At 48.9% G+C, this 113,742-nt stretch overlaps 6 protein-coding genes, 2 long non-coding RNA genes and 1 other non-coding gene across 16 annotated transcripts; 5 read left to right on the forward strand and 4 right to left on the reverse strand.

Moving 5' to 3' along the window:
* Positions 1–302: 302 nt before the first annotated feature.
* CUNH1orf131 (chromosome unknown C1orf131 homolog) lies at positions 303–9,977 on the reverse strand. Its single transcript, XM_036354740.1, has 7 exons — positions 9,792–9,977; positions 7,849–8,192; positions 4,462–4,518; positions 3,646–3,741; positions 3,444–3,530; positions 2,428–2,480; positions 303–989 (listed from the first exon to the last, which is right to left on the reverse strand). The coding sequence occupies exons 1-7, from the start codon at positions 9,874–9,876 to the stop codon at positions 851–853; spliced, it is 861 nt and encodes a 286-aa protein (XP_036210633.1). The 5' UTR covers positions 9,877–9,977; the 3' UTR covers positions 303–850.
* Positions 9,978–10,027: 50 nt separating this feature from the next.
* GNPAT (glyceronephosphate O-acyltransferase) lies at positions 10,028–29,822 on the forward strand. 2 transcript variants are annotated; one of them, XR_004975016.1, is made up of 16 exons: positions 10,028–10,309; positions 15,252–15,434; positions 18,696–18,872; positions 20,232–20,361; positions 21,570–21,697; positions 21,984–22,059; positions 22,518–22,669; positions 22,789–22,919; positions 23,538–23,761; positions 23,925–24,167; positions 25,074–25,153; positions 25,873–26,013; positions 27,314–27,413; positions 27,488–27,581; positions 28,351–28,516; positions 29,534–29,822. XR_004975016.1 is itself a non-coding variant. In XM_036354739.1 (16 exons), the coding sequence occupies exons 1-16, from the start codon at positions 10,232–10,234 to the stop codon at positions 29,575–29,577; spliced, it is 2,043 nt and encodes a 680-aa protein (XP_036210632.1). In that variant the 5' UTR covers positions 10,028–10,231; the 3' UTR covers positions 29,578–29,822. The 2 variants fall into 2 exon arrangements, 1 of the variants encoding a protein (XP_036210632.1); XM_036354739.1 differs by having other exon boundaries at positions 28,351–28,412.
* A 2,546-nt stretch (positions 29,823–32,368) lies between these two features.
* LOC118678814 lies at positions 32,369–33,963 on the reverse strand. Its single transcript, XR_004975027.1, has 2 exons — positions 33,904–33,963; positions 32,369–33,127 (listed from the first exon to the last, which is right to left on the reverse strand). It is a non-coding gene; the product is annotated as an uncharacterized LOC118678814 (long non-coding RNA).
* A 248-nt stretch (positions 33,964–34,211) lies between these two features.
* On the reverse strand, positions 34,212–37,363 carry EXOC8 (exocyst complex component 8). Its single transcript, XM_036354853.1, has one exon. The coding sequence runs from the start codon at positions 37,326–37,328 to the stop codon at positions 35,142–35,144; it is 2,187 nt and encodes a 728-aa protein (XP_036210746.1). The 5' UTR covers positions 37,329–37,363; the 3' UTR covers positions 34,212–35,141.
* Positions 37,364–37,804: 441 nt separating this feature from the next.
* SPRTN (SprT-like N-terminal domain) lies at positions 37,805–74,356 on the forward strand. Of its 4 annotated transcripts, XM_036354857.1 has the most exons (6): positions 37,967–38,219; positions 38,951–39,050; positions 40,847–40,975; positions 43,520–43,772; positions 56,246–56,469; positions 73,719–74,356. In XM_036354857.1, exons 1-5 carry the CDS (start codon positions 38,002–38,004, stop codon positions 56,425–56,427), a joined length of 882 nt encoding a protein of 293 aa, XP_036210750.1. In that variant the 5' UTR covers positions 37,967–38,001; the 3' UTR covers positions 56,428–56,469; positions 73,719–74,356. The 4 variants fall into 4 exon arrangements, with proteins under 4 accessions (XP_036210747.1, XP_036210750.1, XP_036210749.1 ...); XM_036354854.1 differs by lacking the exons at positions 56,246–56,469; positions 73,719–74,356 and adding an exon at positions 44,683–46,903 and having other exon boundaries at positions 37,805–38,219; XM_036354856.1 differs by lacking the exon at positions 73,719–74,356 and having other exon boundaries at positions 56,246–60,331.
* LOC118678989 lies at positions 52,306–52,412 on the forward strand. Its single transcript, XR_004975084.1, has one exon. It is a non-coding gene; the product is annotated as a U6 spliceosomal RNA (small nuclear RNA).
* On the reverse strand, positions 55,473–81,064 carry EGLN1 (egl-9 family hypoxia inducible factor 1). 3 transcript variants are annotated; one of them, XM_036354858.1, is made up of 5 exons: positions 79,736–81,056; positions 61,167–61,286; positions 60,330–60,466; positions 57,267–57,334; positions 55,473–56,239 (listed from the first exon to the last, which is right to left on the reverse strand). In XM_036354858.1, exons 1-5 carry the CDS (start codon positions 80,639–80,641, stop codon positions 56,175–56,177), a joined length of 1,296 nt encoding a protein of 431 aa, XP_036210751.1. In that variant the 5' UTR covers positions 80,642–81,056; the 3' UTR covers positions 55,473–56,174. The 3 variants fall into 3 exon arrangements, with proteins under 3 accessions (XP_036210751.1, XP_036210753.1, XP_036210752.1); XM_036354860.1 differs by lacking the exon at positions 60,330–60,466 and having other exon boundaries at positions 79,736–81,064; XM_036354859.1 differs by lacking the exon at positions 57,267–57,334 and having other exon boundaries at positions 79,736–81,059.
* Positions 81,065–92,712: 11,648 nt separating this feature from the next.
* On the forward strand, positions 92,713–94,539 carry LOC118678935. The gene is made up of 2 exons (XR_004975065.1): positions 92,713–92,870; positions 94,212–94,539. It is a non-coding gene; the product is annotated as an uncharacterized LOC118678935 (long non-coding RNA).
* Positions 94,540–99,217: 4,678 nt separating this feature from the next.
* TSNAX (translin associated factor X) lies at positions 99,218–112,402 on the forward strand. 2 transcript variants are annotated; one of them, XM_036354874.1, is made up of 6 exons: positions 99,218–99,350; positions 99,784–99,888; positions 101,581–101,695; positions 102,872–103,002; positions 107,695–107,822; positions 110,548–112,402. In XM_036354874.1, exons 1-6 carry the CDS (start codon positions 99,335–99,337, stop codon positions 110,923–110,925), a joined length of 873 nt encoding a protein of 290 aa, XP_036210767.1. In that variant the 5' UTR covers positions 99,218–99,334; the 3' UTR covers positions 110,926–112,402. The 2 variants fall into 2 exon arrangements, with proteins under 2 accessions (XP_036210767.1, XP_036210768.1); XM_036354875.1 differs by lacking the exons at positions 99,218–99,350; positions 99,784–99,888 and adding an exon at positions 100,113–100,201.
* The last annotated feature ends 1,340 nt before the right edge of the window (positions 112,403–113,742 follow it).

Here is a 113,742-nt window from a genome sequence, read left to right on the forward strand (position 1 = left end):
AGAGAGAATCATGGATAGGCTGCCTCCTGCACGCCCTCCACTGGGGATCGAGACTGTAACCGGGGCCTGCGCCCTGACTGGGAATCGAACCGTGACCTTCTGATTCACAGGCTGACACTCGGCCACTGAGCCACGCTGGCCGGGCTGAGGACTTTTCTTGAATGTGCCGCAAGCTGTGAGAAGCCCCAGACGCTCTCAGCCAGGGCGAGAGGCTAAGAAACGTGCTAGCTGCTTGGGGGTTGCCTTAAGGGACTGGCGGGCGCTTACGTAGGTTCTAGGACACGAGTCCAATGCACCTGCTATTTCAGTCACGGCCACACACGCCCCAAAGGGTGAATTTTATTTACGTCCCTTCCTGTGAAGTAGACTTTATACACTTGAGCCTGAACATGGAAGCTGCTTTTCCCACAAAATAACTTGACAAATGACCACATTGTTAGCTTTCACGATACAGTGACATCGAGTCGTTTTTAGAAAATTAAATGGCGATTGAAAGCTAATTATTAGCCCTTACAAATCAGTACATTCCTGAGAAATCTTCTTACGAGCAAATGCACAAAACACCAGTGACAGTGACACTCGAGTGACGCGCTGGGAAAATTAAACGTCTTCCGCCAGGTTCACTTCACACGCGCACGGCGCGTGGTTGGCCCGACGTGGCCCCGCAGACACAGACCCAGAAGCTTTCCTGGCCCGACGTGGCCCCGCAGACACATGAGCCCAGAAGCTTTCCTGGTCCTCTCTGACTTTCCCCCAAAGAACGGTCACGAAGCAGGAAATAGTAACGGTCTGGAGTCCGGCCGGCCCAGCCTCAGTACAGGGCTTCCCGCCCCTCTGGCTCGGCAGCAGCTCACTTAGCCACGCGGGACGAGTTTATCTTCCTGATGTCGACGTGGCTCAGGATCAAGGTCCCATTTTTGAATTTTCCAACCTGGCCAATCCGTCCACTTGACAAAATGCTGGGAGCTGCCTTCTTCTTCTTGGATTTCCTACGTTTAAAGAGAGAGCGACCCTTTAGTACAGTTCCTCATGTTGTGGTGACCCCCAATGTCATTGTCACAAATTGAACATCATTAAAGCAGTGATTCATCACAAAAACAATATGTAATTACATGTGTTTTCCGATGGTCTTAGGCGACCCCTGTGAAAGAGTCGCGACCCACAGGTTGAGAACCGCTGGTTTAGAGGCAGGCGCCAGACCACAGGATGGCTCCCGCAAAGCCCCGCCTCCATGGTCTTCCCTGGTCCCTCAGACACGCCAACGGCCGCAGGGTCTCTGGACTGGTTCCTTCCACTTGAGCTTTCCAGCTGTCCCTCCTCTTCCCCCAGGTGTCACCTCCCTGTCACCTCCTTGGACGGCATCCGGCCTGCCCCCAGGCATCTCCTTTCACAACGCTGCCTCTCAACCTCTCACGGGGCGGAGCGGAGATGCCAGCTTGGCACCCTGCACTGTCTGCTGTATGTTTGTTTGTTTTTAAATGTTTTGTGTGGAGACAAGCATACATAGTTATCTTTCTAACTTGTACTTTTCTCTATTATCAGGGATGTTTTTTTGTTTGTTTGTTTTTTGTTTGTTTTTAAATATATTTTATTGATTTTTTACAGAGAGGAAGGGAGAGAGATAGAGAGTCAGAAACATCAATGAGAGAGAAACATCGACCAGCCGCCTCCTGCACATCTCCCACCGGGGATGTGCCCGCAACCCAGGTACATGCCCTTGACCGGAATCGAACCTGGGACTTTTCAGTCCGCAGGCCGACGCTCTATCTACTGAGCCACACCGGTTTCGGCTGCTGTATGTTTTGGTGTGTTTCCCTCACCACAGTGTCAGGGTCTCGAGGGCAGGGATGCCCTCCAGGTGCTCATGGCTGCACACCTAAGCCGCCTACATGCCTGGCACGGCCAGGACACAGGCCAGCTGAAGGTGAGGGTGAGTCTGCTGGAGCCTAAGAAAGAGGCTGAGGTAACAGGAGCCAATTTTGAAACAGAAGGGGGGGCGGGGGGAGGAGAGAAGGCACTAGAACAAAAGCTAAGAAACACCCATAAGCAACGCCATCAGTAGCAGTTATTAGATCACGGCGCTCTGCCTGGAGGCCAGCCACTCCCCATGGGACTGGGGCGGCGGTCACACCCGCAGGGGACAGGGGACAGGGACAGGGGACAGAAGTCTCTGTTGGAAATGCCAACCTCAGCGTTTCCACTGGCCGCTTGCAGGTGCGGATCTTTGGAAACAGGAGACTGGAGAAGGCTCCCGATCCAGTCCTGAGGTCGCTGCTCGAGGTGGGCAGCTGACTCAGTCCTGCCTTCCCCTCACAGGGGAGCCCTGGGACAGGCTGGACCCCCAGCGACCCCCGGCCTTACCCCCAAAACTCAGCCACAGCTTCCCCACGCCGTCCGCCCTCCCGCCCGCCGTGTGGTGTCACTCACCTGTCCTCCTGCCCTTTCCTCTTCTTTTTCTTGAAAATGTCTGTGTCCTGGGCCTGTTTCAGAATTTGAGACAATATATGTATCAGACATAGCAGGAGGTCTGTGATCAAAAGCCAAGATGCTATTATCTTAATGCTTTTTGAGTAGACACATTAAAAAAAGACTCAAAGTGTCTTCCTAAAACACTTTTGAGAACATGGAAGGCCATTCCAGAGAACACTGATGACAGAAATGTCCACTCTTCCGCCCTGGCTGGTTTGGCTCAGTGGAGAGAGCGTCCGCCTGCAGGCTGAAGGTTCGATTCCTGTCGGGGCGCATGCCCAGGTTGCGGGCTCAATCCCCAGTGTGGGGTGTGCAGGAGGCAGCCGGTCAATGATTCTCTCTCATCATTGATTTTCTACCTCCCTTCCTCTCCGAAACCAATAAAAATATATTTTTAAAAAAGAGAGTAAATGCAAAAGCTATTAAAAGTCCACTCTCCATTTCAGATGAAAAGGAGTGGGACACCCATCCCCTGTGGTTTCAAAGCCCCCGTGCACTGACCAACACCAAATACAAAAGAACCGAGTACAGGAAACCGATGAACGCAGCCGACAGGATCTGAACAGGAGTTTGTGGCTTCAAGCAAAACCGCCATGCAAATACACCAGATCACTTGGCTGCATTACAAAACGCTGCTGACCTGAGGAAGTGGTCTAGACCAGTGGTTCTCAACCTTCTGGCCCTTTAAATACAGTTCCTCATGTTGTGACCCAACCATAAAATTATTTTTCGTTGCTACTTCATAATTTAATGTTGCTACTGTGATGAATCGTCATGTAAATATCTGATATGCAGGATGGTCGTAGGCGACCCCCGTGAAAGGGTCGTTTGACTGCCAAAGGGGTTGCAACCCACAGGTTGAGAACCGCTGGTCTAGACCTTTCTTTCCAAGCAGCTGGGCCCAGCAACCACTGTGACAAATGGCCACCACCTTTCTGTTCTGGCTTTAATGAAGGAAAGGCCAGGACACCTACCATTCTCTTTTCCTCTTCCTTGGCTGCCTTTTTCTCTTTGATCTGCTCCTGCAAAACCTTGTAATTCACGTAACTCTTCTTGGGAGGCTGCAATGGAAGAAAAGGACACGTCATCACTTTGTACTCTGCACCCATTTCCCAGCATCCCTTGCCCTGGCTGGCCGCGTCCTGCCTGGTGACAGGAGGCCGAGCAGTCCCTCACCTGTGCGCCCAGCATGACCGCACGCTCCCGTTCCAGGACTCTCTCCTTCCCTTTTCCGTAGCCCGTGATCCCAAACCGGTGCACCTCCAGCCGAGCCTGGGGACAAAGCAGAATCAGACCCAAGTGCTCCCCACAAACTCCCCAGGAGAAAGCCACGCCCATCGGGGATGCGTTTTGGAGACCACGAGCTGGCGCCAGATACTCAGCGACGACAGCCCACAAGACGCTGTGATGGTTCAAGGAGCTGCGTGGGTCTCCTGCAGTGTGACGGCCCCCTCCAGACACCGTCCCGGGTTTAATGAGGACAGCGGAGGCAAAGCGTGCCCTCTGCACGAAGGAGGGACAGGAGCAGTGAATACAGAGCCTGCAGCTCTCTGAGGCTCCACCACTCCCCGCCACCCTCAGAGGCAGTGATTTCCACTTAAAGGTCCCTCCCCAAGCATCCCTACTTAGACTTAGAAACCACTAACAGCAGCTTTAAACCCAGATCCGTGTTTTTTTTTCTTCATTAAAAGATAATGTAGAAAGAAGAGGGAAAGTCACCTATAGCAGTTGAATTACTTGCTCCTGTCTTTTTTCTCACGCGAGTTTGAAGCCCAGTTTATCGTCACAGAACTCGCGCATCCCTGCTTTTCCTGCTCTCTGCTGCAGCACTGGTGTTGCGACAGAAAACCATCTTGTTTCAGATGAACGGGCGGTTTTCAAGCGAGTGGGTGCAGTGACGTGCTGAGCCATTCCCCCAACCCCCGGACGTGTTAACAGCCATCGTTTTTGGTAGCATAAAGATGGAAAAATTAGCAATTTCAAAACACATACCTTTTCTAAGTTAAATTCTTGTATATTCACATCTTTGTCCAGGATACTAGTTTTGGTCTGAAAAGGGAAAAACAAGTCTTATTAAGATCATCTGTTACCACATCATTATAATCTCTAGCACCGACGGCGTGGACATGTTTTAAAAGGCCTTGAAACTGGGCCCAGATGCCTAAATGCCAAACGATGACACAGGCATGTTGCACAGGATCCTGATTAAGACCTACTTATGCTTCAGTGACGTACTCGTTTTACCTGTTTTGATAGACTTGGCATGTCTTCTTGAGTATAAACCACTTCAACTAGATGACTTTCTTCCCAACAGGCAGCTGACGTGGGACCTACTAAAGAACAGGGTGGAGCCCTGACCAGTGTGGCTCAGTGGATAGAGCGTCGGCCTGCGGACTGAAGGGTCCCAGGTTCGATTCCGACCAAGGGCATGTACCTGGGTTGCGGGCACATCCCCAGTGGGGAGTGTGCAGGAGGCGGCTGATCGATGTTTCTTACTCTCTATCCCTCTCCCTGCCTTTCTCTAAAAAATCAATAAAAATATATTAAAAAAATAAGAGTTTTTTAAAAAAAAGAACAGGCTGTAGACCACTTAAGGGTGACCTGGAGACAGGAGGGTTTCAGGGTCAAGGCCAAGGGAGTGATCTGGAAACAGTGGAGGTCATGAGGGCACCTGGGGCAATAACTTGGGAAAACGTTCTGCCAGTGAAGGTGCTGGAAAATGCACTTGAGTTATTCCAAGGACAGAGAGCCCAGGCTAACCGACAGTCCGTCTCTCAGGTGCAGTAGCTGGGAACACAGCTTTCACGCCAGGAGGCCTTAGGCCTGAACATGAGCTCTGGCGCGGACCGCACATCCACAGAAAATTCCCAAGCTTTTGCGTCTCTGAGAGGCAATGCTGTGAGTGTTCTGCAGATTATACACCACGTTCAGTGGGACCCCAGACAACAATCCATACTTAAGCACATTCGTTCGTATTTCTGTAGCATCTATGAACATTCATGCCAAATGAAAAAACAAAAATAATTCTTAAGCCTCAGATCAGTTCAGGTCAGTTTTTGCTGCCAAATAATTTTGTACCAAACTTAAAAAACGCCCCACTAACTTGTGATGTCGAACGTTCTGGGGTTTTGGAACGATAGGTTTGAGACTGTGGGGTTACTGTCTGAACGCACGTCGACGATTTAAAAGGCAGACAGGTGCCATGAACTGTGAGATAATGCATTAGCTAATATAATAAACACTTTAAGTAAATAGTAAGCACCCAGCAAACATGAGCAGTCCATCGTACGCTCAAAAGCAGTCTACCTGGACCTCAGTCCAGGCCACAGGAGCCAAGATCCCTCCCGCTCTCAGTGCACTGTTCTAGCACATTTTTTTCTAATATGTTTTTATTGACTTGAGAGAAACATTGATCGGCTGCCTCCTGCATGCCCCCTACCGGGGATCGAGCCCACAACCCAGGCCTGTGCCCTGACCGGGAGTCAATCCAATGACCCCGAGTCGTCAGGGACGACGCTCAACCGAGCCACACCAGCCAGGCGATTACTTCTCTTATGGTTTCCTTACCCCTTTCTACGTAGGCCACACAAGAGGCTAAGGTTCATGAACGGGGCAGTGATGGACGGACGAGAGGGGTGGAGAAAGGGCACGAAGACATGGCCGGAAGGGCCAAACAACACTCGGACCATCTTAAACTATAAATGACACTTCCTGAGAAGCGCCGTTACTGTTCACCCCCTGGCAGTGCTGCAAGGCCCTTTAGAGTGGGCCTGCCACTCGCTCCTCGAATCCCAAGCCCAGGCCACTCCACTGGACGGGGACCCCCGCAGGAAGTCCGGCCTCAGTCCCCTCCTGCCTTGTTAGACGGAGCCGACGAGCCGATCTGTAACCCACTTACTGGGCAGGGGGCACAGTGACCTTTTCTTTGATGTCAGAGAGGAAGGCAGAGGGAGAGAGAGAGAAACATCAGTGATGAGGGAGTCATGGGTCGGCCGCCTCCTGCACGCCCCGCACTGGGGATCGAGCCCACAACCCGGGCCTGTGCCCTTCACCAGAATCAAACCGGGGACCCTTCAGTCCGCAGGCTGACGCTCTATCCACTGAGCCACGCCGGCCAGGGCCAGAGTGAGTGATCTTTTTAAGTTAAAATTCACCTCATGCCCGTGCTTAAACTTCTTTGGTGGCATCGCATGTACTTGGCACTAAAACCTGAGGGCCTTGCCGTCGCCTGCGGGACTTGGCAGGGGCTGGGCAGCTGCCTTTCCCAAGCTCACACCTCCCCTCCGTCCTACTCCCTCTGGCCTTCCAGCTTCCAGACCCAGCGGGCCTTTCCACACCTCGGGGTCCTTGCCACACAGCCTTCCCTCTGCCCCAAGTCACAAAAGCCTTTAACAGGGCAGTCGGTCTAATGTCACGTCCTCGGACCTACATCCTTCCTTCAGAGCGTTTATAACTCTGTTTCATGATATTGTTCGTTTTCCTGGGGTTCGCCTGCCTCCACCAGCAGACGGTACACTCCTGGAGGGCAAAGGACTGCACCTCATTCCCTGCTGATCTCCTGGGTCTGCCCAAGAGCAGGCACTCAGTTATTTGTGGGTAAATAAATGAATGGATAAGCGATCTCTTACCAACTATTCCTGTCAAACTACTTCTGTGGTCCCTACTCTATACGTGGGCAGGATTAGGAACTTCCTTTGCCAGTTAGACATTGGTAAAGGGTAAAAGGCTAAACAAATGGTGGCCAAGTCTGGCTGAGCAACCATACCTCTCCCACGGACTGAATTTCAAGCGAGACTTACCAATTGTCTAAGAGAGATTGCTGCGCAGTAAACTCAAGCTGCTTTTCACTGCTGGGGACAGTCAGCACATCCCAGGCAGCTCCCCGGGGAGGGGGCCCCTGGGCACTGCGCCTGGGTTCCTCCAGTCTGCCCAGGTACCTGTTCCCCTTGCCCATTCTACTCCGTATCCTTTTGCTGCAATAAATCATAACTGTGATATGCCCGGCTAGTGTGGCTCAGTGGACTGAGCGTCGTCCCATGAACCAAGAGGTTGCTGGTTTGATTCCCGGTCAGGGGACGTGCCCAGGTTGTGGGCTTGATCCCCAGTGTGGGGTGTGCAGGAGGCAGCTGATCAATGTTTCTATCTCATCGATATTTCTCTCTCTTTCTCTCCCTTCCTCTTTCTCTTAAAAAAAAAAAAAAAATCAGTAAAAACATAACCGTGACAGTGACTGCATGCTGAGTCCCACGCGTGCTTTCGGCAAGTCCCCCAGGTTAGGGTGTGGTCTTGGGGGCCCCTGACATCGCCTATAAAGATAGTCACCCCGTTCCACAATATCAGGGTTTCCATCCCAGACACATAAACTAACCAGCTCAGTACCTTGGCGTCCTCATCTTGATCCGGCCTCTGTCTCCTTTTCTTACTCCTGCTGTGGAATTCCACCACTTCCACCGGCTCCCTCCTGTTCGGGGGAGAGGGCGATGCTGCCGCCCGGGGGGCTTGTGGGCCTGCGGGGGCCTCCGGGGGGGTCACGGAGGGGGCACACCGCAGCTCTTCCCGGAGCTCCGAGAAGAAGCTCGAAGCCTTCTTCCTCCGGCCTCTTACAGGAGCACCAGGTGGGGGAGCGGGCTCGGCCCCCAAGGCCACGGGGGTCCCCGCATCTCTCTTCTTGTTTTCCTTTTTCCTTCGGATCCTTTTCTGTTCCGCTTCATCTTCTGTCTCTCCTGTTTGCTCAACCACAAGAAGGAAAAAGACATTTTTATTTTTAGCTACTGCCCATATCAAATCATGTGAATGCACGTATAGATATACATCGCCACAAACACGTGGATCTACCTATAAAGAAAATAAAAAAAACCCTTCTTCAAAGAGGGTTGCATTTGCGCCATTTAGAGAATCCGACACGCCACAGGGGACGATGCTCAACCTGGGGAACAGTGTGTGTGACTCTGACTCTCATTAGCTGGTCATTTTAGCCTTCACCTCGGCTGTTCCTAAGCCATCATGGCAACAGTCCCGGAAGCGGGCCCACGCTGGCTCACGCTTTGTAACTCAAAATGTGAGCCAGTGTTTCTTTTTCACACTTTCTAGGGTGATAGGTGAGCATTATAGTGTGCTAGGGTGAGGGACTGCGGCATGGAAGGGTTACAGAATGTTACAGAATGTGCTAAGGGAATGGGAGGAAATGGGACATGAGAAATTGAATGTGCTGGGAGGGGAGACTGACGTATGGAGGATTATGTCAGGGTTAGGAACCATAGAAGAAAAACTGCTAGATTGTCTTAGAAAAACAATGTGTTATGATATGCTCCAGCCAGGTGTGACTCTGTTTACCCCCTCTTTGTGCTTATGAACTTTCTGTGAACTTCTAAGAAACAGGTAATGGAATGCTTTGTATTTTTTTTCTAACAGTTTTGCTATAAAGGATCATACTGCACCCTTGATCTCGGCCACGTGCTCCGAAGCTCCCAGAGGGGGAGATAGGCGCTGTGGTCAGCTGGCCAGCTTAATAAAGGTTCTTAATTTTAAGTTCTGAGTCGGTGGTCTATCTCGCTGAGCCAACCCATAACAATAGTTTTTCTATCTTCTTTCAGTTACGAATTAAGATGAACCTGCCTGGCTGGCGGGGCTCAGTGGTTGAGCGCCGACCTGTGAACCAGGAGGTTCGATTCCCCGTCAGGGCACAGGCCCGGATTGCAGGTCCCCAGTGTGGGGCGTGCAGGAGGCAGCCGATCCATGATTCCCTCTCATCATGGATGTTCTCTCTCTCTCTCCCGTCCTCTCTGAAATCAATGCAAATGTGCATATATTTTTTAAAAAGACACTAATGACTGAAGATTCTCTTTGGCGCAGGCAGGAGAGATGCCACCCTCCTCCCCTGGGGCAAGCTCTGCAGAGCGTGGGGAGCTGCCTAGCAACGTCCCAGGCGGTTGCCACATAAAAACGGGCGTTTTATTTCCCTTCCCTCCCATCGAGATAAACGAAGGAGAGCGCAGGTCGGCCAACGTAGGGGACAAAAGGTTGGGAAAACATTCTCCCCCGCCCACCCCACCCCACCCCCCGGCGAGGGGACGCCCGGAAGGACGAGGCCCCCGCGGGACCAGGCGGTCCTAATGCCGGAGGGTCAGCTGGGCCCGGGGAGTCCGGGGCGGGGGTGCCCAGGGGCCCGGAACAGTGAAAAGAAAAGAAAAAAGTGAAAAGGCTGCGGCGCCGCCGAGGGGTGCCGGCTCCCGGGAACCTCTGACCCCGAAAGCGGAGGCCCGCCCCGCCGGCGGCGCCCCCAGCCCCTCGCTCCCCACGTGGGCTCCGAGGCCCCCGCTCACCAAAATCGTAGAGGTTCTGGAGCACCGCGTCCAGCAGCCGGCGGGAGGGAGGCGGGGAGGGCCCCCGCCCCTGCTCGTGCGCCATCGCGGGGTCGGGCTCCGCGCGACCGACCCCCGGAGCCCGCGGGTGCGGGTTGCGCGCGCGAGGCGCCCTCACTTCCGGGTTCCGCCGGCCGCGCGCGCGCGCACACCCTCACTTCCGGGTTCCAATGAGAGAGAGAGAGAGCGCGCGCGCGCCGCCGCCGCAGGGCCCCGCGCGGCTTCCGTCCTGGCCAAGATGGCGGCGCCCGGGGTCCCGAGTAGCGGTCGCAGAGGGTGCCACCGCCCTCGGCGAGGTCGGGCCGCCCCGCGCGGAAGAACCGCCCCCAGCCGCCACACCAGCACCGCCACCGCCTAGCACAGCATCCCAGGCCCCGCCCGGGACGGACGGCAGCCGCGCCATGGATTCTTCCAGCTCGTCCAGCTCCAGCTTTGCCGTCGGCTCCCCTAGTCCCGGCGCTGTCGTGCTCCTGTACTCGGTAGGCGCCCAGGGAAAGGCGGCGGGCCCGAAAGAGGACCCTCTCCTTCCCCGTCTCGTTTTCTTCGGGGCGGTCGCTCCGGGCCCTGGAGAGCCTGGGCCCCGACTTCCCCGAGGAGGGGCTGGTAACTGGTTGCCTTGGTTTCCAAGGCAACGGAGCATCTCTGTGTCCGTGTGTGTGTGTGTGTGTGTGTGTGTGCGCGCTTTTCCAAGTTCCTCCCCGCGACGGTTCCCCCGGCTCCTTTCCTCTCGCGCCTTCCCTTTCCCTCCGCCGCGCGCGGGGCCGCCCGAAAGCCCCCGCCTGGCCCGGGCAGGAGGCGTGGGAACGGGAGCTGCGGCGAGGGCGCGGCGGGCGCCCTGTTGGGCGAAGCCGGGGAACCCGCGGGCCCACCCAGCCTGAGCCGCAGGCCCCGGGCCCGCACCCCGTCCTTCTGCTCGGCCTGCGCTCCCGGCGGGAGAGTGTTGGGCTCATCAGCGGGCAGAGAGTTTTTACGATTTAAGTTTTTTTTTTTTTAAATACATGCACACGTGTGTGTGTGTGTTTACATTTTTATTGATTTCAGAGAGGAAGGGAGAGGGAGGGAGAAACATGGATCGGCTGCCTCCTGCACGCCCCCCGCTGGGGATGGAGCCCGAAACCCGGGCCTGTGCCCCATAGGGAATCAAACCCTGACCTCCTGGTTCATAGGTCGACACTCAACCACTGGGCCAGGCCGGCTGGGCTTTAATATATTTTTTATTGTTGCTAATATTACAGATATCTCCCATTTCCCCCTTCATCCCCCCCGTCTTCACCACCCTATCTATTGCCGGGGTCCATGGGCTGTGCCCATAAGTATATAAAGTTCTCTGGTTTATCTCTTCTCGTCCCCCCAACCCCACATCAAGGTATGTCAGTCGGTTCCATGTCTTCCCTGCTTCGGGTCTTATTTTGTCGGTCAATTCATTTTGTTGATTAGAACAAATCTAAGGAGATTTGGAACTTCTGGAGGTTTTTATGGCCTGTTTTTGTCATTGTACTTTTTCCACAAGTCCCTTTGCCACCCAGCCTCTCTCCAACTCGCCTCTTCTCCCCCAACTGCCTCTCTCTGTCTCCTGATTTTAACAGGTCTTTTTTTTTTTTTTTTAAATATATTTTATTGATTTTTTACAGAGAGGAAGGGAGAGAGATAGAGAGTTAGAAACATCGATGAGAGAGAAACATCGATCAGCTGCCTCCTGCACATCTCCTACTGGGGATGTGCCCGCAACCCAGGTACATGCCCTTGACCGGAATCGAACCCGGGACCTCTCAGTCCGCAGGCCAACGCTCTATCCACTGAGCCAAACCGGTTTCGGCAACAGGTCTTTTTATGCCAACAAAACGTTTACTGGTCACTCACCATTGTCATGAGAGCTCTGTAGTGCTCGGGGTTGCATAATCCTGGCGTAATGGATTGTGTGTGTGTTTTTTTAAAACAATAGATTCATTTTTATCTACTTTAGGAGGAAATAAAAGAGGGCATTTAAAAGGTTTGCCACCATGCTTGTCCTAGCAGTTAGTGCCAGTCTGACTTAAATATAATGTTAATTTGTTTGAGAAGGTCAAACAGGGAAAACAGAAAAAGCAAGATAAACAAACAAACAAACAAACAAAAATCCACAACTTCAAAAGAGGGTATGTATGTGTATGTGGCTGCCTTCCGGTTGGGAGATCAGCATTCTTTGGAACAAGAGGAAATGCCCATTTCATGGCGGAGCTAGGAGCTCTTCGTTGCTGGTAGCGGTCCATTTCTCCCAGGCTCGTCACTGTAAGGACCCTCCTCATGGCCTTCCCACCATGACAGGCGTAGGTCCCTTTTTCAGTCCTAACTGGCTTGTGACTTGAGTACAATCCTCCTATATAATAAAAGCCTAATATGCAAATTGTGCCCTCGACCAGGAGTTCAACCCGGTGTTCAGCCGGCCAACTGCCCGCAGCCCCTGCCCCTGGCTGGCCCAGCCCTTGATCGGCCCCTCCACCCTATCGGACCCATCCCGTGCACAAATTGGTGCACTGGGCTTCTAGTTTCCTATATTACAGGAGAGAGTTGGGCCTTTACTTCCCCATTCACCAATGGTTCTTTACTGACTTTTCTCAACTTTTCATGTGAATGGCCAGGCAGTTGTATATGAGCTGTCTCCTCGGATGGACGCTGCACATGTCTTGTGATTACATAGTTTTCCTCTCCTGATGTCCTGAGCTTTTTCTTACTATTACTATTTCAGGCCTGTCCTGTGCTTGTGCAATGTGCTATCTAATCTGAGAGTGGTATTCGAGATACTTGAGATATTGCTGATTGCAACAAACAGTCCTTAGTCATTCTTCTCAGTGTTCAAGACACAGAAGTTAAAGAGCAAGCCCTCGCCTTTCAGGACTTCAAAGGAAGTCATGAAAGTAAACAAATAGTTGCAACGAAGTGGAACGAGGGCAGTGGTGGAAACATGCGCAAGGCCTTGTGGGAGTGAGAGAAGGAGCCCCTGACCTGTCTGGGACCAGAGAAGGTGACCCTGCGCTGCGTTTTTGAGATGTGGAAGGGGATGAGGGAGAGGAAGCCTGCGCTAGGCATCCATGTAAGAACCAAGGGGTCAGGGAAGGCTGGAATAGAGGGGGCCAGAGTAATGAAGGCCAGGAGGTAGGCAGTCTACATTTCCCAAAGGGATTGCATGTGTCGTGTTTACCCACCCTTACGGCTGAAATCTGAACTTCACTGGGCACCATTTAAGGGGATCACATTAGTACGTGGAAGGTCTAAGAGAACTGCTTGGTTTCTGCCATGATTATCTGGATGAATAACCTCTCTTTCTTCACTTAAGTGGAGGCTGTAGAAGGAGAGGCTGGCTGGGGAGGGAATTTGATGCCAGGATCCTGGACATGGGCCAGGACAGAGGAGGGAAGACAGCCCGAGTCGGCAGTGGCAGTGAGTGTGGGGAGAGGGCGATGGGCCGCCTGTGGGCTATGGAGGGCAGCAGAAGGGGTGGCTAAGGAAGAGGAGGCAGACTGAGGTTGAATCCTGGTTTCTGTGATTGGGCAACTGGGTGGATGAGATGCCTTTCGCAGATAGGAGATGCGGACGGAGCAGGTTTGGTCAGGGTGTAATTGGGGTTGTGTTCAGTTTGAGCTGGGGGAGGCAAAGTTAATGATTGTGTTCAGTTTGAGATGGGGGAGGCAAAGTTAATGATTTTTAAAGAATATATTTTTTTGCCAAAGCCGGTTTGGCTCAGCGGATAGAGCGTCGGCCTGCGGACTGAAGGGTCCCGGGTTCGATTCCGGTCAAGGGCATGTGCCTGGGTTGCAGGCACTTCCCCAGTGGGAGATGTGCAGGAGGCGGCTGATCGATGTTTCTCTCTCGTCGATGTTTCTAACTTTCTATCTCTCTCCCTTCCTCTCTGCAAAAAATCAATAAAATATATTAAAAAAAAAAGAATATATTTTTTTATTGATTTCAGAGAGGAAGGGAGAGAGAGAAACATCAATGATAAGAGAGAATCATCGATTGGCTGCCTCCTGCACACCCCCTACAGGGAATCGAGCCTGCAACCCAGGCATGTGCCCTTGACTGGCATCGAACCTGGGACCCTTCAGTCTGCAGGCCGACGCTCTGTCCACTGCGCCAAACCAGGGCAAAGTTAATGATTTTTAATTTGTGGATTATTATGTTATGGACCAGATCCATTACAAGGGGCTTGGGAGACATCTGAATAGAGTTAGAAATATGGGAGTCGAGCAAAGAGGAAGGGCTGGTCTAAACATGTAGGCTTGGCAACCATCACAAGTAGGTTGTATCCTAAGCCACTGGCCTGGGGAAGTCTTGCAATGAGACCACAGAATGCAAAGGAGGCTGGGGGTGGGGGATCGCTGGCGCACCCGTCACCCAAACTATGGCTTCCTGTTAGACTCTGAATGAAAAATCTCGACTGCTTACAATGTGCTATAAGACACCACATCACCAGGCGGGCAGCCGCTGCTACTTTTATTATTGCGGTCCCAGCACAAAGCTCTCCTCCCCAGAGAGGACTTCCCCAGCCATTCAATCTCGAGTAGCACTCCCACCCCTTTTCATTAGTTACTCTATCCCATTGTCCTTAGAGTATTTCGTTTCCAGTGCTGGCAGCCGGAGTCTGTAGTCTTGTACTTGCTGTCAGAGCTGATCGTTAAATTTTCATGAAGCTTGCAAGCCCCATGTTAAAACGCAGCCATTATTAAAAATTAAAGAGTAAGCCCTGGCCAGGTAGTCAGCTGGAGCATCGTCCCGTGCACCGAAAGGCTGCGGGCTTGCTTCCCATCGGGGTACATACCTGGTTGGAGGGTTCGATCCTTCGTCGGGCATGTATGAGAGGCGACCGATTGATGCTTGTCTCTCCCCCACTCCCCCCCCCCGCCCCCTTCTTCTGCTTGCTCTCTCTATAAAAATTAATAAACATATCCTTGGGTGAGGATTCAAAAAATGTTAAAGATTAAGTTATATATTTACAATTAAATAAATCCTGTTAAAAAATAGCCCGGCCAGCGTGGCTCAGTGGAGTGTCAGCCTATGAACCAGGAGGTCACAATTGGATTCCCATCAGGGCTCATGCCCGGGTTGTAGGCTCGGTCCCCAGCGGGGAGCCTGCAGGAGGTGGCCGATGGATGTCTCTCTCTGATATCTTTGTCTCTCTCTCTATCCCCCTCCATTCTCTCTAAAATCAATTTTTAAAAAATTTAAAAGATAAAATAAAACATTATGATAATTCAATATCAATTTATTGATCCTATTTACATTTTTTCTTGGAATATGAAGATCTAACATTCGGCCACTCTGCTCTTGTCACATGTCACAGAATGCAAATGGGGCAGAAATAAAGCTTTACAAGTACAGTCCCTAATCTGTCCTGACTTATCATACAGGATGTGCATGACTTTCTTTCCTTTACCTTGTCCACAGAAGGAGCTCAAAAAGTGGGATGAGTTTGAAGATATGTTAGAGGAAAGGAGGCATGTCAGTGACCTGAAGTTTGCCATGAAGTGCTACACCCCTCTCCTGTATAAGGGGCTCATTCCGTGCACGCCAAACGATATTAAGTGTAGTGTTCTCAACTCCGAAGAGGTTTACTATGTCATTAAGCAGGTAAGTGAGTCCTCTTCCACGCAGCCCGGTTTGCTCCTGGTCAACAAGTTCTTTCTCTTCTTGATGCTATGAATTTATTTGGCTATTTTTAATGTATCTTTTTAAAAAATATATTTTTATCGATTTCAGAGAGGAAGGGGGAGGGAGAGAGAGAGAAACATCAATGACGAGAGAGAATCATGGATCAGTTGCCTCCTGCACGCCCCCGACTGGGGATGGAGCCCGCACCCGGCACTTGCCCTGACCTGGAATCTAACCGCAACCTCCTGGTTCCTAGGGCCACACTCAGCCACTGAGCGCTGGCTGGGCTGGGCCTAATGTATCTTTTTAGGTTTAGCTACATTCGGCACATCCATCAAATGTATACCATAGCCAGACGTGTGTGAGCCTCTGTCCTAGACACGGGGCCTAGCAGTGAGCAACTGGAGCAGGGTTCCTGCCTCTTAAGTGTGCAGTCCGATGGGGCCTGAGGACAGTTGTATCATCAACTTTGATACAAGATTCGCTAGTGGGCGCACTGCAGGGCCACCTGTTAGGGGGAAGCTAGTTTTGTGTAGGGAGTTAGAGATTTTTTAAAATGAGGCCTGAAAGAGGATTAGGAGTTTTCCAGGTGAACTGGGTGAAAGGAGAATTTCTGACAGCAATAACTTTCCCCGTGGTTTTCAAACCTCACTCTGGAGCTCTCAGAATCCCTGTGCGTCAGCCCCACCCCGTCCCAGCTACACCAGGAGGTCGGGAGGAAGCCAGCCATCGGCAGTCTTTAAGGAAGCCCGGTCCATTCCAAAGGGTGGCAGTTTGGGAGCCACCCGCTTGCTTTAAGGACCAGAGAACACGCGTATTTGCAGCACTGAAGGTGGTTTAACATGACCAGACCACAGAAGCAGAGAAGGGGTCATGGTGAGAACTGAGGCTGGAGAGGGAAGCAGGGCCTCTGGCGTGGAGGGCGTTGCAAACCTCGTAGCGGAATTAGAAGTTGTGCAAAGCCATTGAAGGATTTCCATTTGGAGTTGGTGCGATTGTTTATATTTTAGAAACATACCTCGCTAAAAATAGAGATAAGAAATCTGCTCATGATGCTTAAAGTGTAGACACCTTAAGCCGATGCACCTGCCATTTTTTAGTTGGTGCCTGCAACTTGGTTGCAATGATGTTTGGGCTACTGAGTTGCAATGCTCTTGGCCTTGTTTTGTTTCTGTCCTCGCCAAGTACCAGTGTTGGCTAGTGCAAGGGATTCTGTGTATTCTTTAAACGCATAACCCTAGGGAACCGAAGGGCTGTTTGCATTTTAAGTTATGTCCTCGAAGTCAGTAGGTGCAGGATCTGTAGGGAAGTGAGTCCTGTAAGTTCAAGTTTATGATTAGGTGACAAGTTGACATTGAGATTGCCCTTTCCCTGATCAAAGATGTACAAAGGCTTTTAGACAACAAAGACATTTGGGAGGTAAAGTAGACGTTATTAAGGGAAGGGAAGAAGGCTTCACAGCCAGAGGAGGGCGGGGTGGGAGTGGAGAGGAGCTGAGTTCTGTCCTCTCTCTGAAGCCTTTCTCGTTCTCATCAGCCCCTTCCCTTCAGTCTATACACAGTCCAGGGCCACTGAACTTACACTTGAAAGTGATTACAATGGCAAATTTTATATTATGTATATTTGTATCATAATTTTAAAAACTGGGATGATTGTAAAAAAAATACAAGTTGAAGGCTTTCCAACTTGGAAGAGCGTTTTTCCTCTCTCTTCCCTCTTTTTTCCCCCCCATTATTTTATTGATTTCAGAGAAGAAGGGAGAGGGGAAGAGAGAGAGAAACATCAATGATGAGAGAGAATGATTGATCGGCTGCTTCCTGCATGCCCCACACTGAGGATTGAGCCCGAAACCCGGCAGGTGCCCTTAACCGGGAATCGAACCCTGACCTCCTGGTTCATAGGTCGACATTCAACTACTGAGCCACACCGGCCGGCTCCTCTCTCTTCTCATTCAAACTTTTCAGCTGTTCTCTCTGTGGCCACTCTCTACTCCCCAGCCTCCTGTTCGTTACGTCTCAGTCCATTTATATTCAGTGTGAGTTCTCTCCTCACTGTGTTACTAAACCTTTCTTGCTGCACCCCTCTCAGAGGAAAAGAGAGGAATACAGGTTAAAAGGAAACGTTTATCCTGGTTCCACACTTTTGGGCCTGTTGCATTGAGTCAGCCCTCAAAGAAGAGAAGGTATGGGATGAGATAGAGGTTGATTGCACAACATTGGTGAAGGTGCTGAAGGCCACAGGATTGCTTTTTTATTTTATCACTTATGTTAAAACGGCTAATTTTGCCCTGGCCGGGTAGCTCAGTTGGTTAGAACCTTGTCCTAATACGCCAAGATTGTGGGTTTGATCCCCGGTCAGGGCACATACAAGAAGCTATAATGAATGCATAAATAGGAGGCGCACCAAATCAATGTTTCTCTCTCTGACTCAAAATCTATTTTTTAAAAAAAGGCTATTTTTATGTTGTAGTAACTTCACCATAGTGTTGGAAAAAGATAAGGTGTTCTTCACTGCATGTGACTTGGGGGCCCAACATCCCACTCCCTGATCTTCTGTTCCTCACCCGAAGCAGGGCATTCTGGGTAGCCATCAGCTAACACACAGACTTCCCTCCTTTTCAAAGCGCCTGTTTGGGGGCGGCTCGAAGGATTCAGTTTGGCTTCCCCGAGGACAGAAACGGACTCGCTCGTCTCCAGGCCCTGGCCGGGCTCGCACAGCGCCAGCATTTTGTTCTCGTTACCAGAAGATTGCTCTGCCGTGGGAGTGAAGGCGTTTCCTTGTGAGCGCGTGGAGCTCACTGATCGTCTCTGATAGTCGGGATCTGTAGCAGGTCCCGTGTCTCTGAGGTGGTGCGATGGGGCTTCCGTGTAGTCTTGTCTCTACCTTGGCCGTGACCTGGTCATGGCATCGGGCAGCCACTGAAAGGCACCATGCCGTGTGTTTGGGGCCGTGGCTCCTGGGGGAAGCTGGTAACACATCTGATGAGAGGGGGCTGGTCTCCTGTCTCACATGCCATTCCCTGTGAGGAAGGCCGATTCCCTGTGAGTTCCTAGTCTGTGAAGTTGTCTAAAGAGGATCATTTATCCACTTGTGTTTTGTTGGAAAATATACCATGTCCGCCTACATGAAGGAGAAACGTACTAATTTTGAGTCCTCAGCATCAGCCGTGTGGACCTGGTGTGAATAAAAGGGCTGTGGCTCCTTTTTCCAGAAACGTATCCCCGCTCCTCTCCCCTCCAGCTCTCCAGGGAGCCCCTCCAGTCCCCGGACGCCCTCCGCGAGGAAGCGTGCCAGATCCTGGATGAAATGGGCCACAGGCTGCGTCTGGGAGCCATCCGGTTTTTCGCCTTTGCCCTGAGCAAAATATTCAAACAGATTTACTCCAAAGTGTGTGTCAATGAAGAAGGTATTCAGAAAGTGAGTATTTCTGGTTGAAACAGCCCCCTCTCCTCCGCCCCGCCCTGTCTGGGCAGCTCCGCGGCTTCGCACCTGCACTCAGTGGGCAGGCCGGGCCGGCAGGCGTCCCTGGCACAGGGCTCGGCTCTCCGCACGGTGGTGTGTGATGAGTGCCAGACGGTGAGTTTTCTAATTCCGTCACTTCTGTTACTTAATAGTTTGCTTTTTCCTGTAAGGAGACACTTTCCTATAAAGATTATATTTTTTAATTTGTTTTTTAAATATGTTTTTATTGATTTGGGGGGGGGGAGGAACATTGATGAGAGAGAAGCATCCATCGGCTGCCTCTGAGGATTCTGTTCACTCAAGTGTTTCCTCCTGTGACTCTTCAGGTCGCTCACTCATTGCCAGGCCTCTGCCCAAGAACGGTGGCACTGGGCCTGGGCAGCTGGCGGGCATGCCTTCCCTGATCTCAGATCTCCTTCCCTCAGCCGGTCCTACTTAGGGCTCAGAGAAACAGACAGCACATCGATCCCAGTGAACACGGGTGAGGTTGACAGCCTTGGGTACATCTGGGAGCTCCCCTGCATGCCTCCCAGCTCCATGGCACCCACTCTCCCTGGCAGCATTGTTCCTTTCACGTGTCCTAAAAATTCGTCGGTTTTGTTTTTAACCTCCCGAGAGAAGTGCGTTCTCTCGCTGTGGACACCAGTTTGGAGCAGAGCGCACAGCTGACTTCTTTTAAATCCTCACCCGAGGGTATTTTTCCATGGCCTTTTAGAGCGAGTGAAAGGGAGGGAGAGAGGGAGAAACATCAATGTGAGAGAGACACATCGATTGGTTGCCTCCCACATGAGCCCAGACCGGGCCTGGGATTGAATCTGCAACCCAGGCATGTGCCCTGGACCGGGAATTGAACTCGTGACCTCGATGCTCTAACCACTGAGCCATGCCAGCCGGGCACGGCTGACTTTCTCATTCTGACTGACCTCATTTCTGTTCCCAGATCTGCCATTTATTAAATGCGCGGCCATGCCACACACAAGGAAGCTAAGGCTCTTCACAAATACCTGGCATTAAACAATGTGTGTAACATGCTTACTATGTACAATGCTTAATACGGTGCCCGCCTAATATAAGTTAGTGATCATCAGTGTTACTGTTATGATCCATCAAAGTTTACCTTCTCCATATCCTTGCATTGGGTGAGGTTACCTAGAACTCAAACACGTGTGGTGTGTGTAGGAGGGGAGGCAGACGCAGTATCTGTCAGTCACCCCTCCATCCATGTGCACATCCTCCCGGGTTCTGACGTGAGGTGTGACTTTAATAACGTGAACACTGAAATGATTCAAAGCGTCTCATTTATGTATTTTAAAGCTACAGCGAGCCATCCAGGAGCACCCGGTTGTCCTGCTGCCCAGCCACCGAAGCTACATCGACTTCCTGATGTTGTCTTTCCTCCTGTACAACTATGACCTGCCGGTCCCAGTCATCGCGGCGGGGATGGGTGCGTGCGCTTCTCTCCTTTCATCGATTGTAAAGATTAAAATGTGTGCTGGAATGATCGCAACCACAGATTTTTATACCAGTGCTTTCATTTCTGGAGGATGGGTTCCCAAAAGTAGGATTGCGAAGGCAAATAAGTTATGTGTTTACCCTCTCTCAGGGTAGCCAGGGAAGCTGGGGTTTAAACATATATGGCTGGTAATAAAGGCGTTAAACAGTGGGGAGAAATACGGCTGGGACTTAAGCACTTTAAACGCATTTTCGTCTATGGACATGTGAGGAAGTTATTTGAAAATCAGGGAAAATGAAAAGGGCTCCTGTAAACTGATGCTAGAACTCCTCGCCTTAGCCTGGCTTCTTTATTAAAGACGGTGGGTGTTTTGCCGGATGGTCCACTGGGGAGGGAGAGCTTGTTGGCCTGGCTGTCCAGGGCCTGTGGACACATGCTGGCCTGTCAAGGTCAGCAGCGGTGCAGACTGAAGAAGTTGGCCTGATGACGTTGCTGCAGTTGGCACGTGGCCTGCCGTTGCCCTCTGCCTCTGGCTCGGGTGGGGGACGTCTCACTCATGGGCTGTGTAAGGCCCGAGAAATCATTTGGTCTGGCCCCGCCAATGCATCATGGGGAGGTAATTAAATGTTTGACCAAATATAGCAGCTGATTTTTTAAAATATATTATTTTATTGATTTCAGAGAGGAAGGGAGAGAGAGAGAGAAACGTCAATGATGAGAGAGAACCATTGATCGGCCTCACACTGGGAATTGAGCCCACAACCCAGGCATGTGCCCTGACCAGAAATCAAACTGTGACCTCCTGGTTCATAGGTCGACGCTCAACCACTGAGCCACACTGGCCGGGCAGCAGGCTGTTTTAAGTGGATAATTGTGCATGGCCTGCGAATGATGTTACAAATATCCACATGGCCCTTGGCAGGAAAAAAGTCCCCCACCCCCACCCCTCCCCCGCTCCAGCTGGTCTGATGGTGAACCCCGAGGTGCATGGAGGGTGCAAGGTTCCCTCCCAGTGAGCACCTGCCCACGCAGTCCCTCCTTCCCATCATTCCAGGAGATGTCTCTTCTTGGGGACTTTGATCTCAGAAGTGACAATCCTGAAGGTCTTACGTCCATGAGATCCTCCTTAGCAGAGCATGGGCTAGGTCTTTATGGACCGTCCCAGGCTCTGCAGTGAATGCTGGCCCCTCCCCCTCTAGACTTCCTGGGGATGAAGATGATCGGGGAGCTGCTGCGCATGTCGGGCGCCTTCTTCATGCGGCGCACCTTCGGCGGCAACAGACTCTACTGGGCTGTGTTCTCCGAATACGTCAAAACCATGTTGCGGGTAAATGCAGACAGTCGCCGGGTGCTCCAGCTGCTTCCTTCTCGCCGAAGTCCCCTGCGAGCCCTCGGTTAAGTCCCTGACGCCCGGATGGGCGCTGAGCCGTGTTCCTCCCGGAGGGGCGCTCGGAGCCGGCAGCCTGGCTGCTCCGGCGGCTGTGTCGGAGCTCCCCCTGAGCAGTGTGTGCAGCAGCCGGGCGGGAGCTGGGGGAAGCAGAGAAGCCTCGATCCTTTGAGCGTCGGCAATGGGCTCTGTGTTTTGTTTGTTTGTTTGTGTTTTCTCTTTAAAGAATGGTTATGCTCCTGTTGAATTTTTCCTCGAAGGGACAAGAAGCCGCTCCGCCAAGACTCTGACTCCTAAATTCGGTAGGTCGCCCGCAGGCGGAGGAGGAAGACACACCCAGAGCCAGAGGCAGGGGGGGGGGGGGGGCGGGTGTCAGTGCAGCTGCGAAGTAGCACTTGACACTTTGAGAGGAAGGGAGAGAGAGAGAGAGAGAAACATCAATGATGAGAGAGAATCACGGATCAGCTGCCTCCTGCACGCCCCCCACTGGGGATCGAGCCCACAACCCGGGCCTGTGCCCTGACCAGGAATCGAACCGTGACCTGGTTCATAGGTCGATGCTCAGCCACTGAGCCACGCCGGCCGGGCCTTGGCGCTTTTTTTGCAAGATGCTGTTTTCTTTGTGAGCGGAACTCCTTAAGCGTAACCGCTTGTATTTACGGGCTCAGTGTGTCCCGTGCACTTAGTGTGTCCTGTGCATGTGCCGTGCTTGCAAACTGGGATGTACATACCTGAAGGCCACGTCTCCCTCTGCTTGCAGGTCTGCTGAATATTGTGATGGAACCTTTTTTCAAAAGAGAAGTTTTTGACACCTACCTTGTTCCAATTAGCATCAGTTATGATAAGATCCTGGAAGAAACCCTTTATGTGTATGAGCTTTTAGGGGTGCCCAAGCCAAAGGAATCTACGACCGTACGTAAAGGATGGGCGCGCCTGCGTTTATTGGGAGTTAGGGGAAATGCTCATTTACAGCTCAACCAGTTTCCTCATTTGCTTCTTTTGTTTTCTTCCCCCTGTTGCGATGCTATTAGGGATTGCTGAAAGCCAGGAGGATTCTCTCGGAAAACTTTGGCAGCATCCACGTATACTTCGGAGACCCCGTGTCGCTTCGATCTCTGGCAGCTGGGAGGTTGAGCCGAAGCCCGTATAACCTGGTCCCAAGGTGCAAGACTGGTGTTTTCATAACCGAGTTAGAAATAGGGATGAAAAGCTGGAAGTGTGAATTGTGACTTTTAAAAAAATATCTTTTTATTGATTTTTTAGAGAGAGAGAGAAAGGGAGAAGGATAGAGAGAGAAATGCCACTAAGAGAGGAACATCATGGATCAGCTGCCTCCTGCACGCCCCCTACTGAGGATGGAGCCTGCAACCTGGGCATGTGCCCTGACCGGGAATTGAGCTGGCAACCTCTTGGTTCCTGGGCCAACATTCAGCCGCTGAGCCACACCGGCTGGGCTGAATTGTGGTTCTCGACTACTTCTACGATTGAAACGCGGTTATTTGAGGTCACACATCGGGGAAGTGGAAAGCCTCAATTAAAGAAGAACTATATGCTTGGCAGAAACGATTAGTTGTAGGGTGTATATGTCAAATACACAGGCAGACTGTTCGCTCTTCTCAGGGGAACCAGCACCCGACTAACTTAAAAGTGGGGAGAGCTACAGGGGTGCCAGCCAGTGACTGGATGGACACGGTAGGCCCGCACAGGGTGTGCTGAGTGTGACTGTGGATCACGAATGGGGTTGAGTTTTTGTCTGTAACTGGTTGTCTCTGCCTTGTAGGTACATCCCTCAGAAGCAGTCAGAGGACACACAAGCCTTTGTCACTGAGGTCGCCTACAGGATGCAGCTCCTGCAGATCCAGAACCTGGTGCTGAGCCCGTGGGTCCTGGTGGCCACCGTCCTGCTGCAGCACCGGCCGGCCATGGACTTCGACGCCCTGATGGAGAAGACGCTGTGGCTGAAGGGCTTAACCCTGGCCTTCGGGGGCTTCCTCATGTGGCCCGGTACGTAGGGGGTCATTGCTCGGCTGCTAGAGCCTCACGCCAGCACCTGGCCTTGGAATCCACAGGCCAGGCCCCCAGCACCGCTGCGTCGCAGGCCTGAGGCTCCCAGCAGGGACCCCGCCCACGTTTTGCCGTTGGCCTGAACCAGCTGTCCTGTGTGTAGACAATGAACCCGCTGACGAGGTGATCCAGTCCAGCCTCCTCCTGCACTCCAACATCGTCAGCCTCGACAGGGACCGCGTGGTTCTGAAAGTGGACGCCAGGGACTCGGAGGTGGTGGACGGCCTCATCTACCAGCACATCACGCTGCTCATGTGCTCGGCTTACAGGAACCAGCTGCTTAATGTCTTCGTCCGGCCCTCCTTGGTGGCTCTGGCGCTGCAGGTGGCTGGCGGGGGCAGGAAAGGTAACTCGGGAACGTGGTCTGGAACCGGGGCGGAGGCCTGGCCCTGCCGTGCTGTGTAGGGAGCAGCACTGGGCCTCATACCCCTCCTCCCACCTGTGCAGCCCACACCCCAGCCCGGAGCGGGGCCCGTGCACGCGGAAGTTAGGTTTGTCCCTAAATACATGCCCGTCTGCCTGGAGCTGGGGACTTGGAAGGGACCTGAGCGTGTTCACGGCACAGCAGACAGGACGTCTCTGGGTGGCGGGCAGGTGGTGCTACGTGTCAGGAGAACAAGAGAGAGTCCTCTGTTAGTGTGTGCGCGTGCACGCCTGTGCGAAGGGTGGAACCAGGGGCGTAGAGGGATGAAGAAACCGTCTCTCTCCTCTGCCGGGGTCGGCAGGGCCAGACCAAAGGATCTCACAGGCCTGCCCAGCCCCCAGCTGGACGTCCCCACCTGGACGTCTCTCTCCTCTGCTAAGCAGTGAGGCTTCTTGCTCAGCCCAGACTGACTGCCTGGAGCAGGGTGGGGACGTCCACGTGGGGACGTCCAGCCGGGGGCTGGGCAGGCCTGTGAGATCCTCTGGTCTGGCCCTGCCAAGGCCGCACGGGCGGTTGATGACACGTCTGACCAAATGATGGGCTGACTTCAGCCAATGAGTTTGTGTGGCCTGAGAAAGATGTTAATCTCCGCATGGCCCTCGGCAGGACGAGGTGCCCAGCCCTGGATGGGAGGCTTGGTTGCGTTTAGAGTCACCATTGAAAGTGCGGGCGGCAGCTGGCTCTCGGGCACAGTGGGGTTGGTGGTCGCTTTTGTTGGGGCCTCACCTCTCATCCCCGAGAGGCGGGAACGTGCCTCGGAAGCTGCGTTCGGAGTGTCCTGGACTCCTCGCCACTCCCAGGTGGTGATTTTCTGCAACGCCTTTCCAGAGGACGTCTACTGCTCCTTCCGCTTCCTGCGTGATGTCCTGTCGGACGAGTTCATCTTCCTTCCGGGAAACGCAGTGAAGGTACGTCTTTGCCGCCACGGAGCGAGCCCGGGCCGAGTGCGAGTCCTGGGGAGGCCGGGCCCCGTCACAGATGGGCCCTCCCTCCCTTTGGCTTAAAGGGGGACGGGACGCTCACAAGTCAGCCAACTCCAGTTTGATTCTGGGTTAAATTTATCAATAACTTAGGGATTATTTGGAACAAAGAGGGTCATTCTTTGAACGGTTAGTGCAGCTACAGCAAATCAATCAACTCGAGCTTGCTGAAAGTTTACCAACCAGCACGCATGTTCCTGGTAACAGCTGTTGGCATGAGGGGGCCTTTGGCTTTAAGAGCAGAGAGTGTGGTCCTGCCTGGCCGGGCAGCAGCTGGTGAGGGACCAGGCTGGAGCTGGGTGCGGGGTGGGGAGCCGGGATAGAGGGGGGGGCTTTCTGGGCACTGCTCAGCAGAGGGGGCGGGGCCTTTGGCGCATAGGTCTGAGGTTCTAGGACTTGCTGTGCCCTCCTCTCTGAGGAGCGTGTCTGCAAAGGGAAGGAAAAGCCATCACCCAGGTGGTGCCTCTCGGGCTGAGGGCGAAGTCAGCGCTGAGTCTTGGAACCAGTGCTTCCGTGACCACCGCGTAACAGCCGGAGCCTCGGGAAGGGCTGAGCTGGCGTCTCGTGCTCTGCACCCCTGGCTGCACGCACAGGGCGCCGCATCCTCACTCAGCGGGTCCTGTCTTCTCCGCCCCCCGCCCTCCCAGGACTTTGAAGAAGGCTGCTACCTGCTTTGTAAAAGCGAGACCATTCAGGTGACAACGAAGGACATCGTAGTGACTGAGGCGGGAAAGCCCGTGTTCGAGTTTTTAATAGAGCTCTTCAGGCCGTTTGTGGAGTGCTACCAGGTATGTGAGTCTTCCAGAAGCTCGCGTCTAAGATCCCCACCCGCTACTTATTCTGGCCTGAAGGGCAGGTGTCTTCCCCAGCTGCCAGGTAGACCAGGGAGACTGATCCTGGAATGAGGGGCTTCACCTGCCAGGTGAGACCCTGCTCCCTGCGTACAGGCGGCGGCTGGGTCCCATCAGACCGGGAGGACCGCTGAGTGGCACAGTCTTCCTGTGACCACGGCTTCGCCCAGGCGTTGCTGTGCTTGCTTCACAGTCTTGGTTCAGAGTCTGTAGCGCGGTGTTTGACACCCAGTCGGCACTTAGTAAACGCAAGAGCTGCCTGATACAGTCAGTGGAAGGGAAAGGAGAAGTTCAGGTGCAAGTGGCTGAAAGTTGGAGCTCTCGGGAGCGAGTCAGGAGGGGCTGCTGTGCACGTCCGCAGGGAGAGCGCCGCATGCAGGGGAGGCGGGTTGTTGGGGATGGAAAGGTCAGAGGGCCCCCGCCTGTCTGTGGCTCTGAGCTTGGCACTGCTGAGGGCACGGCCACCTTCCCGGCGAGGCTGCTGCGGTCAGGGAGGTGGCCCTCGCCGACCTCCGTGCACAAAGCCCTGCCCTGCCCTAACCGGTTTGGCTCAGCGGATAGAGCATCGGCCTGTGGACTGAAGGGTCCCAGGTTCGATTCCCGTCAAGGGCATGTACCTTGGTTGCGGGCACATCCCCAGTGGGGAGTGTGCAGGAGGCAGCTGATCGATGCTTCTCTCTCATCGATGTTTCTAACTCAGTATCCCTCTCCCTTCCTCTCTGTAAAAAATCAATAAAATATATATTTTTTAAAAAAATAAAATAAAAAAATAAAAGCCCTGCCCTTAGCTACTGGATAAATACCGTCTCTACCTTTCCTGGTAGAAATCATCAAGTATCTTAGGGTCTAGCAGGTTTTAGAGAGAAAAAAATTACAAAAAGCCTGGGCCCCTCTTTTCCTAAGCAGCACACGGTAACTGAAGCTGCTGGTAACTGACTTAACTTCACCATGAACGTGGGAAAGTCTGTTTTCATCGGTGTCCACACCACTGCAGCCTGTTTCCTAACTGAGAGCAGCGACAGCAGCTCAGTAGCGCTCCTGAGAACCCCGGGGCCTCAAAAGAAAAAATAAACAAAAAGGAGAAAAAGCACCCGCAGCCCGCGTGTGCGCAGGCCTCTCCGTGCAGCGGCCCGGCTCGGGGTGCCGCCTTGGGCTCCGAGGAGGCGTGGGACTGTCCACTGCGCTGCGAGTTGGCTGCCCTTTGCCTCTCCTGAGCCCCTCGTCCTCTTCCACGCAGATCATTTGCAAACACCTCCTGGAGGAGGAGAAAGACTGCTTCACGGAGAAGGAGTACCTGGCTCGGGTCAGGACGTTCACCAGCCAGCTTCTCGATCAAGGTCAGTCCCGCCTGTGGCTGCTGGCCGCCTCCGCTGGGAACAGAGCGGCCCCTCACGCCTCCCCTCTGTTGCAGGCGCCTCGCAGTGTTACGACGTGCTGTCCTCGGACGTACAGAAAAATGCCTTGGCAGCCCTGGTGCGGCTTGGCGTGGTGGAGAGGAAGAAGGTGTAAGTCTGGGCTCCCGCGGGTGCTGACGGGTAACGATGAGCAGAGTCCAGAGCCACACAGGAATGTCCGATCGAGTCGCACGCGCGGTGCTCCCTCATCCACTTCCCATTAGCACGTCAGGATGGGTGACCCTGCGCACACCACGGGGCAGAATGGAAGGATGTGCAGCAAAGGAGAGGGTGCTGCCGGCCAGCGTTTGGCGTTGGCCCACCACTGAAATGCATAACTTACAGGAAAGATTGGGGGAGTGTCGTGTGGTGTGTGTACATTTACATGCACATACAGGTACAGTACATCAGCACACACGAGTATGTAGGGAGGTAGATACGGACTCTCTGAGTGAATGGATGTAAGAATGATAATGCTTAGGGGTCAGCTCTCCCAGCGTGTCTCTCAAGTGGCCGGAGGAGGAAGCAGAAGCCAGGGAGGAGGACAGGAAGGAGCAGGGAGCCTTCCAGCTGCTTAACACTGACCTTCAGGAAACTGTTTAAAGGCAGCCTTGCTGGACGAGAGGAGACAAACCAAAGACCTTATATACTTGCATGCACAGCCATGGACACGGGCGTAGGGTGGTGAAGACCTGGGGGCTGGGTGCAGGGGAAAAGGGAGGGAATGGGAGATACCTGTAACACTGGCCACAATAAAAAATGTATTTTAACAAAGAGATAGTCCTACTGTGTAAATAGAGAAGATAGTCCTACTATGTGACTAGTGAAGGTTGCAGTTCCCCCCAGCCTATGCAGTAAGAGCTGTTCCTTTTTCTCTTAGAAATAACGACTGTGTATTTAATGTGAACGAACCCGCCGCAGCAAAGCTAGAAGAAATGCTTGGTAAGTACATTCAGTGAAGTGCGATCGGTTTCCGCGTGATGTTTGTCAACACAGAGTGAAACAAGGAAGTGTGCTACGGCACAGACACTTATCAAAGTGGACAGTTGAGTCTTAATATAAACAGAGAACTATTATGTCATCTAGAATTTTCTCACGGAGACTAAGGAGAAAGTGCGAGGAAAATGACCAGAGAAAACACCACAAGCATGAACAAGGCAGCTCAGACGCAGAAGGGTGGTCAGCCCCCGCCCGCCCGCTCGGTCCGGGATCTGGACCCTTTGCATCTGGCATTGGGCGTCGAGCACGCACCTCTCTGATCCTTGGAGAGTCACCCAACCCTTACCCTTCAGCAGGTCCTATCAGCTCACAGAGAAGTGGTCCCGCCAGGAAGGCAGGGCGTGTCGGCGCTCCAGGAAGAGTCTAGAGGGACCTAAGCAGAGATAAAGGCCGGGGCAGGGAGAGGACACTGCTCACAGGAGTGATGGGTAGTGTTAGGAGGGGCGATGTCAGCATTGAAAAAACTGACATTGACCAACGCTCTGGTCACGGAGTAGGATTCTTTCAGTTGTCGTTTTGCACCCGAGCCTATTTGGTACCTTAGTCAAACCTGCGTGGAGGAGTTTTCGGTGGTGTCTGTTGGGATGAGGGGAAGGCAGGATGGGCATGTGGTGAAAGGAGAGGGGGCAGCAGAGGGCAGAGGGTAAGAGGGGCAGATAACTGACACAGACCTCGTGTTGCGAGGTGATGGGATTGATTTCTTATGACGGAAGCCAGTGTCCTATGGGTGAGGCCGTAGTGGACTGGAAGTTCAGAAAATGTGACCGGGTTCACCTCCTGCCTCTGCCCTGGCCCAGGGCGCTGGCTGTGCCCACCCCTCTCTGCAATGACGCTGCTTCTGCACAGGCCTGTGTGCTCACAAGACCTGTTCTGCGCATGGAAGAGCAAGCTCTCCGGAGTCTTTCCTCATAAGGGCACTAATCCCCTCGGGCTAGGGCCCCACCCCGCCGGGGCTAGTCCGCCTGTAAACTGCACAGCGGCAGCTGTTTCTCTCTGCCTGTGGCTGAAACATCGCATGAGTATCAACTCAGTGTCACGTCATGAGCTGTCTCTTTCTTCCGCAGATTGTAAGACCCCAGTAGGAAAACCAGTAACTGCAAAACTTTAATGACTGCCAAGCAGCTGTGGGACTGTGGCCGCACAATTACTGTCATCCAAGGACTCTTACAGCCAATGGCGTGAAGCAAGAGCCTTTCTCCTCCCCCCGGGACCAGACCGAGGCTCCCGGGGAGGAAGGGCACCGCCTACAGCCTCGGGCGGCGTCTCCGCCCACCACAGGACTTAAAAGGCATTTGTATCAACTCTGTGTGTTTTAAAATAAAATAACCTTTTGGAAACATGTTGGAAAACAAAGCCCAGCGCCTGTCACTCACCCACACCCGCGCCCGCACCCGTGCTAACTTCTACAGATTTCTGACTTAGCGCGACATCGCACTAGAGGCTGTGGCTGGGAACGCCACGGGACGCGTGTCACTGGCATTTCTCACCTCAAACAAGGACATGGTCCACAGAGATACGGTGAGTCCCCACCGGACGTAGTCGGGAGGGTCTTGGAAATGGCGACTTCAAGTGAAACTAATGAAACCAGTGTCACCACAGGCTAGCTGATGCAAACAGGCGTTAAGTTCCTGTAGCATATTTCTGGTCACATGGACATCACCAAACTTGCAAGTAAAACCCAGCCCGGCCAGCAAGGCTCAGTGGTTGAGCGCCGACCTATGAACCGGGAGGTCACGGTTTGATTCCCGGTCAGGGCACATGCCCGGGCTGCGGGCTTGATCCCCAGTGGGGGGCGTGCAGAGGCAGCTGATCCGTGATTCTCTCATCGATATTACTGTCTTCCCCTCTCCCGTTCTCTCTGAAATCATCGGGCCAGGGCCCCACCCTCACTGCCCATCCAGCCTAAGTACGTCCCACAGGCTGCATCTCTAGATATATCACCTGACCTGGGGGCCACGATCCAGGCCATAGCAGCAGGGGTCACAGATGCAGTGGCTAAGAGATTGTCAAACCCTCGAATTGGAATGGAAGTGCCATGGGAAACGTTGGAAAGTTGCTCACCAGCGACGCCCAGGAGGAAAAGGGGTCGCACGCTCTCCCGCAGTTTCCTGGGCCCCAAGGGAGGGAGGTGAGGCCGGGGGAGTGACCGCTGAGCCCTTGGCCTTTCTCCCACTAGGACTCGGGGCTGGGAGGAGCCTGGGGACGGGTCCAGACAGGGCCACCGTTCTGACTGCTGTCCCTGCTTCTGGGTGTCCGAAAGGCTGTAGGGATAAGAGCTGTGCCCGGGTGCAGAGCTGCTGGGCTGCGTCTGGCTTTGCCCCTCCCGCCCCCTCATCATTGATGGGCCAGAACCATGGGAGCAGCGGAGTGTGGCTCCGGTTGAGAACACCAGGCCGAGTCTGCCACTTGGGAGCTGTGCCTCCTCAGGCAGGTTCCTGTTGGCCAAGGCCGCAGCTGGCCATCTGTTGAGTGAGGATAACGAGCATCTGTTTCATTAGGGAGGTGAGGTTCAAGTGTACGGACCCACAGGAAGCCTTCCATAGAGCAGACATGTTACACAAGCCAACACGGGCACAAAGGTCACGGCCGGCCTGTCTGCCCTCGCACATCCGGGCACCTGCAGAGGCTCGCTGGGCTCGGAGGGGCAGGGAGCTCCCTGTGGGCACCTCAGCCGATGGTGAGCAGAGAGCAGAGCGTCACGCTGGGAAGCAGGGGAAACGTCGTTTTTAGGAAACGGGTGGAATCTCCGCTGACTCACTATCCCTGGCTTCACGGATCGCCCGCCGCAGTGAGTGCAGAATGTGAGTAAAGTGCAGGGCGTATTGTGCTGACAAGTGGCAGCGCCCAGCTGGGTCGGCTCAGAGGGTGAGGCGTTGGCCCGTGGACTGAAGGGTCTCTGGTTTGATTCCTGGTCAAGGGCAGGTACCTCGGTTACAGGCTTGATCCCGGCCCTCGTTGGAGTGCCGGTGGGAGGCAATCTATGTGTCTCTCACATGAATGTTTCTCACTCTCTTTCCACCTTCCTTCCACACTATCTAAAAATCAATGGGAAAATATCCTCAGGTGAGGGGAAGGGAGGGAGGGAGGAAGGAAGGAAGATGGCAGCCTATTTTAACCCCGGGACTGAGTCAGGTGCACCAGCCTCTGAAGAGCTCCACCTGGGGGCGGGGGCGGGGGCGGGGACCTCACCCCGGCTTCAGTCCCCAGGGCCCTCACAGAGGAAAACCCATGCCATGCTTGTTCTGTCTGAGGGCCACTTGAGCGCTTCCTGTGTGCCCAGCGCTCGGCCAAGAGCTGTACAAATATCGGCGCACCTGGTGCTCAGGGGCCTGGGCGACCTCGGGGCTGGCCCTCCAGCGACAAGCAAGGTGGGCTGCACGGGCTCAGCGACATGATAAAGTCAATTGCTTTCTGTTTTCATTTCACAAATGCTTTTTGTGAAAGAATCGCAGGCTAACAAGACTATAAAGTCCATTTTTTTTGTTTTTAAATTTCACAGAGGGAGAGCCAGAAACATCGATGAGAGAATCATTGCCTGCCTGCCTCCTGCACACCCCCTCCTGGGGATCGAGCCCACAACCCAGGCATGTGCCCCTGAACCTGGGACCCTTCAGTCTGCAGTCTGACGCTGTATCCACTGAGCCAAACTGGCCAGGGCCAATTTTTATTTCCTTAAAAAATAAAAAAAAATCTCCCGCAGTTCAGTAGATTGAGCCTCGTCCTATGAACCAAGAGGTCCTAGTCAGGGCGGGCTCGATCCTCTCTCATCAATGTTTCTATCTCTCCCTCTCCCTTCCTCTCTCTGAAATCAAAAAAACATATTTCAAAAATCTTTTTTAAAACTCTATTTCAATAACAAGAACATAAATCGTGATGAAAGAAGAGACAGCAGAACATGGTAATAGCAACCAGTTTTATCCAGGGTAAGAAAAACTTTATTTTGATAAACATTTCAGACTTCCTCATCACAGCATACCAATAGGCAAAATGTACATAGGCGACTTCATACTGCATGTCAAGTCCCAACGCCCCCTCCCAGGTAAGCAAGTTGCAAAATACAAATGCGGATCATGTCACCCTAGGTAGTATTTGAAACAAAAATAAGCGAGTTTTCTGCACTTACGTGACATGAGGCTTTCATAAAAAAAAGAGAGACTTAATTCCACAGGGTGTCTTTTTCAACAGGAATGAGGTCAATCAAGTCTGTGATTCCAAGCACAAGTGACAGTATTACCTGTGAGGCCAGCAAACGAGGCCATCAACCCGTCAGTGGTAGATTGCAGCACGTGCTACATTCGGACACTCTAAGTGCGTTCAAGTTTTAGAACTCGGAGTCCAATGAGACGAGAATTGGAGAGAAGAGCTTGCCCCCCTTTGAAGAGCGGCCATGTGATGGCTCTCCCGGCACAATGGTACGTACACTCCTCACCTCGGTGGTCCTCCCCCCACTCCCCCACGGACTGATGGCAAGAAGCACGCGTTCCTCAGCTGCAGCTTTGATGAAGGAGCACGTTCATGTCAACAGACCGTTCCACGAAGAAGCAACCATCTAGATATCGGAGTGCGCACATTTCAGGTTTGACTTCAGGGGGGTCATTTTATGTACCCAGCGTCAAATAGCCACACAGGATGTGTCGCAAACAATATCATTTTAGAAGCTGTAAGTGGCACAGAATGATTACAAATTTTTTTTTAAATCAAATTCAAGTTTCCAGTGATCTTAAAAGACAAATTATAACTCTTTGTGTTCAGCTGAATTATCCAGTGTGGTTATTAACTAGTTACGTAAAAAAAAAAGAATTACAAAGTCAAAAAAAAATCTGTAACTTTGATTACTTGCAACCTTTTCTATAGGCCTCGCTAAAAACAAAAGGGTCCTCTGGCATGAGTCAAATTAACTCAAGAAACTTTACAGCTCTAAGCCAGGGTTCTGGGACCTATTTGTGGTTTTATATCATTTCCACAGTCTTCATACCACTATTTTTATTTAGATAAGAGAAATGACCTTTTGAAGTAACTGGCATTAGAAATGGCACCTATGGAGCAAGAATCACAACTACAAACTAGGAAAAACGGGTCTTAGCTGGCACAATTTCTCTCAAAGTCTGAGGCGTTTTATACAATCGACATACAACAGAAGCAACAGATTAGAAACCTGGGGAAATTAAAATTTCTTCAGTTATTTTTGTTTTAGGAAAGAACCTGAAGTAAGCATTCTGTTCACTTTAAAAAACAAAGCAAGTAAAACAAAAGATAAAACTACAACAAAAAACGCAGCCTGCAGCATTTTAGGAGTCACCAAACATTTCTTTTCCTTTCTTCCTTCCTTTTGGGTACATTTCGTCTCATCTTTCTGTTCTCCACTTTGTTCCAAAAAAAAAAAAAAAAAAAGCAAAAACAGTTCTCTACCCAAAGCAGTTATACTGGAGCCTACCTGGTGTGGTCAGTGGTTGAATGTTGACTCATGGACCAAGAGGTCACGGTTCGATTCCCCCGTCAGGGCACATGCCCGGGTTGCAGGCTCGATCCCTAGTAGGGGGTGTGCAGGAGGCAGATGATCGATGTACCTCTCTCGTGATGTTTTTTTATTTATCCCTCTCCCTTCCTTTCTAAAATCAATAAAAACGTGTTTTTTTTAAAAAGCAGTTATCAATCAGGGGAAAAAGGAGACATATATAATACTTTAAACAATAAAAAAAAAAAAGCAGTTATACTTGAAAACACTATGGGGTTTGCATATGATTTTTTTCTAATTTCCCATCCACCAGACCCTGAAATCTGAACAAGTATTTCAATGAAAACTTTTCTCCCATTTGCATGATGTCTGAGCCACTACAGAAGGCGGGAGGGGCAGCTAAAACTCACTGGTACTGCCAGTTCCTCAATGTGTCCTGATTCTTGTTATTTTTTTAAATGATAAAGACAAACGCTCCAGCTGGGCATTCACACCGTTCAGGAATATGCTGAAAAAATAATTTATCATAGCCCTTAAGATTTTCAAGTAAATGCTCCCAAACCAATTATAAAGCTACTAATTAGCAGCTGAAAATAATTAGCCATTTGACTCACATTGGAAATGTCTGCTGAACTGGTTTATGAAAGCTTCCTCTTATGTAAGGATCAGAATATTTGCACAAACTAGCTATTTTCACGGAAGAATTCTTTGGAATAAAATTTACCCTAAAACCAATTTTCTCGACTCCTTTCTTTCCCCCAAATTGTTCAATCACATTTTTATGTGTGGAAGTATACGAAGCAGGTTGTTTATGTGGCACTGTACCCTTTTAGAAACCTAACATTTTGGTGAACTGGAAGACTTTCCATAAAATACTTACAGATATTACTTCCCTGTTGCTGCATAATATATACTATGAGAAGGTATGTTTTGACTCAAAGGATGAACTGAAATGATAACAGTGTGACAATATATTCATTAGAGAGTTAGCATAATTTAAAAGGAGAAGCATATTATATATTTTATTAGTTGCAATGTTTTTGTTATGTGGGCTTAACTGGACATTTTCCTCTTTCTCCTTTTGGGTTTCTAGCTGAGAGGGCGTCTTTTACGGCTCAGCTGTGTTGGAGGCTACAGGGAAAATGCTAATGCCGTTTACCATAAATATAAATAACACAGAAGCAATATACACGTATACACAGAAACAGGTCCCGGCGTCAGACCACGGAGGTGGTGCTCTCGGGGTTCACGCGGATCAGCCTCGACGCGTTCCTCAGGTCCTGGAGCTGCTTGGCCGGCTTCCCCACGCCCTCCTCGAACCTTTTCTCCACCACAGGGAGGACGGTTTCGTAGAGGAAGGACGCGTTCTGCCGGATAAAGGCCTTCTTCTCTGGGTCCTGCTCGCAGCGAAGACTGTAGTCCACGTGCTGGACGGCCACAAGGATGACCTCCACCAGGCTCTCCAGAAGCACCATGTGCAGCTCGGGGAAATACAGCTTCAGGGCCTCCTCCAGGAAGCCCATGGTCTGCTTGGTGAAGGCGACCACGGTGTAGCTCAGGTTCACCCAGCAGTCGTCGCCGGTGTACTGCTCAAAGTCACTCACGCCGCAGCCCTTCATCTCCTCCTTGAGCTTGCCCAGGGCCTCGGGCGTCATCAGGTTCATCCTCCTCCACATCTCCTCCGAGTTGCGGTGCTTGGTGGCCTCAATGATGATGTCCTTGTAGCTGTGCAAGGCGCCCTGGATGTCCTTCACCAGCAGGGCGTGGACCACGAAGGTGAGGTCCAGCCCGATGTCCCCCAGCTGCCGGCAGTGCTCCTTGGCCACCTGCACGCACTCGGCGGCCGTGGACAGGCTCTCCTTGCTGTCGAACACCTGCTTGCTGAAGGCGTCCACGAACATGCCCATGGCCGACCGCGCCCAGACCACGAAGGCCGAGTAGCAGCCGCTGTCCGTGCCGGCGAAGTCCGTCTCGAACTCGCGGGCCGTCTCCAGCAGGCTGGTGAAGAAGACGTGGCACAGCTTGTGGATGTAGAGCAGCGTGGCCCCTTCGATGCGCAGCTGGCGGATGGCCGTGTGCACCGCGGCCGCCCGGTTCCGCAGGAACAGCTCGCAGGCCTTGGTGCCCTGGCCCAGCCGGATGAGCTGGGACACCGCCCGGCGAGTGGCCTTGGGGCCGCCTCGCAGGGACCGGCCCGGGGACAGTTCGAATACCAGCACCTCGGTCAGCTGCCGGACGCGCTCCTCCACCTTGGCCCGGAGGTCCTTCACGGGGGGTGGGCTGGGCTTACCCTCCAGGTAACGGTTCAACTTATCCAGCAGGTCCACGGCCCCTTCAAAGTCCCTCTGGGCGATGCAGACGTCCAGGTCCTCGGGCAGCTCCTGGATCCACTCCATGGAGAGGTCCACCCGCTCTTCCTCCACCTCGGGGGCGGCCGGCTCGTCCTCCTCTTCCTCCTCCTCTTCCTCGAACGGGTTGGCGGCCTTGGCGGCCGCCGGGGGCAGCCCGCGCGGGGCGGCGGCCTCCTCCTGCTCGCGCCGCCGCTTCTCGCCCAGCGCCCTCTTGGTGGCCTCCAGCACCTCCAGCCACTCGCGTTTGATCTTGGCGTTTTCCGCCTGGAAGATGCGGCTCTCGGGGAACATGAGCAGCTTGAACATGTCCTTCATGGGCGGGTTGTCCTTGACGTTGACCACGGCCAGCCCGTCCAGGGGGTAGAGGGCGTTGTAGCGGTACATGCCCCGCCGCTGGGGCAGCCAGGTGGCCACCAGCAGGCAGTCGTTCATCAGGAAGCCGTGCACCCGCTGCAGCTGGGCCATGTGGTCCGCCTCGTACTCCACCAGGTCGCCGTTGTACACCAGGTACTGCCCGGGCGTCTCCAGCAGGTGCCGGCAGCCTTCCACCTTCTCCAGCAGCGTGGTGAGGGTGCGCTGCTTCCCCTCCTCGCCCGGGCCCGCGCCGTCGCGGGGGGCACCCCCGGGGCCGGGGAAAAGGCCAGCCGGGCCCCGCCGGTGGTCTCGGGACCCCGCGCCCCCGCCCCCCTCCTCCCCTCCCGAGGCCGCGGCGGCCCCGGCGGCGGCGGCGGCCGGCAGCAGGGTCAGAGGGATGGTCTCCAGGCTGCTCTTCTGCTCCGTCAGCAGGTGGCTGAGCTGGTACATCTCGCTCTCCAGGTAGGAGATCTCGCGCGCCGTCTCGATGAACTGCCGGTAGTTCTGGTAGACGTTGCGCTTCAGGTTCTGCGCCGTCTCCTCCGCCAGCGCCTGGATGCGCTGCCGGTGCTCCTGCAGGTCCCGGTCCCCGTCCGACTGCTGCGAGAGCTGCTTCACGTACAGCCGCGCATCGAAGCTGCCCGATTCCAGCTGCCGCCGCAGGCGGCTCGCCCCGCTGTCCGACATCGCCATCGCCATTTCCGCCCGGGCCTCGCGCGGTCGCTGTCACTCTCGCCGCCGCCGCTGCCGGTGCCTCCGCGGCAGGGGGCCCACCCGAGCCCCGCGGAGCTCCAGGGCGGAGGAAGCAGAATGGAAGACAGGCGAGTGCGCCTGCGCCTTGGGCTGGGCGTCAGACAGTGCGCCTGCGCGAGGGGACCGCCCGCACACAGCGCGCCTGCGCGGCAACGACGGTGCCCTACGGCGCCTGCGCCGGAGGAACTATCACGGAAGTGAGTGGGGGGGCGAGACCGAGCGGGAAGTAGGCAGTGCGCTTGCGCCCAGCGTGACGTTCAGTTTGACGTTGTAGGTGTATCGTGACGGCGGTAGCAGTTTCCTGAAACTCCTGGGCCCCGAATTCTGGGGACCCGTTTTGAGCCCCCTCGGAGGTGTCATGCCGAGTTCTTTTTCTTAAGCCCCAGAACTTGGCTTCGGCCTTGGGGGGGGGGGGGGATTCAAGTTCTCCTCGTCCTCGAGCCGGCTTGCCCCGAGTTCTCGCGAGACCTGCAGGCGGAGCCGAGAGCAGCCCAACAGCCGGTTGCTCCGAGGAGCGAGCTCACCTGCCCCTGGAGCCTGGGACCCGCCCGCAGCGGCGGCCGCGCCCGCGAGCGAGCCCGACGCCCGCGGAGACCGCCCGGGAGGGACCCCGGCAGCGATGGACGAGGACCTGGTGCTGGCGCTCCGGCTCCAGGACGAGTGGAACCTGATGTCGGAGCGCGAGCGGGCCCAGGCGCCCCTGTCGCTGGTGGACGCGTCGTGGGAGCTGGTGGACCCCACGCCGGACCTGCAGGCCCTGTTCGTGCAGTTCAACGACCAGTTCTTCTGGGGCCAGCTGGAGGCCGTGGAGGTCAAGTGGAGCAAGAGGATGACCCTGTGAGCCCCGCGCCGCCGGGAGGGCCGGGCAGGGCCGGCGGGCGGGCGGTTGTCCCCGCCCCTCCCCCACCCCCACCCCCACCCCCACCCCCCGCTCCCCGCAACGGACTCGGGGCGGTTAACCGAGGGCCCGGCGGCGGCCCCTCTGGCGTATCCCTCCCTCCCCTCCCTCCTCCGCCCAAACAGCGTCCGGAAAGCTGCGTGCCCGCCCGCTCCGGTCACCCCGAGAGCAGAGGCTGCTGGTCGGCACGGCACCTCCCGTGAGAAGAAACGAACCCGTTTCTGGCTGGTCTATGGGGGTGCCCGAGGGCCCGGGCCGTGTGCTCCTCTTCTCCCCGCGCCGCCGGGACCCCCAGTCGGCCGTGAGCGCGGCGGGAGGGTGCGGAGTGACCGTTGGGCCCCGTGGCGCCTGGGAAAGGCCCCCTGCCCTGCGCGCGGAGCCGGGAGTCCCGCCCCGGGCGCGGTCGGGGTCGGTGACCAGCCCCCGAGGCGGGGGCACCCGCCTGGCATGGAGCGTGCGCACGGCTCCACGGAGCCCGCGATGCCTTTGGGGACGGATGGAGGCCGGGCTGCGGGGAGGGGTGGGGCGGCCGGAGAGGACGGAGCGGGGCCGCCTCCCGGGAAGCCGTGCGCCCCGAGCTCTCCGGCGGGGGCGGCCCCGGGTGTGCGGGGCTCGGCTGGTCACGGGCGCCTGGTGCGTGGCGGTGACGCTTTCCCGGTGACTCTTCCAGGTGCGCGGGGATCTGCTCGTACGAAGGGCGGGGCGGCATGTGCTCCATCCGCCTCAGCGAGCCGCTCCTGAAGCTGCGACCCAGGAAGGACCTCGTGGAGGTATTTGTTCTCCGCGTAAACCTGGCGCCCGGCCCCCTGACGGTGTGACAGCCTCGCCGGTTCAGGCGGCTGCGAACCGCGAATGTGAAAAATACACGTATCGGTTGGTCCTCGCTGCGGACTAATTGTGGAGCAAGTCGTAACGGTGACCTTGTGATTTTCCAGGGCCTCAGTTACAGGCTCCGGGGATGGTGTCGAATTTGGTGTTTATACCAGTAATTGGCGAGTTTCAAGGCGTGCTAGCCTCGTTTTCGTAAAAGAGGAAATTAAGGTTCAGAGGGTTAAATAACTGCTCTAAGTTGCATATGTAGAAAACGGAGAAAACTTAGGCTCCATCTCTTCCTATCAAGACACAAATTTTGATTCTCTTCTGTTCCACCGCCCGTGGTGCCGCCTCCCGGGACGGAGCGGAGCTGGCAGCGCCCACGGTCAGCGGGTGCCCTTCCTGCCGGGTGCTGCCTCCCGCGGGCAGAGTGGGCGGCAGGAGCTCCTCGGGGGCCTGTCGCGGGGCCCGGTGGAGGCCTGAGTCCCCAGGGTGCTCAGCGGGGACTTGTCTTGTCCCAGTTACATGGCTCCAGACGAAGCCCCAGAGAGCATGGGGGGTGGAGGGGGGTGGCGGATGCGGTAAAACCTGCTGGGAAATGCGAGGGACGCTGTTTTTAAGGATAATAAAAGGTAGCGAGTGTCACAACAAAGATGATACTTAACGTGAACTAAACATTTAAAAATAGCGAAGATGGTAAATTTTATGTTACTGACTTTTTATCACCATTTTTAAAAAAAGTAAACAGCTGCTAATGTAAAATGGTATAACAGAAATAATTAATTAATAAAAAAACAAAGGAATAAAGAAACAAAGGCCAGAGAAAGAGAAAGGTAGGCGTAAACACAGTATCAGTCATTCTATGACACGGAGACTAAACACTCTAGTTACAGACGTGGAATAACAAACTCGATTAAAAGAGACACGTTAAAGACTCTGACGTTAGCTCTGGCAGGGTAGCTCAGCTGGTTAGGGCGTCGTCCCCGTACACCAAGGTTTTGGGTTTGAACCCCGGTTAGGGGACATACAGGAATCATCAACGAAAGCACAACAAATCAGTGTGTTTCTTTCTCATATGGGTTACTTATGTCTTTTTCTGTGAACTGTCTGTGATCTTGGCACATTTTAAACTTGGGTTATTGGTCATTTTCCTGTTGACTAGTTATATTTTAGGAATGAATACCCAGTGAGTGAGTTGCATATATATTTTTGAGTTTGTTCACTTAACTTATGGTGTCTTCCCCCACCCCAATACAGAAATTTTTAATTTTTTATGTAGTGATTTCATTGATCATCTGGATTTTGATTAAGAGATAAAAAGGCTTTCCAGGAACAGGGAGTTGCTAACGCAGGACCTATAGAGCTTCAGACATTCTGTGCACGTGTGCTTGTATGTTTTTCTAGAAAGATGCCTCATGACTTTTATCAGCATCTGAGAGGAGCCTGTGAGCCAAAGAAGGTTAAGGCCCCAGGTAGAGTAAGAAAATGCATGTTGCCAGCATCGGTTTGGCTCAGTGGATAGAGCGTCGGCCTGTGGACTGAAGGGTCCTGGGTTCGATTCCGGTCAAGGGCATGTACCTTGGTTGCGGGCACATCCCCAGTGGTGGGTGTGCAGGAGGCAGCTGATCGATGTTTCTAACTCTCTATTCCTCTCCCTTCCTCTCTGTAAAAAATCAATAAAATATATTTTAAAAAAAAAAATGATGTTTACTTCAACAGCACCAGAAACTAATGCGGTTGTTTTCTGTTGCAGACCCTCTTGCATGAGATGATCCACGCCTACTTATTTGTCACTAATAACGACAAAGACCGGGAAGGGCACGGCCCCGAGTTCTGTAAGCACATGCACCGCATCAATCGCCTGACTGGCGCCAACATCACGGTATGTGCAGCCACACTCGCTGCTGATACTCAGTAGTCATTCATCCAGGAGCTGCTGAGATTTAGTGCAAGATAGAGAACTGGGTGGAACCGAATGCTCTCTTGGAGGATTTTGCCCAGAAGCGAGAGGCCTGGAGACGCTGACTTGGGAGGGGCAGCGGAGCCGGCCTTCCTGGAGGCACCTTTCCTGGGGGCGCATCAGGCCTGCAGTCCCTCTTCTGGGCTGTTGGCCGAGTCTCCCACGCGCTTCCTTATATAGCCTCCTCAGCCCACCCTGTATTCTGCGCTGCTTCTCGTCCTTCCCTTCCCCAAGTCGACTTCGATTTCTATTGCGACGTCATATTGTAGGAGGCGGCAGAGCCTGGGCCCGAAGAGCATGAGGGTCAGACTGCCTGGGTTCAGGTGCTGGTCTGAACTGTGGGTCCATTTAACTCTTCTCCGCCTCATCTTACATGGAAGGTGGGGATGAGCACAGTAACTTGGATCCTTATGAGGACGGGAGGAGAAAATACATGCAGAACCTTTTAGCAGTCTGCGTACTAATTAGATATTAGTTGTTTTTATTGTTATCAATTGGTCTTATCGGATAACCTCTCTTCCTTTTTTTTCTTACCTCCACATCCCCTGCTTAGATAGGCCTTGTGTTGCTAACTGAACTTTCCACCTCCACCCCTCCTCAAACCCCCCAAACTGCCGCTTTTGTTTGCTGTCAGCATGTCCATCTGCCCAGTGGGCTCTGACTTCTCTGTCCTTTAACTCTCAACAGATATTGAATCTTGTGCAGGATTTTATTTTCTCAACACGGCGCTCTCCCTCTTTCTAGACCTCTGTATATGACGCTTAATGGAGCGAGCACCTCTGGAAGGACTTAACAGACTTTGAACGGAAGTGAACCAAATAGGACATTCTTGCATAAATTCTTTGGTTTTTGGGGTATCGCCTTCCTTTAATAGGCAGTAGAGGCCAGTGTGATGAAAACCAACAGGTGCTCCCCTTGATGTATTTGTTCTAGCTGTCAGTGCTAACTTTCTAGAGCGCTCATTAATTAGCGGACAGAGTTACTTCAACATCAAGAAAGTGGCTTGCGTTAAAGAGCAATCACAGAAAGCCCAGATTAGCAAAAGCCTCGTGGAGCTGCCAGTATAAAGGCTTCTGGTCTCATTAGAATTTGCACTTTCAGCTCAGTGGGAAGAGGATATATTCTTTTATCTTGGAGGCCTGTGTGTTGTTAGATCGCAGAGGTTTGATCGAGTGGACACCCTTGCTTTTTCAGGTTACATCCTGTTATAACAAACTCCACAGGCCTCCAGTTTCACACTGCGGAACCGTTTTCTGTCAGTGACCACATTGTTAAAGAGTCACATTCCCCGGCTGTAGGAGTTACAGGAGTTGGAAGCAAAACAGATCCAATTCCCAGATTTTGTGGCCAATTAGCAGAGCTCTCAACAGGGGGGAAGGCAGGTCTGACATACATGCCTCTGCCCCGAACCTCTGTCCCCCAGTCTCTTCTGCACCTAATACAGTGCGCCTTGTCTGCGTGCTGGCCGAGCAATAGGGTTTTTCTTGCTTATGATGGAGAGATGGGGAGTGTAAAACGATCTGTAGAGTTACAGAAAGCTTAGCATTCTTTCCCACATGGGGAATTTATTAAAAAGTATCTCTTATAAAAGTAAAAAATCTCATATACAGATGCTCCTAATCTTGGACAGATAGTCATGTTCCCCTGAGGAGACAGAAGAGAAGGGACTCATAGTCATTTAGGAGATAATCGGTCTTTAAATGGTGCCCTGCCACCCTCATTGCCACCGGGGCAGGAGGGCCAGCCTGCCTTCAGCCTGAAGTCTGCATCTGCCTCTGCTTAGGCTCTAAATAGGATCTCTCTCAGGGTGAAACGGTGATCCTGGTTAAGGGTGGAAAGCGCGTTTACGGGGAACCTGGACCCATTGAATGAGCTCCTCAGTCAGGCAGCCAGTACTGGGCCCTTCAGGGGCCACACGTACATTAGCCACCGAGGACGCAGAGATGAAAACCTTAGAATTCTGAACACTGTTTCCCCCCCAGCAGATCAAATGAACCCACGGCTTTGAGACGCGAGCGGAGAGCCGCGCAGGTGCGGGGAGCAGGCTTCCGCGGAGGCTGCACGGGCGAGGTGCTTGTGCTCAGGGAGCTCAGCATGGAAAGGAGCCCTCAGCCCTTTGGGCTAAACTTGTGGGGAAACAGTTCTTATTTGTTATGGGATACAGACTCTTGTTTTTATCCTAAGTTTTTATCATTAAATTCGTTTTCTAAAACTTTCGCATGTATGGAGGCTTTGCATTTTTCTAAAAGGCTTTCTTTTTGTCTTCTAATCCACATTTAACTGCTGCTCTTCCCCATTAAAGTGAACTTTGAACAGAGCTAAATATGATTGCTGTCTTTCCCAAAATAAAACTTCAGAAAGTTCTAGGAAACTGGAAAGCTTAAAAACAAAAAAAACCACCCCTTTTGTATTTTCTTAAAATTGTTAAGCTGCCTACTCAGTGCTAAACCCTCTCTTTCCAACCAGATATACCACACCTTCCACGACGAGGTGGACGAGTACCGGCGCCATTGGTGGCGCTGCGATGGGCCGTGTCAGTTCCAAAAACCCTACTACGGCTACGTGAAGCGTGCGACCAACAGGGCTCCCTCCGCGCACGACTACTGGTGGGCTGAGCACCAGAGCACCTGTGGGGGCACTTACATCAAAATCAAGGAACCGGAGAACTACTCCAAAAAAGGCAAAGGAAAGACCAAGCTCGCAGCAGCAGAGAATAAAGGTAACTCTGTTACATGCCAGCTTTCCACAATGGTAGCTACGGTGTAAAGACAGTACCATCTTTCAGAAAGCTGGCACACAATATTAAGAGAATCTTAAAGATTGTTTCTCGAAGTTTTCCAGTGTGGGCTTATAAAACTCATAGCCCATAAACGATGGTAGAAAAACACACGTGTAGATGGAAGTAAAAGTCGAAATCATTTCCAGGGATAAATATTGAGGGTCCCCCTTCCCTATGACTCAGTGAGTCATTAGGAAACAGAAGGCAGAAAGATTGTCAGAACAAAAACACTAATTCCAACAACAATGCCCGGAACATGAGCCGTTCCTACACCCCTTCCTATCGGCTGGATTCTGTCCAGCTGACTCTCCTATTGATGTGTGTCCTTCCATTGGGAGGAGAAGGGGACAGGATGTGACATGTGCCTGCAAGGACTTCGTCGTCAGGTTTCTCCCTTTCCTGACAAGTCCAGTCCCTGCCTTTTGAAGAGGGAAAGGGTTACTAGAGTTCATGCTTCCTCCCTGGGAAGTTGTTGGTTTGATGGGGGACCGGGCATGTGAGCTGCACTTCCCAATCCGAAAGGCGCGGTTGAGGAGCTGTAGGGGAATTTCGGGGCGATCACACCTGGTTGCTGTGAGGAGAAGGCTGTGGCCTGTGGTGGGCTTTCCCCTCCTGGAACGAAGCTTTCCGACGCTAAGCAGCGTTCAGGGTAACGTTATGTCGCTGCGGGTCTTTGCCTGATAAAACGAGAGCATGTTTTTTATCCTTTGTGTTCTGAGTGCGAGCTGCTGAAGATGGTCTTTCTTTCATTCCTAGGTAACTATGTGGATCTAAGTTAGAGTGGAATACTTTAGCGTTTGTTACTGTATTAATTTGGGTGAAGGAAAAGTCTCCCTTGCCTCTGTTGCAGATAACACGAACGGAGTCGTGCCGTTCAGCGGGAGAGGCCATGTCCTGGGAGAAACAAACAACCTCCTGTCCTCCGGGAGGCTCCCCACTTCACCTGCTAATAAAACCCAGGACCCTTCAGGTCAAGACCACTCAGCAAGTGCTGGGAGACGGAATGCGAAAACGGAGGCGAAATCTGAACAGAACGGTTCCAGGGAAAAAACGGCCTCCCCTGTGCTGAACACCGGTCGCCAGAACGTGGTGAGCAACTACTTTCCCCGAGCGTCCGTGGCCAACCAGAAGGCGTTCAGGAGCGTGAGCGGGTCCCCCACGAAGGGCGCAGTGGTGGGCGTGACGGGGAAGAGCCCTGCCTCCTCCGCTTCTCAGAGAAGGACTTCCTCCTCCAAGGCCGCCCTCAGGAACTCGCTCAAAGCGGCGGAGGCGACGGCCGCGACTGCGTCCCGGGCCGAAGCCGAACCCCCCAGGAAACGGCGCCGGCGGGAAGACAAGACGGTTTTTGAGAATTTTTTCATCAAGAAAGAGAAAACACGAAGCGGTGGCGGCGATCCCCCGTGCAGCTCCCGCCCTGCGGCTGCCACGCAGAGTTCCGGCAGCTCCACCGGCTGCACCAGCTCCACCAGCCAGAGCAGAACAGTGGCTTGTCCTGTGTGTCAGAGCGAGGTGCTGGAGGCTCAGGTTAACGAGCACTTAGATGTGTGCCTTGAAGGCGAGAGCAGCAAAGTCAAAAGAAGAAGAAATCTTTAAAAAAAAGAATGGGTCTCACACACCAGCAGTTTGACCTCACCATTCGTGTCAGTCACTCAGGAAGTTCTGGGAAATGCTGAGACGTGTAGGTTATAGTCTAGCTGCAGCCCCCAACAGATGTTCTATTTTACATACACCTACGACACTGTAATGTGAAGTATTTGTCCAAGGTGCTATATTTATAGTCACTCGTGCCTTACGTGTACTGCAGCCCAGCTCTGCCTGTTTACATGCATAGTTTTCAGGTACTCTTCTTTATTGCTCTTGAAGGTTTTAAATATTTTAATCTTTTTGTGTACTTCCCTCAAAATATTTAGTGAGGAATTAAATATTTGGTTAAATTGAGTATTTATTAATATTAAAACTCATTCCTAGTACTGTTCATGTGTATAGTGTCAAGCATATTGACCAAAGCACAGCCTAGAATACAAAGTTAGCTGCGTTAGGGTACTCAAGGTTATTTAAAAAACTTTTTAGATTTTTTCCTCCCAAATCTTAACAGGAAATACATTTTATATACTTGAATTTTATTTGTTTGACTTCGGTGGTAACTGATTTTAGGTGAAAGTAGATTTCTTTTGGAGTATTACTGGTCAAATAGCCACTATAATTTTCTAGGCCAGAGTTTAGTTTTTTCAAAATTTAGCAAAATGAGTGGCTAAAACTTGGTGCTAAGTAATTAATATATATAACATTGCAGAGTTAGTTGCCTAGTTTATGCGACAGTGAACCATTGTCTGAAAGTAGTAGTGTGACGCTATAAGCCAAAGTTGAAACCATTCTAATAATAGGAATATTTTAGTGAAGGAACCTACTTTTATCAGTTTACTTCTGTCTCCTGGCTATTCCTCCAGCATATTGGCATATTCCTAAGACGTGAGTTCCCAAGTTTTCTTTCTTCGGAACTTGGGTGCAGCATGACTTGTATGTACATGAGGCGCAGAGATCCTCGGGGTGAAGCTGGGGTCCTGGTGGTGCCTCTACCCAGCTAACACCCATGCTCCCTAAACGTGACAGTTTGCTTCTCTCACCACAGGTTGGTTTAGCTCGTTTCTGAACTTCATAAAGTAACACTTGGTTGATATGTGTAGCATAAGTTCATTCTTTTTTTAAAAATTGCTCTGTAGTATGTATGTGAATATGCCAACATGTATACATCCATTCTAAATTAATGGACGTTTGAATTACTTCCAGTCGGAGCTGGCGATTACGAATAATGCTGCTAAGAACATTGTCGTTTTCTCGGGCATGTACCCAGAATTGGCTTGCGGGCTCACAGGGTGTATTTATGGTTAGCTAGAGTAAATTTTGCCAGTTGATGCTCCTACCAGCAATGTACGAGGGTTTCAGTTGTCCAGTTATTAACACTATTATCAGTCCTTGTCATTTTAGCCTATCTGGTTGACAGTTCACAAGTTTTGATATTTCTCATGTGTGAAGTTGAAAAATAGTATTTAATAAATACGAATTATTTTAAATGTGTGTATTATGTTGAATATATGTAGTGACACATTTTGAGCCAAAACTGTACAAGGTTCTGAGCCTACGAAGTAAATAAGATAGTCCAAGTCTTCCCGTAGCTTTACAGCCTGCTGGGGGAGGAGACAAAGGCAGGGGAATTTCCATATGGTAAGTGCTGCCAAAGTTCCTACCAGGTGCTATGGGCCTTAAGGACATCGGGGGACAGCCCAGGGCCCTGCTTCAGGGGATGTTCCTTGGAGATGACATCCGAGTTGCTCTAGTGAGCCAAGTTGGCCTGGTAAGAGGATGGAAAGAGTTGAAAAGAGAAGAAACACAGAAAATGCCAGGAAATAGAGCAGCCCATTCTACCGGGAGAACTACGCTCTTCCACAGGAATAGAGTGAATGTGAGGGACATAGCGAGAATTTTGAGGGCAGCGACCCTATCTTACGTTGTCCGTGTGGTCCCTGAAAACACACCTGTTGGTTCAGGTGGGGTGGCGCACCTGGGACGCCAGCTTGTAAGCCAGCCAACATCTGAGAAGTGTTTGATGGATTCTCTGCGGGCAACACAGATGGGAGGAAGAAGGCAGTGGGATGGAGGACGGCATGGAGAAGTATTTAGGTGTAAAATCAAGAGTTGGTCAGTTTCAAGCAATGATGGAAGAAATATGGTTAGCTATAGAGAATATTGAAATTAAATTTGTCACTAAGTCTTCACTTTAACCTGCTAAATACTTTTTTTTTAAATATATTTTATTGATTTTTCACAGAGAGGAAGGGAGAGAGATAGAGTTAGAAACATCGATGAGAGAGAAACATCGATCAGCTGCCTCTTGCACATCCCCCACTGGGTACATGCACATTCCCCACTGGGCAACCCAGGTACATGCCCTTGACCGGAATCGAACCCGGGACCTCTCAGTCCGCAGGCTGACGCTCTATCCACTGAGCCAAACCGGTTTCGGCCTAAATACTTTTTAAGAATTCTGTTACTCCCAAATCTGAGTCGTTCACTCAGTCAAAGAAATAGTTTTCTGTTCTATTGATTAGGTTCTTCCCCTTTAAAGCAAACTTCATACCCTAATACGGAGCTGGTGATTCTGGGTCCACCTCTAAATGCTGTCTCCCTCATTTAGGTAGATGGGGAGTACACTTCATTTGGGATTTCTGAAGTCAAGGTTATATGCTATCTAGCAAAACTAACTCTAAAGTTAGTGTTTTGTCTTTATGACAAAAACTTCTGACGGTTCCAAAGCTCTGAGACTCCTATTTCCCCGAAGCTGATAGGGTTTTTAAGTAAATTAGAAAGTCAACGTGAAACAGCCGCTGGGTCTCGGCAAACGTGGTGCCCAGCTGTGAGCCCAAGGCCCACCCAGCATCACGTCTCATTGGGCTGCGGGAGGACAAAGCTAAACGCTGTGGTTTGATCCTCTTTACTGAGAGGCAATCGCTGCCTTCCTAGCAATCGGCTGTGGTGGCTGACTGGCAGCAGAGCCACCACATGAGGTGAAACTCCAATGTGCAATCATTATTACAGGTCAGATTGCCTCGGGAGGGGAAATGAACAGAAAAGGGTGCGATGTGGAGATCAGCTCTGGCTTGCCTTTATTTTTTCTGACATTCCACTAGAATATTATAAGTTGTGTGACCACATACTTCATCATCACATGAAATAAAAAGTAAAAGACCTTCTTAAGTGACTCTGGAACTAAAGTTTACAGCCTGTGTATTGTGATGCAGAAACCTGCTGGCGATAAACCTACAAGATTTATTTACCCTCTTGTTTCCTGAACACCAGGTGGCGCTCTTGGCAAGTTCAATTGCTCGGAAATACCCCAGGGCAAAGTAAACCCAAAGGATCAGAGAGAAGCTTGCCAACAGGGGTAACGGTAACTGCCAGTTCGGAGTCACAGAAAGGAAAGGATAGCTTATGATCTCACGTTCAGGGAGAGGGACACCGCCAGCCAAGGACTCACCTACAGGGCACGTTCATCTCCCCAAACTTATTTCACCTTTCACTCAACACAACACAAGAGTCTTATGCAAGAAAGAAACCAGGACTCACATATAGCAAAACATGGTAACGCCCCACTCTGTGGCTCAATGGTTTAGCACCAACCCATGAACCAGGGAGTCACACAGTTCGATTCCCGGTCAGGGCACAGGCCTGGGTTGTGGGCTCGATCCCCAGTGTGGGGCGTGCAGGAGGCAGCCGATCAATGATTCTCATCATTGATGTTTCTATCTCTCTCCCTTCCTCTCTGAAATCAAAAAAAAACATTTAAAAGTATAAAATATTTTAAAAATAGATACAAAAATGAAAACTGAGTAAAGGTAATCATGTGAAAATTTTAAAAAAAAGTTTAAAAAAACAAAGCACATGGCAGTGCCCAACAGGAAGTCTGCCGGACAAGGAAAGCCAGTCTTTCCCACTGTTTGAGATCACAGTCCCCTCCTTAAGCATGTCCATCACGGCTCTGTGTCATCTCAACTAGTCTGGAAGTTTCCACTGGGTATGCCCTTTGCCCCTGCATTCCAGGCTAAGAACAAAGAGGAGCCTCTTAGATTCTTGGTGTGAGCAAGTGCGATGGCCGGGCATTTCTCCAATTCCATTATCTGCTTTTCACAAACACCTTAAGGAGCTCCGGCTCTTCTCCGTAGTTCTCCGAAAAATCAAGGTTTGCCTCTTTCCAACCTAGATTCCTCGTAAGACACAAACCCTCCCACTTGTCAGCATTCCTCGCCAACTACATACAGTTGACCCCTGAACATGGGTTTGGACAGTGCGGGTCCACTTACATATGGATTTCTTTTTTCAATAAATACTGTATTTTCCTGATGATTTTAATTTTTTTCTCTAGCTAACTTTATTGTGCGTATACAGTCTAGAATACGTATACAAAATATATGTCAACCAACTGTTTGTTATCGGCAAGTTTCGGGGGAGTCGTTACCTGTCATTTCTGCCTGGGGATTGGCGCCCCTGCCCCCTGCACTGTTCAAGGGCCAACAGCGTATGAAAATCCGCATCAGCGTTAAAAAAAACCGAGAGGGTATTGGTTGTTCTGCAAGAGACTCCTCAGAGGACTCGCTTACGTATTTGCAGACATTTATAATCATTCAATAGATACGCATAAATGCGCTTCCGAACAGGCCTGTGACTCACCCGCAGGCTGTGCGTCTGCAGACTGCTGCTGCTCAGGGCCGTGCAGGGCTCCATGGTGTGGCCCTCCACAGTGCACCTGTGTCCATCCCTTCCGTTTGGAACTCCTGGCTGCTTTCCTCTTTATTATATTTCACTGTTTTCAGGTGCCGCTATTCTTTGTTGGGTACTTTATAACTTCGTGTTAATTTGAGATAATTTTGTCTTTTTCTGTTTCTTTGCCGAGTTACACCAAGCCTTGTTTCAACGCTCCCTGAGGTTTCTCTGTTTCCTCTTTGGGTCCATTTTTGGTGGCGATTTTTCATTTTCAGTTCGATTTCTGCAGTCCTGTGGGAGGTGAGTTATTTCCTTCAGACCCGGGTGGTTCCAGCTCTCTTCTGCCAGTGGCTGGCGAGAGAATGTCCCTGTGCTGTGTGGATCCTGTCTCTTCTTCTCAGTGTTCACACCACCCGTCTTCCTTTTCCTGTTTGAAAGGCACTGCAGTTGGTTCTCGGTAGCAAGGACAGGGGTGTGTGGCTTCTCTCGTCTGTTGGGACGGTGCAATACAGCATTTCTTTGTCAGGTGGGAGGGTTTGGAGTCTCTGAGGCCTTCGTTTTAGTTTTCGCTTCTTTCACTTTCCCATCGGGCCTCTAGGAGGTACCTTCCCCTCTCCCAGAAACGGGAGGCTCCCCAACAGGCGAGCTGCGATCTCAGGAACTTTCCAACATCCGCTTCTCCTGCAACCGGTGTCAGATGTATCAGCGCTTCCTTCCCTCGCGGTGGGGTCCCTGCTGTCCCCGTGAAAGGCCACGCTGGCCCCATGGCCCTCACCCCTCCACCAGAGCTTCCACCCGACTCCACCCTCCCGTGGGTCCTGGTGCTGGCTCTTCAGATGCGTGTTCTCTGCTGTCATTGAACCGTTTCCCGTGTCTCGGTGATGCTGCAGGACAAGGGAAAGGTGACGTTCCCCGGTCTGGATCGTGTCGGGAGGATTACGAAAGATTCGGATTTAGGCAGCTGCCAATATTTATTGAAAACCCACAAGCCCAAGCACCTTCCCTTAAACATGAACACACAGCAAGAACGACCAGACGTGTGAGGAGAGCGTCCAACAGGAAGGGCAAAAACGAAAACCAACAGGAAGGTTGAAGATTATCCGTTAAATGGAAGACCTTAAAAAATTGAGAGAACAAAAGAAAGCCCTGGATTAAAACCCAACAACAGACATGACACTCCTGCTGGGAAAACGGGGGGTGGGAGGGGGATAGGAGTCTCCAAAATAAAGGACAGATACACAGCGACTAGGAGAAGCGCAGGCCCACCGGCAGGTGCACCACGAGGCAAGGATGCAGGAGAGAAATACTGTCATTTAAGAAAACGTGGGGGGTGGGGGGGCGGCCAGGGAGAGGTCCATGGGGGAAAAGGGAGACTTATGTAATACTTTAAACAATAAAGAATTTAAATTAAAAAAATAATAATAAAGAAAATGTCCCCAAATGGAGGGCACACTCGCAGGCCCACGCCAAAGCACACGGACGCCTACAGCGCCCTGGGACCAAGGGCAATGCCAGGGGCGTCCGCCGCAGAGAAAAGGCCGGTTACACACACACAGTCGGCCAGGGCTGCAGACGGCTCAGCGCCCGCCCGCCACCTAGAAGCCGGAGGCCATGCCTTCCGAATCCTGAAGGAACCCCAAGGCCAAGCTGGAATTGGGAACTCAGGCAAATGAGCCAGGAAGGGGACGACGACAACGACCTGGCCTGGGAAAACTCGCCAGGAAGCGCCGGGGGCACCCGCGCCAGACCCCAGGCCGAGGAAGTAACCCCAGAAAGAGGAAGCGTGGGGTCCAGGAAACCCAAGATCCAACCGAGCAGGGAAGGGGCCCCCGGAACAACGGGGGGAGGCGCCTGAGGAAGACGGGGCTCAGCCCCCATACAGGGCGACGGCTCCACAAGACCACAGGCCGGAGGCCGCAGGGAAAAGAGGGAAGAAGCGAGGCAGGAAGGAGAACAGTCCATCGTGGAAGACAAGTCACCCTGGTTACGAACACGAGTCTCAGCTTTAAGTGGGCACGCAGTCTATTAACCTGGTGTGAGCCCAAGTTACAGCGCGATGACATGAGGAAGAGGGGGGATGGGGCAGGAGCTCGACAAGCAGCTGGGGCTGCAGAGGCCTGTGCGTGTCTCCCATGACGGAAGTCAGAGATCACGCCTCGTGCTGCAAAATCGAGGCGCAGCGATGTCGCAACGGAATTCAGAACCGGGCAAATGCCCAGGGATCACTTCAGCAGCCCCGACGCTGAGACGGGAACGGTGCAGAGAAGGGTAGCACGGCCCCTGCACAGGCATGACACGCGAATTCACGAAGCGTTCCCCTTTATTTTTTAAGAAAAGTCACTTCTCTGGTCCTGTTGTATTTGTAAGTGGAGATCAAGATTGCTCTGCTTGCTTTGTGTGTTCTGGGGAAAAATTGTAAGGGTATTTTATAAAACACCAAAGAAATAGAGTGATTTGGGCAGAAAAAGTCATCATCTCAATGCAACGAAGACCTTACACCCAATAACCTCTGACACCTTGTTCAGACTCAATCCATTCGATGGAAGGAGCGTTAGCTGCCTGTAGCTGTGTGCGCGCTCCCTGTCTTGGGAAGTGGCCAGTGTCCTCTACTTACAAGTCTTCCAGCTCACGGGGCCCTGCCCTTGATATTCATCACTGACCCCACGGCAGATCTTGAACATGGCCGTGTTCCAGGTGAAACTGACTTGCTGGCGATGATGAAAAGAATCTGCATTAAAACCACAATCGGAATCCGGGGGGTGTACCCCTGACCTCAGATGTCCCCCAAACCATCCTGGAAGCAGTAAGACTGGGTGTTTCTAAACAACTGAATGTTTTTAAACAACTGAAAACAAGCTAACGTACAATTATGTTATTAAACATACGGTACACGGTTCGCATCCTTGGCCCAGGTGCCCCTGGGCAATCTGTATTTCATTAGGTCCCACACGACTACGTCTGTAGCTACTGCACTGAAGGTGGCTCTAAGTGTCACACAATTAAGTGGCTGGGCCAGAACTAAACAGATTGGTCAGTTCTGTCTGCTCTCTTTACCACGCTGCCTGATTTAATTAGTCTTCATCTCGAACTCATCTGTCCTCTCCCTGAATTCACCCAGCTGCATTTCCGTACCATTTTCTAAATGCCCAAGGATGGGCTGGGGGGAAAACCCACACTAAAGATATTTAAAGGAGAGGTAAGTGAACATGGCCACTGATCTGTTTATAAGAGCTCATATAGTTTAGCCTATGACACACAAATTCATAACTACTCCCACCCAACAGGACACTTCTGACAATTAGGGACAAAGGGCCAGTGCCCCGTCCTTTTGAGCACAGGGTGACACCGGTGTGCTCAAGAGCGTGAGTGTTAGAGTCGTTCTAAAAATCCTACTCAAAGGGGCAGAACCCAAACGTTGAGAATCTCAGCACAGAGTTCAGGGGCCTCAAGGGTAGCGCAATGACCCCCAGGATGTCTCTCACATGGGGCCCTGTGTTTACCGGTTTCCCTCTTTCCCTTCTCATTTACAAAAAGTGACAGCCGACGTTCTGAACCACGCCAGAGGTGTGGGATTTTAAGTAAAGCACAGTATCTGATACAAAGAAAGTCGGTCTCTGAGAAAGGATTAAAAAACAGGAAAAGACAGATGGAAATAACAAGCATACTTTTTTCTCCAAGCACATTTATATATCACTTTAATTAGATTAGCTTTACAAGCAGCTTGGGCGCTCTTTCATAATGCAACACTGCTTTTCAAATTACATGACTTTGCACGGTCTGTGTATGAATCCTGAGATTCTGTGCCTGGTTATAAAGGTCTGTGTTTTACAGCTGGTTAATGTGTTGAATAAAAACAGCATTAGCAGCTTTGTCTTTAACCAGGATTAAACACATCGAGGCCACAAATAATTTTAAATTTTGTTTTGAACAAGAGTCCTGCTTGGTGACAATGTAACGACCCCACTAACATGAAAAGAGCAGATTTTAAATGGACATTAAAGAAATGGCTATTCTGGTTCTTGATCCTTTCACAATGACCTCCAAGGGATTACATAGACTCCTCCCCCAAACTACAAAAGGTCAGCCCTGCCTGGCAGCACAGCCCTCCCAGCAGAGCTGCAGGCGGACATTGGAGTGTGACGCGGGGCTCCCAGGCTGGGAGGCTGTTGCTGAGCCCAGACAGTCAGACAGACCTCCCCTCCACACAGCACAACCTGCTCGACACCTAACAAGGCAGCGCACGCGGAGACCAGCTGGCGGGGACGCCCCCAGGCCAGGCTGCAGAGGCACTAGCTGTGGAGGTTACTGCACGATCGGAACAAGGAGAGGAAGTGGGACAAGACTGAACACGGGCTATGAAAAAGACATAAACTGCAGCTTTGTCCTGCAGTTCTCCGCAGTGAGGCCGCAACACTGAGTATCAGTCCCACCCTAGATCCGCACTGTTGGTTTCACTACATTTTTTTTTCATGTTTTACATGAACAATATTGATCTTTTAATAAAAATTACTGAGCTTTCCCTAGAAAAAGCCTCTAAGTGAATACAAACGGTACAAATGCTTAGAACTGTTGTCAGCGGAAATATACAGAAGTATTTCTGTACACTCACATTGTTTTGCCCAAGAAGATCAAGGACAGAGATAGGAAACCTTAGTGGGCCTTCCACCCATAATGCGTGCAGGATACGGGTGCCACCCTGTGTGCTTTGCCTAGGACACCCGTTCCGGTCCATACATTATGTGGCCAAGTCTGGGAGGCCTTGTGTGATTTCGGAACATTCCCTCTTTTTCTGAAAAGTAAAAAAGAAAACTCACACAACATGAAATGATCTTGTTGTTCTCCTCTTTTGATTTTCCACGCGAGCCACACACCTTTGGGTGCTGATCAAGAAGCCAACCTCACGGTGGGGACCCCCTCAGCAGCAGCCTGAGGTGTCACCAACATCCCCTCTGTGACAAGTCAGTTTCGAAGCACAGCCTCCCCTAGAGGCTACCCAACGGGAACCAGGTTCTGACCTGCAGGTCGGGGGGAGGGGGGGTGTTATAGGAACAGGAAAACGTAATAGCAAAGCTCAACATGCAACCAACCGATGGGAAGCCCAAGGAAAAGCCTTAGAAGGGGCTCTTCTACCTACAGCAGCGTGGACAACGGGTGGCCCGCGGACCCTGGTGGTCCTTGAGGTCTGAAAGGCTGGCGACCGCTGCTCCATAGGACACACCTGAGAGCTTAGGAAAGCCCTTTATCCTGGGAACTTGAGGCTGAAGATACCCTCGAGTTCACGTAGTGCCAGTCACTGTAGCTTTTTTTAAAAAAATTGAACTTAAAATATAAACCTGTATTTTCCTTGCTGTGTATTTTTTCTTAGAAAACATTCAGAACTAAAAGTTATTGGTAGTAAATGGTGATGGTTTTACTGTTATGTTTCATTATTAACAATGTCAACAAAAACAACAGAAGCCATGTTTAAGAGTTCAAATTAGTGTAAGACAGGACTACAAAAAATCCGATTTTTCAGCTGGTAATTAAAGTGCTCCTTCTTGTAAGTAAAAAGAAAATTAATTGTCAGTCACTGGCAGAAATCATTATAAGAGGTCTTTTAGGGCAAAATTTAATAGTACGAAGAGGTTTACAAAAATAGATTGATGCTATTTTGGGGGACAATGCTGTAATTTTTTCTCAATTCAGTTTTGATAAATTGTACCTGATCATACAAAAATTACTTCAAATTCAAACTTGACTATATAAAAAAGGGAGAGATGAAATGAACTCAGCTAGATGGCAGATCTGACAAATGTATGAATGAAACAGTGCTACCTAGGGCACTTATTCATGTCCAGGGGTGGAGACCATGCTCAGCTGGTAGCTTATATTCTTCCGTCAGCAATCACAGGTTTGGAGTCAGTCATGCAGTACAAAGCCTCACGGTCAAATCTTCTTCCTGATGCAACACCAAAAGGTTGTTTCCGTTTCCTTATTAAAATGCCAACTGGTTGTCTATTTTCCTTTATCCCATTCATTTGGAGTCACAAGTTAACAAAGCGCCAACAGTCACTGGAGGTGAAGGAGGGTGTTGCTGGATCAGTCTCTCTATAAGACGTCTTTACTGATCGAATCAGAAGGTTTATTTAGTTCAACCCTCACACCTTTTTCACCTGCAGGTAAAACAAACAACAACAACAACAATTCATTCATCAAGCACCAGCCAGCTGTCACTGCTTCCCCCCGAGTTCCTGACGGCATGCACAGGTCTCAACTCTGCAAACATACGTCATCGGAAAGCTCACACCTTCACTTCCAAAGCTACGCTGGGCACTGTCCTGTGATGAATGCGTTACTCTGAGCTAGCAAACCTTCGAGGGGAAAAGACGTTCTCTACACAGAGGTTTGTCTTTTGATTTAAAAAGTAATTAACTGGTTATAAAAGAGTAGTGTGTTCTGCATCACTGAAAGCGCGCACACTGCTGGCTCTCCAAAAATGATGACTTTAAAACCTATGAACAGCCAATCTTTACAGTTTCATAAAAGGAGGATCTGGGATTAACAGGCTCATGAAAACACAGCTAGTTCATCAGCAGCGTGAAGGCTGGGCAGACTTGTGGAGATATGAGGTTAGAGAAAGGACAGGTGAGCGTCCGTCAGATGGGAGCCAAGACCGGCAGCTCTGGGAGACAGGCCCTAAGGGGGGGAGGGCCGGCATCCTGAGGACCCTCAGGCTTCGCACACGGGTGCTGCCCTGCGGCCACCATGGCAGAGGCCCACTCCACACGCCTGTCTGCGTTCCTGACGCTGGCGTTTCCACTCCTCTCCTTTGTGCCATTTTTCTTCACGTCCACGTCAGCCATGGAGGCCTGGAGCACTCGGTACAGCATGTCCGTTTAAAAAGGAAAAGACGTGACCTCCCTTCTATGGGCCCCGGGAGGGGCAGCCCGGGGGCCGTTACCGGAGCTCGGCAGCTCACGGCTGAGCAGGATAATCACAGAAACTCAGCTGGGGTGGTAATGTTCTCAGGCTTCTGTGCCCCAAACGTTCCTATTCTTTGGGCCACTCTTTTGGTGAAAGATAAACACTGCAGCTGACTGAAGAGAAGTCCTCTTTGGAATCAGGGAATCGAGGGCTCTGACCAAACAAGGACCGTGGGCATGGTCCTTCCAGTGCACCCTGGCCCCAAATGCTGTTTACCTGTTTGATATTTTACTTTAGCTCGGGCTCTCTCATCTGCATCAAAATACCAAACAGTTATTGCGTACCTAAAAGAGAATTTAGAACAGGGTAAGAACGATCACACGGGGGAAGGGGCATGCTGTCGCAATGTCTATAGAACGTGTCATGTCAAAACAACGCCTGTCGGAAAGTTACCGGGCTAATGAGCAGAGTCACCCCCACTCAGCCGGCCTCCATGATGCTCAAGGGCTCAGCAGGGAGGCAGGCGCAGCTGCGGGGGCGCCCGGGGCGGAGTTTTATGGCTCCTGGATGCCTCCTTAGCTACATGATGACGGTCGGCCTGCCCACAGCCGACACCCAGGTACGGAGGGGTAAAGAACAGTTGCTGCACCTTCCCCAGCAGGAGCCCGAGGGCAGAGAACAGCAGAGGGCCCAGGGCTGCGGCTCTGCGGGGGCAGGAAGGACAGCGCTGCATGACCGTGAAGAGTCATGGTGGATGCTCACCATTTTATAACCTCGAGTCACCAAGAGAGATTTCAATGATGCCAGGAGTTTTTTAGGACTTTTATCGTAACGGCTATACTGTCTTTAGACATACAGCTTAGCTAAACGTCATCTTTCTGAAATGTTCACTTATTGGGAATTTATCCCACAAATAAATGAGGAACCTCTGGTTTATTAAATACCATCCAGTACACAGTCACCCCTTTTGGTACCAAAAATGGGGGAAATGTACACACACGTCCTGACCGCGAGCTGCGGTCACCTCCTTAAGAGAACACAGCAGGCCCTAGCCGGTTTGGCTCAGTGGATAGAGCGTTGGCCTGCGGACTGAAGGGTCCCAGGTTCGATTCCAGTCAAGGGCATGTACCTGGGTTGCGGGCACATCCCCAGTGGGGGGTGTGCAGGAGGCAGCTGGTCGATGTTTCTCTCTCATCGATGTTTCTAACTCTCTATCCCTCTCCCTTCCTCTCTGTAAAAGAGAACACAGCAGGCAGGTAAAGCACCTTGCAGATTCCGCCAGGATTCACTGGGGGAAAGCAATACCGATCGCATGAAGGGCCAGTACATGGGACAGAGCTAAATGGTGTAAAATATTTGAAGTGAAGAGTCAAAGGCAGAGCAGAGTCTGAGAGTTTGGACACCTGGGGAAACAGAGGCCCGTGGACCTCTCAGACGGTGAGGGACAGACCAGAGGCTGCAGTCCAGCCTCTGCTCTTCCCCGCACCTTTCTTAACATCTAGACTCTTCTATTTTCCCGAGAGGCCTTGGGAAGAGGAATCGGGCACAGGTATGTGGTTTCTCTCTCTTTCGCCCATGCCCCAAACTTGGAGTTTCTTAGTCATCACAGTTCTAGATGCTGGATCACCTCCCCTCTCTGGCCCTCAGTCCTGACCTGCAAACACTGGTAAGCCACCACATGGATCTGTTTCTCCCTCATCTCCCCCGGCCTCCGTAGGAACCCCTCAGGGACACCACTGTCCTTGTTCCTGACGTCCCGGGCCAGCTGGGCTTGTCTTTCTGCTGGACACGGACCTTCCTCACCAACTCACACACTGTCCCCCTCCAGACGCCTGTGGCCCTTACCCTCCGTATCGCCTGGCAGTTACTCCCTTACTACCTGAAAATGTCTATTACCTCTTCCTCTAGAAAGGATACAAACAGACCACACTCAGGACTCCATAAGAAGGAAGGTCTGTGAAGCAGTTTCTAGGTCAGAAAAGTTCTAAAGAAGCAGCTGGGCCTGGCTGGTGTGGCTCAGTGGTTGAGCGTCGACCTATGAACCAGGAGGTCACGGTTCAGTTCCCAGTCAGGACACATGTCTGGGTTACAGGCTTGATCCCCAGTAGGAGGCGTGCACGAGGCAGCCAATCAATGATTCTCTCACCATTGATGTTTCTCTCCCTCCCTCTCTGAAATCAGTAAAAATAAGTCTTTTTTAAAAAGCCTACTCTTCTCCGGTGTCAGAGTATGCCTCTTGTCACCATATCAAGCAACTGCATGACAGTAATCCACTATCATGATGTTCAAAGTCCTTTTGATAATAAAAAATAGGTATTTAATACATTGTGCTATTTTTCTACAAAGATTATTTTTACAACAATGTCTGTATCATCTTCCACTTTAAGTTTTAACAATTGAGCCACAATAAATGCAAAAAAAAGAATTTAAGAAATACATTAAACAGCATACTAGTATAGAATATTAAACCTTGTTTAAAAATATATATATAATGTGGAAAGAGATGCTATGATTAAAGCTAAAGGTTATTTTTCTAACCTTAACTCCCACACATGACACCTTTCTCTCCTCTATTCTTTTTTCTCTTCGCTTCTGCTCCCTGGTCACCTCTGGTTTCTCTCCTTGGCGTATTCCCCTACATCATCTCTCTCTCTTCCCCCCTCCCCACCTTTTGAAAAGCTCCCTTTTCCTTCTCTATCTGTTCTTTCTATTCCAAGTGAATGCAGCTGACCCTGAACAACACGGGTTTGAATGGCATGGGTCCACCTACACGCAGGTTTTTTTCCAAATGTACTGTAATATATTATCTTCCTTGTGATTTTCCTTAATAACATTCTCTTTCCTCTGGCGTACTTTATTGTAAGAATACAGGATGTGATACATACAATGCGCTAATGGACTCTGTTATCACTAAGGCTTCTGGTTAACAGTAAGCTATTAGCAGTTACGGGTTTTGGGGGTCAAAAGTCACACACGGATTTTTGACTGCCTGGGAGTCTGTACCCCTTTATCCACACACTGGTCAAGGGCCAACTCTACTCTCACGAGATCACAGGAGGGTGAGGAGATAAGAGATGGACAAACAAGGAGATGGGGCTGGAAAGAGGACAGGGCCCGCGTGTCCACTTTTACCCCGAACAAGGAGCGTCTGTGCAGAGACACATGCAGCACTAACTGGGAACAGATCTTGTAAAATTACTCACATTCAAAGTTATGACCGAAGCATTACAATACACGTCACTGAAGAACATGAAAACGCTCATTAGAAAACTCCAGTTTATCTTATCTACCCCTCCGTCCTGCCATCATCTTAACAATTGTTTCTTAAAGGAATACTACCTTGTAGCAAAAGCTGGTTGTACTTCATGAGGGTTGCGGCGGTCAGACCAGAAAAACAGCAGTCTATCAAATTTGGGTTCAATGTCAGCAAACTGGGCTTTGCCTTCTGGAAAAATTCGAAGTATACCTCCACTTACCTAGGAAAAGAGTCAAATATCTAAGTGTGAACAACCAAGAATGCTATAAAATTAACTTTAAGAGGAGAGGGGAGTTCATTACAGTGACTCAAAATTCTTAACTGGATTCTTCACAGATATATCTCAATTAACAAGGTTTGGAGGTGAGTTGAAATTCTAAGTAAATGCACTGATACAAGAAAAAAATCATTTCCTGTTTTAGGGTTTTTGAAAATACTGGCTAAAACAGATGAGTATTATCTGAATCCAAAAGTCTTAACATGAAGTTTTAAATTAGTAAACATTTCTTACTTATAGGGTGGGGCACAACTAGGTTTACAGTTGTTCACATGGGAAATCTGTAATAAAAAAGGGTGATGTGCTAATTAGCCTGGACAGCCGAACGACCTTCCGGACAAGAAGCCGGGGCTGTGAGGACCGAGCCCCTTGCACGAACTTTATGCATCAGGCCTCTAGTATTTTAATAAAACACTTTTATAAAAGTTAAATTTTAGGTGAACACGTCAATATCTGAAAGTAAAGGAACCCACTTTTTGAGATGTGTTACTAGTATTTGTTTCATTTTACAAAATCTACGCCTAATACCTCAGACTGAAACAAATCTAAGAAATGTTTGACTGTCACATGTGTTAAAGACAGTCCTACCTACGGGGAGTGTAAGTGCCTGTGAGAAAGAAGAATGTTCAATGAAGTTGCATACCTTGGCGTCCCAGTCTTTATTAAGATAATATATACATGTCACACATCTTCCATCTCCGTTGGGATTATCAACATGACGCACATATCCCGTCCCATTGCCTGGGTAACAAGCAACCATGGCCTGCAGTAGTAATGAAGATGGTTTTGTAAGTCCATGCGTGAATTAAAGGAGAAAACAGCTTATGAAAGAGATCTCTGGTTTTTTACTACTCTTATACTTAAACTGGGATCCCTCGGGCTGGCTGGCAATCGGCGGATAGGGCTGTCTCACCCAGTCCCAATCAGGGGGCCGCGGGAGTCGGCTGGCTGTGGGAGTGCACTGGCCACCAGAGGGCAGCTCCTGCATTGGGCATCTGCCCCTTGGTGGTCAGTGCATGTCATAGCGACCAGTCTACCAGTCGTTTGGTTGACCGGTCCTAACGGTTGCTTAGGCTTTTATATATATATATATCCTTCTCTTTAATAAAAAAAAATCACATTTTGAAGGCCAGAAGAGGCAAAGATACTGTGTCGACACTATTTTAAAGAACACCAGGTCCGCTGGTGAGCAATGGTGGTCTGTGACTCCTGTTTCTCAGCACCAGGCTATGTAACTGAATGAATAGAGTTAACTGTTTACTAAAACAGAAATATTATTCACTCCTGAACTGCTTTCTCTAAGGCCCGAGTACTACATGGAGGTACATGGGGGTGGAGACTGGGGGCGACTGGAGGGCAATGCAGTGAAATGACCTTCAACGAGGGGCTGCATTTATCTGTTTCCTTTATTTAAATGCCAACTGAGACTTTTAAAAAATAAACAAATAGCCGAAACCGGTTTGGCTCAGTGGATAGAGCGTCGGCCTGCGGACTGAAAGGTCCCAGGTTCGATTCCGGTCAAGGGCATGTACCTGGGTTGCGGGCACATCCCCAGTGGGGGATGTGCAGGAGGCAGCTGATCGATGTTTCTCTCTCATCGATGTTTCTAACTCTCTATCTCTCTCCCTTCCTCTCTGTAAAAAATCAATAAAATATATTCAAAAAAAAAAATAAATAAATAAACAAATGAAAGAGAAGTTTTAAACAATTGTTAAGTAAATCTTATAACCCGTGTGATAGCTCAATGGCCCCCATCTGAATGTGTTATCTGAGGTGGCCACTACCACTGCAGCCTGATCTGGTGTGCCCTGGTCCCCTTGGTTCTGCTCTGGTGATACAGACTCTGCCAGAGGAGGAGGAGGAAGAAGGGGGTGAGTGCTCACAGGGCCTGCACTGACCCTGCATCTCCTTGTCAATGCCGCTCTGGGAAGGGCAGCTGCACTAGACGGACAAGGGATGAGATGGAAAACCTCCACGCGAACCGGCCAACCGGAAGCCCACCGGTGCCTGGGCTCCGTGCTGGCGACTGCCAACAGGAGCCCTTCCTCTTCATCACTGAGAAGCACGCAGTCCTGCTCCGGCAGGAAGAAGAGTCCCAGACCACAGAGGAGCCCTCAGGCCCTCAGGCCCCGGCCCTGCACCAGCCCCCAGGCCCCGGACTGGGAGCCTGAGGACAGGGAGAGCCCGCGCTCACCCGGAAAAACCAGACTGTCAAGAAAAACTGGAGGCGGAAAAGAACCAAGCTCCTGGAGGTTCTGAGGGAAGAGGAATTTTGTAGGAAACCTGCAAAAATGTGGAAGGGTCATGAACTCCTTCCAATGACCGCGTGGCCAGGGAATGACCTGGTGAAACCATGTAGTGATCCTGCACGTGCTGGGACGTCCCCGCTGGGTTCTGGCGACTTTAAAGGCCCTTCTGGAAGCCGCATGAGATCTGGCGGCTACTGTGTGTGTTTAAACGAGAATCCATATGTTAACAAAGTTATCCTGAGCTGTGGTTGGACAGTCAAAATTTAAAGTTCCCTCAATGTAGCATAGCTTTTCCAGTTTGAAAGTCATATTCATGCTCGACTTCTTAACTGGTAGTTTGGTTGTGCTGGTGGACCTTATCCACACTTGGGTAAAAAAGACTCTGAGGATGCCGTTTTTGCGTAGTTTGTATTGCGTATGCAGAAGACCCTCACATACTCTTACTCACAGTATTTTTAGTAAATTCCGTTTCTTTTCTCTTAATCTCTTGGTAAAGCGAGTAATAACTCCTAAACGTGATTTCACCTGCTTGAGCACCTGAAGTCATTAGCAGCATTAAAAACATTTACGGACACACGACAAAAAGAGTAGCATGGCGTCCGTCTGGAAGGACTTAGCTGAAACGAAAGAAAACACCGGCACACACAATACAAATGCTCAGCAAATCACAGAGAGAGAAAATTCTGGAAAAGGAACTACTCGCGGGGACAAAGCAACAGGGCGAGGCTTGGAGCTGCACACCTACGCTTATCTTTAAAGGGCAGATGAGGTCTGAAAAACCGAAGGGAAGAAAAGCCAACAGTCTGAGCCTAACAGACAGGAAGCAGTTAAACGGCAGCGAGGTGTTTTCACAGTGAAATGAATTTGATAGACATAGGATGAAATCTTGGAATTAAGCAGAGGAAACAGGACGGAAAAGGTAACCGACAGTGAGCTCCTCTGGTCCTTGAGTGGGGACAGCCACAGTGAGAAGTTTTAAGAAGGCAGCTGCCCTATCCTACGATTTGTGCAAAAGATGACTCTTACAGACAAGTGTACTTGTGGCCTGTGGTGTCCCCTCCCGCACCGCAGACTCCTGTGTGCAGCCCTGAGGCCCGCAGACCCGAGCATTTACAGGAGGGCCTCCGGGAAGCGCAGGAACGGGATGCGTGGCTTGTACGCTCTGGAGGGGCCCTGCCCCGTCCTCCAGGACACAGCAAAGCTCCCTCCCGGGAAGGCAGCCCTCCCGGGAGACCAGCAGGCTGGCCGATCTCGGACTTCCCAGCCTCCAGGACTGGGAGCAGTAACACATTTCTGCTGTTGGTAGGTTCCCCAGCCTGCGGTATTTTAGCCCGAAAGGACCACCAGGACACACCTGTAAAGGACACAATTATTCCAAGAGATGTCCATCAGATGCCTCATCCTCAGGATAAGGACATGGATCCCAGTCCATCAAGAAAAAGGAAAGGCTCTCCCCTCAGATGTGCTAGGGCCCAGGAGATGCCCAGTTATCCTGGGTCCTCCCCGAGCAGGACCACACACTCCGGGCCTGGGGTAGAGGCCGCGAAGGGCCTCCTTTGCTAGGGAAACAGTGCAGCCCCCACTATAGAATCCTGAGGGAGGTTCCTATCTGCTATCCCTTTGAGACACCAACTGTAACTGTTTCCCACTGGGAAAAGCCAATACATAAGCAAAACAATTAAATGCTATTTTTCCCTTTTTGATATGAAAATATACATGACTGAGGACATTCTTAAGATTAAAAAAAAACCCTAAATTTGTCTTTTACTCTGAGAATGAAAGGAAGGAAGAGGTCTGGGATGCCTCTCTGGAACCTGAAGACATGTGCTTCTGGCCTTGGAAGGTGTGCATTCCATATGAAGTTGAACCAGGAAACTTTTAAAAAAAAAATTTCCCTTTTGAACTAAATTATTTTAAAGTACTGATTCAAAGCTAAGAGAACTAACTTTGTATGAGCTGTCAATGTACTATGTTTGCCCTGAACAAGAGGAAATGGTTTCCCAGCTGAAAATTCTATGAAAATACATTGCCTTGGGCTTACACTGCCCTTTGTAATGTTGAGAGCTGACATTTAGTAAGAAGATCTTCACAAGAAATCTATGAGGTAGACAGACGCAATCTCACCATTTGAGACAGTAGAAAAGTGAACTGCAAGGAGAAGAAACGCTTGTCAAGGTCAGAGACGAGGGGCAGAGGTGAGGCATCCAGAGTGGAATCGCCTCCTGGATTCTGACTCAGTTCCTGGCTCAGTGAGGCTGTGTTTAGTCTGACCCAAGAGATCAGATGAAATTGGCAACACAGGGTCCTAAGTGACTCCTAAGCGATACACACGTCATGCGTGATGCTCAGTTCTCCCACGTACAGATGCACTACCTAAGGTCTTTTCCAACTCTGCTCACACCTGTCCCCATTCACTCCCAAAGCACCGCCCCCCCCCCCCATGCCTACCTGCCGTTTATGTAAATCTAGCTCAAAAGGGGGAAAACAGGTCATGGAAAGAACTGGACTGAGAGCAAGTAGGTATTTACTAGAAGAAAATTTTTAAACTTCAGATTTCAATTATACCTGCGTAGTTTATGTAAATCTCACTTCCTAAAGGTACAATTAAAAACTTTATAAGAAGTTATACATTTTTTTCATTGCATTAATTAGCATATTGCAGGGGGGTAATGGGGAAGGGCAATCTATATGCACTTAAATCTCTTGACTCGTTTGCTAAATTTAATGTTATAAATAACGTATCTCACCATAAATAAACTCAGACTATGTTTTGAGAAGTAAAAATGTCAAGCCTGTATCCTGGCCAAAAAGAAACTAGCACCGAAAAGGAGACCCAGCGATCAGAAAAGGGAGTCCTCTTGCCGGCCGCTGTGCACGCAGGGCCATCAGGGCCACTCGGAGACCAGGCTTCAGACCTGCTCCACCAACTCCAATCCAAGTAGGAAACAGCGCCGTCAGAGGAAGCCCTTCTGAGCATTGCGACAGCTCAGGGCTGACTTTATGGAGGAAGCAGTGTCTGAGCTACGCTTAAAAGGAGATAAAAGTTGGCCAAGAGGACATTTCCAACAGAGTGGGCCACATAAGGAAGTTTTAAATGCAAACACAGAACATACCTGGTGAGGAGGAATATTCGGTTTGCTAACGCACAGAGTTCTTGAGAAAAGGGGGGAAATCGGAAAAGCCAAGAGGGGCCCTGATGCTGCAGGCAGAGGGGAGCCATTGCTTTCTGGGCAGGGGAGCGACATGATCTCAACTGCTTCAGAGCATGACAAGAAGGCAATGGATTGGGGAAGGGGCAGGAAGAACATGCCACGGAGAAGACGAGTGAGAACAAAACTTCAGCAGACCAAGCAATGACATTCTGATACGAGGAGGGGCCTTGGGCAGAGTGGAATGGGGAGGAGAGAAGTGAAAGGACTTGGCAAGCACTTTCACAGACAGAGCAAGGGACAGGCTGAATCAAAGGGGGCTGAGAGGGTTTGTGTCTGGAAGTCGGGAAAGCGGGTTTGGGGGAGGAGTTTAGTTTTCGGACATACTGAGTTTGCCAGGCTGGTGGGCCATCCCGGTGGAGGTGTTCAAAACGCAGCTGATAATGTGAGTCTGGAACTCCAAAAAGAGGCCATGGCTGGAGATGCCGATTTAGGAACCATCTTCATAGGGGATGGCTGAAGCATGGGCTGCCAGAGATTGCCAAGGCAGAGAGAGTGGGGAGAGAAGAACAGAACAAAGGACAGATTCGCATGGAATAAGTCATGGAGAATAAGAGCTCATTAGCTTTGTTGCTTTCCTGGTCACAGGAAAACGGTCAGACAACTGGTCAATAGTTGACTCATTGTAAGTGATTTTTGACTAATTATAAATGATAAACATATAAAACAGAACTTATCAAGCATTTTTAGGATTTCTCCTTAAAATGTTTTTTAAAACTTTTTGCTATTATAAATAATATTGTAAAATAGTTTTAAAGCTCTACCATTGTACATATCCTTGATGCCTAAAATTAAATTCCTAGGAGTGAAATTATGAGGTTTAAAAATTTTTATTGCCAAAATTTTCTCTGGTTATATTAGCTTACTAGAGGCCCCGTGCACAACATTAGTGCACTGGGGGTTGGGGGGGGTCCCTCAGCCCGTCCTGCATCCTCTCACAGACAGGGACCCCTCGGGGGATGTCCGCCTGTTGGCTTAGGTCCAGGGAGCAGGCCTAAGCCAGCAGGTGGACATCCCCTGAGGGGTCCTTAGCGCTGCCCCAGAGGCGGGAGAGGCTCCTGCCACCTGAACCCAGCTTCTGGCTGAGCAGTGCTCCCCCTGTGGGAGTGCACTGACCACCAAGAGGCAGCTCCAATCATTCCACCATTCGGTCAATTTGCATATTAGCCTTTTATTATATAGGATTATTAAATGAATCAAATTCAATAGTGATGACACTAAAGTAATTCTGAGTTGATAATATCCACAAGATGATATTGTTAAAGAAGCTACAAAGCATGAATGAAAGATAGCTAGCCCCCAAACATCCCATATTGTTTTAGGAAAGAAAGAATTAACTTTTAGGATTTTGTTTTAAAAGCCTCCTATTATAGACTATATGGTAGATAAAAGAAATATCAAATAAGTAATAGCGCCCGACCAGCATGGCTCAGTGGTTGAGCATCAACCTATGAACCAGGTCACAGTTCAATTCCTGGTCAGGGCACATGCCCAGGTTGCAGGCTCGACCCCAGTAGGGGGGGAAGGTGCAGGAGGCAGCCAATCGATGATTCTCTCTCATTACTAATGTTTCCATCTCTCTCTCCCTCTCCCTTCCTATATATTTTTTAAAAATAATAGCAACAAGTTACAACAAAACAATCTAATCTATGTTTACATCAATAAAAACTGTAAGAATAAGCTCATTTATATGTGATTTGATCCAATCTTTCACATAGATACTAACTTATTTGTACACATGACTAGCTTTTAAAATTAACATCTAGGAGCATTTGAGATGTTGCTTCCTGGCATTTGTCATTGGTTTAGCTCAAATAAACTTTTTAAAATTTTTTTAAAATAATCAAAATTAACATCTAGGTGTTTTTGATTCTTAAAAAGTACCTTAAATAATTAAATTAATGATTATTAATAAAATATTTATTGCCATTTGACTTCACTCTGCTAAGGGGAAGGTGTGAAGGGAGAAAGATCCTTTGATGAAGGGGTCCCTCAGTTTGAATCACTTCATTATCCATGACCCTTATAAACTGACCAGTTTCTGTTTGCACAGAGCCAAGGCTAGGTGTCAACTGCCCAAGCAAAACCAGATGCGTTTTCATTAAAAATAAGGTTCATTAAAAACAAGTCAAGAATTCTGAATCTAAGCTGAACTTTAACCAACACAATGAATGCGAGCAAAGGTTTAGAATTAAGGCAGCTGAGGCCAAGTCTGAATACTTTGAAAAGGCACTGCTGAGAGCTAAAAATATAATCACTTCTTTAAAGGCTTCTTATAATAATCAATTACTCAACATTGCTTCTATTAATTAGGTCAGCATTATCCCAATTTCATAGCTGGAGAGACTGGAGAGGTGCTGAGTGACTTCCCAGGTAACTAGAACCCAGAGCAGCGCCAGCAGGCCCTGCTCCCATTCCTGTCCAGTCACCTGCCCCCTTGCTGCTCTCCCTTCCCGAGAGATTTCCAGGATAAAGAACACCTGCAAGAATCGTTAGAGGAAATGTGCATGAGAGAAAACCTTACAGTTACTATGCAACACCAGGCCGTTCCTGAGAACTAGCCACGGGAACAAATTGCTCTTCCGTACTTTAGAGACACTTCCTACCTGCACTACCAAGAGATGCCTCCGATCAAACAATTACAGAAATTATTTATAATATAAACAAAACCAACCGATATGAACTCTAGTTTCACTTTTGTTGAAAGTATTCCTCCACCCCAGCCCTCGTGTACTATAAAGTTTTCATTTTTTAAAAACTCAGATTAATCTTACTGCCAGTAACAAGTACAAAAACAAGACAAGACACATGAACAGGAGCAGGGAACAGGACACTGTGAAGGGGTAGAGAAGTGGTTCTCAACCTGTGGGTCAAGACCCCTTTGGGGGTTGAACGACCCTTTCACAGGGGTCGCCTAAGACCATCGGAAAACACATCTATAATTACATATTGTTTTTGTGATTCATCACTATGCTTTAATGATGTTCAATTTGTAACAATGAAAATACATCCTGCCTATCAGATATTTACATGGCGATTCATAACAGTAGCAACATTACAGTTATGGAGTAGCCACGAAAATAATTTTATGGTTGGGGGTCACCACAACATGAGGACTGTATTAAAGGGTCGCGGCATTAGGAAGGTTGAGAACCACTGGGGTAGAGGCAAGAGGGAAAGAATTCCAATCCTGTATTAACCATTGGAGATAAAGGCTGTCAGTCTTTTATAAGAAAATTGCACAAACACAGCAGATGTGCCTGGAACCATATGCTCCCAGGGAAGACGTTCTCACTGAGGTCATGGTTTCCATCCTGGTACTTACCACTTAACTCTGTTTCATTTTATAGCCAGACCGTAGAAGGCAAACATCTTTCAGTGTGTGCACATGTGTACCACTAGTCTATGACTTAAGTTGACAACTACAAAGGGGGGCAGGGAGAGGCAAAGCATAATTCCATAGACAGGGGCCAAGAACAGCAACAGAGTAAACACAGACCCTCGCTCTCCCATAGCCAGGCATGAAATGCTTAAAAATGTTTTTTGTTTTGTTTGTTCTTTAGAACTCTTCTTAGAACAGGGATTCTTAATATAGGGACTATGGATGGGTTTAATTATAAGCAAAATTTTGCCTGTATGTTCATTTTTAGGGTGAGAAGGTATATAGCTTCCATCAGATTCCGAAATGGGCCCACAGCAAAACAAACAACACGACCATAATTACCTTGGAAAAACTTGTAAGCTTTTGGGAAGGGATGCTATCTATTATCATACATAATTTTTAGCCAAATTTTCTTTATTCAAGAAATTTGATTCCAAAATACTCTAGGTTGTAACCACTATAAACTACAACCATTCTCTGTACATAAATAATTTGTGGTAAATACTAAATCTCAGGCTACTTCCTTTACCAACTAAAAAACTGTATTAAGAGAATGAAAACATTTTAAATATAAAAATTAAGCAAAATTGTCATGAGAAATCCTTTATAAGCACAAATATGTATGTATGTATGTATGTATGTATGTATGTATGTATGTATGTATTTCAAGACCAATTTCAAATGACCTCTATGCTGGCCAGTTTCCATGATCAGCACCACCAGTGCCCTCTTTAAACAGTTAAGTCAACTGTTTCCATGAAGTTGATTAAACACTTGAATGTGGTTAAAGCCAAAGGTTTCGTGATCATAAGAAATAGTTCTGGGCTGGTCCGATGGCAGTGGGTTACCAGAACTTACCTAAAGTTAGTATCACTAACCCCCCACTGCTAAACTTGACTGGCTTAAAAACAAACAAACAAAAAAGAAATAGTTCTGGTCTTGATTAACCCATGTGCTCTTTTGTTAAACATAGCTCTTAAACCTCCTTTAATATTATTTGAAAATTTGAAAAAATTCTTGTTCTAAAGCCAAATCAAAACTATGATTCTATGATAATTTTAGAAGCTTAAAATTTTGCTCTTGAAATGTTTTCCTCTGCACATCAATCACATGGTAGCAATACTGAGCTCTGCGTCCGTTTGCTGGCCACGGGCTTCTCTCTGCTGGGTCATCCATTGTGTTTCTTTGTTTTGAAGTGACGCGTGCCCACACCACTGGTGGGGGGTAAGGGCGGTAAGACGTGCAGGTCCTAGCCCTTCAAGATTCACGGACAGGCAGAATTCTACCACACGCTGTAACCTGACCAACTGAGACTGGGCCCAGGCAATGGTGTAAAACTTCATTTCACCTTCAGAGCAGACCTTTCTCCCAGTATCTGGAGTTAAAAATAGTGTAGGCCGTGTTGGCCTGGGTTATTTTTATCAGGAAAACAGGGACTAGAAACAGCACCGTCGAGTTGACCGCAATAGGACAAAGACCCACATAGACTTTCAAAAGGTCTCGCCGTAGTTTTAGAAACTGGACTGGAAGCAGGGGAAGCAGAGGTGAGGTGCAGGCAGGTTGGCTGAGGCGCTCACTAGTGTGAACACAAGTAACAAGGCACAAGAGCAGCCAAGGTGTTTGACATGATGAGACAGAATCGCATCCAACAGCTCCAGGAGTTACTTCCGGAGGAAAAGGTATATAACGTCTCAAGAAAAGAGGGCTCAATGGAGGTCAAAGTTGAGGGAGAGAGTTGGGAATGGGACGCAAGCTCGATCCTAAAGAACGTATGAGGTTTGAACGGCTGGAGTCAAACAACTCACAGAGGTGTGGGCAGGAGTGAGAAGGGGAGCAATCGGGAAGAAACCAGTCTGGCTGAACTAGCGGTTGTATTTCAAAGATCAGTAACAGGTCAGAGTGGGCCTAAGCAGCTGAGAGTATAAATAGGAATCAAACTGTTAGAACAGGCAGCTAGGTAGATAGGAGCTAGGGGAGGTAGCTGGGGCTTGAAAGGAGAACGGTGAGATGTAACAAACTGAAAATAGGCAATAGAGGCGGCAGGCCCCGACGTGAGGAGGAAAGATTCAGAATTGGACCACGGTCCTACCCTCAAGTGGCTCACAATTAGCACAGAAAACCAGCAATGTGGGGGGGGGGGGGGGGGGTGCAGGAGGCGGCCTGTCAGTGATTCTCCCTCATCATGGATGTTTCTATCTCTCTCTCCCTTCCTCTCTGAAATCAATAAAAATATATTAAAGAGAGACAGAGACAGAGACAGAGACAGAGACAGAGAGAGAGAGAGAGAGAGAGAGAGAGAGAGAGAGAGGGAGAATGTTCTTGTTGTCAACGCCAGGAGTGCTAAGGTTCCCTGCCGTCATCCCCAGGCAGCCCCGGTGGCAGAGCTGACGAGGGCACGCTGTGCCAAGAAGCCATCTGCCTCTGGAGGAGAAAGCATGGGGCTGGAAGGTCAGCAGCAGCAGCAGCAGCACAGCCCACGTGAAGGAATGTGGGAAAAGAGCACAGGACTGTTCTGTTCAGGCTCCGGCTGAGAATAAGTATCGACACGCCGCTATAAATGGAAACTGAAGAAGGGGGCGAGAGAAGAAGACAGAAGAGTCAGGGCAAGATAAGGGAAGAGCTGTTTCCCTCCAGCTGCTCCAGCCGAACGCCCTGGTGTTGTTCCTGACTCCTCTCTCTCCTTCCTCACATGTAGTCCGTCAGCAAAGCTCACGGACTCCACTTTCAGATACATCCAGAATCCAACTAACTGTCCACACACGCGCAGGTACTGCTCCGAGTACCGGCCCTTAACTTGTTTATTTCCGTCTTAACATTAACCACCTAATCTGTCCTGTATTTACTTAAACAAATGTTATGACCCCCTCACCTACCTCCAGGAGAATTTAAGCTCCTTGAGAACAGGAGGCGTTTTGTTCCCGTTGTTCAGTTATTCCTAGCTCCTAAAACAGTATTTATACATAGAAGGTACTCACTTCATATTTGTTGAATGAATAAATGAATGAAAAGCTTACCAAACAGGACTCAGAGAATAGAATAAGCAGCAACCAAAAATATAAGTATTTTCTTTTGGTAAAGAAATAGAATTTGGGACAATGAATAAGGAAAATAAGAATTCCCAACACTTGAAAATTTTTAATAAGCAAACAGGGACTACAGATACTATCCAAGTAGTTCAGAAATAAAGCTTCAACTTGGTTCTGGAAAAATGTGATAATGAAGTATCAAATATTCCAATAAAGGTGGCAGAACAGTTCAGAGTTTGGACTAGAAAACACAGGCGTGAAGTAAAGTATTGTAAGGGAAGACTCTGGTTAACCATCTATCAGGTTTTTGTTTGTTTCTTTCATTTTTTTTAGAACAGAAAGATTTTGGCTGTAATCAGAGTCAAAGATAAGCTAGCTATGAATATGGCTCAATAAATGATCTAAATGTCATCCTAGAGTGAACAATGTTTCCAGTGCAGAAACAAGGGCAGAGTGGAAAAGGAGGTAGAAGGCAAGCAGGTAGTAAAATGCACCCACGGAAACTGTGTGAGAATGTGCTCCAATGAAAGGGAGACTGGAACATTCGGTGGCGTGTGAAAGGCCTCAAGCAAAACATGAAAAACAACTAAGCTGATACCATCCATCCGAAGGCAGACCAGAAAGGAGCGGGCATCGGAAAACATGGTGGAGATGAACAGCCGTAGAGGTCAAGGCTGGCAGAGGAACACAGGGGAAGGAGAGCAGAGAACGAACATGGAAATCAGAAACACAGCAGAAAGGCGCAGGAAACAAGGAGGCCAGGCCTGTTTCAGGGAAAATGGCTTTTTCATCGGAACATCTAGGGAAATTGGGGAGGAATTATCTACAGGAAGAATATTTAAACTGGAAAGAATGTCAAATAAACCAAAGTGTAGAATGACAAGGGTAAATGGAAGCAGGAAAAGGAAGTCGTAAATGTTCAGAATCCTCAAAAAACGGCATAAAATACATCCAAATTAGTGAAGTGGAAATAAGTAATTTTTACATGAGCTGCAGCATAAAGTTAAATATGAGAATGAACTAAATCAAACGTCAGTCAGTTCTGTCACTAACCAGCTCCATGACCTTGAACAAGTCAGTCACTTAACCCCTCTGGGAATTATTGCCTGTTTAAAAAAAGTGTGTGTGTGTGTGTGTGTGTGTGAAGTGGTTAGGTCAAAAATGGGTAATAATTCTAAGTCTTTTCCCTCCAGTTTATAAGAGGGAGAAAGATAGGAAAAGCACAGAACTCTTAAAAGAATCAGAAAAATAAAAAAATTTAAATGGAAAGAGTAAGAGCTAACCGTTTTGCATTAGTCCTTACGATTTAAAAAGTGCTTTTCCATCTAGGAACTCACAGCAGGCTGAGAGGCAGAGGCAGGCCCGGGAAGATGAAGCAACTGGCTCAAGGACACAGAAGCAGCGGCAGGTCCAGGATTCCACCGGATCTAACAGCAGCCCCAAGTCCACTGCCCAGCTGCGTTTCGATGCCCTCCTGTGACTAAGGTTTTGCAGGGTATTTTTGTGGCGTATTAGGTAATAGGTAAGTCAAGGGTTATAAACATGCCCCCAAAACACACACAAACACACCACACAAGAAACACCCTTTTAATCTAAAATAAAATTCTTTAGAATGAAAGGTGTTACCTTATCCATAAACTACATGTAAGCCAATTCACTACACAAAATGTTGTCCTTTAAAGTTGAACTTGGTTCATTCACAGCCTACTTACTATTCAGGCTACTCTTTCAGTCCACATGTATGTCTTCAATTTTAAAGCACTAAATAAAAATCATTGAAGTATCAATATTTTCAGCCTTTCTGCATTCAGAATAACTGACTTGGATCTTGAATTATGAGATAGCTATCAAAACATTAAAAAACTGTTTCAATTTGTAAGTGCTGGATGCCAAGAGCATCGAAAACGCGGCAGGAGTAGACCGAGAAGTTTTGTTTGTGACATCTGAGGACTGTCACCACCACCCCTACAGTAGTGATAAAGTAACAGAATTTTTCTTTTTTTTTTTTTTTTTTTTTATTTTATTTAAGTCTTTATTGTTCAGATTATTACATTTGTTCCTCTTTTCTTTCCCCCCATAACTCCCCTCATCCCAGTTCCCGCCCCACCCTCCGCCCTCACTCCCCACCCACTGTCCTCATCCATAGGTGCACGATTTTTGTCCAGTCTCTTCCCGCATCTCCCACACCCCTTTCCCCACCCAGGAATAGTCAGTCCATTCCCTTTCTATGTCCCTGATTCTATTATAATCAACAGTTCATTCTGTTCATCAGATTATTTATTCACTTGATTCTTAGATTCACTTGTTGATAGATGCATATTTGTTGTTCATAATTTGTATCTTTACCTTTTTCTTCCTCTTCCTCTTCTTAAAGGATACCTTTCAGCATTTCATATAATCCTGGTTTGGTGGTGATGAACTCCTTTAGCTTTTCCTTATCTGTGAAGCTCTTTATCTGACCTTCAATTCTGAATGATAGCTTTGCTGGATAAAGTAATCTTGGTTGTAGGTTCTTGGTATTCATCACTTTGAATATTTCTTGCCACTCCCTTCTGGCCTGCAAAGTTTCTGTTGAGAAATCAGCTGACAGTCGTATGGGTATTCCCTTGTAGGTAACTGAGTTTCTTTCTCTTGCTGTTTTTAAGATTCTCTCTTTATCTTTTGCTCTTGGCATTTTAATTATGATGTGTCTTGGTGTGGTCCTCTTTGGATTCCTTTTGTTTGGGGTTCTCCGCGCTTCTTGGACCTGTAAGTCCATTTCTTTCACCAGGTGGGGGAAGTTTTCTGTCATTATTTCTTCAAATAGGTTTTCAATATCTTGCTCTCTCTCATCTTCTGGCACCCCTATAATTCTGATGTTGGTACGCTTGAAGCTGTCCCAGAGGCTCCTTACACTATGCTCGCATTTTTGGATTCTTTTTTCATTTTGCTTTTCCAGTTGGGTGTTTTTTGCTTCCTCGCATTTCAAATCATTGACTTGATTCTTGCGCTCCTCTGGTCTGCTGTCGGGAATCTGTATAATATTCGTTATTTCAGTCCGTGTATGCTTAATTTCTAGTTGGTTCCCCAATATAAGATCGAGGGTCTTACTAGTTTTCTTGTAGATCTCATTAAGTTTATCGGCGGCTTCTAAACAGTTCTTGAGAGACCTTAAAAGTGTGGTTCTGAACTCTATATCTTCCATTGACAATTTTGTCCTGTTTCTTTGTCTCCGCATTTTGTTATGCTTCCTTGGTGCACCCCCTAGTGGTCTTTGTTCGCAGTCTTATAGTTAAATCTTGATTGTTGTAGCTAATTCCAGGGAGGGTTTGACCTCCAGGCCAAGTGGCTATGAGAATCAGCTGTGTCAGCAGTGAGAGAACTTCTGTCCTCTAGGGAGGTGCTAATCTAGCCTTTGCCTGAGGCTATCCGGCAAAAGCCTCTGTGCAGGGCTTGGGCGGGGCGGGTCGCACAGGATCAACAGGGTGGGCCGGAGAGAGCAGTTATGGCGGCTCTCAGTCCTGTCCCCAGGGGCTCTGCCTCTCTGAGTCCCAGCACCCGCTGCAAAGCTCAGAGAGAAAGCTGCACTCGCTCTGACCGAAGCCAGACAGTCCCGCTTCTCCCGTTTGAGTCTGGGTCCCTAAAGACTCGCCCGGATCTGGAGCTCAGAGTCTGCGACTCCCTCCCGATTGAAAACGCCAACCGCGCCCTCCGCCGCCAGCCCGCTCCGCGCACTCCGCACCTCAGAATTTGACTTCAGCACTGCGCCTCCTCTGAGTGTCTGTATGCGTTTCTCTTTCCTCCTAGTTGTAGGACTTCCACTCAGCCAGCGTACCTGTGGTTCTGGGTGATGTCCCTTCTGTTTTTTGGTTTCACTTTTGAAGTAGTTGTTCAAAGCAGCAAACTCCGGCGTTAACCTATGCCGCCATCTTGGTTCTCCTGGTTACCTTAATCGTAACAGAATTTTTCTCATCCTGTTCTTCGCTCTAAAAGCTATGATCAGCCGAAGCTAAGTAATTAACTGCAGTACTAAGTGAAATAATCTCAGGAATATAATCTGCTACTTGTTGGTCTCAACCTAACCCACTCCTTTTTTAAAAATTTCACTCCTTTTCTTAACGTACATTTGAACTGAACAGAGTAAGTTTTGGATAAAATTCTAACAATATGTATATGATTTTAGCATTTTTATCTTAACAATTTTTTTCCCTTTAGAATGGCTAAGAATCTCCAACTGAATAATAGTTTGACACTTTCCCATGATCCTTAGTCTTCAGCATTCCTCTTCTTCCTGTGCCCCAGGTAAGGGCACCTATGATTTCTGAGGGACACTCCTCTTCCCAAATGAGCAGGCCACGACTACACCCTACTGGACATCGTTACAAGTCTTCTTGATGGAAGAAAGGGTGCAAGACAGGATCAAGGATCAAAGGGCAAGGGGTGTGTGTGTGTGAAATCCCCCCAAAAGGATCACAGAAAGTATATAGTATAGGAGGTGTTACATCTGGGTTCCCATTTTTCTTCTGTATGACTTCATCCTTCCCTTGTAGTTCCTCTTTCAAAGTAGCTGGACAAACTGTGGCCAGATAAGCATGTCCGAAGGAGAAACTTGGGGGAAATCAAAGCCTTCACTGAACGAGCCACAGCCAATCACACATCACGTGATTATCAGGCCCTGACACACACAAAGGCCATACAGAATAATGTAAATGAGAGAAAACATCAGATTCTTGTTCAGAAACCTGAATTTAAGTCCTGGTATGCTGCATGAATTTCTTGTAACACATGACCTAATTTTCCTGGGGCTCACTTTTTTTTTTTTATCTATGAACAGAAATAATACCACAATGATCTGCCTATTTCATAGAGTTGCTGTGAAAATTATCAGAAAAATATTACACATTGGGGCAAGTAACTTTTCAAATCACTATAATGTTGTAGATAAAGTTCTGCCTCTCTCAAGTTACTATACTGAAATGAACATGATTGAGGTGGGTTTTTACAGTGGTTTTTTAGCCACTATCCTAAATAAACATTGTATATTCACCTAATCGAAAGTTTATATAGTCCAATGGCAACATACAATTATTCACATACAAGGCTAATGCTATTCATTCACTATCAACAAAATGTGTATAAAATCTTAGTTTCAGTGGTATGCTAATAATCTACATTTTTCCATCTAATACCCTATCTATGTGCAGTGTCGTTTTTTTAAAAAGCATGTAGCTTGATATTTGAAGGACCCAAGTATGAATCCTGCAGGTTATCCTAAGTGTAGGCTTTGGGCAAGTCTGAGCTAAAATATCCTCAGATGTAAATTAGGATTAAGATGATCATAATCATGCCTGCATTAAAATTAATCTGGTGCCTAGCACACCATGGTTGCTCACGATGGTATGACGACTGGCAATCTGACTGCCTTCCCATTCTCTCATATCTTTCGATTTTTTAGGAATAGTTAAATCACATCATTAAATGTGGGTGTTTGGCAAAAAGTCTCTCAGCCAAGAAGTACAATGAAAGGGATTCCCTAAAATCATTTCTAGATCCTGAGCGTAAGATCAAATCTAAAGAGTTTAAAGTCCATCCTGCCTTCAGTTAGTCCTTTCTCACACACGTGTAGTCAAATCATTTAAAGCCGAAGCTACTGCTGCCTTCACACCGGGACATGTGGGACGGAGATGGCTATTTGCTAACCGCCTCTGCAGAAGCAGCCACTGCCCTGAGAGGCTGCTCTCTCCCTCCAGGAGGACAAGGTGAACAGTAAAGTAGGAGAGGAGAGGGCTGAGCCTAAATTAACCGCGGAAGGTCTTAGACATCCTCTTCCTCAAGGCTTCACCTGAAGCTTATGCCTCAACAATATACTCGGTCAGTCTTAAAGAGCTGTATTAATATCCCCTCAAGCTAGTGCCTGTCCTGCTCTAGGGTTCATGATACACTCACATTTAATCCACCACAAAGTCATTTAAAAATCTATCAATGAAAAGCTGATTAACAACCAAGGTTAAGGTTGAATCAAGCCCCCTTTTTTTCTTGCAGTTTAATATTAAGCAACTGTTCATTTTTTTTTTTTTTGAGACAACATATTGAGACGTGCCTTCACCCAGCAATGAAGCCCCAATACGTAAATCACTTCCCACTGTAGTTCCCTCAGCAAAATCCCCAGGTTTAGAACTTCCTTAGCTGCCCATGCTGTCTGAGAGTCATCCACATGGATTATCAAAATAGATGGTCTGACCCACACAAAGAAGGACCAGGAAGAGTCAGCGTGTTCCTACAAACACCTACCGGTGTGATGATCTCCTAAGATAAGCCCTCGGCACTTACAAAATCAGACAGAGATGGATGAAGGAGGGTGGCGCAGGGTGGCCTGGAGTGAACCTGGATACAAAGGAAATATTAAGACCTGGGAAGGAAAATGCAGAAGGACTGCAAGAGGTTCTTAAGGATGGCTCCATTGTTTACCAAACCGAGGAGGCAGGCGGGGTCAGTGGGTAGGAACTGAGGAATCTGCGGGGGGGAAACTGCAATAGTAAAGAGCAAACAAATGTCACCGAACTGAGATGTTGGGATGGGCCCTCACTCCTGCTCGATTCCATATGTGGGCTGTTTTTGTTTTTGTTTGTTTGTTTTTTCCCCCAGGAAGCTACAAAACAGTTCTTTTTCAACCAAGGGCTCAACAAAGCACATAAAGGAAACCTGTGCTAAAAATGTAACCTACCTACACCGAGAGGTCTGGAAACGGAAACACTGCTTTCCCCCCTTATGTCGTGGGATTCAAAACAGGAGGGACACGGGGAGGGGGAGGGGGAGAAGGGGGAGAGGGAGGGGAGCAGCCTAACTCTGAGTGAGGAGTCTGACCGCACGCTCATTTTACATGGATCTTTTTGTGCAGATTCCTAACTCAGCGCCGCGTGCCGCCCTGCAGGTCGGTATCTGACGAGTGGCTGGTTCCAAAACCAGAGAATGGAGGAGCGAATGCATGCACTTGCCCGGAGCAGTACTTTAATTCCCGCCCCCCCTCCCTCCCCACCCCAATGGGCGGCTAACACTCCAATGAGGTTGGAACTAACCGTGCATTGCGATGCAAGAGGGAGAGAAGGCAGAAGTTAAAGGGGCGAGCCTACCTTCAGCCAGAAAACTATGCAACTGGACGGAAGTTCGCCAACGGGCAGAAGGTGGAAAACCGGGGGTGGGTGGGGGGGGCGGGACACACGAAAGAAAGGGGCTCCCTAGGTCAACACCTACAGACCGGCCTCCAGCCTTCCTCTTATCGGGGTTCTGCCCCCAGGAGATCCTTTCCGATGGAGAGACTCCATGCCCCTCGCGGACGCGGCCCAGGGGCGAGGCCGGCGCACACTTACTTTCGTCCGCCCATTGATTTTGTAGTTGCCCAGCTTCCCGTTACAGTGGCGGATCAGGTCGTCCATGCGGCTCATGAGCAGCCCGATGGTCTCGCAGCCGGGCTCCTTGCCCTCGATCCAGGTGATCTGGTCGCCCCGGATGTCCTTGGACGAGTCGCTCTTCTGGCTGACCAGCTGGCCGTCCGTGAACTTGCCCGTGTCGTGCAGGGCGCGCACCTCCTCGCCCACCTGCTGCCCGGTCTCCTTGCCCAGGAAGTCGTCCACCACGCAGATGCCGTGCTTGTTCATGCAGGGCACGATGTACTCGAGCGCCAGCTTCTGCGCGGGCAGCGGCTTCGTCTGCCCGTTGGGCCGCAGGCCGCCCGCCTGGCTCAGCCCCTCGCCCGGCGTGTTGCTCGGCGGGTACAGGTTCGCCTTCTCCTGCAGCAGCGACGCGCGGACCAGCGGCTCCTCTTTCGCCGACTCCGCGTCGGCCGCCGCCGCCGCCGCCCGGCCCTGGCCCTGGCCGCCCGGCGCCGCGCGAGGCGGGGACGCGGCCGCCGCGGGCTGGGCCTTCGCCTTGGCCGCGTCCCCGGCGGCGGCGGCGCTGTTCCTGCGCGGCGCCGTCTTCCTGGCCCGCCGGGCCCCAGCGGCCCTGGGCGGCGGCGCGGCGGGGGCCGGCGCGGGGCCGGGGGGCGGGAGCGGGGCGGCCGCGGGGCCGGGGCCGGGGCCCGGGGCGCCCTCGCCGCTCTGGCACACGAGCTTGTGCTTCTTCCAGTCCTGGCGCTGGTGCTCTTTGCTGCAGTAGAAGGAGCTGCGGCAGCGGCTGCAGCGCAGCAGGTTCTCCATCTTCCCGCACAGCTCGCAGTACTGCCGGTCTCGCTCGCTCTGGCTCAGCCCGCCGGGCCCGCCGCTGTCATTGGCCATGGCGGCGGCGGCGGCGGCCGAGCTGGAGGGGTGGCGGCCGGACGGCCTCGCCCGAGGCCGGAGAGCGGGCGGAGCGGCAGGGCCCGTCACTGCGCCATGCACCCGCCGCCCCTCGCCTCGGGCAGGCCGGCTCCCCGCCCTCGGCCCGGCTGCTTCCTCGTCCTCGGGTCGGAACCTCGGAGCGCCGGCTGCCGCGTCTCAGCGCCGCATCGCCCCGCGGGCGGGTGGGCGGAGGGAACGCGGCCTGCGCGGCGAACGGCGACCTCCGCTCGGGAGCGCGAGACCGGCCTCCTTGGCCGCCGCCGCCGCCTCCGCGTCCCGGGCGCCCGGCCGGCCTGTGGAGGAGCGCAGGGCGTGCGGGCGCCACTCGCTCTGCGCGCTCGGCACGTACACCACGGCCCCGCCGCGACCCGGGCGGGCGGCGCGCGAGGGCGGGGGCGGGGCGTGCAGGGGGCGGGGCTAGGGGCGGAGTCGCGCACACGCGCTGGGCCTGCGTGCGGCCCCGCGCAGGGCCACGCCCCTCGCCGGCTACGCCCCGGGCATGCGCACAGACACCGAGGGGCGGGGCGGGGCGTGGGAGGTTGGGGTCACTGCGCAGCTGCGGCGCCAGCGACCGGGACGGTCCACCTGCTGGGCCAGCGCTGGCCGGGAGGGCCGGTATGGCTGCGGTTTGTTTAACCCTCCGGTGTGTTGTAGGCGCTCTCCGGACGCGGTTGCACCGTGTCTGCCGCAGCCCTCGTCGTGCATCGGAGGAAACGGAAATCCAGAGAAGTCAAGTAACTCACTCGGCTGCTGTCGCGCTGGACTGGGACCGGCTCCAGGCAATCGACTGTCAGATTCCAAAGCTGTTTTTTTCCATGACACCAGCGCAGCCCCTGTCTCAGCAAGGTCTGAAATGACAGCAGACAAAAATGAGTATTGCTGCGGTGTTCATCCAAGCCCTCGTGCCGGGTTTGGCCATTTGAAGGTATTGACATTTGATTTTTTTTTTTTTTTTTTTTTTTTTTTTACCATTTTCAAACCCTGTAAAATCCTGCCAAGTTTGAAACCTCGCGAAAAAATATTTAGCTACCGACTTAAAAGTAATCATTGCTCATTCCAATATCCACGTTCAGGCACTTAAATTCAATCTGATGGAATCACGCCTGCGAGTTGGATTTGGGTGATAAATGAGCATGCATCACTACCTTCACGATTAAAAAATTTCTTTTAATCACTTAATAGAATCTGTGCTGTGTTGATGAGTGTCATTTTTTATTTTACAGAACACGCAAACGTTACCAACATAAGCCAAGGGTGTTTTTTCCCCGCCTGCCGTTTATTTTAAGAATAAAAAGGGCCATGATTTTGGATTTTCCAAAACTTGACTGAACACCAGCTGATGTGGGCAGTGCTGTGCTAGCCTTGCGTATCATGTAAATAGACCACAAATAACTTCAGCGGCCCATATGAGATGAGAGCCTGCCACACTTAAAACACAAGAGCTGAAAGGTGTAGGGCAAAGCCTGAAGAATATAAGAAATTATTATAGCCCGATTGGCGTGTCTCGGTGATTGAGTATTGATCTATGAACCAGGAGGTCTCGGTTCAATTCTGATCAGGGTACATGCCCTGGTTGCAAGCTCAATCCCCAGTGTGGGGCGTGCAGAAGGTAGCCAATCAATGACTCTCTCTCATCATTGATGTTTCTATCTCTCTCTCCTTGTCCCTTTGTCTCTGACATCAATTAAAAACAAAAAAAGAAATTATTATAAACCACTTTGTAGAATGTTTTTTTAAAAAATAGCCTGAATCCAAAAACCTAAAAGCTCTTCATCCACAATACAGAATTGCAAACTGTCATTAAAATCTGCTGTATAACCCAGTTTGGCTCAGTGGATAGAGCGTTAGCCTGGGAACCAAAGGGTCCTGGGTTCGATTCTGGTCAAGGGCAGGTGCCCAGGTTGAGGGCTAGATCCCCAGTAGGGGGTGTGCAGGAGTCAGCCAATCAATGATTCTCTCTCATGCTTGACATTTCTCTCTCTCCCTCTCCCTCTCTGAAATCAATAAAAATATGTTTTTTTAAAAAAAGCCTCACTTTTTAAAAAAATCTGCTGTATAAATAAACAGTATTCTAGGGATGCTACCCGGTGGAAGAGGATAGCAATTCCAATGAGCTTCGTCCCTGGGAGACTGAGATAAGTAAGATACTCACAGCTTCAAATTCCAGACCAAACTGAAATCCAACTTTTTGTAAAGAAAGGTTTACAAGTTTACAAGGTTGGATCCACCTCAGATGTGTATCCAACTTTCCCAGAGCTTTATTTAATACATGCCAGACTGTCCTTGTCACACAAATGAAGTGGTTATACTACAGGCACCCAGGAGGCATCCAGTCCAGTGTGGACATGTAAACAAAGAATGACAAACTAGCCCTAACCGGTTTGGCTCAGTGGATGGAGCGTCGGCCTGCGGACTGAAGGGTCCCAGGTTCGATTCCGGTCAAGGGCATGTACCTTAGTTGTGGGCACATCCCCAGTAAGGGGTGTGCAGGAGGCAGCTGATCGATGTTTCTCTCTCATCGATGTTTCTAACTCTCTATCCCTCTCCCTTCCTCTCTGTAAAAAATAAAATATATTAAAATAAAAAAAAGAATGACAACCTAGAGTTCGGAGGAAGTGCCCTATGAGAGGGATTGATAACAAAGAAAAAGGAATTGCTAGCTCTGCCCTTTGTACTAATCGAGATTCCAAGAAAATTAACCCAGAAATTATTGAAAGTTGCTTAAGGAAAGTCAACTTTTAAAACATTTTTGATACACATTAATTACATAGAGTATAATGCCAATATAAGTAAAATCTAACACTACTTGGGCCTTCTTTTTATAGTAATTATAAATGATTCTCAACTATTCTCAAGGGCAGGACTTTACTAGGGAATACTCATTCACAAACACTTGACTTTTCTAAGTTTAGTCATTGTAGGTATTAAAAGTAGCCCAAGGATTTCCTTAAAAATGACTCCTGAAGTCTAAGATGTGCAAACAAGTGTATTTACATCCCTTTGCTCTTTTCATGTATCTTCATTGATAGCTACTTAAAAGAATAAATGTCCATATCAACACCTTTTATTTTAAAAATTTAAAATAATATGTTTTGTTCATTTCAAAGAGAAAGGAAAGGAGAGAGAGAGAGACATCTATATGAGAGAGAAACATCCATTGGCCACGCCCCAGCCTGCAACCCAGGCATGTGCCCTGACTGGGAATGGAACTGGCAACATTTTGGGACGACACTCAACCAGCTGAGCCACACTGGCCAAGGCTCATATCAAAACGTTTATTAGCTTTTATTTTGTCCCAATTAAGTATACAAAATCACAGACAGAACGTGTGTGTCTTGAAAACAGTCCAATATGACACAACGTTTCATGAGTAGAACAGTCAAATATAAAATACCATTTCAAATAATGACAAAGATTCCTGATTTCAGAATTTTAGCTGATTCAGGCTTAGTAATCTGTGAACTAATTCAAAATGAGTGAGGTTTCACCAAACTATCTGCTGGCAATGCAACAGCCAATGACATTCACCAACAAGATTCTGAGCTCTACCAGTATCATAGCAGATGTCACTTCTGCAAGAGTTATACAGGATTCACTTACTTGGTGCTTAGGGTTGTGTTCCAATCTCTGTTCTTTTTAAAAATATATATATGTCTATTGATTTCAGAGAGGAAGAGAGAGAGAGAAACATCAATCATGAGAGAGAATCATGGATCAGCTGCCTCCTGCACGCCCCCTACTGGGGATCGAGCCCACAACCTGGGCGTGTGTCCTGACCAGGAATCAAACCGTGACCTCCTGGTTCATAGGTCGACGCTCAACCACTGAGCCCACGCTGGCCAGGCCCAGCCTCTGTTCCTAGCATTTTACAAATATTAACTCATTGAATCCTCATAACAACACTCTGAGCTGAGACTCCTATTAGTCCATTTACAGAAAACGAAGCAAGAGCAAGACAGCGAGTGTCCCTCCCATTTCAGTTATACGATCAGTAACACTAGGTTTGTTGCCTAATACACCGGGGAGAACAAAGGCTTATGTCTCCCCAAACCAGGAATTACTACAAAACTTTTCCTGCCAACAACCTAATAAATTGTTCTAGAAGCCAAAGGATGGGTTAAATTCAAGAGCTATCGTCTCCATATCACACCAACCGGGGCCAAAGCTGATTGAGCACTTACCAGTATTTGTCTTCCGTTTGCCCTTCCTGCTATGTTTAAAGTATAAAGCAGTAACCACTACTGACATATAGGGAATTTACTAAAAAGTGGAGGCAAAGCTGAGATCGATCGCAAAGAACAGAGTTAGAATGAGGAAATGAAGTTAGGAATGACCGTGTTGACTCTTGAAGAAAACCCAGTGAACAAAACTTACCTTAAAGGGACTACCAGTGGTTCTCAACCTTCTTCATGCCGCGACCCTTTAATACAGTTCCTCATGTTGTGGTGACCCCCAATTTCATTGTGACAAATTGAACATCATGAAAGCATAGTGATGAATCACAAAAACAATATGTCATTATATATGTGTTTTCCGATGGTCTTAGGCGATCCCTGTGAAAGGGTCGTTCGACCCCCAAAGGGGTCGCGACCCACAGGTTGAGAACCGCTGGACTAGGCCGATTTCTCCTTGAAAAATACTTTAAAAACTCATAAGAGAGTATCTGTTCTGCTCAGGAAATCAAACATCTGAGTGTTAATTAGTGACCCCTCGTCTCCTCGCCTGTGAAATCTCATCTTCACACGTTCATAGGGAACAGAAAAAGCACAAGTATAGGCATACCACCAAGATAAACAGGAAGATGAACTTTGAGTTCTGGGAAAAGCAGCTAAAAATGCGAGCCATTTTCTAACTATAGTGTTGGGACACGCACAAGTAGGTGTCGTCGGGAAATAGCACCTGCTCCTCTCCGTACTGGGGGTTCTGCCAGCTGCACACATGAGCTGTGTGCCTCCCCACGCATGGGAGCCAGCTTCACTGTCCAGTAAGCTCGCTTCCCTGTGCACACAGAATCATTAAATAGGCTTTCTCTGGATTCAGGGAAGTTTATCGCCCAACTTTTTGAGCTTGCAATTCAAAAATTACCCACCAGTCCAGTTAAAAATACATCATCTCATCTCAGGAAATATAACATAAAACTTTGCAACCATTTCTCATTGCAGTGAATTTTTAAAAAATAGCTTTTTATTGATTTCAGAGAGGAAGGGAGAGGGAGAGAGACATGGAAACATCAATGATGAGAGGGAATCATTGATGGGCTGCATCCCCCACATCTGCTATCGAGCCTGCAACCCAGGCATGTGCAGGGATGGGAAATCAAACAGTGAACTCCTGGTTCAACCCTTGAGCCACACCAGCCGGGCTACGGTGAGTCTTTTATTACAAACATGGGAAACTATATAGTATGTGTTAATGTAATTACGCGATGAGGTTTTCTTTTCCCTAACAAACATTGCCTTGATGTTGAACAGACTCTTAGTGTGGTTGCAATCAGTAACATATACCAATCCAATTTGGAGACAGCTAAATAATTTTTTTAAAATATATATTTTATTGATTTTTTTTTTTGAGAGGGATAGAGAGTTAGAAACATCAATGACAGAGAAACATCGATCAGCTGCCTCCTGCACACCCCCCACCAGGGATGTGCCCACAACTAAGGTATATGCCCTTGACCGGCATCAAACCTGGGACCCTTTAGACCACAGGCGGACACTCTATCCACTGAGCTAAACCGGTTAGAGCAGCTAAATAATTTTTTCTGTCACATTTTCTGGGGTGAAAAACGTAAACATACACAAAAATAGAGATAATAGTATAATCAACCTCAACCTGAACTCATTCAACAATTACCAACATTTTTGCGTTCTTGTCTCCCCTCCCATTTTGTCTTTATTTAATTTTTATTGAGATATAGTTGACCTATAACATTGTAATAGTTTTCGGTGTGTAGCACAATGCTTCTGAAAGGGCGAGTCGTCGCGGGGCCTGACACGCTGCTGGCGGCCTCGGGCACCGACTCCCCAGCCCACGGTGGGAGCCCGGCGCAGGCTGCCACCCGCCCGCCGCCCCGGACCGGACCCACTGGGCAGCAGCGGCGGCAGGGCGGGGCGTGTGCCCTCGCCAGAGGAGATGGAGGAGGAGGCGATCGCCGACCCCCGGGAACGAGATGGAGGACGTGGACTTCCTGTCTGGGCTGGAACTGGTCGATCTGCTGGACCCCCAGCAACCGGACTGGCCCCTGGAGCCCGGGCTCAGCTCGCCCTGGGGGGGCGAGGACTGCGCCCTCCATCTTGCCCTGGGTCCTCCAGTTTTGGGGCGGCCGCCATGTGCTCAGGAGAGTGCCTTCTTCCCGGAAGCCCAGGCCCCTGCTGGCCACGCCCAGGATTTCTTTAACCAATGACAGTCAAGGTACGTGCGCACCATAGAGATGACCACATCCTGTGTAACAAGACCCGACTCGCGCCTGGCCAATCGGCGGGGCCCACAGTCCCCTCCCCTGCCCTGACTATAAAACCCACCATCCCATCAGGCCTCGCGCTCTCGGCCACTGGGCTATCGTTGCATTGGTGAGTGTGGTCGGGGAGCCGAACTAGTTCGAAATGAAGGACTCTTTGCTTTTGCATCGGACTGACGGGCTCCCTGGGGGTCCTGGGAACCTTGAAATCTGGGCACAACATTTTGGGGGCTCGCCCGGGATTCCCGAGACCATCGAGGGACCCCCGATCCGAAGAGTCTGACTGACCGTGGTAGGTGTGTGTCCTTGTGTGTTCTGTTCTGTTTGAGCTCCTTTCTGGAATCTGTAATTGCCTGAGGGGTCTAGGCGGACGCGCCGTGAACGACCACAGGCGGGGGAGAGTTGGAAGACGTCCCGCTCCCCAGGAGGGATGGATATGCCCCTCACGAGGGATGGATATGCCCCTCGAAGATTTGAGACGAGGCGGGTCGCTCCTGCAGGTTTGGCGTGAGGCCAACGTCTAGCTTTCGGGTTTGGCTTCCATGGAATTGGAAGCCTGTATTTTCGGGCTCTGTTTAGTGTTCTGTGTTTGTACTGGATGGACGTTATGGGATGGACTCAGACTGCACCTTTGGGTATTGTGATTGATCATTTCAAGGAGACTGGGGGAGGCTTTAGAGCTCCCTCAGGGGTTGGGAAGTTGTTAGGAATTGAATGGATTGTTTAAACTCTGAATGAATGTCTGGTGAAAGTGTGCGAGTGTGGAGGGAGGGGGACTGCCCTCCCCCCTCCTTTGTGTGGCGGTCGGGCGGCCGCCTGAGTGAGGGTCTGTGGAAACAGGTCACCCCCTCCCCAAGTAAATGCGTCTGGGATTTCTGTGCATGTGTAAGGAGAAAAGCTGGCTTAAAATTAATGTGCGCACCGTCCCATTTTGGATAGGGTTTTAAGCTAGCGTCTCCTTTCAAATGTGCAGGATAAATCTCAAGACTAATCCATAATAAAGAACAGTTTTTCCAAAGGGAAAAAAATAAAACAAAAAAACTGGTCCTTTGTTAATTAAGAAAGCTTTTCTTAATGGAGGGAGGAGATAGTCGCCTCCTGCCTGCAGCAAAATCTTAAAGAATGTGGTCAATTTACATCTGAAAAGACCAGGGAGGCCAAAAACCTGTCTTGCAAGGCTCGAATGTGGTTCTCCAGAGCCGCTTGAAAGTAAAAAGTAATTTGCCTCATGAAAAATCTAGAAGACAGAATTAAATCTGTTGGTTAAGTATTGAGAAATGAAATCTAGAAAACCCTGCTTTCCTTAAACTAAGGACAATTAAAGGTTATGTCAAAGTCTTTAAAAGGATTTCAGGTAGAAACTGTGGTTTCATACTGATCTTAAAGGGCTCCAGTTACCTTGCCAACTCAGTGTTTGGGAGACCCAGGATATGCCTAAGTTTAACCTAGGTTCTAGATAATGTGTTTACTTAAATATGTATCTTTGTTGTTTAAAATTGTTTAACTAGTGCTAATCACCTAAAAATTAAGGCTAAAAGTTCTACCTGGAAAGCATGGCCTTGTTGTGATAGGAGGAAAAAGAAATGTTAAATGGATGGTAGACCAGTGAGCTGGGACTGGTCACTAATGGTGGATTGTGAGAAGGACTGGACGTGGCCTAACTTCTCCTTCCTTGGTACCCCTGAAACGTCAGAGGGTACTCCTGGCCTTGGTTTTCCAATGTGTTTAATCTGTCAATTTTGTTGTTTAGCCGAAATCCTCTTGAATGACATTGAATGATTCTTTCCTTCCTCTTTATTTTTTGGGGGATTGTGTGAATGGATTAATGGCTTCTAGATGGTATTTATTCACCATCTCTGAGACTTCCAGAGAGAAGTCAAAACTCGGACTGGCTATACAACTGAAACTGATTTGTTGGTATTTTGTGGTATAAATGTGGACCGTTTCTATCTGGATGAGACATAGGTCAAAAGTCCTGTCCTAGGATGTGAGAAAGGGAGGCCTCCACATCTGTTCTTGTCTGCTCACGATCCCAAGACTGTAAAGGTACTTGTTCACTAAAAGGGTGTAAGTGTAAATGTTTATTTGATGTTTGTATGTCTACTTGGGTATAATTATTTGTTCATGTAAATGTGGAAGTACATTCTGTGCTAGGTTGGGATTTTGGAATTCTGGGGTAGATTTAAAAGGTATTTGTGGCTTTTCTAGTCTGATTGGGACATTTAAGGGTGGGGCTCACAGTTCCTCAGGGCAGAGATTCCATGGGCCCTTCCCCCTGCCTGTGCTGAATTAAATAATACAGGCCAGTGTCATTTAGCTTGCTGGTTAAAGGAAAACAATGGGCCTTAGAATCTGTAAAGGTGGGCGGGAATGAAGCTGGTAAGGGTTTGGTACCTGTTGCTGCTAGCAAAGGAGGGGCTGATACCCACTTCTAGCGCACTCCCTTGAAAGAGGCCTGGTTGCTGCTCTGCCACAAAGGGAACTGGTAGAAAGACAAGAAAGCAGAGCGCTGTAACTGATAAACAGGGTTACCTAGAAGCCATCAGGACTTTGAAGTTCTTCAAGAGAGGAGGAATCTGACTCAGAGACTGGCCAGGACTGGGTGGCTTTTCTTTAACAATCTCTTTCCTTGAGAGGGCTCCAGAGGGCGCACGAGGACATTTGGCCGTGCCTCCGCGCCATCTACGAGACCAGCCCAACCCCAACTCCTCATCAGCACAGACCAGGAGATTGGGTCTACGTCAGAAGGCACCACCGGGAGACCCTAGAGCCACGTTGGAAGGGTCCCTACACTGTGGTGCTGACGACCCCCACCGCTCTCAAGGTAGATGACATCACGACCTGGGTCCATATCCATCCATGACCCGGAAAGACTTCATCACCAAATGGAGCATCGATCGATTGAGATCAACGCAACCCGCTCAAGCTCAAGCTACGGCGTCCTCGACCTGCCTGATGCCGGTAACATGACTCGCGATCACTCCTGTCCTGTCACCAGGAGCCCCCACAATACTGTGTAATACACTTAGATAATGCCTGCATCTTCATGGACAAGGCTCCAAAGAGACAAGGACCATTTATAGGATCACATGTTTAGTAGATGATGTTATATTAACCTTTGATTCTTTTGCAGGTTTGAATGTATGTTGGCTGTCCTGGAAGGGAGCTGTGTGGGGTGACCCCCAAAAGTAAAGGGTGCCTAGCTGCCAAGAGGGCAAGTTTCCAACTGGGCAGGGAACGGTGCCCATCAGGTTTTGGTCTCTGTTGAGAGACAGCTAACAGTTGGCAGCCTGTAATACTGTCTTGCAGGCCTGAGTCACCATGCCCATGTCAGGGGTAGTAAAGCTGGAAAAAGCCTGTTTAGAATAGAAGGTCTGAGGCATAGTTATGCATAGAAAGAAGGTTTTATACCAACAGTTACTGTTTTGTTTTAAATCCATGAAAAGGAATTAGCAAGGAAAGTCAGAAAATCTTAGAGCAGATCAGTATGTTTTTCTCCTTATGTAATTCCTCCGAAATCTGGCAATGCTAAATAAGTCATGGCAAACATCAGGCTTTGCATAGATACAATAAGACTGATTCCTAATAGTGGTTTTATTAACGGAAAACTTTGACTGGAGTATCATGTTTTAAAGAGCCCTGTCTGAACTCTAAAGACTTGAAGCCAGTAAGAATGCCACGAAGAAAGCCTGGTATCCTGCTTGGGAGCCCTGAAGATGGCTGGCGCTGGAGCGTCAGGCCCATGCCCTACCATCACTGGCGGTTGGTCAGAGCAGAAGGGGAGCAGTAAAGATGCCTCTGCATCCCTGCGGAACCCCCACACACACTGGGCCGCAACGAGTAGGAGGGCTACTGAGATGGGCCTTAAAGCCTGGAGCGTGGGCTCAGGTGGAGTTGCTACAGGTGAGGGATTCACCTAACGCAGCAGATACAGCAGGCAGGCCTGATGGCAGCTGGATGGCTTGGCTTCCTGGCCCTACGGGGCACATTAAGGTTCAACCATGAAATTCCAGCAAAGGTAGTCAGTTACCATTCTTGTTGTGTTTATGCAAACATCAGGACAGTAGATAAATTAATCTTGATTTGGCTTTTTGATAGCCATGGAGGAGTTTTAAGAAGAAAAATCCTATTTCAATAGAAGTTGTTAAATCTAAAATGGTTTCTTTCCCTTCCACCGAACCATTTGTTAAGCTTATAGGGATAGTTCAGTTGATAGTTCTGTGTGCCCAGTATGGGCCTCTAGCAACGGTGGAATAGAAATGCAGTCCGTCTCATGATTGAGCCGGAAGTTCCAAGACAAGGGGGGGAATGAAAGGGCGAGTTGTCGCGGGGCCTGACCACGCTGCTGGTGGCCTCGGGCACCGACTCCCCAGCCCACGGCAGGAGCCCGGCACAGGCTGCCACCCACCCGCCGCCCCCGGACCGGACCCACGCGGCAGCAGCGGCGGCAGGGCGGGGCGCGTGCCCTCGCCGGAGGAGATGGAGGAGGAGGCGATCGCCGGGCCCCCGGGAACGAGATGGAGGACGTGGACTTCCTGTCTGGGCTGGAACTGGTCGATCTGCTGGACCCCCAGCAACCGGACTGGCCCCTGGAGCCCGGGCTCAGCTCGCCCTGGGGGGGGCGAGGACTGTGCCCTCCATCTTGCCCTGGGTCCTCCAGTTTTGGGGCGGTCGCCATGTGCTCAGGAGAGTGCCTTCTTCCCGGAAGCCCAGGCCCCTGCTGGCCACGCCCAGGATTTCTTTAAACTAACCAATGACAGTCAAGGGACGTGCGTGCCAGAGAGATGACCACATCCTGTGTAACAAGACCCGACTCGCGCCTGGCCAATCGGCGGGGCCCACAGTCCCCTCCCCTGCCCTTACTATAAAACCCACAATCCCATCAGGCCTCGCGCTCTCGGCCACTGGGCTACCGTTGCATCGGTGAGTGTGATCGGGGAGCTGAACTAGTTCGAAATGAAGGACTCTTTGCTTTTGCATCGGACGGACGGGCTCCCTGGGGGTCCTGGGAACCTTGAAATCTGGGCACAACACTTCGATATATGTGAATACTGTGAAATGCATTAGCACCCATTCCCTTGTGTATTGCAACTTTTTTCCGTGTGTTGAAAACTTTGAAGATTTATTCTCTCAGCAGCTTTCAAATAACAATACAGTATTAACTATTGTCGCATGCGGTGCATTAGATCCCAGGACTCATTACCACCTTCATCCATTTTACCCGCTTCCAACCCGCGCCCCTGGCAACTACCAGTCTGTTCTCGGTGTCTGAGTTCAGTTTCTTTCTTTCTTTTTTTTTTTAGATTCACATATATGTGAGATCGTATGGTATTTGTCTTCTGCTGTCTGACTTGTTTCACTTGGCATAATAATGCCCTTGAGGTTGACTTCCACTGGCACCAACTCACGAGGCAGGTCAGCCAAGGCTCAAGACACCCTGATATCTGTGTCCACCGGCCTCCACCAGCCCCCACCTGCCCCCAGCAGCCCCCACCTGCCCCCACCTGCCCCCACCAGCCCCCACCTGCCCCACCAGCCCACCAGCCCCCACCAGCCCCCACCAGCCCCCACCTGCCTCTACCAGCCTCCACCTGCCTCTACCAGCCCCCACCTGCCCCCACCTGCCTCCACCTACTTCCACCTGCCCCCACCGGCCAGCTCAGTCGCTAAAAGAGCCCCTGGTGGTGTGTAACTGTGCAAGGTGGGTTCTCAATGAGTCTCCAGGTAGAGGTGAGTGTTGATACAGATTCACCACATTTTTCTTTACATCCTTGAGCATACTTATAAAAGGTGTTTTAAAAGATTTGTCTGCTAATTCCACACTATTTCTGCATGTGATTCAACTGGACCAGTTTTTTTTTGTTTTGCTTATGGAAATGTATTCCCTTTGGGGCATGTTTAGTAATTTTTAATTGGATTTTGAACATTGTGAATAACTTACTGTTGAGTGCTAGATTTTTTGTTTTCTTTTCTTAAAGAGGGCTGGACTTGTTCTGGCATAAAGCTATATACATTTTGAAACGCTTAAAAAGCTTTGCCCTAGCTAGTTTGGCTCAGTGGACAGAGCCTTGGCCTGCGGACTGAAGGGTCCCAGGTTCGATTCCAGTCAAGGGCACATGCCCAAGTTGCAGGCTCAGTCCCTAATAGGGGACGTGCAGGAGGCAGCCCATCAATGATTCTCTCTCATCATTGATGTTTCTGTCTCTCTCTCCCTCTTCCTTCCTCTCTGAAATCAACAAAAAATGTATATTAAAAAAAAAGCTTTGTATGTTGCTCTTAAGAAGTCTAATGCCAGTTTAATTTCCTTGCCTATGTTGTAAGTATTTTATCTTCATGCCTGCAGAATCTGAGGCTTTTTCTTTTGTCTTTAGAATCTAGTGATTTTTCCAAAATATGTCTCAGAATTCATAATGGGTCATTTTCTCCATAAATGTGGTGAGCTGCTTTATTACTTCAGTTTTCTTGCTTCTGGAAAGTTAAAAAACTTAAACACGAGTTTTGTTCCATTGTTTTATTTCTCTTCTTCAAAAATTCCAAGTATGTGTATGTTTAATTTATGTGCGTGTCTGTTTTCTATTCCTATCACATCCTCTCTGATCCCTTTTAAAATGTCTTTATCGCCGAGGCCGGTGTGGCTCAGTGGATAGAGCGTCGGCTTGTGGACTGGGGGGTCCCAGGTTCGATTCCGGTCAGGGGCATGTGCCTGGGTTGCGGGCACATCCCCACTAGGAGATGTGCGGGAGGCAGCTGATCGATGTTTCTAACTCTCTGTCTCTCTCTCCCTTCCTCTCTGTAGAAGGTCAGTGGAATGTATTTAAAAAAAAAAAAATGTCTTTATCTCGGTTTCATTCTTTTGCTGTTTTACTAGCTTTCTCCCATGATTCTCAGTAGACTTTTATTTGAATTCCTTTTTCCTTGGGCACCTTGCAGCTTATCCTTCACTTTTTAGAACCATGTCTCTTAATCCAGTTACTTTTCCGAGTTTGAACAATTCTTGCTGCATTTTCCCCAGGGTTTTACATTTTTTAATTTAATTTTATTTTGATGCTTTCTTTTTCATGTTTCCAACAGAAATCCTTCTTTGGCAGTTGCTGGTGGTCTGGGCCATTTCTTTGATATTTTTGCAACGGTACCGAGTCTGAAAGAGCCTTCATAAAAACGAAATTGTCTTCTGTGCTGAATGAATTTCAAAATGAACATGCAAAACAGTAAAGGAAAGAGGCAAATGAACATTTCTCACTGGAATGTGGTGCAGTGTGAAGATGGTGAGACATTCACTGTTAGAGAAGACCTACTTCTTGAACAAGTTTCGAATGAAATGTCTAAAGCGCTTCCCTTGCATTTACATTGCATACATTTTAGAAAATGGATTTTATATTAAATTCGGTTTCAAAAACTATTTTCGAAAGAATCAAAATCTTTTGAAACTCTTTAGGAATGTGTATGTCATTGAGATCTGTGACCGGGCTCTCTTCGATAAGTTTCACGAACACTTTAATGAAATGTGAATGTACAGCTTCCTTAAGTAGATCATGGGGAACCCATGATGGGCTGGGGACAAGTATAGGATTTTTGCTCCAAAGAGGACAAAAATGGAGCAGTGATTAAAGGGAGTAGTGCAAGACAATTTTTGAAAGATGGGAGAAAAAGCATGTTCCCGATAGGAATTATCTAGGGAACCCTTACAGAAAGGATGTGTAATAGTGACCCGTGAGTTTCCTTGAAATGTTGGATGACAGTAGAGGCAGGGGGTGGGGAGTTAAAATGCAAGTCACCTCCTGAGGGCAGCCGCAAGATGCACCCCAAAACGCTGTGGTTGTGGTTGTGGTTGTGGTTGTGGTTGTGGTTGCCGTGGGCAATTAAGATTCCCCTCACAATTAATCATACCCATTTGCTCAAGAGCCTCAGCTCACTACGCACTGCTTCCTCGTTAGTTACGACTTCTATAGCGGGATGGATGGATGTAAGACCAAGCAGACATGGTTGCATTTTATCTACATGGGAGGTCATTATACATTACCATAGTGGGTGCTGTGTATGTATACACATGATAGTAGTACGTGTGACTATATGATAAATATTATATACACACTAGAGGCCCAGTGTGCACAAAATCGTGCGTGAGTAGCTTGCCTCTGCTTGCCTCAGCTGGCCGCCCTGCCCATCGCCTCGTAGCTTTCCACCACTCATAGCTCTCCACCGTTCATAGCTCTCCCTCCCTAGTAGCTCCACTGCACCCCGCCCCACCCCACCTGCTGTGAGAGCCGCAGCTCCTTTGGTCGTTGGCCACAGGCCTTTTATAATATAGATAATGCATATGTATGAAGTATAGATACATAGTGTGCATATGCATTGTATAGTGATGTTTGTTTGTTTTGTTTGTTTTTTGGTTAATCCTCGCCTGAGGGTATTTTCCCATTGATTTTTAGAGAGAGAGTGGAAGGGAATGGGAGAAATAGAGACATCAATGTGAGAGAGACACATTGACTGGTTGCCTCCCACATGGACCCAGACTGGGCTGGGAACCTGGGGACTGAGTCTGCAACTGAGGTACATGCCCTTGACCAGAATCAAACCCGGGACTTTTCAGTGTTCAGGCCAACACTCTATCCACTGAGCCACACCAGCCAGGGCTGGTCTGAATCTTAATCCAGTTCTGGTCAACTCCAGAAAGTTCTTTCCAATCAGTTCTCCCCTGTTATTCGTCCTAGGGCTCTGGTTTAAGGTCTGTCTCATTGCTTCTGACTTGGATTATTACAAAACCCCTCTTGAGCCCATGTGTCTTCCCATCTGTCATGCATTCTACCAGAATAATCTTTCTAAAAGTATTAGTTTATAAGTCATCTTTTCCACCAGACTGTGTGTTCTTGCTTACTTAGGACATGACAGATGTTTAAAAATATTTGTTCAAATGGGAAACATCTGTCATAGTGTCAACAATTTGAAAAAACGTTTGGTCACTGAAGAATGGAGAAATCAATTAATATTAAATAGTCAATATCTGATGTTGAAATGTTGGCAGACATTTTCCCTACCCCCTTCATCCACCCCGCAAACAAATTTTTTCTTTGTGTCAGATTAAAACCATAGTCTTGGCTTTGTCTAACTCTCAGCATTTTCAGAATTATAACCTAGATTTGGGAGGGCATGGCCCATTTAACTCCCCAAACTGTGTTACTTTGCTCGACAGTGCTATCTCGAAATATAAGCCCTAGTGCAATCCAAGAATTTATTTGGCTGCCAGTGATCCTCTCAAATATCAATAACTGGGTATAGATTTCTGAGGCTATCTGTGAACCATCAAGAACCACAATATTTTTGCCCAGCTGGTGTTGCTCAGTGGTTGAGCATAACCTATGAACCAGGAGGTTAAGGTTGGATTCCCGGTCAGGGCACATGCCCGGGTTGCAGGCTCGATCTCCAGTAGGGGGCGTGCAGGAGGCAGCTGATCAATGCTTCTCTCTCATTGATGTTTCTCTCCTTCTCCCTCTCCCTTCCTCTCTGAAATCAATGTATAGAACCACAATATTCTTGTTACCCAGGTCCATACTCATCACTGAAAACCAAAACAATGCCTCATGAAATACCACGGGAGAGGAAGTAGGTTTTCAGTAAACTTGAAAGCCACATGCATATGGCAGAAATGACTACTTTCATGGGCTAATCTAGGCACTTTCAAAAGAGGGCTGTTAAAAATCAAAGGTCCCGATAAGAGAGCATTTCTGTTTTCCATCTCAGAGTTTCACCAAGCAGTCTCACCAGAACCAGAGGCAGACTGGAGATTAACATCAGATGCTCTTCAGGTAACATTACTCTGTCCATCATTCAGTTCTGAGTCAAATCAGCATATCACCGGCTCCTAAACTTGTGCAACCCTTTTGACGTGCACCCAGGCAGGTACAACTCGGCTCCCTGCAGTCGTGGGAGAAACCTTTAGACATTGAACATGTGTCATGTTCATAGGAAAGTTGCAGGGGAAGTTCCTGCTTGGCTCATGTCATAATATATTCATTTGTTTTGCCCAAACAAGTTGATTTAATTTGGGATTTACTAATTTTCCCTGGCCAAACATGTTGATCAGACTTGATCTGGGCCAAGCAGAAATAGTCCATGCATTTTGTCAGGAACAGAGACAGAAATAAAACTTGTTTGAAGTCAGGTAGCTTGACTAATCACATCAGGAACTTGCTCTGCACTGGTACACGCCCTTCCTCAGAACTTTCAGGTACTCAGACTTAAAATTAAGAAAAGAAAGGCAACATTTTCCATTACAGATAGTTTAATCAGCTCATTGGGGAACATCTAACAAGAGTTAGATATATATCTGAAGCAAGTCTCCATGTATTTATTAACTGTCTCTTACGGACAAGGCACTGAAGAGGAAAAAAAGGGGGGGGGGTGGGACGAAAGAAAAAGACGAAATATCTCCTCCAGGGTGAAGAGTGGGGGGTGTGTGTGGTCGTCTTTCCACGGAGCCCTGTTTCAAGGAGTCCAAGTCAGACTGAGCTTCCAAATGACAGCATCCTTCAAAGTCCCGTTCGCTGAAAAAATTCACTATAGTTGATAATCAAGTTTGTCTAGAAAGCTGTAGAAGAGAAAAAGGCCTAGAAGATGTAGGTGGACAGGCTCCTGTAAGAAGGCAACCAGGACAGGCTGCTGCGAGCCATCGATCCCTCCAAGTCAGAAGTGGTAGGGAAGCAGGGATCAGAGGACCCAACCTGAAGCTGTGAGAAACCCAGGTATAGCTGGGAGGATTCATCCTGTGTGGGAAGGACTGGACCCACCCGAGGGGATGGCCAGCGGGGCCTCAGCCTGGGGCCAAGAACAGAGCTTTATTTTTTTTAATCCTCACCCAAGGATATGTTTCCATTGATTTTTACAGAGAGTGGAAGAGAGAGGGAAAGAGAAACATCGCTGCGAGAGAAATGCATTGATTGGTTGCCTCCTGCACGAGCCCTGACCAGGGTCCAGGCCGGGGAGGAGCCTGCAACCGAGGTAGGTGCCCTTGACCAGAATCGAACCCAGGACCCTTCGGTCCTCAGGCCGGCGCTCTACCCACTGAGCCAAACCGGCTAGGGCAAGACCAGAGCTTTTACATTCTAACTTGGCTTCTCCCCTACACTGTCTTGGGCAGATCACCATGGAAGCAATAGGCAGGTGTCTCAGGGCAGTATGAGGACAGCCCATGCCCTGGCCGGTGTGGATCGGTTGGAGTATCATCCCATGCACCAAAAAGCCACAGATTGATTCCGGGTCAGGGCACATGCCCAGGTTGGGTGCTGTGCCCCCTACTGGGGTCGTGCAGGAGGCAGCTGATCAATGATTCCCTCTCACTGATGTTTCTCTCCCTCTCCATCTCCCTTCCTCTCTGAAATCAATAAAAAATATTTTTTAAAAATTAAGTCAATCTGCCCTGGCTGGTGTAGCTCAGTTGGTTGAGCATTGTCCCATGAGCCAAAGGGTTCGTGGTTCAATTTCCAGTTAGGGCACAAGCCCAGGTTGTGGGCTTCATCCCCAATAGAGGCTTTGCAGATTCTTTCTCATCATTGATGTTTCTCTCTCTCTCTATCTCTAAAATCAATAAAAAATCTATTTAGAAAATCAAAATAAAAAGTAACTCGGTAAGGCTCCACCCCCATCCTAAGAAGACCCCCCATAGGCGCCCAAGTGGGTTCGTTCCTTCCTCCCAGCCTGGCTTGAGCCCAGCAGGACCGGCTGCGCTGGCGAACTACAACTCCCACTGTGCACCGCGCTGGAGGCTGGGTCCTCGCTGAGGGAACACGAGGGTGTTCCAAAGGCACCTCAAGCAAAAAGAAAAAAAACAAATCACGCACCTTTTCCCCTGCTTTTCCACCTTCACACAGACCTCACCTACAGGAGGACAGATCGTCTTATTTATTAGCAGCGCACGCTGGGAAGCGTATCGAGTCGCTTCTGTCGTCAGGCACGGCAGAGGGCACGCGGAGGCGAGGTCCTCCGGGACTGGCGCGGGGCGGAGCTCGGGGCTGCGAGACTGGGACGCAGGCCGGAAGTGTGCGCGGGAGAAGGCGGGATTTGAGTGTCTGCGGCCGCGCGCTTCCGGCTCGTGCGTCGACGTCAGAGGGCCCCTGGCAGGCTCTTCCCCCGCCGCCTCCCGCTCCCTGCCGGGTCCGAGACCCTCGGTCTCTACGCGTCTCGCCTCCGGCCGTGACGACATGAGCAACAAAGAAGGTGGCGTCTCCCACAGCCCGGGGCGTTATTTACCCAAAGCGGGTGGATCGCCAGGCTTTTTGTAGGATTTCCCCCTCCCCTCCCGAGGGATGCCCTCGCCCCGTGCAGGCCGGGGGGCGGCGGTCCTGGTGACTCCCCCATGTCCTCTCCCCCGCTTCCCCCTCCACCACACACGCACACTGGCCGCATTGAACACCTTCGTCTCCTTAATTGCACGAGCTGTTTTTAAACAACGTGGTTGGGTGATACTCCGCCTCGTGCCCGATGAAGGAGCCTGTTTGGGGGGGTGGCCCGGCTGAGCGAGTTGGAAGGTTTGGGGGGGAAGAGAGCCGAGTGGGGCCCCGCGGGCGTCTGCCTGGCTCCCAGGGCAGGAAGGGGTGCCCTCCGGGTGGTGGCCGGGCCTGTCCGACTCTTGTCTCCTCGTCCGCGTCAGGATCGGGCGGGTTCCGGAAGAGGAAGCACGACAGCTTCCCCCACGGCCCGCGGAGGGAAGGGAAGGACGTGAACGCGTCGTCCCCCGTGATGCTGGCCTTCAAATGTGAGTTCCCCGGAGGGTGGGAGAGGTCGGAGCGAGGAGCCCCCCGGCGGTTCTCAACCTGTGGGTCGCGACCCCTTTGGCGGTCGAACGACCCTTGCACGGGGGTCGCCTAAGACCATCCTGCAGATCAGATGTTTACATGACGATTCATCACAGTAGCCACATGACAGTTACCAAGTAGCAACGAAAATAATGTTACGGTTGGGTCACAACACGAGGAGCTGTATTTCAAGGGCCAGAAGGTTGAGAACCGCTGCTCTAGCCATTTGTGCGCCTGAGAAAAGGGCGTCCTAGCGGTTTAAGATGCGCACAGGTGGGTCGATTTCTTTTCCTGGGGTTGGGTGGCCGCGAGGTCTGTTGTGAAGGTCAAGAGGACAAAAATAATGGATTTTCTCCTCCTCCTCTTCCCCCCATTACACCCCTCCCCCCCCAGGTAAACGTTGGTGAATTGACATGAGTCAGTGCCATCTGGCCTGAAAGAACCAGGTGTCCATAGATATCAGCACCGCACATTCACCTGTGCTGCTTGGTGATGGGAGAGGCAGGTCACCAGGTGGTTCCGTCACCGGGTGGTGCCCGGGGGTGCCATGCACGGGTGCTCGCACCCACCGTAATCGCATGTGCCGGGCGCAGTGCTGGCGGGGTGTTTACATCCAGGCCACAGACGCTGGGTGCTGGGTTGTGTTACTAAGTACCATGGCCATGGCGTCAATAGGCAAGAGGGATTTTTCATCTCCGTTATAATCTTACTGGAGGCCCGGTGCACAGATTTGTGCACATCGAAAGGAAATCAATTAGAAGAAATATTTTAGAGGCTGGGGAGGGTTTGGGGGTGTGTGTCCCCAGGGCGTGTCCTGGGCACGAGGGCATGTCGTAGCGGCTGGTCGAGCGGTCGGACGCTTAGCATATTAGGCTTTTATTATATAGGATAGGACCTCCCTTGTCTGTGAGGGCCATTGGTGACAGGATGTCGTTATGTGACACATCACTGCGTGTCAGGGAGACACACACATACACATAGGTACACACATTAGGTGTGTTTTTACATCTAATTAATCTTTTAAGTGTGACTGGTTGGGTTTTTTTTTTAATCCTCACCTGAGAATATTTTTTCCATTGATTTTTAAAATTTTTTTAGTTTTTATTTTTTTAATAGAGCAGAGGGTAGGGAGGAGGAAGGTGGGGGGAGAGAGAGAGAGAGAGAGAAACATGGGTTGGTTGCCTCCCACTCGATCCCCAACCGGGGCCGGGAATCAAACCTGCAGCTGAGGTACGTGCCCTTGACAGGGAATTGAACCCGCGACCCGCTGGTCCCAGGGCACCTTGTGCGTTGGTTCTGTTTCCTCAACCAGACTTTTGAAGACGGGTTGTATTTTTGCTTTGACGGGCGCACTTTGCCCAGAGCGGAAACGCCTGTCTCTCAGTAAGTCTTGGGTGGATAGATGTGTGTGCACCATTTCATGATAAGGCTCTGAGGGGTAAAACCCAGTTAAGACCTACGTCTACTTAAAGAAAGGATATTTTAGTTACCAGCAGAGACTTTAATTTCCAACTACTTTAAAAATAAATACGATGACCTTGTGCTCTTTATAGAGTAAATAAGAGTTGCTTTGTCACGAATAGTAGCAATTCTGTGTGATAGGCTTTACGTCTAGAATAATCACGCTGATGGTCATAATAATGTATTCTTAGCCTTTCAGCAGGAACTCGATGCACGACATGACAAATACGAGAGACTTGTAAAACTCAGTCGGGATATAACCGTAGAAAGTAAACGGGTAATCTTTCTGCTCCATAGGATTACAAGGTGAGTAAATGCCTCTGACTTTCACTACAGTTGGATGCAATTCTAACTAGCTGCTAGAATATTCCGTGACTTAATTTTGTCAGCATTGGGTCAGAGGACGTTAGCAGCAGGCACATTTTAAGAATAAACATTTTCTTCACTAGATACAGGTAGGTGTCTTTTCCTTTCTCAGTGAGCTTTGGGAGCTGTGTCTCTCGAGGAATTTTTTCCCTTATCCTTTCATTTCTGTAGGCTCCGTCGTGACATCGCTTCTCGTTCCTGATGTTGGTGTTTGCGTTCTTTTTCCCGATCTGTCTGGCTGCATGTTACTGATCTTACAGGATCTTGGCTTTATGACATTGTCCATTTTCCTACTTACCTTACCCCGACTTGTTTTTCCTGTGCACGCTTGCTTCTGATTCGTTTGCTCCTCTTTTTCTAGTTTCTCAAGGTGGAAGCTGAGATCAAAGACGAACTCTCCTTTCTAACGTAGACACTTAGGGCTGTAACTTTCCCTTGCGTGTCTCTACGCTTTCACTGCGTTCTGTGAACTTGGATGTGCTGTTTCTCATTTTCATTCCGTTCAAAGTACTTCCTCAGGGAGCTTCCAGGCTCCGTGTAGGTTTCTCATTCCCGCGCTGTCACTTGGAAAGTGTCCAGGCGCTCAGATAGGACAGTCCGTGGGCACCTGTCCTGTCCCTCACCTCTCTCAGGGTCACTGGCCCGTGCTTCCTGTTGTCCAGTGTTGTCCATAGTTTGTATGTTTTTTTTTTCTTTTGAGTTGTTTTTGGTGGGAGGATAATGTCTGCCCACGTTACTCCATCCTGACTGAAAGCAGACATATCCAGATGTCATACTGTTATGAACGTAATTTTTCTTTTTTTAAAAATTTAAATTCTGTATTGTTGAAAGTATTACATATGTCTCCTTTTTCCCACCCCCCTATGATTTTTCTTATAGTTATGATTATATAACACACATAGAGCTTTGTGTACTTTTCCCCCCCACTTAATAGTATGCTATAGCATTTTCCGTGTGTTTACATAGTTTTAATAAAATCAGTTGCAGTTTTGAGTTAGCATCTAAATACATACAATATTGATTTAGGCCTATGTTAAGTGATTATTAGATTATTTCAGTTTTTCTCTATAAAGCATCTGGCTGATGTTCTAAAAGCTCCCAATATCTTGGTTCTAGCACTCCTGATATGGAGGAAATATTGACTGAGTCGGAAATTAAATTGGATGGTGTCAGACAAAAGATACTGCAGGTGGCCCAGGAGCTCTTGGGAGAAGAGATGCATCAATTCCATAGAGCCATTACGACAGGTGAGTTCTCTTCAATGCTAATGTTACTTTTAAAATAGTGTGTCACATGATTTATGTGTGAGTTGCATGAATTTTAATGGGTTCTTGGTAACATATTATTGGCTTTAAAAAATTGGGACCGCTGGGTAGTAATGTAAAGGTAATCCAAAAACATTCAATTGGCTTTATTTTTCTAACCGTGCAGTTAGTCATTGATAGATTTTTAATAAAGTCTGTTTCCTAGTAACTGTTTTCTCAATGACTTTATTCTTGAACGTGTAGAGTGAATTCAGACAAGGGGCATCTGGTCTCCCAGCATGGGAATAGCTCACTGGTGGCAGGTTTCAGCTTTAGTGAGTTCCTAAAGAAGACTATGTCACCTAGCCAGGTGGACCCAGACATCTCTGGCGTGCCTCTATACGGGGATTTTAGGGTAGCACTGAGTTTATATTCATTTAAAAAGTTCCAGGGAATACTGGATTTGGTGATTATCACCATTTGCAAATTATAGTTGATCCCTGAACACAGAGGTTAGGGGTGCCAACCAACACCCCCACCCCCAGCAATAAAAAAATCCACGTGTACCCCTAGCCCAGTGGTCAGCAAACCACGGCTCGTGAGCCTCATTGCGGCTCTTTGGCCCCTTGAGTGTGGCTCTTCCACAAAATACCACGTGCGGGTGCACACATACAGTGCGATTGAAACTTAACATTAAGTTGATTTTAGGGAACGTTGTGGAGTGAAAGAAGATGTAGTGTCGAGGATTGAGAAAGGTATGTTGAGGTGGTTTGGACATACAGAGAGGACGAACGAAAGGAGACAGATGAAACAAGTCTACAAGACGAGTGTGGATGGGAGAGTTGGAAGGGGTCGACCTCAATCAGATTGAGAACTTTCTTAGCAAAGGCCAGCTTAGGAGCACCCTAGTTAATTTAATAACAATGTACCTACCTATATAGTTTAAGAAATTTGGCTCTCAAAAGAAATTTCAGTCGTTGTGCTGTTGATATTTGGCTCTGTTGACTAATGAGTTTGCCGACCGCTGCACTAGAGTAATTCACAGTGAAATACCATTCACCAGCATGACAATTATGAACACCACTTTAAAAAACTGGCAGTATCTAGCTAAAATATGTGTCTATTTTATGATCACTTCCGGGTATGTACCCAAGAGAAGGGAGGCTTATGCCATCAAAAGGTGTGTGAGAAAGCTCCTAGCAGCCATCGTCTTAATATCCTAAAACTGGAAAATGTCCCAGGTGCCATCAACATGAGAATGCATACATTGTGTGTCGCCGTACAAGGCAATAATAGCACATAGCGATAAAAACTGCTGAACAGACACAGCAGCAAACAGGAGTCTGACAGGCATTCAGAGAGGAAGGGAGAGAGAGACAGAAACATCAATGATGAGAGAGAATCATGGATTGGCTGCCTCGTGCACGCCCCCTACTGGGGACCAAGCCTGCAACCCGGGCCTGTGACCCTTGACTGGAATCCAACCCAGGACCCTTCAGTCCCAAGGCCAACACTCTATCCACTGAGCCAGTCCGGCTCGGGCTCATAACAAGTCTTTAAAATAAAACTAGGTTCTTTAAGTTGAAGCAATAAGAATTTTTTTTCCCCTTAAAGTTAAGTAATAAGTCAGTCAAATGAAGAGGTATCTGGGACTTAAAAAAATTTGCTGACATATTTTATTTGATAAAAACACAGGTTACTTATCATTAGCGTAGCATTAACAATATGATGCTTATGAATAGCTTGCTGTTTGTAATTGTTAAATGCTTGTTTTGGTGTTGCTCCAAATAGCTGTTCTTTTGACTTGGAGATAAAACAATTCTGGCACTGAACTAAAGGAGTTCTGTGCTTTTCCTCATTAAGAATAGTGCTAATGGCACGCAGAGCAGTTCCCTACGGGACCCTTGTGTGAGCTCCAGCACTGAGCATCCTACTCATAATTGAACAACAACAAAAGGTTCGGTCTGTTTTCTACACGCTTCTTATCAGAGGAGGTTACGGCTTGTCCCACGGGGTGGTTAAACAAATGAGCGAATCATTAGTTGCTTGAAATAAGTCACTTAACGATTTTTTGTGCCCTGTCATGTTTTTGTTTTATTTTTCTCTCTTGTTGAAAAATTAACAGTTGGAGGAAAATGGCCTTTGTGTCAAAGAAAATAAGTTATGTATATTTACATATATATATATATATATATATATATATATTTAGTTTATGTCACTCTGAGGATAAAAATTGTCATTTAGCCGAAGCCGGTTTGGCTCAGTGGATGGAGCGTCGGCCTGCGGACTGAAGGGTCCCGGGTTCGATTCCGGTCAAGGGCATGTGCCTGGGTTGCGGGCATATCCCCAGTGGGGGATGTGCAGGAGGCAGCTGATCGATGTTTCTAACTCGCTATCTCTCTCCCTTCCTCTCTGTAAAAAATCAATAAAATATATTTTAAAAAAAAATTGTCATTTAATTTTCGTACATTTTGGTGTACGAAGCTAAGTTCATACCCTATTTATTTTCATCCTCTTACCCGAGAATGTGAATGATGGGTTAAGTGGATGTTTGGGGCCAGTTAGAGCTCTTCTTAGCTACTGTTCTTTATATTCATGGCCATTATTATATCCCTAAGACCAAGGTAGAATTTTTACTTCCTAAGAGGGGGGATTCAGACTCCCAGGAGTTAAGCAGCTTGCCCAAGGTCATAAGCTAGTAAGTGTTGCCGTGGATTTCGTGCCACATGGGTTCGCATGTTGACTTTAGAACCTACCCCTGGTAAAGGCTTTATCCTGCTTAAACTCTCCTCCCCCCAATATTAAGCTTTTCCTTATAAACCACCCACATGACAGCTCTGATGTTGCTCTTTTTTCTTTTCTTTTTTTATTTTTTAATATATTTTATTGATTTTTTACAGAGAGGAAGGGAGAGAGATAGAGAATTAGAAACATCGAGGAGAGAGAAACATCGATCAGCTGCCTCCTGCACACCTCCTACTGGGGATGTGCCCGCAACCCAGGTACATGCCCTTGGCCGGAATCGAACCTGGGACCTTTCAGTCCGCAGGCCGACGCTCTATCCACTGAGCCAAACCGGTTTCGGCCTCTGTTTTCCATAGGACTTAACATATGCACTAAGTCGAAGTGGTCCTTATTCCTTGACAAACTGTCTTAGTTTACAATGCCTTAATAGGGTAAAGAATAGGGACCCATTAGCATAACTCACCTATTACTTTTTACTGTTATAGTGCATATTGGACTAACATTTTGGAATAATAACGGCCTCTTTTAATTGTGAGTTAATACATTGAAACAAAACAAAACAAAAAAGCCCCACTGCATTCTAAGTTATAAAATATTTCTAACAAAAATTAATACCTGTCATTCTTATTTTAATTATTCTCAGTGTAATTCATATTACAGAGGAGGGCCCTGGTACCCCGATCTATTATTCTATGTAAATCCTACAGGGCAAGTTGATGTTTGTACCTAACAAATGAGGCTATTGAAGTTCAGTGAAGTTGCTGCTATGAACGAACATTGACCTGCAAGACTTTGTGTGAAATATACCCTCCGTTCTCGCGGGCTTCCACTGGGAGTGGAGGAGCTGGGGCAGGTGGCAAACAGGTTTTTGAACGACTGAAAGCCTGGAAAGAAAGCGCAGACATGAAATTGGAATTTCTAATGGAACCTCTTGTCTTGTCTGTTCACCTTTATAAGAATAAGTAAAAATAGCCAGAAGCCTGTAATTGGGTTTCCTTGTATATGTTCTAATGGAAGAACGAGGAGAAAAAGAATAAATTGCAGAAAAGCAGCCGACAAGCTTCTCTCTCACTGGCAGCTGTTTCTGTAAATAATTCTAATTGGATCTCGTCCAAGGCAGAAGCAGAAGGGGAAGGCATTGTTTGATGGGATATGGCAGTAGGTTGAAATTTTTCACCTTGGGGATTAGTCACTGAAAATAGCGGATGTTCTTTTCATCAACTTGAAACATAACTTGTTTAAACATCCTTTAACCTACATGTGACCCAAAAATGCTTTTCAGTGTTTGGGCCAGATGGCCTTGAACTTTCTCCATGGTATATCACGAAACTCAATTTCTGTGGAGTAGAAATGGCCACCTCATCTCTGCAGTAACTTTAATCAAACACACCCCACAGGCAACTTAAGTAATGACCAGATAGGCTTGAAAATGTAATATCTGAGAACCACCCACATTAATAGAGATTGACACCACAGATGGATTTTTAAACATTTTTTATTGAATTGATTGGGGTGACATTGGTCACCATGAACATACAGGCTTCATGTGTGGGTTTCTGTGTTGCAGGATCTGTACCTTGCACCATGTGCCCACACCCAAAGTCAGATCTTCTCCTGTCACCTCATATTACGACGCCCTTCTCCCCGACCCCCCCCCCCCCCCCCTTCCCTCTGGCAGCCACCACTCTGCTGTTTGTGTTCATAGGTTTCAGTTTTAGGAGTGAAATCATATGGTTCTCGGCCTTTTCTGTCTGACTCATTTCACTTAGCGTAGTGTTCTCAGGGCCCATCCATGCTGTTGCAAATGTCGCTAAGTACCAAACGCAGTGCTAGCGCTCCCTAGGCGTGCACTGAGCTTTTGGTTAGCCAGGCGATGCTCCACGTGAAGTCTCTATGACATTCTTATTAACTGCATGGTTTTCCTCCGTCATTTTCTGGTTGGTTTTTCAGGGCTCCAGGAATATGTGGAGGCCGTCTCTTTTCAGCACTTCATCCGAACACGATCACTGATCAGCATGGAGGAAATCAATAAGCAGTTGGTATTTACAACGGAAGACAGTGGGAAAGAAAACAAGACGGTAAGAATGTAAAGCCGTATGTCACATTTATTACCTCATTCATGTAGCGGTATAATGATTGTAGGAGGTTTATACTGGCTGGTAGTGGTAGGAACATGGAGCTGGCAGCGTGGTTTCATAGATTCCCATGCAGGGAAAGGGCCTTTTTGACTATTTTAGTTGGTGGCTAGGACAAGAACAGCTGTGGGTGTGTTGAGGGAGCGTAGAGCTCCCTGTCCACCGGAAGCACTATTGAGCCATTCCTGTAAGTTCAGTTTCGGTGTCGCTGTATTTACTGTGTGCCCTTTATAAGCACTATCTCATTTCATCCTTTTTTTTAAAAAAATGTGTTGCCTTTATTGGCTTTAATTCGAGATACACCTGTTTTCTTTTTTAATCCTCACTTGAGGATATTGTTCCATTGATTTTTAGAGAGTGGGGAAGGGAGGAGGAGAGACAGAGAGAAACATCAATGATGGATCGGTTGCCCCCGCACACGCCCCGACCAGGGCCGGGGATCGAGCCTGCAACCAAAGTAGGTCCCCTGGGTCTCAAGATACAATATTCAAGCAGTGAGGTGAGATTTTAAATGTTGGATATTTCCTGAGATACTAGTATACTTAAAGGTAAAATTAAAGTTTTTTTCTTTATTTTTATCTTTGTTTCTGTTTTAGTATTTAAAGATTACTCAGAGTCAGACGATGTAAGAAGCTATAGAAATAGTGTTTTCTTGAATATTAGCTAAAATGTTTATATTGGAAGCGCGGGACTTAATTTTGACATGACAGATAGAAACTTACTTTAAGGAAGGTACGCATTTTCTCAATTTTTAAACTATATGAAGTTTATAAAGGAGGAAATTCATTTTAACATGCTTTTTTCTCCGAAATCAACTTTTAGTTATAACCAGAACTCCATCTGTCTAATGATAGAAATAAGAACGTTAATGTTTTCTTAAGCAAAAGTTATTTTTATAAATGACCTATGCGATGGAGCCCTCTTTCCACTCCTACAGTTTCCCTACCCTTCCTAAAAAGATACCTTTTCTCTAACAGTTAATAGAAACGGAACAGAGCAGGTACTTTATGTCATGCTGTAGTTTTAAAGGCACCAGAATAATTTGGAAGCTGACTTTGGATACTTGCTCATTCTGTCATAACTAGCTGTATTCCCTCCGGTGTTTCTTGGACCTCATCTCATCTCATACTTGACATTGCGAGGATTGGACCAGCTGGTCTCAGAAGAGAGTCCAACAGCATTGAACGATCTTAGTAATACTCCATTTGACTGCCATTTCCTTGCTTCCTTCTCAGCGACTCTGTTATCTATAAAGTTCAAGTTCCTAAATGTGCCTATACTCTTAGACTCATCCTGTACTGCTTCTTCTTTAACCCTGACCTGGAAGAAGACCTCACTAGTTTCTCAGCTGTGCAGCTCAGTTGTCACCCCCAGGCCTTTGCAGCCAACCCCTCTCTAAAGGGGCCTCCATTGTAATTACTTCCCCTAAGTCTCATACAGACTCTTAGTAACAATTTAAGCATCACCTCTTCCTGAAAGAATGCAGTGTGTAGAGAGAAATTGATGTGGAGAGAGATTTACATGGTAATGGTGATGGTGATTGATAGCAGCTAACGTTTATTGAGTATTTACTTTGTGTTGGGCGCAATGCCAAGAACTTGGTAAATATTATTTCATCCTTGAAATAAAACCTCTGAGGTAGGTACTGTTATCCCATTTTACAGATGAGGAAACTGAGGTTTAGAGAGATGAAATAACTTGCCCAAGGGCATACACCCTATGAAGCAAGGTCCTGGAAGAGGTGGGAGGAGATGGGTCAAGGTCATTTGGAAGAGTTTAACCTCAAACAAGAGGAGGGACAACTCATCACCTGAGACTGGAGGATAGAAGGTAAAGATGGGTGTGGACTTAAGTTTTCTTTTATAGGCATAAGGCCATTGAGAGAGCTTGTGCCAGGTGACCTGGCAACATGACCAGGCCATTGACCGTAGGTTTAGGATTAAGTAGGGGGCTGAGGAAAGTGATGACCGTTTGGAATAATGTCTAAGGAGACTGGAGAGAGAATCATCTAAGATAAAGTGAAAGGGGTGGTGAGTCATTTGTAGTGGGACAAACTACAGGTGCAGATGTAATTATTATTTTTCAGCTCAGTGGGACTCGACCTCTTGAATAAAGTACTAACAAAAGTAGGTTTTAACATCGATTCAGGCTGTGTTTTCTCTGGGTGCAGTGGAAAAATAGGAGCCTAAAGGAACTGAGGAGGATGTAGCAAGAGAGTAATCAGTGAGGATGGTCAGTGCTGGATAGGGATAGGCGAGAGGCCAGAAAGGGCTGAGTGACTTAGGAAGAGGAGAATCACATACGTGGAGACTTCGAGACGTGTTATTTAAATAAGTACGTTCGTCTTGCAGTAAAGGGATTGGGCCCTGTTTAAGAATGCTTCATTTTATTTTGTATGTCAAGTGAAGTTGGAAATAGTTGACTTTATAATGATACGGTATTAGATTTCAAAATTATCTTGAACAAATTTCATTAAACTCCCTACCCAAGGCATGAATTCCTCTTGGAATATCACAAATAGTCTTTAAACAAAATAGATCGTTTTATTTAGAGAAGATTAGCATGGCTGATGGGCTGCTGGTTTTGCGCCTTATAATACATGTGACACCTGCAAATTCACTCTTTTTCACCGGTGTTTTCTTTGTGTGTGTGTGTTTTCTTCTACCAGCCCTCCTCCGACGCTCACGACAAAGAGTTTGGTACTTGGAGACTGAGAATCACCCCTGTCGATTACCTGCTGGGAGTGGCCGATCTGACTGGCGAGTTGATGCGGATGTGTATTAACAGCGTGGGCAATGGGGACATCGACACCCCCTTTGAAGTGAGCCAGTTCTTACGCCAGGTGTATGATGGGTTTTCATTCATTGGCAATACCGGCCCTTACGAGGTTTCTAAGAAGCTCTATACCTTGAAGCAGAGCCTGGCCAAGGTGGAGAATGCCTGTTATGCCTTGAAAGTCAGAGGCTCAGAAATTCCCAAACACATGCTAGCAGATGTCTTTTCAGTTAAAACAGAAATGATTGATCAAGAAGAGGGCATTTCTTAGAATAACATCACCCAGTTGTTATTCTCTTGAACTCTTAAGAGAAACCAGTTTGTGAGACTGTTCCTGGGTATTGTATCTGACTTTATTGTGGCTTTTACATAGGGCATTTTCAGTTTCACTTGTTTGGAATTATAAACAAGCTGTACATAAAGTTGTCAAAATGAAGCATTTTCTACGTCTTACTCATGAAAGCTTGCATACAAGTGTTTGCCTAGAGGCCTGTCTGAATTTTTGTGGGCTAAATTCCATCACTTGTCTCTGTCATGTGAGCGTGCCTGCGTGCGCTTTCTGCACCCGTCTCGCTTCACCGTGTGTGGGTTGTGAGTGCTAGTAATTAGTGGGAGCCAATCGTAACTTAAGTCGGTGGTTTTGTAATACATAGAAAAGACTTTCCAGTCATACACCTGGACTTGAGCTTTTTGTTTCAATTTCTTGGTAGTATTGTGCCAAGCCTCCAAAATAGGCTTATTCCATAGAACAGAATTAAAATTACAAAGTTATCAATATACGTTAATTTTATGTGGCAGCGTGGTCAGGATTCACAGTGTGTTCTGGCTAATTTAGGCCACTTTGAATCCCTGTGATGAGCTAGCCTTCCAGAAAAATTGCCCGGTACCCAGATGTCGGTTTCTACTTTTAACTTTTGTGCTTTATCACAGAAGATCGTATAGAGAATTGGACTTAATATTGTAATATTTTTACTGGTGTTTGAGTTGAATTATATACTTGTACATACAACGGTAAAACTTTTAGTGGTGATTAGTTGGCAGTTTTTTTGTTGTCTATTATATTGACAGTAGGCATGTTTGGAGACTTTCCTATTCTCGCATCTATAAGAAATTATATTTAAGTAATTATAATGAAGTTTTGAAATTTTTGAAATACTAAGTTAACCCAAACCTTTATAGTTGTCTAGTTGTCCAGTTGTGTTAATCGGTAGTATAAAAGTTGCCAAAGAAAACTGATCCTGTACAATTCAGCAATAAGACAATTGTCAGCCCGTTGGGAACAACAGTGGTGGTTTCTAGTTGTATTTAGCGTTGGCATTTGCCACAGAAATTAGTGGTAGGTGATCCCCTGTGATGTGAAACTGCCCTGAGCATGGCGCTGTTGGGGACAACCAGACATTTCCACTGGGTTTGTAAGTTTTGAAAAATTAGAAACCGGATTTTATTTTTTTGAAAGATTAGCTGCTCTGTTTGTAAGAGCTGATTCTTGGAAAGTGTAATTTACCCCCAACAAATTACCTAGAGGAAAATAAAGCATAGGCATGCCAAATAAATTAAGGTTTGTTTGTTTGTTAGTTTGTTTTGGTGGTAGTGACTTTTTTGTTTCCCTATTCAAAGATATATCGATGAAATGTAGTCTCGTTACATATTCTTGTTTCTTCTGTCACTTGAAGTTAAATTTATGTTAAAAGCAAAATATCTTACAGATGTTTCAAACTGAAGTCTTTGAATAAAATATTAAAACATGATGTTAATCTTATTTTTTATTATGCTTAGAAATACTTAATCACATTGTTGTATATAATTCCCCCCCCCCCCATCACCATTTATCCCCTCGATGCCCTCTTCCACTCCTCCCCACCCCCAATCACCACACTGTTGTCCATTGTTGTATATAATTTTTGGCCCAAACAGGAAACACAATATAGACTAGCTTGATAGGGAGATTTATTATTTCTTAAAATAGGACCAGAGGTTGGGCGAGTTTCAGGAAAGACATTTCTTCCATCTCATTCACCCAGACCCGGTTACATTCTCATTCCTCTAACCCCGTCCTTGGAAAGGAGAACCACTTCAGCTGGATTGGCCAACATGCACTTTATCGCGAGGAGGAGGGCGAGGACAAGACATCAGATTAGGAGGGTGGAGGCTGCCTTTGAGTAGGTAGTTAACTGTCCCCGTTCTAGGTTGATACACTTTTTAAAAATAGACTTTTATTGATTTCAGAGAGGAAGGAGGAGGGAGAGAGAGAGAAGCATCAGTGATGAGAGAGAATCATTGATTGGCTGCCTCCTGCATGCCCCACACTGGGGATCAAACCCCAAAACTGGGCTTATGACCTGACGGGGAATCAGGAATCAAACTGTGACCTCCTGGTTCATAGGTGGACGCTCAATCTCTGAGCCACGCTGGTCGGGCCTTGATTAGTTCCTACGGGGTGTGTTGTTGGTGGGTAACCTGATTTAGTCTTCGAGTTACAGGATGGCAAAGGCAAGTTGCATGGAACTGGAAGAGGAATGGACATGAGAGATGGATAGTGACGCACAAGACGTGGTCCCTCCCCCGTGGGAAGAGGGTGAAGCGCTTTGCTTGCACGAAGGACAGTTGTCGCATCACAGCAGGTAAAGGCATGGTGTCGTTTGGAAGTGGAAAGCTAGCGGGAAGGGGGTGAGCGAGCGCCCAGTACCCAAAGGCGTGGACGAGGCCGGACTAGACCTGCCTCTCAACTCTCTCTATTGTCGGAAGTTGGAGGCCAGCCTTCCTTGACACTCTTGCTTGATGGGTTTCACTCACAACGGACCAATGAGAGAGGCCCAGGTACTATTCGAAGAACAAAAGAGAACGGAGGCCGCGATTGTTCCCGGGGCCTCCGAGGGCAGGTGTGAGGGCTTGTTCCATGCAGACGTGAGCTGCTGCAGGGACTTCACCTGCTTCAGGGCAGCGAGCAGCCCACGTAGGCAGCTGCAGTTTCCTGTCATTCCTGTGCGTCCGTGACTCCCCGAATTCACTGGCAGCTTTCCCGGCCTCTCCCAGGTTTTGGAAGCACCTGGATTAAATCTTTCCTGCGTGGATTAGCCAGAGTGCTTTC

This window comes from Myotis myotis, unplaced genomic scaffold, assembly GCF_014108235.1.
Source record: "Myotis myotis isolate mMyoMyo1 unplaced genomic scaffold, mMyoMyo1.p scaffold_m19_p_21, whole genome shotgun sequence".
NCBI classification, from domain to species: Eukaryota; Metazoa; Chordata; class Mammalia; order Chiroptera; family Vespertilionidae; genus Myotis; species Myotis myotis.

Bases quoted from the DNA above. Each gene is read 5' to 3' on its own strand.
- CUNH1orf131 (XM_036354740.1), bottom strand. From the start codon at position 9,876: ATGGCGCACGAGCAGGGGCGGGGGCCCTCCCCGCCTCCCTCCCGCCGG. The intron at 3,742-4,461 runs GTATGTGTTTTG...CTTTGTCCCCAG, and splicing joins AAGAATTTAACTTAGAAAAG to GCTCGGCTGGAGGTGCACCG. The intron at 3,531-3,645 runs GTGAGGGACTGC...CTTCCATTGCAG, and splicing joins CGGTCATGCTGGGCGCACAG to CCTCCCAAGAAGAGTTACGT.
- GNPAT (XM_036354739.1), top strand. From the start codon at position 10,232: ATGGATTCTTCCAGCTCGTCCAGCTCCAGCTTTGCCGTCGGCTCCCCT. The intron at 10,310-15,251 runs GTAGGCGCCCAG...CCTTGTCCACAG, and splicing joins CTGTCGTGCTCCTGTACTCG to AAGGAGCTCAAAAAGTGGGA. The intron at 22,060-22,517 runs GTAGGTCGCCCG...CTCTGCTTGCAG, and splicing joins GACTCTGACTCCTAAATTCG to GTCTGCTGAATATTGTGATG.
- EXOC8 (XM_036354853.1), bottom strand. From the start codon at position 37,328: ATGGCGATGGCGATGTCGGACAGCGGGGCGAGCCGCCTGCGGCGGCAG.
- SPRTN (XM_036354854.1), top strand. From the start codon at position 38,002: ATGGACGAGGACCTGGTGCTGGCGCTCCGGCTCCAGGACGAGTGGAAC. The intron at 38,220-38,950 runs GTGAGCCCCGCG...TGACTCTTCCAG, and splicing joins TGGAGCAAGAGGATGACCCT to GTGCGCGGGGATCTGCTCGT. The intron at 40,976-43,519 runs GTATGTGCAGCC...CTTTCCAACCAG, and splicing joins TGACTGGCGCCAACATCACG to ATATACCACACCTTCCACGA.
- EGLN1 (XM_036354858.1), bottom strand. From the start codon at position 80,641: ATGGCCAATGACAGCGGCGGGCCCGGCGGGCTGAGCCAGAGCGAGCGA. The intron at 61,287-79,735 runs GTAAGTGTGCGC...TTACTACTGCAG, and splicing joins AAATCAATGGGCGGACGAAA to GCCATGGTTGCTTGTTACCC. The intron at 57,335-60,329 runs GTAGTATTCCTT...ATTCTCTTTTAG, and splicing joins CAACCAGCTTTTGCTACAAG to GTACGCAATAACTGTTTGGT.
- TSNAX (XM_036354874.1), top strand. The intron at 101,696-102,871 runs GTGAGTAAATGC...TCTTGGTTCTAG, and splicing joins CTGCTCCATAGGATTACAAG to CACTCCTGATATGGAGGAAA. The intron at 107,823-110,547 runs GTAAGAATGTAA...TTCTTCTACCAG, and splicing joins GTGGGAAAGAAAACAAGACG to CCCTCCTCCGACGCTCACGA.